General features: G+C 34.3%; 3 protein-coding genes across 6 annotated transcripts; 2 read left to right on the top strand and 1 right to left on the bottom strand.

The window, feature by feature from the left end:
* The first annotated feature begins 9,417 nt into the window (after positions 1-9,417).
* On the top strand, positions 9,418-40,794 carry LOC129005632 (uncharacterized). 2 transcript variants are annotated; one of them, XM_054434591.1, is made up of 4 exons: positions 9,418-9,466; positions 18,499-18,591; positions 34,875-34,978; positions 37,010-40,794. In XM_054434591.1, the coding sequence occupies exon 4, from the start codon at positions 37,063-37,065 to the stop codon at positions 40,417-40,419; it is 3,357 nt and encodes a 1,118-aa protein (XP_054290566.1). In that variant the 5' UTR covers positions 9,418-9,466; positions 18,499-18,591; positions 34,875-34,978; positions 37,010-37,062; the 3' UTR covers positions 40,420-40,794. The 2 variants fall into 2 exon arrangements, with proteins under 2 accessions (XP_054290566.1, XP_054290567.1); XM_054434592.1 differs by lacking the exon at positions 34,875-34,978.
* A 7,816-nt stretch (positions 40,795-48,610) lies between these two features.
* Positions 48,611-89,969, top strand: LOC129005624 (transcription initiation factor TFIID subunit 3-like). Of its 3 annotated transcripts, XR_008491852.1 has the most exons (12): positions 48,611-49,194; positions 51,298-51,540; positions 56,193-56,340; positions 56,850-58,353; positions 58,789-58,965; positions 59,421-59,536; positions 64,145-64,248; positions 71,339-71,400; positions 80,599-80,699; positions 81,982-82,126; positions 84,418-84,484; positions 86,417-89,969. XR_008491852.1 is itself a non-coding variant. In XM_054434581.1 (10 exons), exons 1-9 carry the CDS (start codon positions 49,029-49,031, stop codon positions 82,118-82,120), a joined length of 2,868 nt encoding a protein of 955 aa, XP_054290556.1. In that variant the 5' UTR covers positions 48,611-49,028; the 3' UTR covers positions 82,121-82,126; positions 86,417-89,969. The 3 variants fall into 3 exon arrangements, 1 of the variants encoding a protein (XP_054290556.1); XR_008491851.1 differs by lacking the exon at positions 71,339-71,400 and having other exon boundaries at positions 64,145-64,418; XM_054434581.1 differs by lacking the exons at positions 71,339-71,400; positions 84,418-84,484 and having other exon boundaries at positions 64,145-64,418.
* Positions 89,970-90,853: 884 nt separating this feature from the next.
* On the bottom strand, positions 90,854-116,186 carry LOC129005623 (ceramide glucosyltransferase-like). Its single transcript, XM_054434580.1, has 8 exons — positions 115,557-116,186; positions 113,304-113,445; positions 110,604-110,706; positions 109,832-109,933; positions 108,770-108,882; positions 100,913-101,178; positions 98,137-98,326; positions 90,854-96,929 (listed from the first exon to the last, which is right to left on the bottom strand). The coding sequence occupies exons 1-8, from the start codon at positions 115,652-115,654 to the stop codon at positions 96,750-96,752; spliced, it is 1,194 nt and encodes a 397-aa protein (XP_054290555.1). The 5' UTR covers positions 115,655-116,186; the 3' UTR covers positions 90,854-96,749.
* Between the last annotated feature and the right edge of the window lie 2,869 nt (positions 116,187-119,055).

Consider the following 119,055-nt stretch of genomic DNA (forward strand, 5'->3'; position numbering starts at 1 on the left):
TCATAATATACTGTATACTGAAACTAGACTGTAAAGTCTCCAATAATAGAAGCTAACCTACGAGATATTACATGATTCCTCTGGAAATCTTCATGAATGATTTTGATTCGAGTTGGATTTTTAGTTCGAGTCGAGACGAGACGGGATTTCACTTCTCATACATAAAGGTAAATTCGGATAATGCACGTTCGACATTTTAACCAGATTTTTTAACATTTTAAAAAACCTACCGATTTATGAGAGATGACTGGTTACATACAAAAATAATAGACAAGAATATTTAAAAATTTGTATTTAAAAACATTAATAAAAGCATCAGTATAAAAAACAATTATTAATTAGGCCTACTTTATTAAAAATTATTTTTCCGCGTAGGAAACATGGTGATATCAGTTAGGATATAGTTCAACTTTGAAAAATACAAAATTTACCAGTCTGAAACATCAGTCTTACTAGTTAAGTATCAAGTAACAATTTTTCAGTCTTATGTTATTTTTAGAATGATGTTGGAGTGACTTGTTTTAACTATGTTTATAGTGGTAAAACATGTCTCACATTGCTTACACTTAACAAAACTTCTCATCAATTGCGATATCAAAAGAAAAGATGAAACAATTAAAGCAATATTTACATGTAAAATATTTATTAAAATAAAAATGCTGATAAAGTTATTTAAAATAAAAACGCCTTCGCAACGGTAACGCAACAACAACGCGCTCCCGTATTGCGGGTACTGCATTGACTTTATGCAAGCGTTAACGTGTTTTTTTTTATAATCTCGTCTCAAAAAAAGTCTCGATCAAAATAAAATCTTGTCTCATAGAACGAGATTTAAAATTTCCCAAAATTTTCTCTAAATTTTGAGACCCGTCCATCTCTAATTTAGAACATAATTAATTTTTAAAACAAATGTATTGATTAGTTAAATCTCAGAGTAATAAAACAAAACCATACTAGTATTTGTTTTATTACTCTGAGGTTAAATCAAAACATCGGTTAACAGCATGCAACCATTTTTTTTTAACATCGATTTCATTACTTCATCGTACAATAAGATGATATATACCTTGTTCCGGTTATGCTTGTGTATATTTTAAGCCAGAGATCTCTAAAAAACCCAACGTGCGAAAATGAAAAAGTAATATGTAGAATATTATTTATTTAAGCATTAAATGTGCATATTAACATAGTATAATAACTTTAGTATAATACTTTGGGATACATAAATAATGTTTACATCGCCATCTGATGTGATTTTTAATCCTCCTTTGATCCTTCGACCTTTGATACTTCCTCATGCACTTTTTGGAGAACAAGTTAAGAGATTCTTATATTATCATGTAAACGTTTGTATTCTTTTAAGCACGATTATTGTGTTGTTGTTTTCTTTTGTATACGATTAAGGTTTAAAGCATTCGATCATGGAAGTAGCTGGCCGCAGGATAAATGGTTTTGAATAGTATATCAATACTGTACTAGTACGACATATAATTTTTCAATACTCAAAGTAGGGAGCAGCTCTGAACCATGTATTTTCTCTAAAGAAACATTACAAATATAATGAGATTGGAAACCCAATATTACTTTACTTTCTAAATGTTTTTTGATTACTGTTGCAATTTTCCCTTAAGAAATAAATATGAGTACGTAGTATTAAATATAAAACGAGTGCAGTAATAATTTAATTTTTCGGACAACATGTATGTTTTGTTAAGTTTTCTTAAAGGTCTGGATGCGATTATTTTTCAAAATAATTTTGTATCAATCGTAAATTTTAAACATAATTTGGATAGTTTATTTAAATTCCGTACTTATCAGTTCCCCTTCTTACCCAAAACGTTTGTATGGCACTCGTGCACGAGTGCCATAAAGCATCGTAGTTGTTCAGGCACGACGGCTCTCAATAAAATACGTAAGATTAGAATCTACAAAATTGGGATAGTATTTTTTACCATAAACTGTTTGAAAATCGTTTTACGTACACTCTTGCTGCTGTCTGCTAAAATTGTTAGTAAAAATTGAAGTTTAAATTAATTCCATCTTGGAAAAATAGAATACAAGTTTACTCAAATTGTATTTAAAAGGTTTGGCGGTGTTAAGGATAATACTGCAAAATAATATCATAAAGGTTAGGCCTATAGTGTTAAACTAGATGGCTTTCATGCGGTTACTAAATTAATTAATCACTGATGAACAGTAGTACTTATGTAGCAGTTTAGTTTCCCCCTCTGAAACTTTGTTACTGTACTCATAGCATAAAGAAGTGGCGGGTGGTCAACGACACAGTGAAGGCGCAAAACTCTAGAAGAATAGAAGAATACTCTAGCGGTCTACTACTAGTAGATTGATCGAAAACTTTAAACATATGGTGTCAGATATGTAATGACTCACATTCTACTCTTGTTATGAAATACTTTACCTCTGGTAACCAATGTAATGATAGCATTTACTGCAGCTGACATTAAATACAAATTGAGTAGCTATTATTTTTTTAGTGACCCATTAATTATTGTTTACTTTGTTTCTATCCTACTTCTTCTTTGGCATACCACCTCATTTCCACGTTTTGTAGTGTTATCTGCCTCGATTCTCCTTGAAACGTGAAATAGGGTTCAGTTTCAACTAACTTCAGAAGTCAAAACCATCTGTAACATTTTCTTTACAGTTTTAATGGTACAGGAAAAAATAAAAACATGTTTTATGATGAGTATTTAGTCCCTTTTGATGTCGCATCTCCTTATCCAAGTGTCCCAATGCCTATACGAATTGTTTGTTTAAGAAATTGATAATTTATCTAAATTTACCAAAAGAAAAAAATCGAGGAATATTTAACACTGATGAACCTATGGATGTCACAAAACACCTTGGGGTATAATAAATAAAATAATGATACTTTTTATACACAAACTGAAGGAACAGCTATGGCAAATCCATTATCACGTTTTGAAGCAAATATATTCATGAGTCATTTAGAAACCAAAGCAAAAGAAGTAACTACATATTTTCTAAGGACCTGGTTAAGGTACGTAGACGACAGATTTGCAAAGTTTGATCAAAAAGAAAACCTTAATGATCTTGTCAAAAAGTTTAACTCATTTTATCCGTCTAAAGTTGAAAAAATAAAAAATATATTCTAATCCTACGGAGTTATAAAAAACTAGAATTTGACAGTTTCAGAAAACCAACCCACACCAATAGGTTAATTACACAAGATCAGATCATCACCCTCCAGACTAAAAAAGATCGGATTTCAACTCAATGTTTTATTGCCTCTTAAATATTCCACTGTCTCAAGAAAATTATAACAAAGAACTAAAGTAGTTTACGCAACGATCGCGTGAAGATAGTTTTTAAGACACGAGTAGAAAGTTAAAGGTACGAGCCTTGGTGACTTAAAAACTTCTACGAGTGTCGATCCGTGGGTTGCGTAAAACTACTTTACCTACCACCGTTTTTTTTTTTCATTACTAACAATCACAACTCATAACGTCTGAGGCAAAGTTTTCGTTTATAAACTTTCATTGACACTGATTGTGCTGCAACGACTGATTGTACCAAACATACACTCATTGTATAATCAAATAAATTGGCCGTAACAGCTGAGAAGTTGACGTTCGAAGCATTACAATTTTACTGTTCTACATTTTTTATATGATATCTAGGATGGTAAGTAGGTGTTTTAAATGCAAAATGCACAATTCTCCCCCCTCCGCGCCCACCGCCATATTGGAAAATACGAAAAAACTGTACTGTCTAGAGATTGTTTCTAGGACTTGTAGATACAAAAATATTCAATTTTGCCAAATTTCTATATTTAAATCGCTGTAATTCAGTAATGGCCTATTCTAGGAAAATAAGTATCACAATCAAATTTATAGAGAATTTAACTTTAATTTATAATGAGAAATACTGTAATAATCTTTACAAACATTTAAAAAATAATTAAACTAATAACTAATAATATAAAATAACTAACATATAAGAACACTTATTACTTTAGCTCCGGTCGATTAGTAGGGGGTGAGAGAATTAAGAAGGAGTCTTCATTGTCCTCCTCAATATAGGAGTTAGTAGATCGTCGTCGTCTTCGTCGTCGTCGTCTTCGTCGTCGTCTTCGTCGTCGTCTTCGGCGTCGTCTTCGTCGTCGTCTTCGTCGTAGTCTTCGTCGTCGTCTTCGGCGTCGTCTTCGGCGTCGTCTTCGGCGTCGTCTTCGTCGTCGTCTTCGTCGTCGTCTTCGTCGTCGTCTTCGGCGTCGTCTTCGGCGTCGTCTTCGTCGTCGTCTTCGTCGTCGTCTTCGTCGTCGTCTTCGGCGTCGTCGACGGCGACTTTCCTGTTGCATTCTTGGCTACCACACACTTTGCAAAGGGCGGAACAATTTAGGTCCTTTCTAGTAGGCCTTTCTACAGCCACACGCCCCCAAACAGCATGTTGTTTTACAAATTATTATACACATATTATAGGAAATTTAACTGTTTACAACATTTAAATTACTTATTTTTCAATTACTTATATTAAATGAATCTTTAAGGTGGGATGTTTGAAATTTAACACCTCCTCTCACCAGTGGATATTTGTAAGGGGAATAGTACCTGCATCATACCCAATGAAAAAATAAACCCATTCTTTTAATTTGTTTTGTTTGTTTTTCAGCCCCACATCAAACGGTTGGCCTAAAAAATAGAAGCATTTCGTCGGTAATTAAATTCTCTATAAGTTTGATTGTGATACTTGTTTCCTAGAATAGGCCATTACTGAATTACAGCGATCTAAAGCTAAACATTTGGCAAAATAGAAAAAAAAATGATTTTTTTGTTTTTTAATTGATAATCTTTGTATCCATAAGTCCTAGAAACAAATTGTTAATGTTATAGGAAATTTAATTGTCTACAACATTGATGTTACATATTTTTCGCTAAATCGCACCAAAACGGAGATATAGGCGAAAATCTCTAGAAAGTACACATTCGATTTTTCCAATATGTTGGCGGGCGCGAAAAGGGGGAGAATTGTGCATTTTGTATTTTAAACACCTACTTACCATCCTAGACAACAAAATTTAGAACTACCGGACCATGTAATACAAACCCCTACTCACTGGACTAAATCAGCTGTGCGTTATATTGGGCACGTTCTGGGAACATGTATTCATCAACGCATGCACCGGTGCAGTTGATGCTGTGACTTTACCGATAGCACCCCAGGTCAAGAGTCATGGGATCCCAGAACTATTTTAGAGGGGAGTTAGCCGTTGCATATCGGATTGTCATTTAGACATCAACCTACTATTTACTTTATAATATTAAAATTTAACAAATTTTCCTCAAATAATAAATTATTTATATATTATTCACTTACTAGTAATATAATCCATCAAACTGATAAACAATTGATAATTTATTTGATGGACCCGCCATCTTGCTTTAGTTGTAGACTTTTGTCCAATAAACTGACCAATCAGAAGCCACTGGTGTATTATGCACCGTACAATATCTCAAAATACGAAATAGCTGTCTACTAGGTAAACTCATCGGTCTCCTGAGGGATGCGGAATACTGCACCCGGAAAACCACCCCCTTCCCAGGTGAAACGTGACAGCACAAAAAGTCTTTTGTATCTACTATAGCGTACAAACACACTTACACACACACACACACACACACATACACCAACTCTTCTTCTATAGATAGATTTTAGTAAAAATGCAATGAGACAAATTATTGGATTCGCTTAGTCTGCAGGTTTGTTGCGGCGGGACTCCCATATCGGGGTGTAACTATTCCTCTCCATGAAATCAATGTTGAATGGAGATCGTACAGTAATCGAGGTATAATGATTTGTGTTCAACACCATTGGCAAGGCACTTCAAGCAACATTTACGTTCAAATCCAAGTCTCTAAAATATATTATGATTTAAAATTCTCTAATAAAATATATGAAAATATCGACTGGTTAAGAGCGGAATAACACATTAAAAGCGCATCAGTAAAAAGTAGGACATCCACTGGTGTAATTGAAGTTGAGCAGTCTTGGGGGCGGGTCGCAACCGTAGGGACTATTAATGCTGCAAATGAAGGTTCAATTAACAACTGTTATTTACAGTTTTGCGGTGCAACTGACTCGGAGCCGTGGGTCAAGTGTGGAGTGATTCCTGTGGCGTGGTGATGGCCGCTAAGAACAGTGATCGGCGCTGAAGGACGGCATTCTCCAAAAATGAGAGGCTACAAACCAAATTACAGCGGCGACCGGTTGATGGCATGATGCCTCGCTGCGAAACGTAACCGCACTTCCGCCTTCTCACACATAGGATACAATGGACCCTTGGTAACAGATAGTGAGTATTCCTCGATCACATGCTAGGCTAGGGTCAACAGGGTCATACTTAACTACAAAATAGAGGGCTTTGGGGTAAAACAGTCTTATATTACGTGAGTAGTGTGCATATGTAATACGGTTTGATCCCAAAGGCCTCGATATCGTAGTTAACGTAACAGATATGTTGACATGTAAATGTTCGAAGACGATATATTCTAAACGGTACTGTATACCTAATCCATCTATACCTATCTATACCTAACAACAATAATTGGTCTATAGACTGTGATTAAACTTTATGAAAAGCTTACCACTCAATGTTCTACAGGTTCAAGTAAACCACCAGCCCTAAATGGTTGGTTATTATTACTCATCATGTGTAAAGCGACAATAATACCCTTAGGCTATACTTAACAAAAATAATTGGTCTTGTAGGAGCTTGCAGGCACATATTATAAAGTTTGGACATATTTATAACTGCAAATGCCAAAAGTGTTAATTTGGGAAGTTTCATTTAGTCTTGCATTCAAATTTAAGTGATGATCTGAAGTTCTATATTGGTTATACGAATTCCAGAATCGTCACTAAATTTCTTTTATTCTATGCTATAACTATTTTATCATATTTTAGGATAATATAATTCTCACATTTATATTATAACTATTTCAACTAGCTCTGAGGTCATCAACCTCCCTGTAGTTCTGTAGTTGCAGTCTACAAAGCTTGGGTTATGAGTAATGGCTCGGGTCACACCGTCAAACTGGTTTCAAACCTGTAGCATGATGATAAAGTTGAACCATAATAATAAATAAATTAGCTCACAGGAAATTTACAATTGCAAAAAACCTCAGTGGGTTGAGACGGCTCGGACTGAAATCAATGAGGCTGGTATTCCTAGTTCTATTTCCTCTTACTGTTGCGAATAAGATGTTAGGTGCTTTTTAGGTTTTGAGACAAATTTAAAATCGGACCTTTTGTTTTTACGGGTTGTCCGTTCAAATCTTGGCCGCGTTGTGTTTCTTACTCCGCGCACTACTATTATAATAGTAGTAAAATAATATGTAAATGGTGTCCCGGAACTCTTTAGAACCCTTTTGTATATTTGTTCCTTAGGTAAAAACAATGCAAAAACGCCATATAAACATGGGTCTAAGACTGGGTCTAAGATGCATGGTTTTGTGTCTGTGTGTCTGTATGTGGTTTTCACAAATGAATCCATAACGTTCGAATTCCTTGAGTGATAGACTTGAAACTTGGTACGTAGTGACAGGTAAGGCAATTTTTTTGCAAAAAGTATCAGGTTTATAAATTGCACCAATCCAAAAGGACTGCCATTTAAACATTTTTTCTTAAATAACTGAAAACCGTGATTTAAAAAAATAAAATACTTTAATGTTATTATTTTTCTACATCCTGTATACAAGAAGGTAGCAAAATATGTTAAAAACTGTGTCATTTTATAAGCTTGCCAACCATATGCTACACTATTTAGATCTGACTTTGTTTGTTTTACTGGTTTGAATACTAGAAAACACATGCAAACTTTTACTGTTTTACGTTTTTACTGTTTAAACTGAAACAAAAATACAGTATAAGTTTTGCTTAATACATGCCTACTATCTTAGGTTTAAAATGTTAAAAAACCCCGTGTTTTAGAGTCTTCAAACCACTAAAGCGAACATAAGCAGAATTAAACCTTAATAGAAGTGTAGCATATAATTGAAAAACTTACAAAATGGTGCAGATTACAACATATTTTGCTACTTTCTTGTATACAGGGTGTAGAAAAATGCAATCGAACAATGTTTTTTTTTACCTTTTATCAATGGCCTGAACTTTATACCTTATATTAACAAAAAACCAATAACTTTATTGGAGCTTTAGTTTACGTTTAAATTTGAAGTGTAGTTTACGTTTCAGGTGTAAAATGGATTGGTTCGTATGTATTTTTGACATAATGAGATATAATGAGAATAGTTAAAGAAAAACGTTTTAACCAGACACAAGATCGTGTATTAAAGGTAGTATCACACATTTAGTTTAAAAGAACTTGATAACCTAACTATTTACTATTAAATTTCCACCTCATGACATTTGATCCCCATAAACATCATTGACATGGATTCCAGAGCTCAGAGTAGGAATGGATCCGAAAGCTAACCCAAGTTTGGGGAGAATCGTTAGAAACTCGAGTTTTTATATTACTGTAACCTTTCAGCGGTGTTTTTCTTTTGAACCCACCTCACTCTCCATCTGACGCATGGATCTCGCAGATGATTTACATCAGCTCTTCATCCAGTAATTCTGTCTAAAGTTTCTGCCTTTTATGGAAAAAACTTTTGTTTTAATACATTGTTGATTTCCCTTTGGACTTTATAAAAACGCATTTATGAAAACGCCATTGTGACATTTAAACACTTAATCAATGTATTATAAATTATGTACAGTTCTTTAACATGGTACTTTGTTCTTTTTTATCTCAAAAAAATTAAATCTTCCACCGATGTTAACTAATTCGTTAAAACGGGAATGGAGTGCATGCTAGATAAATCCCGCCGAATCACCAATGGATTTAATCTAAGTGATAATACCGTAAACCCTAGGTCTAGCCTGAAGTAATGTGAAAAACAATCCCAGGCTTGTGCCTAGCGTCCTATGACAAAAAGGTCGATAAATGGTCTTTAGGCAAGATCAAATAACAACAATAATCAATAATAATAACTGACAATGAAACTCTATTAGTCGACGGTGTTACCGAGGTGTTATGAGGACATGGTTCCTTTTTTTGGCCAATAGTATTCCTCAAATGCCGGGTATCCAAAACATTACTCTCATACCAAAGTCTTGAGTCCACTAGGCTATCAATACACCATAAGTAGATTTAAACGGGAGTACTGAGCAGAAATAGCATAGGAGAACGTTTTTAGTCCTCGAATGTTTGGAAGCTGGTACGTTTGATAATGTGTTGTGGTAACGGGTATTAGATACAGTAAGGATGGCAAACGGATTGAAAGTGATAGAGAGAAAGAGAGCGAGAGACGTGAGAAGGGATAGAGAGAGACAGAGGAGTGAGGAGTTGCTCCGCCAGCTTCTTCAGTCCTCAGTGGCCAGCAGTCGTGTCTAGTGTTGGGTTCAATGACCTCTTTATTTACCAGTAAGTAAACTATTCTACCCTTCTAATATTGTTATTGATCGAATCTTATAATTTCAATATTAACTATATGCAAATCGTAAAACCGTAATAATAATAGAGAACTTTGAGACCTTCGCCCAACGGCACCGTTTGCAGTTGTGTGGCGTGTTTGAGTTTTGCTCTCGTGTGGTAGCTAGTGCCGTTTGGGAAATTCAAATCATGTGAGGTGAAATATCTTTAAAATAATATGAAATACATAATTTGTATAACAAATATATGGGATGATGGTGTTAAATATTCCGACAGGTATTATTTTCCATAATGTATAATGCTTACATATTGTGATGTATGTTATCGTTATTTACTGTGAATTTATAATTTCATTTGTTTATTATTATAAAATGAACTTAAAGGACTTTTCTTGATACTGAGTTTTAACAGATAACAATTTTCTAATGTCGGGTTCGTAATATATTTTACCGAGGTCAGGGCTGTTGACGTGAATGGAGAGTAGTTCCGAAACTCGATATATAAACTCGTTATTTGGCATTCTTTGGTAATCTAGTGTACTTATATGATTGTATTCGATAGTAAATTGGACAATTATACTCATTTTACAATGTTGTGGTTTTGCAAAGCATACTGTCTCCCCGGACAAAATTCATATTACAACTAGACACACTGTAGTTCAATTTATGTTTGTGACAAGTAGGATAGGAACAAGCTGATTTGAACATCGTGAATATGCAATCATACATGTAGATGTAGATTCACTCATCATTGTTGTGAAATAGGGCAAATTTTATAGTGGGCCGTAACTTTGTATAATATTTCATCACAATGCAGAAAAACCTTGGTATAATCACATAAATCTATAGATTTGAGCAATAAAGACAACACTAAACATAAAGCAATTTTAAACCGGTAAAATTCTAAATATTAAATTATATTTTACAATATATTCCACTTCCAATGTTTACAATAAGGTGTTTGCTTTGTTTTGGGTTTTGTCACACGATGTAGTTTTGAAAATAGAATCGAATTTTAAAAAAAGGGTTGACGTTTTCCATTCTATTATTTTGGTTTAATCAATAAGATAAAATTGGACTATAGAACTGGACTGAACTTGGACTATAGAATGAAACTAAACGACAGTACTCTATTACAAAAACATGAACAATTTATTTTTAGAATTCACCTATAATTCATACAGCCGAATGAATGTCTAATAATACGTTGTGAAAACATTTTAAATGTGATTTTGCGGTGATAGTTTAAACACAGCACATGTGCATACAATCTGCAAAAAATAATTTTTTAACTGCACAGTAGTCGAGCAGGTTTTTGCATAGTACACATCAATATAGAGTTTGCCATATTAGGTAAAGGTGACTCTCACTTTGTTGACAACTTTTTGCATTCGATTTCCCATACACAAAACTATGCAAAACTCGGAATCGTATCTGTCTCTTGTTTTGTATGTTAAGCTACCCAACTCAGTATAGGGTAATTAATAGTATTGTAATCTATATCAGTTATAACATTACGTATAAATAACCTACAGTTTTCCAGTTGGTGTGATATATAACAGTGCTGGGTGCAGCGTTATTGGGCGTAAATTATGTATATAAAGCTGCCAATGATAATGGGGAAACATTAAAAAAAGCGCGTTGCTAGAAAATAAATTAGCAAACATTGTATTTAAGTTATAGTTTTAAAACCGCATGAGAACAAGCGGTGCCTGAACATACTGCTCCATAACCAATGCGTTCTGGACATTTCGCTTCGACTAATGTCCGAATAAACGTGAGTATTTCATACTGACAATCGTGAAGTGGGTAAAGATTTCGGACATTGTCCGAATTCGGAGTTTTAGCGTAACATATCGGTTTCAACGTTTTGGTTGGTAAAATGTATACAAACATAAAGTAAATATAAAGTACGACGGGGTAGCTAAATAGACACTCGATTCGCCTACTTTTCATACTTAGGCGATTCGTATGATTTAATTATACATATCTATTGTGGATTATTAAAAGATACTTTTATTTATCATTTGTTTACATCAGTTGTATGAGCAAGTGTGTTTAGCAATACACTTGAAAATGTACTAAAATACATCGCGTGCTGTATCCTATCCTACATCTTCAGTTAAATCAATACATTATTGTTAATGTTTACTCTTTCTGTGTATTTTTCTCAAACGAGTCTGTTTCCAGGTTTATCAATTTGGTCATATTGTTTATTAGCCAAGTGTTTACAGACATAAATATGTAGGCTTTGGTACCTTTTGTGGTTTAAATCATGAGAAAATACAAATTTTATTTCGAATCATAACAACAACTTAACAATTTGTTTTCTCCTCGTGGCAGTAAACCTAAATACAGTACTTGGTTGAGCTGATGTTATCCTGAGGGTTTACGTAAATAAAGTGACTGACAATTCGCTTAGTCTATAAATGTTAGCTGTTTATAAAGGTTAGCTATGATTTGGCAGTTTCATATTCTATAGAGTAAATATTGCGTTCATTACTTCAAGATTAGTAGTACTATTCATTACTCAACTATATATAGTTTTGACAGGATAAGAAATTTGTGAGTCAGAAGCCCTCGTTTATAAACTTTAGTATATTGAAATGTACTGAATTGAAAATGTCCCTATTAAAAACTTAAAAAACAATGAAGATATAAAAAAATGATATACTGTATTAATTACTGTATCCATCATTCTTACATTGATACTTAAGCATAGTTGTTTTTCAACGAGCCCCCAGATGTTTCAAACTTCATAACACAAGCTTCTGTATACGGACAGAGCAATATAATGTATAATCTAGTGCTAGTGTACCGTTGTATCCTAATACCTCCCACTCACGGCATTGCTCTGTTCTCGGAATGGATAGTTTCCCGTTGGATATCGCACCGTGGTTGTGTACTGGTCGAATGCTTAACCAGAGCAGCGTTACAGCGTACTGTTCTCTGTTCTATCTCTGGATAAGCCAGCACTAGCAGCTCAGCGCAAACGCAGTGTGACGCTAACGGACTAGTTACTACGCAGCCGAAGTAGTGCAGAAGCGCAGAGCTACTGTCATCATGACTTTGACTGCGGATAATCACAGATGCGAGTCTCCACTCAGCGCCCTACTCAGAGGCAGAGGTTGCGTGATGAACTCTGTAATGTCCAACACCGTTGCAACTAATCCTATCCTAGAAAAATAACTACGGGACTGCGCAAAAGTGTGACTGTGATCGAGCCACAGAGTCTGGTTGTGGTTTTACTACGGTGACTTCATTCCCTTCCATTCAAACTATGGAATTGGTTCTGACAGATAGGGTGGAGATATTGATACACATATTCGAGAGGCTGGGTCGCTGAATAGTCATACGGATTAGTTTTAGCTTTTACGACTCATATAACTGTAAATTCCATTCCCATGAAGACGTTGTAGCCAGTTTAAGAATAAAAGTGGACTAGTTGAGTTCAGCCACCGATAGTGAGTTGAGCCACCTACAGTGAGTTGAGCCATCGATAGTGAGTTCAGACACCTACATTGAGTTCAGCCACCTACAGTGAGTTGAGCCACCTACAGTGAGTTGAGCCACATACAGTGAGTTGAGCCACCTACAGTGAGTTCAGCCACCTACAGTGAGTTCAGCCACCTACAGTGAGTTGAGCCACCTACAGTGAGTTGAGCCACCTACAGTGAGTTCAGCCACATACAGTGAGTATAGCCACCTACAGTCAGTTCCGCCACCTACAGTGAGTTGAGCCACCTACAGTGAGTTGAGCCACCTACAGTGAGTTGAGCCACCTACAGTGAGTTGAGCCACCTACAGTGAGTTGAGCCACCTACAGTGAGTTCAGCCACCTACAGTGAGTTCAGCCACCTACAGTGAGTTCAGCCACCTACAGTGAGTTCAGCCACCTACAGTGAGTTCAGCCACCTACAGTGAGTTCAGCCACCTACAGTGAGTTGAGCCACCTACAGTGAGTTTAGCCACCTACAGTGAGTTTAGCCACCTACAGTCAGTTCCGCCACCTACAGTGAGTTGAGCCACCTACAGTGAGTTGAGCCACCTACAGTGAGTTGAGCCACCTACAGTGAGTTGAGCCACATACAGTGAGTTGAGCCACCTACAGTGAGTTGAGCTACCGACAGTGAGTTGAGCCACCTAAAGTCAGTTCAGCCACCTACAATGAGTTGAGCCACCTACAGTGAGTTGAGCCACCTACAGTGAGTTGAGCCACATACAGTGAGTTGAGCCACCTACAGTGAGTTGAGCCACCTACAGTGAGTTCAGCCACCTACAGTTGAGTTCATCCACCTACAGTGAGTTGAGCCACATACAGTGAGTTGAGCCACATACAGTGAGTTGAGCCACCTACAGTGAGTTGAGCTACCGACTGTGAGTTGAGCCACCTAAAGTCAGTTCAGCCACCTACAATGAGTTGAGCCACCTACAGTGAGTTGAGCCACCTACAGTGAGTTGAGCCACCTACAGTGAGTTGAGCCACATACAGTGAGTTGAGCCACCTACAGTGAGTTGAGCCACCTACAGTGAGTTCAGCCACCTACAGTTGAGTTCATCCACCTACAGTGAGTTGAGCCACCTACAGTGAGTTCAGCCACCTACAGTGAGTTTAGACACCTACAGTGAGTTCAGCCACCTACAGTTGAGTTCATCCACCTACAGTGAGTTGAGCCACCTACAGTGAGTTCAGCCACCTACAGTTGAGTTCATCCACCTACAGTGAGTTGAGCCACCTACAGTGAGTTCAGCCACCTACAGTGAGTTTAGACACCTACAGTGAGTTCAGCCACCTACAGTTGAGTTCATCCACCTACAGTGAATTCAGCCACCTACAGTGAGTTGAGCCACCTACAGTGAGTTGAGCCACCTACAGTGAGTTGAGCCACCTACAGTGAGTTCAGCCACCTACAGTTGAGTTCATCCACCTACAGTGAGTTGAGCCACCTACAGTGAGTTCAGCCACCTACAGTTGAGTTCAGCCACCTACAGTTGAGTTCAGCCACCTACAGTGAGTTCAGCCACCTACAGTTGAGTTCATCCACCTACAGTGAGTTGAGCCACCTACAGTGAGTTGAGCCACATACAGTGAGTTGAGCCACCTACAGTGAATTCAGCCACCTACAGTGAGTTGAGCCACCTACAGTGAGTTGAGCCACCTAAAGTGAGTTGAGCCACCTACAGTGAGTTGAGCTACCGACAGTGAGTTGAGCCACCTACAGTGAGTTGAGCCACCTAAAGTGAGTTGAGCCACCTACAGTGAGTTGAGCTACCGACAGTGAGTTGAGCCACCTACAGTGAGTTGAGCCACCTACAGTGAGTTGAGCCACCTAAAGTCAGTTCAGCCACCTACAGTGAGTTGAGCCACCTGCAGTGATTTGAGCCACCTGCAGTGAGTTGAGCCACCTGCAGTGAGTTGAGCTACCGACAGTATGCGTTGATGTAAATAACTTATTTCTGTTGAATCTGCTAACGCTGTGGCAAGCCAAGCTTTAGGAAACACTTCATGTTAACTATAGCATCTTGTATATCACATACATTAACAAAGTTTTCGAATATAAAAGAAATATAGAATTCGAACAGTACTTAGAAGTGCAATACACTTTTTATTCGTACTTTTATCAAATCCTTTAATATCGATTAATTACTTCTTGTACTTGAATAATTGTTCCCAGTCTGCGATATTGTTTTGACAGTTCATTTATACATGTATTACAACAACTCTGAAGCACCACTGTACATTCACACAAACAGTACAATAAGATAAATGTAGATAACAGACAAAACCTACGATATTTTAGCCCGACACTGAAATTATTCAGCCTATAGTTTAACTCAATAGAAGAAGGGCCAGAGTAATTAGATATTTTTAAGTACTGTCAGTGCCTATCGCACTTACCTAAACTTACAAAACACTCTTGAGTTACGGCTGACCTTCAATACAAATTGTCAATACAGTGTAAAAAATATGTGTTTTTTTTTTAACTAATAGGCCCCAATACACTTAACCAATATAATTATAGTAATATGTTATAAATCTAAGCTTAATATAATAATTAATCAAATTTATATAGGGTGTTACATTACTGGTACAGTATGACAATTTCATTGTGTTATACTCTCTATCTAACATAATCATTGTACTACTGTATATATAAAACAGCATGACCTTCTTTACTCTTAAATAAGTTCAAAAAGAATCAGGTCCTGCATGCCCGCTTCGCTCGGTTAATCTTGGAGGTGTTCAACGAAAATAGTAAAAAAATTCTCAAGCTCTGTAAATAAGAACAGGCAATGTGTTAAAATTCCCCAAAGTCAGGGCACATTAATGGGAAGTATATATGCAAATTTCACTTAAATGAAAATATATTCACCTAAAACTTGTCCTTTTCACCTCTTTACAACCGGTAGCTTTCTCTTACGTTCATTGGACTTCGATACCTGAGATACCGAGGACTGAGTAGAATTTAGAATGCAAATCGCGTAATTTGCACAACTCCTGTTCGTTTAGTTTCTCCCCAGTAAAGACTACCCATGTGTGATTGCGGTATTTATAGGCTACTAGCATATTGTTTACTTCTAGTATTCAGTCATTCGACTATATACAGAAGTCATAATACATGATTTAAAACAAACTCATTTTAACATTTGATTAGATGTTTACGTCGTAGGCACATTTTTAAGGGGAGGATGAGTGAAGTAATGGTAGTTTTGTTGCTGACTAATATCAGTGGTACTTAAGTCAGAACCATAATCTGTAGTTTCGTGTTTACGTTTCAATACGGGTAGTCCCACTATAATAATTCGTACGCTTGACTCATAGGCACTATGATCCGTAGAGAAAGCGGACATTGCTACTGTGTTTTTAAATAAAGACACTAGGCCCATTATGCAGTATGATCTGTAAAGTAGGTGTATCCTTTCATTTATTGGCGAATTTCCCATATAGGGAATAAGCTATTACCGTAGTACTCATGGTAAGACCTGGACCCGGGACTAATTTACTTTTTCGTTTTGAGGTCCCTAGAGGCCAAAAACACCATCCGTTCAAATTCGTAGACATATATATTATATATATATATATATATATATATTATATATATATATTATATATATATATATATTATATATATATATTATATATATATGTGTGTGTGTGTGTGTGTGTGTGTGTGTGTGTGTGTGTGTCCGTTAGCACGACAACTTGAGCAAAAATGATCCGATTTTGATGAAATTTGGTACAAACGTTTAAACTTACATTCATTCGAACGAGATCGTGAACCAGCCTGATCGGACTATGGGAACGGGGGTTTATGGGGGGATGGGATAAAAATAGATTTCCCCATTTTTGACCCTAAAAACACAAAATTTCACAATTTCTTTCCAAACCATTTTGTAGAGCTTATAAAAAAACAACGAATAATGTATATTGAAGCGTTATTATGCGCCTAATGGTTACGGAGAAAATTTCCAAAAAAATTTAATTTAAAATTCCCATGTTATTCTTATGGAGAATAAGTCAACTGTTGTAGTTTTGATTATTTATGAACATATTTTGATCAAATTAATTTGGAAAATACATTAATTTGTTACTAATCTACAGTATTAAAATTTTGCAACAAAAAACTTTTACCCACCCTGTCGCAGCAAACCTTAGTACTCGTTAAACTAATTATATTTAAATAGGGAATAAATGTAATATTTTTAAGGAGACATTTTAGTGTAAATCCAATCAGGCAAATGAAAATTCACAAGTCTGCAGGTTTGCTGTGGCGGGGGTATTTTATATACGAGCCTGTAGTGCAGGTGAACCTTCAATATAATTTACTAGGTTTGTAAGTTAGCTGTCCCCGTCTATAACATAGGTTAAACACACTCTTTCATATAATTACCATATTTATTGATTAGCTGAGGACAATTATTTTAAAGATGTTTCCTTCAGGTTCATGCAGAGGGATTTTTTTGTTCACGACACTTTCATATTATATAACATCGTATTTGGTAGTTAATATTCGACTAAATACAATAATCTAATTACAAACCAATATTGTCCTGAAATTTTATACCGAAAGAGTTAGCCCAACATCGTTGAATTTAAATTTTAAAATTAAGAGACATAAAGTTGACTAACGTAAGTTTTACACGCATGGCTTCAGATTTTACTGAACTGTGTGATGAAAAGTCTACTTGCATTATCCAAAGTCAATGTCCATAATTACAAAATTTAAAGTAGTATTATTTGTATTACCAGCAGTTCTAAAAAACACTATTCCTCAAATCAGCTGATTCTTGTTTCAAACCATATGTTTGTTTAATTCAGAATTATTGTGAATAATTTTATCCTATGATATCGGGGTGAACTACATATCACCCCGTCGACCAATTTAATCAATTAGATACAAATATTCACACTCTTCCTCAGACTGAACTTCCAATTCGCCACACAACTGATATTCGCTGTTCTCTCACTATAAACAGGTAGGAGATGAAATTGGTTCATCATGAAGTGGGATTAGAAAGAGTTCTAATCCGAGTGACAATTCTTTGGACAACGTGAGGCTCGGATGTGATCATTGCAAGCATGACACCTCTTAAGAGAGAGCCGCGTATGGAAGAAACTATGCGAACCGAAACTTTCGTAAAATGGAGCCTTAGATGACTCCATGGAAAGAGTTTGGCATTTTGATAATACATTCCACATAAATTGTAAGACACCAAGTTGGTGATGTAGAAAACAACCTCTGATTTCTACACACAATAATATAAAAACTAGAGATCGCTACGTATCACGTTTGATACGAAATAATGTTAAAACTTTCAACAAATAGATAATATAATGACTTTAATCATGAAACTGCATCGGAAGATTGTTTTTGTGTTTTAGGAATATTAATAGCTTAGGCCTACGTCCAGCTGATATTGTCAAACTGAATATTAAGGTTAGTTATCTATCACCTTCGTACATTTCATGTGTGTTACTATTTTTGTAAAACATGTTCTAGAACACACTATTGTATGTTTCAGATTTTGAATACTTCTTCATTATCAGAATTCAAACTGCTTGACAATTAATTTGGAATTTTCAAAGGGAATCGTCGGTACGAAGGTTTGAATGAGGTAAGCTATCATAACTTATATATCACACCAGAGGAACTTATGATTTCAGTTGTTTATTGCTCTGGACCTTCCTAGCGGTTGTCTGTGTTATTTGCTATCTAGTCTCTGATGCAAATCGCTAACTATGAAATACCATAGGTTTTTATTCAATATCCCACTTTTTTTAGTGGTAAATTAAACACATATTAGTCCTTGGAAATACTGAATAGGTACTAAGATTTTTTTTCAAATTATTTAAAAAAATTATTTTTTTTAATAATTTGAAAAAATCTTAGTCATGGATTAAATATTCTACAATACATCAATAATTTGAAATAAATTGTACTGCGTAGAAGGTTATTTACTAAATAACCAAGTACAAACTTTTATCAGAACCATTAAACATTGAATAAATGGAAATATTCTCCATCCATAGAAAATTTTAACATTTAAGTAGGTAGTATTAAATCTGTATAAGACTGTATATAATACCTCTGAGTACAGTCATTTATTAAAGAACTATTTCCTTATTACATGGCAAATATGTGATGCAACAGCAGTGTGGTTCATGTGTGTGGTGTGTTAAAAGATGTGTTGCCGTATTTACATTATGATATAAGTAATTTAGATAGCTTCTCAGTTCTCTGATATGATTCAGTGGCCAAAACAATTAGGATCGTGTATTATACAAATTTACGAAGAACCGATTTTTACCCTGTTCAATGTTTTTCGCTTCGGCTGACGTCTACCGACTAACGTTACTGTATATGTAGCGTGGCATAACGTCCGATGTAGAGAAAGCGTGCAAGTTATTCGACCAACTTCTCTTTCATTAATACGCCACTTATAGCCATCATAATACGGATTGAAATTTTGAAAGTCAGTATCTCGGTACACCATAGTGTGCGAAAAACCACAACCCCGCTTCATATATTATCAATTACAATTTTTAAAACTATAAAATAAATTACTCCGAGATTAATTTTTTTTATGTTTTGACTCAAACACAATCTGATATATTTTAGTTTGTGATACAAATTTATATTACGAATATTAAAATATGCCTATATTTTAGTTTACAGTCGAACTAAATTACCGGAATACTTAAGGGAAATCAAATTACGTATTTAATTTAAATAAAATAAAAAAATAGCTTTATAATGGATTATTTTACTTTATATTGTAGGATATGGGGTGACAAACTTAAACTTTGCCAGTGATCATTTCGATTAGTAAATGGGTTCCCGCCACCTATTACTACTGTAAATCGGTGGATTTCTCGTAACGCAATTTCATATCTATATAATTAATACGCTACATGAAACTTTGTCGGTTGAACTCCTCCGCCATTTCTTAACCGATTTTATCCATTGACATCTCATTGGAAAAAGCGTGTCGCGTAGATTTGCAAACTGGCCTTACATTGTTGACAAAGTCGCTTGGGTTTTGTCCCAGTGGCTTTGAAAGTTCCCATGTTATCCTTATGAAGAACATAACTGTTTACGTTTTGATCAGCTGTATAATTTAATTGCTGTTATTTATTTTTCGATTCAATGAAACGCATTGAGTAAATTTATTTACTATTTGAGTTTGTGTAAACATAACCCCCAAAACGAAAACGGACCGTGTTAGTATGGTTGTATCTTAAATTTTTGTATTTATCGTTGCTTTGTGTCGCTATGACGGATCGTGTTAGCATGATTGTAACTTAAATTTGTGTATTTATCGTTTTTTTGTGTAGCTATAATTTGTTTATTTGTTGTTTTTTTTCTTTTAAATGCCTCCGACGCGACGACAACGAAACATAGAAAGGAGGCGTACACGTCAGCACCTGACCCTGGACAATCTCAACTATTAGGTTACGAATGCGAGCTAACACTACCCCTAAAAGACTTTTCGTTCTCAATTGACCCTCTATCAATGACATGTGTTGCCTGTACAGCGAGGCATTTTGAGAAGGAGAAAACCAGCCGGAATGCTTTAGGTTTATCAATAACGAAGATAACCAGGTAATCAGGGTCTGAGTTACACAATGGTAATATTTGAGTTGACTCTTTTTAAACTCATTGTAAATATGACTGTTATTGGTTTTGAAATAACCCCTGTAATACTTTGCAATTGCTCGAATTCGAGCAATATGTACACTAGTAGTTTAAATTGACTAAATGTATCTCTCAACTGTGTATTATTGTAAAGAAAGTAATGGATACAATTTTGTAAGCATAATACATATTGCAATTTGGTCAACCAGTTCCTCGTAGTTTAATAATTTTGTTATATATCAGTTGAAATAGGGTTTAGGCGTCCTTTTCTGGTGTATGTAATATCGGTTCTGACTTTTTATTTATTATTTAATATTTTACCAATTTAAAACAGTTTTATCAAAATAAAAATATATGTTTGTAAACAATCGCTAGTCTTTTCAGGGAGTATTTTCCCTTCTCCTAATTTTTTTTCTTGATTGTCTCACTGTCGGATGTTTTGCTTTTATAATGACAACTGCATTGTTTCTGGCATATTCTTTAGATCCCACAATAGGATGCGAAGGATACTTATGTATAAGATTAGAGGCCCAATAGAAAGAGAATCCTTATTGTCATCCTAAAGTTTCGTTCATTATGTTCACAATTCCTTCGAAGGTTTTCAAAGATCTAGAAATACCTAAATCATTGTAATTATGATAACAACAACAATCGTCGTATTTTTCATTAACTGAACATACCTATTATACTGCCTAACTATAGAGCATTATTGGAACACAGTCACATATTTAAATTACCAAACGTGCACCGCGCTGCTGGGCAAGAGTGATGATCGAGTTAAGGAAATCAAGGATTACAACGATTAGCGACTAGAAATCCCTAATAGGATTACCAATATAAATATACTATCGAAAACTAGCTATTCGATCTAAAAGACTAAAAAACCATTTCCTAAACCATCTAGTGGTAGAATTTAAATTGTATTTGTTATTTCTTGCTTTTGGATCAAAATAGATGTTCATACAATTTCTCCTTCCAAATCGGTCAACGGAGTATGTCAAAATAAAAAATGGAATATTGAACCTGTATTGAGTTTAATGTTTAAGCAAGCATTTTTTTAACACTAGATTCCCTTAAAATTGCGGACAATTCCTCAATTTTCAGCTAAATACCTATTTAATGTATCAGTGGCTATCTGGCAAAGACGTGGCGATTTGTCGGACTATCTATCGAGGGCAGTGTTATATCGGCTCCAGCACGTTCTGTCTGAGATCCAGTTTCAACATGCCTCACATGTCAAGGAACGTCGGTTACTGGAAAGTCTAGTCATTGACTTCGCTAAACTGTGACAGTAGATGTGATCCCCACTTGACGTTTACCGCAGTCATGAGTTTTTGTCTTCTTTCTATCGTAATCGTCCTCTATTACTGTATAAGATATTTGAATCTTCGACGAGATGATCACGTCACCCCGTATCATATAAATTCTTCTCTTTTAAAACTGTCCGACGTTAGAGAAATACGCATTATTATTATTACTCGTTCGGCCATCAATCTCAGATTTTTAAATGGTAGATGTGCAAGAAATACCCGCTCTGGCTCATCAACTCTCCAAATTTCTCACCATAAGACAACAGTTTTTAATAGATCATTTACAACAGCATGTCGCCTTTTGGAACTCCCTACCATTCACTATCAGGAGCATAGAATCCCGTTCCAGACCGACGGCGGCGCTGAAAGCGTACTACTGTATCTCGATCGGATTACCAAGCGGAGGGATGGCGTGCGTTAGGCCTGGGTGTGGCAAAGAGTGAATGTGTGTATATGCGTATATTAGGGACAAAGATTTATAACTTAAGTTGTTACTTATTATTTTGTTTATAGTTTCAAAAGTGTTATAATAATGTATTGTTTGGTTTATATTTAGTACATAAGAGGTTAACTTAACATCTTATATACTAGATTAACTGTAAGAAATTACCATGTGGTCCTAATGTACGCCTCAATAAAAAGGTATTTTCATTCATTCATCCATCCTCATTGCGTTTAACTTTAACCGGTTTAGAAGATTGTTGATCCATAAAGTCTTTTCAAGATAGGCCCTTAGCAAATGAAAAGGTAACCTAACATAGCTTAATTTGCATAGGGCGTCGTGACTATCTTCTTGAAAAGACCCAAACATTTTTTGTCCAAAGGCATTGTTTGGGTGTTTTAGTCTCTTTATGATATTTCCACCAATACTTCTTGCTACTCAACCGTAGATTTGTATCAAAAGAAATGCACTTTAGATTAAGAATAACCAGCTCAAGAATCCACAGTGCAAGAATGTAGTAATTTAGGATAGTAACCTCAACATTTAAAGGCGTTCAACATTCTAGCAGCAATTATGAACCCTAGAAACACCATACAGTAACTATTTGAAACTATAAAAAATTTTGAGATTTCATTACCAGTGTCAACAAACAAAGTGACTGTGAAACAAAATTATGTGTATAATTTGCCTTGAAATAATAGTGTCAATTTAGTTAGACTTTTTCTTCTGTCCAAATTACATTAGCTCCATAATGCGCACTTGTGATAATAAAATCGAGTATTTTATCTTAGGAATTGTTAAACAAATTACAAATGGTCATTCAAAATGCCTGAAGTACAGGAATCCTTTATAAAGCTAAACATTTTGAGAAATCCATGTTACACGTGTAAGCCAACATCCATTTGAACGAGTTCGCAAACCGGCCATATTTTGTCCCTATAAAGTGGTGTTTGAATGCGGGGTTCAGTTCGTAAAAATTTTCCACACATTTTGGATGGTCACCATACAAATTAAATGTAAAAGACAAACAATTTCGTTTTATATTTTTATTCTACTCCTATTGGTTACCGAGATCTTTTAAAATCATTTAACTTTGTCTCGCATGTTATCTTTATGAGACACTATGTATTTCTGTATGTTACCTGTTGATGAATATATTTGCTTAAAAGTCTCGTTGCAACAAACGTAAATAGAAGATTTTTGCATATTTCTTTACTTAAGGCTTTTGAAACTAGACAAAAAAACAAGAAAGTTGATGCTCTCGCAGCAGGACGCCCACGTGCTCGCTGCCAATGATAGTTCTTTGTCGCCAAGTATGGTTTTACAGTATTGGTAACCACACTGGGCGTAAATTTGTTGTACCTGTTTGAGTACAATACAGACTTTACCAAACCGTAGATTCTTTTAGTTTGTAGATTTGCAAATTAGAGTATTTGATAATGTATTCTTTGTCAAATAAATAGATTGTGAAGTTCAAACTTAGGGTTGTTTGTGCCAAACGTAGGCACATATTTAATCTGTAATCGGGTAGTATAATCTCAATTTTTTGTTATACTTGTATACTTGAAAGTGTATGACACATCTCTGATAATACGTTCACATACGTAATCTTCACCACTTCGCAATTGAGTTTCCGATCTAACACGCCAATTAATAGTGAACCTTCACTTCCAGAGGTGTAACAATGACGGAAGCAGATTCCGTAACCGAGAAATCGGCCTTCCAGCGACAAAAGCGATCCAGACGCTCACGCCAGGGGACCGTGTGAGAACACGCTTCTACTATTGACTAACAGAGTAAACATAATGTTATAATAATCCTGATAGATCTATAACTATATATAAGAACATGTCAGTTATAAGAAAACGTTACAGTACGTAGATTATAGAAAGCAACGAAGATGAGAAAGAGATAGAATCTCGAAAATCCAGGATTCACGATCATGTGAATTCCTCTCGTTCTACTGAGAAGAGAAGACCATTGCAAGGCCGAATAGATATGAAGCTGTCTTAAAATTTAAAGAAATGTTGACAATGGATCGTGTTAACCTGCCACTGACCCTGACTCTCTCATACAAAAGTGTACTGTGGGGATGGATGTGAAAACGTTAGTGGAGGTCACAGGTTGAAAATATGCAAACAATGACGAAAAAGAGGATAACGAAAATAAATTGGTGAAAATACTATAAACTTGGAGAACTTCTAATGTGTTATTTAGTATGCACATCTTTCTCGTAAGGTTAAATTTATACAAAATAGATATAATGATCATGACTGGGAATCTACTGTCGATTTACTTGGGATTCAAACAAATTCAATCGTTAATTAAAGTAACTAAAACCTACATTATTATCCCAGTGCCAAATTTTACAGGATCACATTTTGTGACTGCAAACTATTTCGAGCGTGTGGACGCTCTTTCAACAAGTCGGTTTTCACTCTTCAGAGTGTATATCGGCTGTTAAAAGGATGTTAAAAGGACGGATGTAAAAAAATCAAATGCCTTTTTTGGCTCCTTGTAGATAGCTCGATGGGTTTTAGTAATTATTTCACTTAAGGTTTGCTTGGACATTATTGTTGTGTACTCCATGTCTTTATAACTACCATTTTCTAAAGATCTCGGATTTGTAAATAAATTATTGTCTTGATATTGTGTCGCTGTCAGTAATGAGGTGAAATTGCTTTTCTCATACACGTATTTTTCAGAATGTATGAAGTTACCAATTGCAACAAAATTATTATACGCTTGTTCGTCCATTCTTAAATCAGTTTCCAATCTTCTGGCTCACTACACAGTTCACACAGTACATAAATGTTCCTATTCTCTAACTAACACGCCATCTCGCAGGCTTATCCATCGTGAACGTAAAATCGCTTGTTTCCTTTTCAATTTAGCACGGTGCTTGTCAAAGATTAAATTTAAAAAACATCCTTCATGACGATATTATTATGACGACCTGTATTTTAAGTTAACAGATGTGAGCCTCGAGATGTAAGGCTAGAAATGAGCGTGTGGACGGTGTCAGGTTGCACTTGCACACATCACGCGTGCAAACAAATATGAACGTGTGGCCCCGATTTGAACTTTGCCTCTCAACAATCCATATTTGGTATGTAACTAACAAAAGAAGCTTCCAAAACAAAACATAACGTTAAAACTGGAGCCTGTTTCATAAAACCCCCGTAATACGGGCACTGAATTCAACTCTTCACATTCAGGCCAAATTAAATCAAAATATGACCTAACTCTAGGATATTTCATATTGTATGTAATTCTTTTCATGAAATGGTTATTTGTGTAACTAGTGAGCAATGTTTACGCACGAGCCACAGGTGAGTGCGGAATGATCTCGAGTGCAGCAAAAGGCCTTTGCACTCGTGTTACACATTATATTTTTCCTACAGTCACTATAAAGCATATAAATAATTAGTCTTTCAAACACTATACAACACGTTTTTAGGTTAGGTTAAACCCAAGTCATGACCTGAATGGGAAATACTGCACCAGCTGATTGTAGTCGTAAGTGTTTAAGTGTTTCTTATTTTCAAGAGTACAAGTATAAACATAAATAATCAGTATGAACACATAATAAACGAGTAGATTGTTCTTCAAAATATGCCAATAAAACATTTTCTGACCGTTTTGTAACTTTTATTCTTACTTACGCGCCAAGAGGAAACCAGTTCGTGTGATCGTTCATACTTCTTTCTTGATTTTTCATGTAACAGGTTTAATGAAACATGTTTTCAGTTTCCGCTATTTCTGGTCTAACATTATATTCACAATCACTTTCACCGAGTTCATTATTTTTAAACATGTTAGGCCAACTTTTAATTCATCTTTCAAAAGCAGTACTAAACTTCAGGTTATGTTCAAACCAAGCGTTGAACGAAAATATAAGATAAACTATAAACACGAAATGACAGGTTAAATCGTAGTTGTAATAGTCAATCAGCTGCTCATAGTATTATTATCTTTAAGTGTTGTCACCCTATTTCCAAGCGTAAACGGATTACGTGCATAATAAAACCACGCTGTTTTGTGTTGTTTGGTTGGAATCCTAATGTGCGCCAAAGTATAAACCGTACGACAAAGTATAAATATGCAGCAATTAGCTGCTTTCTGTACTATAAACAGTGCACTCGGCAACACTTCAAAACGAGCTTATTAAACTATGAAATAATTGTGTAATAAGTTTCTTGGCTAATCTAAAAATTCTGCTCATTCACTTACAAAGCTTCGTCTGCAAACAGGCTACTCTCGGCATGGCAGATCGGTCTACTCAGAGATAATCAATTAGTTTCAGTCTACCGGGCTCGATTGACCCAATTGATCAGTCAGTATTCAATCAACAAGGTATGTTCGTGTTTTGTCCAGGAGAGAAATTAACATTGAATATTTGTACGACTAAATTCTTCATCACGTGATCGTTGGTAACCAAACCTAGTACGTTTAATGCATACAGTACAGTTTTGCGACTTGGACTTATTTTACAGGATAGAACTGCCTAGCTTAGCAGACACCGTGAAGATGCACAGACCTCTGAAAACGCATGTTTAAAGAATCTTTTATACAAATGATTTATGTTTGTCCTCATAGAATTTCTTAGTCGGCTGTAGCCTACTAAGGGTGAAAACTTGGGTAATGTTTTCGTCCATGTTCAATAGCCTCTTAAGCCACTATGTTCCGGTACATAGGCTACATTTTATTTGCTACAAATCTGTTAAAATACGATGCATGTTTTCTCCACATATTCCGCCGAATTGATAAGACAACCAATAAAATAACATGCAGTACTTTTTTTGTAACTGCTAAATAAAACTAAATAGATTAATTAATTAACAATTAAATTAATAATTAGTTAACTGATGTGATATTAAGTACTAATTACAAATACACTTTGATAATTTGATTTCAGTTTATTGTTGTTGGGGGGTTTAGTCGTTCATTTCAACGGCATTTTTTCACCCAGTATTTAAAAATCCCTTCATTTTAGACTTAAAATGCGACCATGCAGCAGCTTATAAACCTCTAAAATATAATTTACACGTTCACAAACTCATGAAACCACCAAGAGACAATATTACAGCAAAATATTATAGATCAAACTACAATCGATGACAAATAACCCTAAAGGAGCAAATAGAGGCTGAAGAAGGACAATGCCCTGAAAGAGCCTCGCTGGAATTTTACCATCAACATCAATCTTGAAACTGTGCATAACTCCAGCAACCTGACTAGCTGACAGCTCTCGTAGACTAAATCTTTGACACCGTTAGATGTTGTTTTTGTTTTCTGTTTAGTTACAACTTATTTCGTGTTGTGTTCTTATTATAATTTCCAAATTCCAAGATTATTTAACTCCGGAAGTTTTGAAAAGGATAATTAATATGCCGCGTTTATTTCAACGAGGTTAAAAATACATCTTATAATTTTTTTCAATAATCTCACTGGTAATAATAATTAAATACTTTGGATTTGGCAACAAACTTTAAGGAATAAAACTAATATTTAGTGCACCCATATTCGAATTCATAAAATTATGTAATACATTTTATTAAACCAGAAAATTAGATTGTTAGATTAATGCGTAGATTGATTTCTTGAATGTGTGTTTTAACACGAGATAAATTTCAATATTTTGAAGATTTCAAACTTATCATGCATTGTATCTTGTACTAAACAAATACTAAATATTAGAACCTTGTATTCAATCTAGATCCTAAAGATTGGTAGGTTAGATGCAAGAAGATACATGAAACAAAACCCCTGGATTCATGAAAGTATTCAAGAAAGATAATTTACAATATGTTAAAGCTTATAATGGGATAAATTTATGGTGTTCCTTTCTATAGAGCAATCGAGTGTAAAATATAAAGAAAGAAATTAATATGGGAAATCGTTATGTTTCCAAATGTATTGTGACACAGTAGCAAGCATGTGTTAAAATATACCTACATTCGTTAATTCCTACGTTAGCTGGACCTAGTATCTGTATATGGAATCACAACTATCTTATTGCAAAAGTTCATTATAAGAATTTAAAAATATAGGCACATTGAAAACCATTTCCATTTGGTTATTGCATTTTTGGTTTCATGGATGCCTTCTGGCAACATTTAGTAACTCATTGAGATCCGAGATCGGGATTTTATCGATCTTGTTAAAATATCCCGAAATAATTTGCACTCACGAGAATATTGTAGTGTTGTAGTTTATCATTAATTCCAACTTATAGCACTATTTCAACAATCAATGTAGGCTTCTCTTCGACGGGGAATTTGCACGGAACAAAGATTCTGAAATCCAAAAGGAGAAATTATCGACGAAGAAAATGTTGGCTTCCTCCCTAAAGAATTCTTTCTGGGATTTTTCAATGACGCTTGACAAAGGGCATTTTCATTTCCTGCTCACAGGGAATTCGTGCTGGGAATATTTACAAAAGATAAGATCTTTGACGAAGAAAATCGTAGCTTCCTCTAAACAGGAAAGCTAGTTCTGGATAGATTTTTCCAAAGAAAGGATCTCGCGATTGAAGCCTTGATCCGGCCCGAAGGACCAAAGCTGCGGCAGTCGGGTCAAGAGACGGGAAAACACCGCCCAAAACAAGTGTGTGTCGAGCACGCTTACCGTTAGGTGAGCTGTCCGAGTGGACCAATTAAGAAAACCAGTTGAAACGTAACAAGTTATACGCCAAGTCACATAGGTACGGTACCTCCCCCCTCCACTATCCAGGTACATGAGCGGAGTAGCGTCAGCTGGATACTGGATAGTGATACTGGAGCTGGATTCCATCTTGCGATACTCATCTACAGATGGCACGCGGCGCATCCTCCCAGTAACTGTACTGTTAGTCTGGTCGTCGGCAAAACAACACAAAGACAGGAAGCAACTTTATAGTTATTAACTTTACAATTGTTGTCGACATAACCAAATTCAAGTGGCAAGACTTGGGAAATCACTATTCGTACTTGTATTCAATTTTTTTAATCGAAAAATTGTATACAAAACATGATTTAAGTTATAAATAAGTATAAGCCAAATAATATAAGAACCTATATCAACTATTCATCCAATATTATCTCAGAACTTTATTATACCTTTCGGAAAAAAATACGTAAAAACAGGACGAAAAATGATCAACCTCTTTAAATTGATGTTAAAATAACCAAATCCAAGCGGTAAAACTTAAGAAATTTATTAAAACAATGTTTTTAATCATAGCTAATGATACACAAAATAATACAAACATACTAACTGTACTACTTCTCTAATATTAGGCTAGTTTACTCTGAAATAGTATTCCTTAGTCTATCATCGGTAAAAAAAAAATCCTGTACGCAAAGACATGATGCAAAACTAAACAAAAACAAACAGAAAAACGTAGGAAATCACTACTCTTACTCGTTGTCAAAATAATATCTTCGAATTAACGAATTGTTTTACACCTTTTTTATTATTATAAACAAGTAGGTCTGTACACAAAATAATACAAATATCCACAGCGATCAAAGCGAAACTAAAGCTAAGAAGATTGTTAGTTCCGAGTTCCATAGTATCGAGTTCTAGAGCCGACTTAAAAATCCTAAAAATTGAACTCTACGCTCGGTAGACGTTAAATCGATGTATTAGTTCAGAGGATTACACTATCAATTTGTATATTACAATTTACTAATAAACCTTGTAATAACTAAGAATCGGATTGGTAAACCCTTTGACTATTGTAAAACACAACAAAATTTAGTAATATATTTAACGGATGGTTCACCTTCAGGGGTAACAAGAATGCACCTCTTCTTTTTAGAAAAATTCAACTTGTTTGACATTATTGTTTCTAGTAGCTTCTCAAGAGTTTCTCTCCTAGATTATATTGAGCTTTCTCAGTAGTGTTTCATGGAAGGAATATGAATGATTTTATCTCACATTTGGTCAAACTAAACGAAAACTGACGTCTCAGTAAATTAGGAATTTCAAAGCTGGAATTCCGTGAAACTGCAGTTATGTTATAGATGAATTTAACGAGCCCACTTTGGCTAAAACGTCTTACACGTAAAGCCTACTTTAACAAAACAAAATTGTCTTAATCCTATACACGCATTAAACTACTGGTACTTGGCGTATTTAACTAGAAACTTCCGTCAAAATATTACCGAATACACTTGATCATAATGTCATTTTGAGTTTTGGAATTATTTTTTTCGTTATCTTTACCAGTCATGGTTTACATATACTCCTTGTTGGGATTACATCAGATGCCATCATCATCGTATTTCCCAAGTACTGTATTTTCCCCTATTGCATAATATCGGCTGGGATGTTCCTTAATATCCAATTAATGCTAAACATCGTTCACTTTTCTGTGTGATCTACGCGTAGCTTCTAAGGATATGATATAATCAACAGTTTTGCTTCTGGAAATCGAGTTTTATCCACTTTTCAGCCGACGATAGTGTTGGAAAGTGAAGGGATTTGTTTTTAATGTTTAAAAGTGTATTTTAAGTAGGTACATTTGTTTTAACCCCATCTTTGTTGTCTGTTGATGGTGTCGTGATGGTTAGGTTGGGTAAGTCTGTAAGTTATTCGTAGGTTTTTCTAGATATGGAAAGGAGTTGCTACCAAAATCACAGCGTATATGACGAGTCGTTTGGACCTGAGGTGAACGCAAAAGTGGCATAGCACCCTAATTACTTGACCGATGAAAAATAACTCCACAACATACCTGCAAACAAAAAAGAATCAGACTTAGGTCTAATAAAATAATACTACCTAATTAAAAAAATCTCTTTTGTTGCTGCAAAGAACACAAATAATGTAATCTTTAGCTAATCTTGTCAAATCCTTCCACGAAATAAATAAATTAACCAATTTCCAATAATATGGTTCAATGAATCTACAGTGGCCATTTAATTCTCCATGAGGACAACACAAGTGATGACATACGGCGTTTATTACCCAATATTATCTTGACATTCAATAATTGTAGGATAATATAATATGCAATGCATTATTACTCTTTTAGATCAGTTGAATAGTTGTTTAACAGCAAAAAATGCTGATTGAAAAAGGTCAAAACCCAATATTTAGAAGCTTCTTACCTCCAATTATGTCATATAAATATGTTCAACAAAATTTATAAACACGTGTTTTGACTTATGGGGGGGGTTTTACAGCGGTCCCGGGCCCATATGTACCTAAGTTTTAGGTATGATGGTAGTTATGACAAAATAGCTACTTTCCTATGGACTTGCTCAACAATTGTGAAAATATGAGGATAGAAATATTAAAAAATATTTAGAATCTTTGTTTACAACGAAAAACAAAATATTGAGTCGGAACGTATGTTATTTAAATTTTCTTCTAACGAAAACAATTGTATTCGGTCATTATTACAGTACTAACCTCAAAATAAAGATTAAAAGCACATTGTAATCGTCCAGACCCGTAGCATGCAATTTTTATAAAATAGTTTTTTCGGAACGCGGCACTCCGGTCCGTTTTTATCTCTATGAATATCTTGTAGGCGAGTGAAAACTGTATTTCGTTACTAACCTATTCTAACGATGATGACTTAACTTTTAAAACTATAAAAACATACTCAAGAGACATTACTTGGGCGATATGTTGCATTCAACTAGTAAGAGAAGACACTTTACAATGTTAATCTACGGCGTCGGTACTGTGGCCGCGTGGCGGCAGCTAGCGAAAGCGTGTACAATGTTATAATACTTTATCGTGGATTGCGAACAGAATAATGCACACTTCACATTTAATTTTGTTTGATTAAACGGTTTCAGAATGGACTGTAGACACTCTATATGCAGCCTCTGAAAAACAAACAATGGCGAATGTAATTGAAAAAGAACAATGTACTGGACGTCTTTCTTCCTTCTTTCGTCAGATGCTTATTAGGAGATTGAAACTTTCTCCAGTTGAAAAGACAGTATTTTACTTCTGGATTGCTGGATCATAAAGTAAGCTTCGTTACTGTAAAAACACACATTTTATCTACATTTTTGCTAGTAGAAAAACTAAGCCGAATATAAAAATATTTATGCATTTTTCACTCTTAGTTCCAATTCTAGAATAAGTGTTTCAATCACGATTTTCTTAATAGAGAAGAAAGCATTATGACTCAATCCACAACCACAATAATGTTTATATGGATCATTCCATTTAATACACGTTTATAATAACGGTTTTGCAGGATTGTATACTAAATGAAAATTAGCCTACAAGTGGGCGAAAAATCAATTGAGCATTGATGTCTTTGGTTATAATATTTCGTTTGGGTTTGGATTAAAGTTATTATATAGAGCATACCTTAATGAAGTAAGTGGTAGATTTGTAGCTAGATGTGTTATTATCTGTGTGAATAATGTCTCAAAAGATTCCATAGTTCGAGCCATCGGGGTTACAAAAGTTTATTGGGTTTGAATGGACGTATAGCTTGTTAGATGCTTGTTTGAATGGACTCTTCTCTGCGTTGTTAGATGCTGTATAGGTTCAAATGGTTACTAAAGGTTCAAATCCCGCTAATTACTGATGGCTTTTAGATATGAAAATTTGATAATGCTGAGTTTGATGACCTGGTGTAGGCTATCCTACAGGTCTCTGAGTGGGGACACCGAAACTGCTACCACGTTTTATGATTATAATCCATACTGAAACTGCCACAGCTATTAGGAAGGATTATAAGGGTGTTTTCGAATGTGGTAGAAATACATAAACGATTCCGTTTCCCGAGCGCCGCGTCTCCCCAGCGCCGAGCAGGCTATCTGGCATAATCTGACAGTTTTGACAGCCGAATTGGAATTCACAAAAGCAAGGAACTGCGGTTAAGGCGTGTGACCAATTGAGCATTGTAGACAATCAACACTGGAATTACGTTAATTTTACATACATTTCATTGCAGATATGATACGATTCGAATTCTAAATTAACATTTAATGAATATTTTTTAATTCAGCTTACTGAATCTCGTACTTTTGAGATGTTCGCACTTAATCTTGAATGATTAACCTAACCTAACCTAACGTAACCTAACCTTTACTGCTTCACAGATTAAACTCATTTATACGATTTTAAAATAGTAGGTATAGCACTTCTGCATCACTGAGCAGAACCTTTGGTAATTTATGGCCTCGGCGCTGGGGAGACTCGGCGCTGGGGAGACGTAACGTAGAGAAACTGCCACAGCGGCTGGGCCAGGTATACGGGGATAAACGGGAGACTTATAATTCCCATTTCTGTCTTAACACTTTATGTTAACTTCATCTTCCTAATATTTCTTTCAAAATGGTGGATGATTAGAAAAATAAGGGTGTGATTTGCACTTTCGTATTTATACTTTGGGAGTTATTTTCTACGTTAATTTAAGGTTTTGGTGTTACGACTATTAGAGCTCTCAATAAACTACACATTACTTAAACTTTTTAAGTATTAACTTCGTCTCGTGTGAATATATATTTACTTTTCTTTTACTACTGTACTTTGTTTAGTTTTGTTTCAACATGATTTTTACTATTATATATGTTGTTTCAAATGTTTATAGTTTTATACATTTTTTACATCATAATCTATATTTTAAATAGACTTTTCATTTTAAAATATTGTTTTTTATAATTATGTACCATAAATTTATAACGCTTTTATCCCTAAAACATCCATTGTGTTTTATTTATACTTCAAGACATGTATCCTATTGTATGCATTACATGATATTGTTATTGTGTAATTTCGACGATGCCTACCTACACCTTAGTATATTTTTAAACTTAAAATTTAGTAAATAAGAGTTAAATTAAGTAAAATAATGATAACATATAAGTTTATCAATTTCTTTAACACCAGTATAACTTGAGCTGCCATATAATACATTTAGTAAGAAGAATTTTACAAACCACTACAATCTTAATTCTTCAGAACACAATTATTTCTACCTTCATCAGTAAATTAAATTACTTTTAACCTCTTAAGTATCGTGATTTAAAGCATTTAACTATGTAATGAGCAATGTCAAGTGTTGTGTCTTGGCAGTTTCAGTACACCCCTCTGGGTTTCTTAGAGAGAGAACCAGAAAAAAATATCTCCCCCCACTAAAAGCCATGATATTTTCTTTTGTCTTTTAGTTTGAAAATATCCATCTTCTTCACAAGGGAGATTGAATGAACAGGTCTGCTTATCTACTTTCTAAAAATATCTTTTTCATAGGTTTTACAGTATCCAGATTGTAAAACTATTTCTATTTCACAGTTGACTTTTGTCACTTATTGTGCATGGACGTAGTTGAGACTTGTGCATATTGGAAAAACTCTGGATGTTAGAACAAGTATAACAGATGGACCAAGGAAAACAATACATGCGCTTAGAAAAATCCTAAACACACACAATAATTCAAATGTTCTTTATTAATGTTAAAGAAACAGTTATAACAATGTAAAACTCAAATTTGATCAGACTATGAATTTATTTATCAGCAATAATTTTAATGCTGGACTCAAACTTTTTCAGAGTGCAATTTGACCATGCGTTTCCCATTGGATGGAAGATTTGCCAGAGTGTCGTTAACTATAGAGACAGACATTGCTTCATGAAGAAAATGCTGTCATTGTAAGGTACTGCTCTACACACTGCTTTACTCCAACATTGCTCTACTCCAACAATTCAAGTATCTTTTACTAAGTTTGCAATAACTTAAGGATGATGGAATCACTAAGATACACAATTGGTTATGTAACTACGAATATTTTTTAATCAAACAAATTGCTTTACACTGCACTTATATAGTTTAAGAAAAACGTGAATTTGTTCGAACATTTTTTTTTTTTTTACTTAGAAAGAGTTCACTCATATTTGGGTTAAAATACGCACATAGTGGCGTCCCCATCTTAAATAATTGATAATTGATAATTGATTGAGTTGTGACGAAATTGTGATAGAATACGGGCTCTCAGGTTCAAGCCCAAGCAGACCTGGTCGTTGCTTACTTAATTCCCTACTATTCTAGCTGGTCCAACCCAAATAGGAAGATTAGTCTGCTCAAAGTATTAGACACTTTTGTGGACGAAAATTGAGACGGTAGCGCGATGGAGACCTTATTTTATGGACAGCCCTCGAAATGGATTTGCTTACTTAAAAGGTTATTGAGTTTACTGAGAGCAGTAATCACAGTAATCTTTCCCTCTTTTCCTAAGTCTCCTTTCTGATCAGGTTACTGAATATTTTGCGCTTTAACGGTTTTATAAACAATCTAAACATTCCAACAATTTTCAATATCACAATCTCAGTTTAAAGTTGTTGAAAAATTTTACTTACACTCGTACTTTTTCATTTGTAATATATTTACAACACAACAAATACATCTTCGTCTGCTCTATGAGCATTTCACTACTAGCTGTTTCCTTTTTAAATACAATGAATACACATCGTGAAGACCTTGCTAGGGTAGAGTGAGAGATGTGAAAAATTGCTGACTCTTTATTTTTTATTTTGCTCCATAGGTCAGTAATCATGGGTCTAGTAAAAGGGATTTTAGCGAATTTCCCTATAGGGAAGTAGCTAATACTGTAGGTCTCATGGTAAGACCTAGGCCCGGGACTGGTTTACTTACTGTATTCATTTTGATGTTCCCAGAGGCCAAAAACACTATTCGTTCAAATTTTTATATTTTATATATGAATTTGAACGGATGGTGTTGTTGGCCTCTAGAGCCCTCAAAACGAAAAAGTAAATCGGTCCCGGGTCCAGGTCTTACCATGAGTACTAAGGTTGATTACTCAGTACCATGAGTACTGAGGTAATAGCTCATTCCCTATATGGGAATTTCGCTAAAAGGTTGTAGTTGGCTTGTTTATGGATATATTTTTATCAAACTTGGGCAGATTTATTTATTTTATACTGAGCTATTAATATTTTATTTAAAAAACTAACTTTATTAGTTTCCCTGTGGCAGCAAACCTAGGTACTCGTAAATATAATGTTATTTAAATAGATTTAATTGAAAATCTATTCGGTCAAATAGAAATTTGCTTAGTCGGCCGGTTTGCTGCGGGGTATTTATAGTTTAAATAGATTTTCAAATGATCTTATCTGTACAGTGAATGCTCTAATATCCTTCTTTTTTCATATCAATAAAATAACCAAAAATATATTAAAGTAAGGTAGTTAGTTATTACCTTTTTTGTTGCCTCTATAATACTCAAAATATAGTTGTTAAAAAAGGTTATAGCCACTTGAATATAATTCCAGCTCTTGAACCTCAAAAAATAAAAATAAACCCCAAAATAGGATTTTAAGACCAGGAAAAAATAGATATTCAGTGTTTCGTAAAATTACTTTTAAAATTTTAACATTCTTTTAGCACATTATTTTTAAACATTCTTTCATTTATGTTAAATGTTTCTTTTTAATTAACTTATTCTATTAAAATTGAAACAATGTGAGAATGACGCTGATATATGTGTTCACCATTGTTACTGTTATTATGTTATAAATGTGTATTAGTGTTATTGGGAACACTGTTTATTTTTTAATTTTGTTTGAAGCCTTTTCTTTTTTTAAATTTTGTATGCTTTTTTTTACACAGACAGTTAAACATGTTGTCATGTTTATAGAATCATTTAATATTCTATGCATTCTTATTACAGGTGGAGTTAGTGAAGCACGGCATGCAAGAGATGCGCGGAGGTCAAAGATAGCTATGGAATACATTTCAAATCCTTCTGAATACCAGAACCCTTTTGGTTTTCGGCTACAGCCTCCTGACAAGGATCGAGATGCTGTCGGCTCCAGCAGAGACTCTGTGGCAAGTTATAAGCAACGCATCGACTCAATGTTTGGTGAAAATCACTCAGTGGCGAGTGGAACACACAGTAGGAGACCTCGCAGGGACCCACGAAAAACACAATCCGTCATTGATGGAGAGGATGTTGTCAGCAAGATGATTGAAAACGACAATAAAATGCTCATTAAAAACATGGTGCAAGCAAGAATAGAGAAAATGTTTGAAGAAGTCGAAGGTTCAGGAGATATCAAGACACCAAGGTCGAAAGTTGATCCCAGTACATTTTTTGTGGATTATTTAGGATCTCTTCCGTTAGCAAATAAGGTTTCTTCCCTCGAAGGATTACAAGAGCCCTTGAAGGAACTTTATCTGAATTATAAACAAATGGGAAATATCAATCCAGTATTTGAAGACACTCTAGAAATTTCCAATTGTGGATTGAAAGTTAAATATTTGAATGAAGAGCAAGATGAAATCATTGAACAGCTAAATCCTTTTCCTACAATTGCTGTTTGGGCAGCTGTTAAGTTTGTTTGCCGGCCAAGAGGTCTTGATGTAGGAAAAGAATTTGGATTGGAGTATGCTTTTCTCCCTCTAATCTCGGACCCAGAGAGTGTTGACAAACTGACACTGTTCAGAAAACTCACACCCAATGAAGCATCTTACTTTACAGGAGATTACTACAGTGATCATTCACCTCTGTTTGTGGCTGTTATGAGAAAACTAGGAGTTTCCCGTCAGCTGGAATGTCACGGCTTTGTTTGTGATTCAAGTGAAAATGCTATCGTCATAGCGGCAAACCTATACAAAGCCCTTGTCATCACAATGGCTAAAACTCAGTCTTCCGAAGAAAATGGAAAAAAGAGAAATTTAAAACACAAGAATGGCTTGAGCAGTGTTTGCAGTGTTGCGGGCTCTAGCTTAGCCGAGGATTTAAACCAGTTGTGTATATCAAAAGATGAGCAAATCCCACCTAAACTACCTCCAGCAAACCCCAGAAAAAATTGGAGTCCAATTTCATCCACCACAAATATATTTCAAAATAAAAGCTTACTGGTAAAAATTCCGCCACCAAGACCTCCACGAAAAGGTAGATCATCACCCAGTCAAACCTCGCGAGACACTGTGGTGCTTCGAGTAAGTCACCCTGACCCTGATGAAATCCTTCAACTTCCTAGTCCTGAATCAGAATCACCACAATTTCCTAAATCCAATAGTTTTAATTTTAGTAGTACAAACAAAATAGAAAACACTATGAGTTCAATAAAGAATGGCCCAGGTAACTCAGACTGCGAGTTTCAAAATAGGGATGCAACAGAAAGACTATCTTATATAGATAGGAATTTTGTAGGAAAACAAAGTAGTTTTAGCAGAAAGGAAAATTCTGATAGAGGTGATATTTTGACCAAAGTTGCTATTCCAAGAAGCCATAGTTTCTTAAATGCCAATGGTCCGCTTAGTTCTAGATACCATCGACATCCTAGCTCAGCACCACTTGTTGGAAATGCAATTCAAAGGAAGAATAGCGTTGGAAGCCCCCTGGGTTTGAATGAATTATTCACAGAATTTCGACTGCAAGAAGGGCTCAACAACATGGAAGAAATATTAAATGCAATCATCGACCCTAATGGAATGTCTTTCAACGATCTCAAGCCTATATATAAAGAATTTTTGCTGAAACTGGCAGTTACACTTACAAAGGATGAAATGTATCAACGCAGCAAATCCATTATGCAACGGCAAAAAAATCGAAGGAAAAAGATAAATAGTAAAAGCAGTAAGCTGAAAAAGACATTTACAACCACAGGATTTCGAAGAGCAATAAGAAGATCGTTGCTAAAATTCAGATTTAAAAAATCAAAGCCTAGCAAATTCAAATTATCATCAGTTTTATTCCCTTCTTGTTCCAGATACAAGAGTCCAAATCCCATACAAAAGAGTGCCACTTGTCTAAAAAGCTATGGGTTCCCTTACAGCTCATCATCAAACGAGTCTTCACTTTTGCCAAGTAAACGTAGATCATTTCAAGTTCAGAAATCGCAATCTAATGCATTAAGTGCACAATTATCGAGAGAAAAGTCTTTAAGTGTTTCCCCTCCTAAGTCAACAACTCCATTAAAAGAGCCAAAACGAAAAGGCAATAGTTTCTCTGGGGACAGTGATTTCTTTAGTTTGATAGTCCCTGAGAAAAATGGGAAACCTTCACCTCAAAGCAAGAACAGACCTCATGGATCCGAGAACTGTCTCCATCAAGCATCCAGTGGTTACTTTTCCTGTAGTGATTGTAGTTACGACAGTGAATCATGTACATGTGCATCTGCAGATAAATGTTACTGTTCAATGGGTAAGCACGGTCCCACAATCGAGTTGAGTGAGAACGATCAAAAAAACGACTCATTAGTATCATGTGAATGTGATACAGACAGTTGCTTTGAAAGTGAAAAATGTTATTGCAATCAGAAACGAAAACCTTCTCTTTTTGAACAATTGAAAGAACAAGGCTTTGCAGCATCCGAGTCCAGTTTGTCAAGAGCCAACTCTCCAAATACCGCATGGCAGAGAAGCGAAGCTGAAATCAAAGACAAATCCAAATATTCCAAACAGAATAAAACGGAATTACAACCCTCTAAGAGCTTAGAGTTTTTGAAAATCCGTTCTCGTTGCAATTCAACAAGCCAATTGAACATGGAAGAGAAGCACTGTGGTGGTTTGAATAACATCTACCAATCACCGGTAGAGGTGTTTGAAAATGGATATAGACAAGATCAAGAGCGGAAAAGTTCCTTCAGCAGTAGCCCAGTAACATCTTCTTCTGAAAGTAAACTCAACAAATCTCTCAGCTCACAAAGAAGAAGTTACAGTTCTGACAACCTTGCTCTGGACTACAACATGTTTTCTACAACGTCAAAAGCAGATCAGGACTCTCCAGTAGAAGCTAGTGTTCACCAGAGGAAAGTGCTGGTTGTCTCTACAAGAGATCCCAAAGGAAGAGTTACCTACATGAGTGCAGCTCAGCGTTGCCATACTCCTATTCGTATCTTTAATTCAAAGACCGATGGTACAGCTGATGCACTTTCTGTTAAGAAGTCAGCTGAAATTGCAGCTTTGTTCTCAAATGTAAAATTCAACCATAGGAGTGGTAGCTCAATCAGCAGTGTTAAGGAAGAAGCAATTTACAACACCTTGGAACCTCATGATTATTTTTATTCAAAAGGAAGCTCTAGCTATATGAAAACCTCAAGTTTGGAGAACTCACTAGGGTATTTTCCATAAAGATTTGTATTTTTAATGGCATAGCACACCGAATTCATCAATTTTAAATACATTTTACTATTTCAAATCACAAATTGTTTAAGTAAGGAGATCATGAGAAAATTGTTCATTGGTACACTAATTATCTAAGAGTAAGAATTCAGATATAGCATAAGGAGTATAATTGTTACACCATTTCCCGATTATTATCTGACCTTATACACAAAAATATATTGAGGAAAGACAAAACGTATAAAATAAGCCTATTGTAAATGTGTTTATTGTTGCATTGTGATAACATTTATCATAATAATCTTAGTTTTTTCTAAAACTCAAATGAGTGAAAATATGTTTAATATATTCATTTTTATAACCCTTTATAAATTATGTATTTAACTTGGCAAGTTCACAATTCCTACTAATATTACAAATTAATTAGTAGAATATTTTCATTTCCTTTTACCATTATTGGTTTCACCTTTGATGACACTAGTTTAGACTTAAAGAATTATATTTCACACAAATATGTTTACTTTAATTAATCAATAGAGATATGCTGTACACATTATATATAATATGTATAAAAAAGTGTTCAAAAAAGAAGGGAACTTAATTTACGTTGTGATTACTTGGGTCAAAATAAGCAAAAGGTTTACATAAACATATGTATATATCGTTTAGTTTAGCCTCTGTCTGTCTGTGCTTTTTACACAAATATTCATAACCGAATTGTCCTACAAAGTCAATATTCTGCAAAATATCCATCTTATTGGCCCGCTATGTTTGTGCAAAATGAGAACAAAGACTCCTAAACAATTTCAAAATGGTGGCTTTAAACAAATGATACCAAATTTCAAGATAATGATTAAAAACTGTTTGCTGTAAAAGTACTTTAAAATTTAAATACAAAAATCTAAATTAAGCTAAAATCAAGAAAAACATTTTTTATAAGAAAATCTTTTTTTATTCCACGGTTTTTTAATAATGCTCCCTAAACTGTACCTGAGTGGAGACATTGTATATTGTTTTATTATACATCAGAAACTCCACTATAAATACTAATACATTATAACTGTCCAGCATGTACAGTTAAGGAATCATTATAGAAAACCATTGGAAAAAGGACCATAAAGAATCTGTTTTGTATTTATTTTAGCTTAATTTTTTTTTTTTTTTACTTTTAAATGTTATAGTGAGTTTACAACAAACAATTGTTGATCAATATTACAATAATTCAGTCAATTAAAATTGTAAGAGATATATTTTTTTTAATTTCACCATCACTCAGTCACAGCGTCCTAGGACGAATAACAACTCTGATAATGGGCAAGATAAATTTGTTTTGGAAAGTACCAAAAATCATTTTAAAATGTATTAGAAAAGCTAAACCCAAAAAAATTATACTTGTTTTTGAAAGTTTGTGACTGAAAATGTTAAGGAGTTATAAATGTTTTTGTAAAAACACATAGAGACAGATTCTAAACAAAACAAGAATATACATATGTTTATATCAAGATATTTTTCTAATTTTGACCCAAGTAATCACTACATAAAGTATGCACCCACCTTTTTTAGCACCCTGTATATGTAAACTTGTATTATACTACCTTGTACAGTTGATTATTTTTGCATGTTTATGACAACCCCCAGGTTAGGTAACATTACCATCCATGTGCAATAATTGTATTGTAAGCATAATAAATTTAAGTTTTTCTCAAAGTTTTGTAAAATTATTACCGATAGCAACGTTTACCCTACACGTTCACCCCTAACCAACGATTTACAACAATCCTAAAAAAACTTTATATCGTTACTCCTAACTTGTATTTTACGATAGTATTGTAAAGATAACATCAAAATCATAGATGATTGACCGGAGTGTTCGGTCAATCGATCATTGGAGTATCCTTTTGTCATCGTAACAAAAACAATCATTTGTCAATTCAAGAAATTATGTTAGTGAGATGGTGCAGTTTATTGCAACTGGAAGACCCTGTGATGTCCTAAAACAGCACATTGTTACAATTTCCAATCTTAGCCACTTACATTATGTTTTCAGTACTCTCATGACAAAATAAACTCACATTACTACCACATTACCACTAAAATAAACTCTCTACTCATTACCCTCCATACGCGAAACCATACCTGGGCCTCCATTCTGTTAGGACACCAAGATATCGATGATTCTCAACCATCTGATGTTGTATGATATACTGCAAATGATGATGATGATATAATGCAAAAGCATATCATGTATATTGCAGATTGTTTGAAAAATAATTACCTATATGAAATTTTGCAAATACTTTACTATACATGAAACTCGTTATTTTTTTCTTTGCAATAGGTATTCTTTACACTCTTTTATAAGATGGATGAAATTATCTAGAGAAATATGCTCTGACAATGTATAGTTATATTTGATTTAAGACTCTCAAATTGTTGATAGGCATATTACATATCCGTTTCAGGCGTTCGTGCGGATTCACCAATGGTTTTGGGGTTCATCCAAGTATACAAATTCACCAATCTGCTTCGACTCAGGACAGGCACAAAAAATGGGTGAACCAAATAATCAAAGTCATCACATTTTCTAGTTCTGGCCACATTTCTTAGCAACACTGAATTAATTAACATATTTGGAATTCAAACTATCTTCAAAAAGATTTTGTGAATAACAAAAGGTGATCACGATGTTTTCTTGTAAATAAGACAAAGTCAGGCCAACGTAGTCATTATGCACTTCAGTTTGCCTTATTTTACAACAAAAAATCATATACCACCATTGAATATACACAGAATAGACTTCCCATGTAATGTAAAAATTTGAAGCAAAAAAACGTGGTGCAATCTGTTGAGATGGTCACCAATGATAATATTCTGTGTTAAGTGATAAACAAGTCAGCTGTTTTCTACAATACTGAATTGGTTTTAATTGATATTTAACCCAATACACTAGTAAAACCTGGTGAGATGGTCATGAACTTCATATTTTTTTTGCTTCAAATTTTTTTATCACATGGGAAGTCTACTCTGTGTATAGTAAATGATACCACTTAGTGCTGCGAAACTTCATTCGTCTCGGCCACCCCTGTAACTGGCTGTTATTAGAAAGCTACCCTTTCTTAGTCCAGGAATAGAGAAGGTGGTGATTTTGACTAGTTGGGTGGCCCATTCTTTGTGCGTGTCCCGAGTTAAGTGGATTGGTGAATTTCTGTGTTTGGTTGTTTTAAGCCATTGGTCAATCTGTATGTGACGTGACAGGTTCAAGTATACCACATAAAGAGGCCAGTTTCCAACCAAACCACACAGTTACCCTGTCATGTGAAACTCCTGCATTGATCAGAATAATCACAACAACAAAAAACTTATCTACTGTGTTGAACACACTACACAAACCAGGTACTGTTTGTCATAGTAGGCTACTTCAAGTCAGGTAAACATGTGGAATAATCTCTCAGGGTTCACACGGACAGAACTGTGGTATAAAATATCTTAGTTAGCAAACAGTTATTTTTAGAAATGTTTGGATTCAAATTTGTTCTAATTTTGATTTGGCTCTATTAGAAATATGTTTTTTTGCTTACATATTTACAGAGGGCAACTACCATCTACTAAATTTATTAAATAGATAAAACTTAGTGTTTGTTCTATCTTTAGTAAAATTGAGACTCGTAGACCTCGTTAGCCGAAAACTATCGCCACTTCGAACTTCGGGTTGACCGAGAAACTTTTGGGAGCTTATAAAATTATACACACATTTGGAAAAAAATAGATTTATTGGTTCATCGACTTACTAAACTACACAGTTATGGTTGATAACAAAAGAATTTAGAAATTTAAGTTAGAACAAAGGGTATACAATTTAGGATAAAGGGAGCGCGGAGTCGCGTCTATTTTAATTGAGATTTCAACGGACTGCCTTGTTCTTTCGTTGTCGGCAGCGCTTATGCGCCTCGCAGCACAGAAAACATACTACTGTATGTTTTCTGTGCTCGTGGGCGCACACTCCCTAACGGAGGCTAGCTCCATCATTAGAAAGCCCGAGTCAGCACCAGCAATGAACATATTCCTGTTTCATAACTTTTTGCTACTAGAATATTGTTATAATTTGAACAAGGTAGGAGATGGTTGTCAATGCTGGGATATTCATATGGAGACTCAAGTACCTTCAAATAATTACTCAAATAAATATTTCCTGAGTATCTTTGGACGATGATCATATTTATTAATTATTGATACTAATGTATTGATTAAGGTGTGATAGTCGATGTTAACACCAAACTAGGCCATTTATGCAAATTTGGCAGTTACTCCTACCCTGCCAATTCCTTATTTAATTATCTTATCTCCTGAGCAGTCGGTCAGAATTTAATTATTAGGAGTATAAACGGCTAGGCCGTTACACTCCCCCACCCTCTAGTTCGTGCTGGCCTCAGCACGAGGGTCTCTGAAGAAACCCTCACACCATGAGGGGTGTGTGTGCCTACTGTAGATGAGTCTCCTATCTCTTCTCCTATCCATCCCGTCATCACCTCAACCACCACCAACCATAGTGTTCAGTTTGGAATCTTTCTTTCTTTTGGGCGCGACAGAGAGAAATTAAATAAAATAAAATGAAAAATCTATCTTTGGAGTTGAATAGCGCTCCCTTTCACCTTTACACTTGATTGCCGACAATAACGCAAATCACAACAAATTACAATGTAGTTAATTGGGTTGCTGACCATTTCATTTACAAAAAAGAAATTGAGAATTCACAACAACTGAAGATTATAAAACATATAAACTATTAATTTATACATTAGGTAATCTACAAACTCTACTTGTTCATCCTGGAAACTAAGATCTAACAGGATTACCATAAATGTTGCCCAAATAACAAGGTTTTCAACTAATGACAATAAAAAGAATATATAAAACAAAACATCTGTTAAGCTAACGATAACTAACGACACAAAAACGAAAACAAAAGTATTAAACAAAAGGAAACATCGACGATTCCTGAGAACTCTGCAGACATAGGGGTCGATCCCCTTTACAGATAGCACAGGTTCAAGAATCACCCATCCAGGAAACTTGCTGCTCATGTAGGGCTACATTAAGTGGGATGAAATTTTTAATAACATGTTCAGCAGTGAATATATACAGTATAAGGCTAATAAATTGGTCCGCAAAATGATATGACTCAATTCAGGCAGGTCTCTAATTTTGAACGCTATTCGTCCGCTGTGAGAAGCAGGGCGGAGTTTCACTCGAAGCCGGCAAACGGAGCTTAGTAACCCCTGTTTATGCAGCAAGTATTCCTGACTCGCTATACTACACAACTATACACAACCCTATAATTAACAGAAGGAAACAGTATTAATCTCATTACCACCAAAATTGACATTCCCATACAATTGACACAATACAACAATATACGATAAATTGAAAATCAGCATTAACATATCAGTCACACCATCATAAATAAAACCAAGGGGAATCGAACCACTATTTATGCCAACGGTCCGGCTGAGGTACTGCTATTCCTAACTAACCTTTTACAACAAAGTGGTCCCCTAAATGAATATATTATGAAGGTGCAAACTTTTGGGAGCAGTTAATCTTGCGCTTCCTCCATATACTTAGCTAGACACATTCTCCAGTACCTCAGTCGACGTTTGAGTGGGAGGTCTGGTACGGTATCCTTGCGGAGGGGGTTCCGGACAGTTCCCCTCAGCATCAAGTAGCTTCACTTTATCTTGAGTTTAATAATCGTAATAAAAAGGATTTTCTATTCAAGTCGCACTAGGTGGCCACAAGAGAGGAGCACGGCCGTTGCACCTCCCTTCGTACACCCAGCTCAACTTTGTGTTGGTTCTTGCCCAACATCTCATCATCTAGGTGTTTGTCAATTTGTTTATTTACTTATCTTATTCTATGAGATTTTTTCGACAAAACAAAACACCATGAGATCAAGACATGGGGCATAGCTGTTACCAGGGGGTCGATATACAGCTATTAAGAGAATCTTTTCTTTATCTAAAATAACTTTTGCAGCTGTAATTTCACACTCCCCTTTTTCGCAAAATTCCATTGCATCGATGCTTTTGATTTCAATTTCGTCCTTTCCAAGTATGCGTACACCTCCATTATTCATATGTTGGTGGCAAAACGCACTTAACTTTCGTATAGCCTTTCAGCTTACAGCTTTCGAGCTCATAATCCCTTAGATTATGTTTGGTCACACAGACAATATCAGGACTTTCGTGTGCCAAGAAAATGAAAATTTCAAATGCCTCTATTTTAGAAGGTAGCCCACGTATGTTTTGGTGTAGGGGAAGGTGTTGTACCTTGGACCTATGCTCATTCTGGCACTATCTGTTGAGTAAAGATAGAACTTGTACCCTTAGTTTATGCTTTAGCCACCAGAGGTCTATCCTAATGTGTTCAAGTTGGAATTGAATGTGCCCTTTTGAAAAGAAAACTAAAACAAGTTTTTACAAGGAAGAAGTAAGTATATTCAACTTTTAATTTTCTTTTGTTATGTTGGATTTAATGATTGTTTATCTCAGCTGGCAATTTGATGCTATGGACCAACAACTCGGCTACAGTTTCATATGATTCACACCATGTTAATCCTAACCTAGAATAGTTTAGAACCAAGTTTTTACAAAATGCCCAGGTGTTGTACCTTGGACCTAGCTCATAGGTTGTACCTTGGACCATAGTAGCTTAGGCTACTAAAAGCAGACTTTAATAATTCTGTCAAAAAGGTTTATTATAGGCATCTGTAATTTAATTTGCTATAAACGAACAGGACAGAGCCCCCAAGACAGTTAGACGAGGGTAGGCCTTAACTAGCTATAATTGTACTTAAGTGAATTTCTTACAAAATATGATTAAAATATGTATTGTAAGGGCCAGTTTTGTTATAGTTTATAAAATAAAAACTAATTATTAATTTGATAACATTTAAATGCGTTTCTACATTTATTTCCTCTACTTAAAAATCAGTGGTCCAAGATACAACATATATAGGTTCAAGGTACAACATAGGTATTGTACCTTGGTCCTAATGTCAAAATTTTTAAAAAATTGAATAACTTTTTTTTTGTGAAAATAAAGGGTTAAATAAAATATAGGTGTGTATTGTGTTAAAGAACAATGATTACTTTTCACTAACATTTATGGTGTTTTAATGTGTCATATCAAAATAAAAAATAAAAAGGTAAAATAGGTCCTAGGTACAACACCTTCTCATATCAGTTTGAGACGACTCGAGAGAGCCCGACCGCGGCAGGCCCCGGGAGCCGCCCACGGTATTAGGAGCTGTTCCTGGTCCTTTCCCTAAAAAATGTTCATTGTAAAAATCCTGACTTTTCCTATCCCCTTTCTTTTTAAAACTATAATGAGTTTCTACAGGTAAAGTATTTTTTTTTTTTCTAAAACTTGGAGTCGGGAAAAACACGAGACACTAAATGAGGGAGGTTTACAGTGGTATGGTTAGTTTTACGAGTACCGTCGCTATGAATTGATTGACATAACAATATGGCAAGACAAAGTTTACCCCTCTCATTCAAGTGCAGCCCGTGTTTAGTGTGAAGCAAACCCGTTCAAAATTTTCTAGAGATAAGCCCCGAGAGGAGGCTAGCATCCCAACACAAATCATTTTCGTCATTTCCGCCTCGAAGTGGGATAGCCTCTCGGACGCCAGCGTCCTAGTATAATCGTAGCCTACTTACAGTACTTACACTACACTCACTCACTACACTACAATGAAGTGAAGGAAGGGTCCGTGGGTCCGTGCACGTCCGTGTGTGGTGGTGCACTGAGCTAAAATTATAACTGGAGGTAGCACTGCCATGGCAGAAGTCTGTCAAAAGCGTGTCGCTGATTTTGTTAGGTTGGTATAGCAGCAGGTTTTTTCATCCAATAACATGGCTTCTATAACTAGGTTTGCATAGCAGTGAGTTTTTTCATCCAATAAAATGGCTTATTTATAACTCACACCTCACGCAAACATGGCGGCTGGCGACACGCATCGTTGACATTCAGTGCTACCTCCAGTTAGAATTATAGCTCAGTGTGGTGGTGGGGAAGGGACAGTGGAGTGGAGTCGGAGTCGGAGCGGACGGACAGGGGGAGTGGATTTGGTTTTGGTTGGACTTGGACTAGACTAGGACTAGACTAGACTAGGGGGACGGACGGACTTGGACACCGACACAGTGAGTGTGGGAAGAGGGAGGAGGATCAATGTATTTGTGTCATTCTTAGTCGTCTTTTCAGTTTTAGTTTTAACTCGGTTTCTTTATTATTATCCATTGCCGAATACCAATTTCTATAACTAACTTTTACTTGGGTGGGCTTGGACCTCGATAAACTGTCGCTAAGGAATTTTATTGTGTTGGTTTGGTACATCACTTGTATTTTGTGTAACTCACATCATCGGTATAGGGTAGGGGGCCTACTTCAACTTTTGGGCCCTAACTTAAAAGATTCAAAATGTTGGCTTCACCTTCTTTATTAATTGATTGCTTTTAAGGTCTCATAATCCAAAGTTATGTTATTCAAAGGGTTAAACTTGGTGTGGTTTGATATTTTATTGTGTGAACCAATGTTTTATTTCTTCATTTACCCCTGCAATGGCAAATACTTATAGTAGAGATATTTTGAAAGTGGTAGTGGCTCAGATATGTCAAACTATTGGATGGCATACAATATGCACTACTCCACTAGATGTGTTAACTGATGTGCTAAGAAGATTTATTCATGAACTAGGCACAAGTGCTCATCGGTATGGCGAGCAGTGTAAGTACTTCCTAAGCCTACTTTAAATAGGAAAACCTATTACTAATAGGACAAGTAAGTTATTGAGATTTTAAACTATAGGCTAGTTGCCTGGGAGTTATTCTTTCAAAAGAATTTAAGGTATCCTGCAGAGAATAAGGTATAAAGCATTCCGAGAGATTCCATAGACCCTCCCTAAAAGGGCCTGCTGGTCTATGTACGGTATTCTAAACCCCCCCCCCTCATACCCCCCTTGCATCTTTGCATGAAATTGACGAGAGTAGGTAGGCCTACAGTTTATTGTGTCAGATTCTTAGTGGTCGGATCCTGTTACAAATAAGTTAGGCCTAATGGCAAAAGTAGGTAGTTAGTTCCAGTAGACAACAAATCAGGCATAGGCCTAAGGTACATTAAATCTAAGACTGCAAACAAAGGTACCTTAGACCTAGCTGGATATCACTGGCAATGACAAGTATAGCCTAATTGTGTGTGGTCTGTCTTGAGGGGACGTTATCATTAGACTATTGATAATTTATTTCTTCTATACTCCATTCCACATTCACCACGCCGTACAGTTCTTATGAGAGATGGTCGTGCTATTAACATGTAGTGGAAACAACATGCTTTGTAACTTAAATTGTTATAAACAATTGTCCAATTACCGTACCTCCTAAGTTTGCAAATAACTAAGTTAATTAAGCCTAACTTATTGGTGTGGTGGGGTGGGAGGGAACGTTGTTCTCACTCTGCCGATGACATATTGATACGCAATCCATGTTTATCTGAGCCATCTGCCATCTGAGTTATAACTCATCAAAGGCTGAATGGGTTTTAAAAATTAGGCCAAAATATAATTCAAATAAGTATGTCTCCCGTGGTCGAGAACATATATGATGTTAGTCAGTTCTCAGATGAAGGTGATTGTTCCTACACTTACGAAAATGTGCGATAGCACCTAATCCTATGCTAATGTTTGACTCTGTTAGTGAAAAAGGCCCATAAAACTCAGTACGGTAAGATTTATTAAGTTAGTTACACAGAGCACTATCATTGTTTTTCGGACCCTCTGCTACTTGCAGACGCTAAGATTAAGACTTATGAGTCTTGTAGGCTACATACATTGACAAGTGGAGTACTACTGCCCGATAGCCTAGCTTATCAGTCAGCATCATAACCAGGATATCCTTCGATAAATTTCAGTTTAGTATTTTCGTCAGAAAGGGCACCCTTCCAGTCCACATTAAGCAAAGTTCGTAGGATTTCAATGTAAGCAATAATAGCAGTAAAACTACCTACCCATTAATTAGCTAGGGAGTAATCTACGTTATTTCATGCAAGGGTATTACTTTCTAGGCTGCTGAGAATAGGCCTACATGAATATATATGGTTTAACACAAGTTCCTTTTAGCAGGCAATAAAACCTTATCAGAGGTGTAAAGACTGGTCATATCCATTGTCATCAATAATTAATAAATTGTCAAGAATAAATTGCTCAAAGAGGGTCAACAGAACATGATAAATAACCTAGATGTACAGGGAGGCCGATAAGTCTTTACACAATATTTCAGTACGTATTAAACTGTTATAAACACGACTCATCAGCAAATATTTTTACGTGAGTAGTAAGGCAACAATGGGAGGAGAGAATGAAGCCTCACTCTCCCTTCCTAACCACTGCCACAGCCTTAGGACGCGGCGACACCCAGTAGAGAGTAGGGGCGGTGTTTGCACGAGTCACCCCAGAAATACTGAAACGAATGAGCTAAAGATACTAATCGAGGCTGTGGAAATATATTTAGTCCTACACACTTTACAGTTTCTTTTATTAGAGTACGGTTTTTAATAAAATATTAATTTTTCTGTCCGACCTTCACATTTTAAAATGCTAGGCTCTAGTCTGGAATAGTTTTTCACGTTGCTTCAGGCTAGGCCTATAGGGCCGCAGTCTAATCACTTTCATCAAATCCATTAGTGATTGACGGAATTGGACCTGGGACCTCTGGTACCGAACTTCCACGCTCTACCACTAGACCAGCTCGTTCCCCAATAAAATATGAATGTATTCTGTTTTTTCCAATCTGATATCAATAGTGTCATCTAATATGTAATTTACTTGTGTTTCAGTTGGACACACATCTCCGACTGTAACTGACGTGACTTTGGCATTCAAGGACTTGGGTATAAACATATCTGAACTAGAAGAGTATGTGGAGTATGTGGCATCAGTACCATGTGCCGTCAGTGTGCCCAAGTTCCCCTTGGAACGGGAATCTCATCTCAACCTTCTCAAACCAGGTTCTCGAGAGGTCGTCACTCGACCGGTTCATATCCATGAACATTTGCCTGCAATGCATCCACAGTTGGAAGGTATCAAACTCTTACTCCCTCACTTTCAAATCGTATTTAAATTATGTATGCAATTTAAATTATCTTAATTCCATGTATAGGCTGGATAACTTCAGAATTAATTACAGTACACTCTTAATTAACTGAAGTTGTTGATACTGAGACTACCTCAATTGGGGCCAACTGAGAATCTCAGATAACATGGGTTGCTTAGATTTTGGGTTAGTGGTTACGTTACCACAATAGGAAGTCAAATACTTTAGGCTATGTGTTTTTACAATATGTAGTGAATAAAAATATACTGAATTGAATTTTAATGCAAACTTAATAAGGTGGTGTTCTTAAAGAAAGCAATTGAACATAAATGTGCTCAACACTTCTCAAATCATATTGAAAAACTGTAAATACTGTAGGCCCTATAGTTAAAATTGTGCTAAAAACCAACACACTATAGTATTTAAAAAAATATGGTAAAATGGAACTTTCTACTATAAAAAGTATAAAATTACTTTATTATTTGAGTTTGACCTGAGCTAACTTATACTTTACTTGACACTATCTAATCAACATCAAAACATCCCAATGACAAAGACTGGCAAAATGTGGTACAACCTGATAATGCTTTAACGGAAATGCCACTGCTATTGTTTATGTTCTGCAGATGCCTCGTTCAGCTTGTCAACGGTTTGCAGCCAACCTAGTACTGTGTGATTTTAATTGTCTAGGTTATTGAGGACCATTCGTATGTTAAAATAATAGGCCGGTACTATCCTGTTAAGGGGAACATTCATTATTCGATGATTTCTTTTCGATATATCAATATTTTTGTTTTCCTTTACGATGCATATTCCATCTGTTTTAATATCTTAAAACACATTTAAATTACAGACAAACAGACATAGCAAATATGTCTAAGATATACTTGGTTCAATAACCGAGTTATTGAGTTATAGCTCGAATTAGAGAATAGGATTAAGAACTGATCTTGTTTAGGCAAAGATAATAGCCTATATATTGGATTAAGAAATTAAACTATTCTAAACTAACCTAACATAATTAACCAAATTTACTGTAGGCTAAGTTGCCGTTTCAAAATTCTGTTTGATAAAAGAAAATGTGTATGGGGAATATTCTATCAACAGAATTTTGAATTTTTACAGCAAGTTTGGTTAGTTAGGTTATTTTAGAACAGTTTCATTTCAATAGATAATATATTTTTTTATTGTTTCTTGATACTGAACAATATTTATTTATCGTAGTTGTCAGCTGATAAGTTTCAATTTGTTAATATCAATATATCGAATAAAAAAATAAAATATCGATTTCAAAAAGAAATCATCGATAATAATGAATGTTCCCTTTAACAGGAAAGTACCAATAGGCCTACTTGTAATGATTATTTTAGTACCTATTAATTTAAACCAATCACAAATTAGGCTAATTGATATTTTTACTTTTATTGTAATAGAAACATGCGTTAATAAATAATGTACCGGTTATTATTGTTTTCTGGCCAGAAATAAATAAATATATATTTATGCCTAAAACAAATTCGTATAACCTGAGACCTGGACAACCTGAGGGCTTGGACAATCCAGAGTGTACTATATAAACCAGAGGCCTTAATGTCCAAGTAATCCTGGAGTCATAATGAGGGTTTTGAGAGTGATTTTCAAGTGGCAAAACGTAAAATTCTTTTCTCGTACTGTAGAGGGTTGTCATACTCTTAAAATAACACATACAGATAAAAAAAATCAAACAAAAAACAAGAAAATGCATAGCCACACTTATCAATAAACTCATAAATTTATAACGTAAAATTCTTTACTTGTTGGAGGCCGTCATAAGTCTTAAAAACACTTCAAGACATATCCTGGACACAAACAAAATATAAAAAAAAAAAAAAAACATAAATATGTTGTCCAACAATTAATTTTGACTTTTTGCGTTTGTGACTTTAGGCCTACATGTCAACTTTTTTATTAAGACTGCCACCTACATACGTGTTAAAACCAGTGGCCATTGATTAGACGACTCCAGAATTACTTGGGACATAACCTCTTGATGACTTATGAAAGGTCCTGTATTATAAAAAAGTAATTCCTAATTTTGCTGAGTATTCAATTGTGTTTGGAACAACAGATTGTATATAGGTAGAAATAAGCTTTTAATCATTGTTAATTTGACCTTAAATTAGAGGGTGTGTGCTGTTTCTAGACTCTGAAAAGTACAATGATAATCCTATTGAGATATAAAAAAAATCCAAAACAAGTCATAGCTCATATTTTATTTTGTCAATTTTTAAAACAGGAAAAGTGATTTACGGACATTTAGATAGTCAGTAGCCTATCATCGGTTTTTTGTGCAGTATGATAAAAAAATGCTTTACATACCATCAATATATTATAAGAATATATTTTACCTTTTGAATTTACATTCATATTTGTTAAATATTAGCTTTAATTCAAAATTAAATATAATAAATTGTGTCTATTACCGACTAATTGTGTGTGGTATCAATTTTTTTAGGTCCTGTATACATTTATTTTGAGCATAGGACCTATTGCGACCCGAAAATATTTGTCTTGATTTTATACTATCGTAGAAGAGACTCATCTCAGCGATCTGTTTTTATAGTTGATTTGGAAATGATTATAAAATAATTAATACCACTATCTATTTCTTCTATCTCTCATATTTCTTTAGTAAAAAAATATAAAACGTGAGGTTAAATAGTAATGAAGTCAGCAAAAACCAGAAACTTTGCATGCTGTTGCAAAAAAGTGAAGGAGAATCAAAAACCTTGCATCAAACTGACGAAGAAATTAGTTCTGAAAAAGAACATGGTTAAAGCAGTGCTACCAACCGCAAATAAAACCTACGTTTCTATAACTTTTTAGTTAGCCTATAGAACAGTAGGCTAAGGGTTTTAATAACACCCTCAGAAAACTGTTTGGGCACTAATTAATCAACATAGAAATTCTGCTAAACCGAAATCTAATGCAAGCCCTGATGAATTTAACAAATTCTTTGTTAATAGAAATTCTGCTAAACCGAAATCTAATACAAGCCCTGATGAATTTAACAAATTCTTTGTTCATTCATTAACGAGATTGTTGACAAACCTCGGTTCTCCTGCTCTGGATGGGACATGCTTGGTTGGCGTTATATAAATCAGTAGCCGTTATATGAATCAAATATGATTGGTTTGGTATATTACAGTAGAGTCCCGCAAACTCTGCGTAATGTGGACTGGAAGGGTGCCGAGTTTGTGAAATGCCGGGTTATCGGGAACTAGGGTTAAAAATAAGAACAATCAAATTTTTAAGATTTTTAACTAGGTACCTTTTTTATTTATATTTATATTACAAGTCAGTATAAAGCCATCAGATAGATATAGCTCAACAAATCCTTGGTACGAGTTGCGAATGATTTGATTTGAGCTGGCTTGCATCAATGTTTAACGGACCGGACTCAAAAAATCACTAATTTTCTGAGCCAGGTGATGGTTGAGTTATCCAGACTGCCGGATTATCGAGTGCCGAGTTAGCGGGACTGTACCGTATTGAATTCTGTGTCATGGTATAGTTTATTTACAGAAGAACAAGGGAAACAAAAGACTAATTGAATAAAAAAGTACTGTGCCGCAAGATATGCTATCGAGTGTTGCCGTGATCGTGGAAGACGATCATTGTATCGCCGAGACCTTATAATATGGTTACGAGTGTTACCAGGATCGCAGGAGACGATCACGGTATCCCCGGGATTGCCAGATCAAGGGAGACAATCATCGGTGTTTGCTATTGAAAAGATTTCTTTTTATTTATTTACATTATTAAGCCTTAACTAGGCTTAACTCTGCAGGCCGGAAAAAATCTATTTGTGGCACCCCTTGGTGGGAAACCCCTGAAATTGAGGGTTAAGAATGCTACTAATGGATATTAGATCTTGTTTTGCGTATTTTTTTCTTATACGTTCAATCTCAGCTACCTACTTAGCCAATACTCTGCCTAATGTACCTACCCTACCCTAAGTTACAAAAAGGTGCCAAATGTAATCGAGTGTGCTCAGAAAACTTATTTAAATATCTCCTAAGACCAAAGTCATTTAATTTAATATGCTGGATTAGCGGGTCTAACTGTCCTAAAGTAGCCAGAAATTCATTCTCTAAGCCTCATTACAAAATTTAATATAAGGTTTCTTAGCACAAAAACTACTGATGAGCCCCCTATATATATCTCAAGAGTACCATCTTTTCATATCCAACCTAGTCTACCTGGAAAAAGTTTCTGCTAGCAGTTGTGCAATTTTCGACGTAATGCCATCCCATGAACCACTATTTTGAACATGACTAAGCTCCCATGTTTTCATTATAGAAGTTCATATGTATATGTGTGTATATATGTGTGTGTGTGTTGTATGTATGTATGTGTGTGGGTATATGTCATTCTTATATAAAGTGTGTTGTGACATAAACAAAATTTCATTGAACTATTTTCTTTCCAGCCCTTAATTTTTGTTCCTCTGGTAAGGCCTATTTTTTTCCTCTCTGTTATCCCACTTGTTAGAGTTTTATCTATGACATTTTTCTGACACCAAACATATTTAAAAGTTTCTACTGTATATAATTTTATACTGCTTTTATACCAACTTTTGGGTTTATTTTATTTCAGAGGAAGAATACCTAAAACAGTTGCCCTTGTCTGTGGATATATCAGGTGCGGAATCTGGGACTTCTCCGTTGTCAAGTCCCAAAAACAGTATTTTTAAGAGACCAGGTGATCCTGTATCTATTGAGAATAATCTGCTTAAGAGAGCCAGGTCTGTTAATCTATTTACTATGCTTTATATTAAATATTCTTATTAACTAAATCTAAAAATAAAGAAATATAAATGTGAAGTTGTAAATTTAGAAATATCTATTTGACATTACTATGTGATATTTTATTGTAGTGTATTAGATTTTTGTATATTCAGAATTTTCTGGGCAAACTTTTAATATCATCTACTGATTCTTATTCAGCATGACTATAATCATGTTCATAATAACTTTTACATGTCTTTTTGTTTGATATGATCCAAACCAATTCTGAACTCCACCACTAATCATCTTATATAATTTTGGCAATAAGTATTTCATTGTTATTCAAAACACCTGGGGTTAGCCATAGAAATACCTACTTCCTTCTGTGACTTAGCGAAACCTCCTGCTATATGATTAGTTCTGCAATTGGATAAACATTACTGCTTCCTAGCAATATTTACCATAACCTCTAATTACTCTATTATTTGCTGTACTCCTAAATAATTAATTGTATTTTATGATTCAGAATGATGTTGGAAGAGGAGGGAAGGCCTTTGAGAGAAATCAGTTCTGTAATGATGACGACCTCGGGTTTCCTGTCCCCGGCCCGCGAAGGGAAACTGCCTGAGGCTCGAACACCAACTCAGTCCTCTGACTCAAGATCCAGCTCTCCCCAACCCCTCTCCTATCCCACCGTACCTCCTGAGGTTAAAGGAGAAAAGAAAGTGAAGAAATATGCCAATAAACCAGCAGCAGAAGGAATTAGAAAGATGGCAGAGAAAGAAATGTCTCAAAAACTCCCTGAATTTTCTACTTCAGCTCAAGCTGCCGAAGACGATGATACAAATGTCAAAAAGTTAGTGAGTATGAAAGAAATGTATAAACTCAAAGCTCTAAAGCCTAAAATGCATTCACCAAATAACAGCGTCTCAAGCACATCTGGCAATAAAAATAAATCTAATAAGCATAAAGGTGCGGGAGGAATAAGCGCGGCAATATCATCATTGCCAAAAATTCCTAAGATAGGTCAGAATAAAAATAAGTGTGATAAGACATCTGCCAATTCACAGAGCAATAAATCTTCGACAAGTGAAAAATCAAAAGAAGTCTGTGTAATAGAAGGCAAGTTGTCATCTGAACCGGATAAACAAAAGTTGAATATTTTTAAGAAGATTTCAAAAGTGAAGGAAGATAAGGTGGAGGTAGACTCTACAAAAAATAGTGAATCCCCTTCTTCAACTGTAGTGGAAACAGACACTAAACAGAGAGATGTGAGATGGGCTCAGATCAGTGAAACTATTGAGGCAGTGATTCAGAAAAGTCGAGAACAGCCAGCTCCCTCGCCAGAGGTTGATGTAGAGTCTTCTGACTCTGAACTGTTCCCATACGATGACGATCTGTCCCCACCAGGTACACCTTCCACTCCTCGTACCCCCGATCTGATCCCTCCTCAGAAGAAATCAGAAAAACACATGGATTCAAAGAAGAAAAAGAAAGGAAAAAGAGATAAAGACAAACGGGATAGTAGTTACTGTCGTAGCCCCAGTCCCAAAAGGTTTAAGTCTGAAAGCACTGAATCGGATTACTCTTTTCTTGATAAACCCAAAACTCCTGAAGTGGAATCCAGTAGAGAGGAACCGGCTGTTTGCATGCTTCCTCGAAACAGGGAGGATATTATGACTAACCATGTCTTCCCCTTCTTCCCCTACGCTCCACAACCGGGTTTGATACCAACACCCATCAACCCATCGATATTTAACAGGTTGAACATGCCTCTGGGGAAGCAGCCTGGACTGATTCCCCATCCTGCAATGCCTAACCTTCCCCTCCCTCCACCACTGATAACTCATGCTAACAAGCACGAAGACAAGGAACCTCCAGTCAAGTCTAAGAAGCAGTCATCATTATCTCCTGCCCCTCACAGCTCTCCCTCCTCCCCTGTCACAGTGTCCACTATCACAGCCTCAGACACCACTGACTCACCCCCTGCGGTCACATCCACTACTTCTACACCTAAAGAAAAAGACAAGGTGAGTGCAAACTGGACGTTTGATACATGCCAAAGTTTCTATTTTGTTTACAAAACAGCAAAACTGTCTTGTTTGGTCATTTATTTGACTTTCCATTTTCATCAGAAAACAAAACCTCATAAGGCAAATTTTTCTAAATTTATAATTGTAATTAATATTTCTTGTGGTGTTAAAAACACATTTATTTTTGTTGAAATATTTAAACTCTCTGATCTTATATTGTGTTTCAAAATGTGTTCTATTATGATATCGAATCATACGATCATTCAAAGTTGAAGATAAGATTAAAGAATGTCATTTGAAAAGAATAGTCTTAGTAATTTGCTAATCAAAATTAATAGACCAGTGCCAATTGGTTAACTTTGATCCAACTCTACTATCTAGGGATTTTCATTATTTGATAATAATAACATTACCCGACCTTTTGTTGATTAGAAAAAGGAACATAAGAAAGAAAAGAAGGAAAAAATTAAGAAGAAGAAGGATAAAAAAGATAAGGTGAAAAATAAAGAAAAGGGTGAGAAGAAGAAGATTAAAAGTGGCAAGAAGATAAAGGACAAAGAAAAAATTAAGGAGAAAAAAGAAAAGAAAGAAAAGAAGAAGGATAAAGAAGTAAGTACAAGAATTTATGGTCTGCATCTAAACATATAAATTTTTGTGGAGTTAATATAATAGGTGTTTTGCATTGGCGCCACTTGGGGCGGTGCTATCACCGCCATCTTAGTATCAGAGCATTCCTACACTCAGCATGCATCCAGCTACGGTAACAGGTGTAAATAACAGTAGAAACCCTCCATTTCTGACCTCGACATAACAGCATAACCGACCTAGCCCCATTAAAAGCTATACACATCTACAGAAGTGTGTGTATTGGAAGTTTTGTACTTTTTACTGTTAGAAATAAAAAATAGTCTTAATTACTGACTGTTGGTTAATGATTATTTATTGTTTCAATATAAAACAGTGTTAATGGAACTAAAAATTGGAATTTTCCAGAAGTACCTGTCTAACACTGATTCTTAAGCATAAAAAGATACTAGATTTTTATCTAAATATGTAATATGTAGCGTGAAGAGAAGGAGAAGGTGGTTGAGACCACTACGGCAGTTCCAAAGCTGACGCTGAAACTTGGACCTGCTTCTCCGCCTTCCAATTCTGATGCTGGCACCACTCATCGTAAGATGTAAGTAAATGGTAGCAAACCAACATCAAATCCAAAATGACATTGTAATTGGCAAATCAAGTACCAAAACTGAGTTTCAGTCTCACATTTTTATATTTCTGATTGTCTTCAATTTACACATTCCTTAACATTTTGCAATGTAGTTATAAGCACATATCTCGGAAGTTGTGTATTATTTGGAAAATGTTATAAGTTGACATTGAATAGCAAAACTGTTGATAGAATAACACATTTCTATCTTAAAATGCCAAACTGAAGCTGTAACTTAAAACCTTAATCGCTTTAATGTCCATTTTCTTATCTAGTTGAAATTTGCAACTATTGTGCGTATAGAAAATAATTCAAAACGTGAAATAATAACTTGTTTCTGCTCAGCAGAATTCTTTTAGCCTATCAGGTCAATCTATTCTGAAAACCTATAACTTTTCCCTAGCTCCAGACAAGTAATACCGTAGAACAAACACAGCTATACTTCACATGCTTTTTTATTTTTAGCCTAATGTTTTTATTCTTGTCTCACTACCAGATGTACACCATTAGTTTGTCAATTGAACAAGCTTTTTACGAGCACTTTTCACTGGATTGCTCATGTCACTGTTATTATAGTTTCCCTTTAAAACTACAGTATTAGCATAGATAAAACATACTCCATTAGTAGATTTGTCATCCTTATGGAACAGCTAAAGCCAATTTTATTGTTAGTTCTATACATCCAACTGTAGAGGTCGTGTGTTGTTTACAATTTGTTTATTGTTATTTCAGTTATTTAAAACCTCATTTAACCAAATAAAACAATATAATCATAAACAATAACTGTCTCCTAGTTATATAACCAAATAGTAAAGCACAAATCATGAAAATAACTCTAAAATAAAAGAAACAAAATTTCGTCTACCCCAGTGATCAGTGTGGACGTACATGAACTAGACACAAAAAACTAGCTTCAAAATTTACAATGGGATGAGGAGTCTACTTGTGTTGCTTAGTCTATCGTATTAGTCTCTTATGGTATTAGAAAGTAGGGGTTAAAACATTAAATATACGTGGGCTGTCAGTAAACTAAGGCAAAGGAGCTAGTTCAAACCAGATACCAGCCCACGGATTCTCTACTTCATTGAGTACTATTCTAACCGGTTTCAACCTGTTTGCAAATATTATTCTCGTAGTAATCAACGATCAACTCTTCTGCCAAGTATGAAAGCCTATTGAAACACATCGCAAGTTGATGTATTTGTATGGAGAATAGTATCTAGTTGTCAAGCACACAGAAGGCCGTACACATTCACTCAAGTCACAGGTGTACAACAGTTCATATCAGTGTGTTCACTTCCGATCTCTCTGCTGCAATCTGCATGCAAAATTCCTCTAACTTTTGTCACTACCTCAAACAAAACTGATCAAAACGATCAAGGCCAGCTTCTTCATGTAAATATTTAAAAACTTTGGAACTCCCTCTCTCACACACATACTTTATGTCTAAACACTTAATGACCACAGAAATCTCAAAACCGAGTGCAATTCATACTTGAGAGCAGCATAAATTATTCCTTGATTTGCAACTACGACAAGACTTATGTGTCAGATAGAGGAAGCAATTTTTAGGCAACCCTCATATTATATAGGCTACTCATTTCATTCAAGAAATTTTTCAGGTTTGTGATAGGTAAAAGTAACTGTTAATATAAAGTGGGCTGAGTTAAAAAACAAATTTTTACATTATAATTCCTATCAAATCCACTGGGTTTAAGGGTCTTTGTCTTTATTTTAGAACATAAAATACCTCATCTGTAACTCGTGGTTGTCTTTGCTGTCAAGTTTCATACCATTTATGAACATTTGTTACAAAGAAACTCCATAGTCTCGAATTCTCAACAGCTTCATTCTGTAGAAAATAATCCCAATGTTTTTCATGCTTCTCGGATTTAGGGGGTAAGCCTAAATATAATTATGACTATTGTATTTCTTGATTAAATATTTAATGTTGATTATGAATAATTTACTCTTTGTTTAGTTAACCTATTTCGCAAGTCCAACACATATTATTGACCGACTTAAACAGGGTATTATAATAATGAACCCATTTTCCAGCCAAAGCTTTACTGCATGAATCTATTATACATTTTTAAGCTCATTGTTGTCTTGAGTGTGTCTATTTCAAATTAGAAACCAATAGTTCTAGTTTTTAAATGTGTAGATGTTTTTAAAATTAATATTAAAGTTTTGATAACTTTTAATCTGAACCACTTTTTACAAACAGACTATAAGCCAACTACCTGAAATTATAGCAAATAAATATAAAAATAAATTTTAAATGGGTATGCATAATTGTAATCTAATGGACTTCAAAATCTGGTTCTTCAAAATCTTGGTTTCTTGGAATCTATTAGAAACGTTTACAGCATATGGTCGTTGTTTGAAGTAGCAGCATTGATTGTTTAGTTGTTTAGTTATATAGTGTAGTTTTGTGTCTATATGTTGTGTTATATTAGTTATAAAAAGTAAATCAAGTTTTATACTGAGTTTTAGACGTTTTAATGCTGATTTCATGGCCATTAGTAATGACTTTGGCCATTTTTTTTTTATGTTGTAATACAGCTTACAGCTGTAGTAATTTGACAAAAATAACAAAGAGAAATGAGGATCTAAAAAACTAAATGAAGTTTTATGTGTACAGGTAAATGTTAATTTTAAAATTAGGCCTACTGACAACCCTCATTATACCCTCAAATTACAACTATTAACTCTGCCTTTTTGTGTTAGAGTCTTAAATTTGTAACATTTTCTAAGCGATTTTACCTCTAAAGTAAGAGTTTTGGTATGATTTATTTTTACCTTTTTATTTTACTTTTATTGCAGTAATAAATTAATGTACATACCTCATTTCTTAAACAAACCTTACAGTTCTCCATTTCTGAACCCAGATTTATTTGACTAGATAATCTGACTGACCGTAGCACTTCTGTTTTCTGTTTACCTTTCAATTCTGGGCATGTCTCGTAGCTTTTCAGTTTTTTCTTCAATTATTTATATTTTGATTCTAATTCAATAGCACTATTGCATAATATTTCACCATGAATAAGTTTACTGCAATTTTTCCTTCTCATTGTTTTCATTTGTCCGGTGTTTTATCCTGTGCTGAGTTACACAGTAAAGGTCTGATTATCTGACATTTATTGTATTTTGTCCCTGGAATGTTTCTTTATCTGTCAATCATGAGGGGTCAACTTCTTATTCTTAACTGTCTATTTACGTACTAGACAGTCAGGTATTCAGGAAAATACATTAACAAAACAGTATGGAAGGTGATAAAGACTATGTAGCGACCACCTCCTGAGACGAGATCATTCTCTTATCATGAAAAAAATTTTTAGGCACAAAATAAGGTGAATCATGACTGCTAGGCCTTTTTTGCCTGGCCTGTACAAATCGAAATCGTCGTCAATCGATTTGTTTGAACCTGATGTTTAATATACCATTTAAAGGGCAAAATAAAAGTGTTCTTGTTCTTAGAATCTTTTCATGAATGAGCCATTTGTTAGTAATTTAATCTATTTAAAATGGCCACAATTTTGAAATAAACAATTTTTTTTATTATTTTTTTTTGCTCTAATAGTTTTTGGCTGTAAAAAATTGTATAGTAAATTTCATAAATATATCTTATCTAAATGTATAAAAATACCCCTGCCGCAGCAAACCTGCCGACTAAGTGAATTTCCATTTGTCTGAATTGATTTTCAATTAAATGTATTTAAATAACATTAGGTTTAAGAAGTACCTAGGTTTGCTGTTACAAGGTAACTAAAAAAGTGTATTTTTTAGTAAAATATTAATACCTTAGTATAAAATAAATAAATTTGCCAAGTTTGATCAAAATATATCCATAAATAAGCAAACTACAACATTTTACAATATTCTCCATAAGAATAACACGGGAATTTTAAATTTACTATTTTTTTTCTCCGTTACCAATAACCATACAAAAATAGTTTGCTACAAAATTATTTGTTTTTTAAGCTTTTTTAAAAAGGTCTTGAGGGAAATTGGGAAATTCTGTGTTTTGAGGGCCAGAAATGAGAAACCCATTTCTTTACACCATAAAACCCCCCGTAAACACTGTTCCCATGGTCTGATCATGCTGGTTCGCGAACTCCTTCAAGTTATCCTGCCTTGTTTTAACCAAATTTGATCAAAATTGGAGAAAAATTACTCAAGTGTTCACAGAAGTATATATATAAATCTGAACGAACAGTGTTTTTGGCCTCTGGGGACATCATTATGAAAAAGTAAATCGGTCCCGGGCTTAGGTCTTACCGTGCCACTTACGATACTAACTACTGATTTCCTTTAGGGAAATTCGCAAAAACGAAATGGCGGATATCTCACTTTTGATGCGTTTATAGAAAAAGATTTTATTCTTGATTGGCCTATTATTTTGACCAATTTAACTATTCTTAAATTCGTTGTGCTTACTTACGGTACACCCTGTATATTTTTCATGAAAAAACCAATTAGGCCTACTTAAATTTTTGACTGAACATAATTATATTCTATACTATTGTATAATCAATGGTTTTACTATGTGCTAATAGTTGTGCTTGACGTTGACAGTGTGATCAAACCAGTCGTGGAGCCGAAGGTTGAAGAGAAGCGCTCACCGAGCCCTGAGCTTGCACGCATCTCAGCACTAGTCACTAGGCCCAGTCCTGCCAACAGTAAGCCGACACTTCCCACCTCTCTTGCTCTGTCTGTCCAACCAGTGGCTGAACCTTCCCACACATTCCCTCACCCTTCCCTCAAGAAGCCCCCACTCAAAACTAAAGAAGTCCCTAAGAAAGTGACCTCGGGCGAACCTGAGAAAAAGGAGCCTGTCGCTTTCTACTTTGTAAGTAGTCGAGCACGTTGCCTACGAATCCGAAACTTTTACACATTTGTTGACCTGTTGATAATCAAAAGATGACAAAACATGGAAACTTTAAAATTACTTGTAATGGGGAAACTACATTATGTACAGAGGTTAACAAAAATTAATGCAACCTAAATTACAAGTACCGCAAGACTTTTTAAATGGCAAAACAAGCTCATAGATGGTATTTTCTTTACTTCATTGCTAGTCAGCTAATATGCATCGTTGCCATTTTATCTATGAGTTTAAGTGTTATTGCCTGGGAATTTATTGTGAATAAGACTCAACATGGGGTTTTCACAATCTCAAAGAATGTATACTTCTATACTATAATATTAACATCAAAGGTAAATCATTGGTTTTATGCCAAAATATGTTTGAAATATGCTTACTAGTTATTCCAGTACCTAAGAAATCAACTATTCATGAAATTGCACAAAATTCAAGGTAATCAGATCTGTAGAAAACAAAAAAAATGTAGACCAGTAATACATACTCTATTTGAGCTTGCAAAAACACCACGTTGAGTTTTATTTACAATACATTCTCAATAACACTAAACCACATGGATATCTATGCAACAATGCATACCAGATGATCGGCAATGAAGTAAAGAAAACAGGGATTGATAACAACAAAACCAGCCGAAATGGTGGTACAAATAAGCAGGTTTTGTCGTTAAAAAAATTTCTCTCAGTAGTTGTAATTATTTTAGTTGCATTTATAAAAAACACTTTTTATTTTGTTTTGGAATCCAAGAAACGTAGTGTAGGCTAATTTTAATTTTAAAATGTATAAAATATTAAGCTACCAATTTAAAAGGCATAGAATATTTGCTTTTATTAGAGGAAACTTTATCCTTCTATTTTGTTCTAGTAAATTGTTTGCCATCTCAGTGTGTATGAGCACAGTTGGCAGACATGTAGGCCTACAGAAAGAAAAAAACCTTTGTTGCCATAAATACCCATTTACAAGCAACAACCTATCCAGTTTCTTTTTAATGATTTTCTAGATTTTACCAACAGTTTAAACGAAAAGATTCATTTTGCTCTATAGTTTATTTTAAGAAGAATATCAATGGGTTAACAATGTTGTAACTTTAAAATAACATTTTTGTTATTGAAGAATTAATAAGGCTGTATTTTTTTAGATCAAAAACAATTTCCTGTCAGTATCGTTTTATGAATACTTTGATTTTCAAGAATATTTAATTGAACTTTTAACTTTTTGATAAATTAGTAAAATTTGTTTGATACAATTATAAAATTTGTAATGAAACACCTAGTTGTATTAGTTGCTTGGAAAGAAATTTTTTTTGTACTTTTGATGCAAAACTAGGACTAACTAAACTATGTGTTTGAATTTAGACAATACGTCATTTCAGTTATTTTATAATTTATACCTAGGCTTAATGCATATTGGTGTCTGTCTTTTGTGTGGATGGTTGTACTTTGAAATTAGATTTTTTTTATATATTAATGATGCCTATATTTCGAGAATTGTGTGCAGGTCAAACGTTATAAGCTGGGATTATTTTTACAACTGCATGTATTATTTTTATACAATCAGTTAATTTTATAGGGCAATATTTATAGTAGATAAGTCCTACTTTTCAACTTGACTTCCATTTTTAGTAAAACCTTATTTTTCCTTAAAGAATTTATTGAGTACTTCAGGCGATTGATATATTGCGGATGTTTCAAAATAGAGGTGTTCAAATAGTGATTTTCAACCTCGAGCCGAGCCGAGCTTTTTCGAGTCGAGCTTTTTCTAACCTCGCCTGATCTGAATTAAAAAGCCTAATTTTACTCTCCAAAGATTTAACATAATAGTCTAACCTACAAGGCTAATTGAAAACGTAGAACTAAAACACAGACAACACTCTGAACAAGCAATCTTTCATTTCATCCGTATTTATTTAAATCTTCAACACTCGATATAATTTCTCTTGTAGGCTACTCTCACTAAATTTGTAAAACTGACAAGGTTGTGACTGATAGTGTAAGAGGCAATGGTTTTTCTAGCCCATTTCATTCGTGTTTAATTTCTATTTTTAACACTTGAGATAGGGTCTATTACTAAGTCTCACTAAATTGTAAAACCGACCCGGTCGACAGTAAGCGTGAGATGTGACTAAATTCTAAAATAAAATATAAATAACAAAATATTGTAACAATAGAGAAGTAATATAAATATTACTATTACAATAATTAATTGTAAATTATAATAAATACAGTATTATAATTATAAATATTAATTTATATTACTTCTCTGTGGTGTAGTGCTCATCGTCAGTAGTTGGTGGGTCAAGTACATTGGTACTAGGGGCTGAACAGGGGATTGTGGGATTGAGCTGGTTGATTCTTCTAGTTGGTATCAATATAAAAACATATTTACAGCGTCTTGATTTTATAGCAGAGTTGCCGTGCTAGTGATACCTCCAGTTGTATAATTTCTAGCTCAGCGGATGTTTGCTATGGTAACAGCTCTAGGATTTTTCAGTCTACGACTATTTAATTTCGTAAAAAGCAAGAGCGTTTCTCTAATTCCGTTTACTTATAAGACTTAGATACAATAAATAACTTAAAGCGCAAGATAATTTTGGGCTGGCATGAACAATGAACTACACCAGTTGTCTGATTCAGTATTTAAACATGGATCGATACAAATCACAAAATTAAAGTGGTTTAAATACCTGTAATGTCGACAATCCCAAGTGGTTGTGAAACAACTAGTTTCGGCTCATAACGGAGCCATCTTCAGGTTTTCCAAGGACATAATCACTTCTTCCGAAGGTCGTCAAAGTTCACAAATAATTTACATACATTTAAAAAACACGTAACACGCATGCCTAGGCCTAGCTTTAACGACGTGACCGGCGGGAGTTTACGTCTAGAATCACAAAACATTGACCTTAGCCTCTTCCGGCTTAAATAAAAGGAGTTTTTGATGTGCATCGTCACTATTTACAGTTTGAATACTAATTATAGTTTCTAACTTTTTATCTGCAGATGTTGTCTAATCGAAAGCCAACCAGAACTATATTACTGTATCCCAACCTTATTGCACATCCAGATATGAAGTTTTTGGTGACCTTATTCCTATTCGTAAAATATGTGCCCGGTAGACACCCTGTATATATATATATGTCTACTTTAATATTCAACTTCCATGTACTTCTGGTGATCCTGCCCCAAGATAATCGAGGTTCTACTATTTACAGGAAAATCATGATTGTGTTCGTTTTTGTAAAGAATTGGAGTTGATACGACTTTAATTATATGGATATGATAATAAACTGAAAGTGTACGGTAATTTTAAGCTGTGCGAGGTGATGCTGGTTTCCTGATCGAGTTTCTTTTCACCAAAACAAATTGTTTACTCTGAGTCTGAGACGTGAATTACGTGTTTTAACAACATTTGCTTCCAGGAAAAATGAATACATGAACAACGTAGAATCGTGATAGCTTTGTTATGAATTACAACACTAATTGAGCATATTTTTACTTAGTATTAAAAGCTCGGCTCGAACTTGGAAAGCTCAAAGGTTCGAGCACTCGTACACCCCTACGTAAATCCTAATCAGGTCTTAAAAATTGATGAATCCTCAGTTGGTAAAAGACTATTCACTTACCTAATGGGAGCGCACTCCTAGATCGGCTGGTGTAGTGGAGGTCAAGTTCAAATTCCACCAACCACCTAAGACTTGGAGCCATGTGATATCATAGTTTGTAGCCCATTTTAAGCGGTTCCTTTTAGAAAACAAAAAAGGATTTGTCTCACTGTCCGTATTGCAAAACTCCCTTCTCTTGTAGATATACGATAATATACACTTTAGTATTTTGTAATTTAAAATAATTTTCTTGTTTCTGTTTAATGTCGTCAACATAAAAGACATGCAGCCAATATGGTATATTTAAGTGTTAATGTCCTCACCTCCCACCCTTACCTCATGTCCACATGTTCTTTGGCCACATCCGTAGAAGGGATTTGATGGCTTAACGGATGCCCTGTGTAGCACTCTTAGTATCTATCTACTGTTAGATTTCAAATCACAAGCTGAGAAAATAAATCTCAGCTTCTTGCATGTGCCGTTATTGTAATTGTAATTGTAGACCAGCTACAGTATACTCTCTTCACTTTCCTTCTTCTGTTAAAAAATTGTTTTTCTTCGTGATTAATTGTAACATTTGTATCATCGTCAAGTTGATTTGCAACGATTTCTGAAGTTGTAGTTCTTGCGTGTGTTGGTTTGACAATTATTTTTTTCCTCATAAAAAAAAAACTGATGAAATCTCATTGCTGAAACGATAAACTCCCATTTTATTTGATCTTTTTGAAAGTACCTTTTACATTATCTTTTTTTTTTTATTCACCGTAACACATTTTGATATGAAAATTGCACGGAAGAGTAATATGTAACTGCCAAACAGTGTTTTTTGATCCTAAGTTGCCTAAGAATTGTCATCAAGGTTATGTTTGGTGGGATAAGATAATAGTAACATGGTCTCATACTGCACACATCTGATCCAGGATTACAGGTAAAGTACTAAATCACCCGATCTAGAGCCATGAAGACCCAAGTACCTTGAATAGTGTAAGTCAACCATTTCAACCCTTCCCAATTTCATTTGCTTGGCCCGGTTTACCCCGTGATTTTTGTTTCACTCAATGGTTAATGATTTTTTCTATCCCACAGTAGGCCTACCATAAATGTATTATGTTCCTATACATACGTATATACTACAATTATGTAAAATGAATTCTGAAATCTATTTAGTTATATTCTCAATTTAAATTGAAAAATTTATAAATGTCAATGAATATTGTAACATTAAACTTATAAAAAAATTAAAGAGCAATTATTATGATTTGTAGTTTCTAATTATAATTGATATTCTATATGGTATTAAATCAAAAGAGTTTATTTACTCATAAGGCCTGCATTTAAACATTTACTACTCCTAAAAAACTAATAGAAGATTCAAAGGTTTTTCTTAATTCAATAATCATGATATTATTGCTTGAATTCAACATAATTTTAATGATACTTAATATCAAAATTGTAGATACTAAAATTTGATTCAACGAATTAATTATCAGGTATAAATATCATTCCTGTGGTGTTAAAACAAAAAAAATATTATCTTTGTCTGCACATGAGGATACAATGTCATTAATCACTATCCTAGATATTACCAACTTGTTAAACAATATGAATGTTATTTTTAAGATTTTGATTATTCTTTAGCATGATTTCATTAGCCATTGGATTGGTTTTCAAATTTGATTAACATTTTAATTTCTTTTGGTTTGTCTAACTGCATGAAACTTGATTCGTGCTGCATGGCTGTCTAAAATAATTATCCAACTGAATACTTTATACCACACTGCATTATTTTTAAGTTATACCACTAGGTTTATAAGTTGTGAAATGTGTTTGACCATACTGTGGTACAGTTGGCTATCCCATTAAAATGGGGCAGTTGTTTAAATTGGACACTTATGTGACCGGGAGGGTTTCAGATTAAGAAACATCAGATTTGGTAAAATGAAGGTAAATTTAACCCACAAGTTGAGAAAAGTCAGCTAATCCAAGCCTTACTATGTATTCCTTGACTATTGGGAATTCAAATGCATCAGTCTTTGGGCACTGTTTAAGGAAAAAGAAATATTAATTAAATACATAACACTGATTATTGGAGCTTATTCTCTCTCAAGTACAGCCATATCTTGTTGGCCTGAATATGGGTTAGTAAACCCCATAAATTAAATTTAACCTGCCTGTATTACCTGCATAAGTTTAAAAGCTGGAAGGTTAGTTATTTAATCAACAAATAACTAAACTGAGCATAAAAATACATATATTCACTTTAAGAACTGGACTGGACTGTAAAGATGCAAGAATCATTTCAGTACTCAAATCAAATTCCGTACTGTACAAAAATTGGCCCCATGACTCATTCTTCACAGCAACGGGTTATTGAACGTCAGATCATCGAGAGTCAACTGTAATATCCTACTTGCTTATTCATCCAACAGGACTCCCAGTTTGCTTTGGCCTGTTTTGAAACAAAGCAATGCTATTGTTAATGTTGTTAATTATTATTGATTTTTTTTTAAACTGGTAAATCATCAATCTATTTTATAACCGGGGCTTTTGAAAACTGGCTTTATTTATTTGCTTTGAGAAAATAATTATAGATTCACTAGTGTTTGATTTTGATTACTTTCATTTTTGCAGTTCCACTTTCAAAAACTGCTGTAATATTGATAATTATTAATACAATTACTTATTTGCAATTGTTCATAACCTAAATAAGTAATTTTTGTTCTTCATAAAATAGATCACTAGATATATTAAACTTGTTGTCATGAAAAGTCATAAGACCATTTAAAAATCATCAATAACAATTTTCACCGCATAAAGAAAAGTAAAATTATTAAACCTTTCTCCTCCCTAAATGTGAGAATTTTAAAAACTGATTCAGTAACTTATAAAGTGGATCCAAAATCCACTAATACTAATTTTGCTTACCATGTCCACGTAGTAAACAAAAACTGAATGTGCCACATTGAACTACTAATTTTATTAAACTACCTATAGTAATCTTTTATATAGAAAATTTTAGAATGGATTGTGGTCAGGAAAATTAGTTCAAACTCGTATTTCATGTTTAGCTTTTACTTTTGGGTTTTACTCACAGTGTTGAACAAATCAAGTAACAAATACAATTTGAATCATATGATATGTAACTGACATGTTTTGAGGATTGTTAGATCCACAGAAACAATTTAATTTGACCATGAAGAATGAAAAGGTAGAGTCAGAATAATGCGAGTGTGGTATAAAGTGGGGTGAGGTATGGATGTTAACTTTGGTGGTCCTTGGTTGATAGAGGGAAAAGCCGGCAACAGCAGTTCATCTGGCACTGTGCAATCTATTCCTACGGTGACAACGGTGAGTACCCTCCCTCCATTTAACTGTCAATGTTTAAGGGGTGGAGGAGTAAAAAGGTCAATAAGATTTGTAATCTGTTTATTTAAGAATTTGGCTAAAAAGTCAAATTGGGATGCCTTTGAAAATTTTTTCATACTGGAGATATTCAACAATTTCATAGACAAAAAAGTTAAAATTTTAATTAAGTATGATATTTACTTTTTGGTATCCATTCACTGACTTTTCCCTCTAGTTGAATTTAACAATCAAATTTAGTCAATTCAAAAAAAATTTTCTGAATAAAATCTATGTAGGTAGTTGCCAGCAAGTGTAAAATTTAGGTTATTTCATTCCGTACCTGTTTAAAGATTGTGACAGCTTATCTTTAATAGCATTCACATAATTTAAAATAAATCCCATTGATTATCTTTAACAGCATTCACATAATTTAAAATAAATCCCATTGATTGATGTTTGTAGAATATTTATAAATCTTACAGAATGAGAATACACGTTTAGTGCTTTGTAATACCGTAAACACCGGCAACTTTACAAAGCTCGGCTTCCACTCATCACAGGTTCTCAATAAAAATGGTTTTCTTTTATCCAAGAGTGTTCAGTACTGTGGTTATAAATGGGCCCAGGGGCGCAAGAGTATTAGTTTTGTCCGGGATGCAAGCAATCCTCCTCACTCTCGATTCCCACTCATAACTCATCACTGCCACTGCTTGCATGTGTCGCTACTTTTACAGGCTTAACTTTATTTGTATTCTTAACGTAATTTTTTCATTACTTACCAATGTCAGTTCTCCTTGTTCATTCAGGTGAGAATCATATCAATCAATAAATCTTTATTCAATACATACAAAACAAGTGTACATGAATGTGTCATCAACCTAAAACTACTTCACATGATTTCACCTACTTCCCTACTTGCTTAGTCATACAGTTTTTTTGTTACAGTGTTCAAAATTTTCTAAACTATAAAATTCACTATCAATTAAAACCCCCTTAAGTTTATTTTTGAATTTATTTATTATTTATTATCAGTTGAGTTGGCCAGTGAATAAAGTTACTGTTGTGTTTTTGCTTATTGATTTTATTTACGTTCAACGAGATCCTTTTTTTAACCTTGTAATATTACACGCTTTTCTGCGAATGAGAAAAAAAAACCAAGTGGTAGTGAATTTAGAACGAGAGCAAAAAAAAAAAAACAACTTTTGGACTGTAACTATCTCTCGGGTTCATAGCATGTCACATACTAACTGCGGGTCTGACAGTCTTGGGGCTTTGAGGTTAACAAACTTCTTCATCAGTGATAGATTTTCAGAATGTTACAGTAAATGTGTTTGTTAGAAAGGTTTGTTGTTTTTTATGGACTAATTGGCACTAAAGATAATTGGATTAACTTTATCCTGTTATTGGATACAGAATCTTAATAAACACTCCTCCGCCCCATTTATCACTTCATTTAGACTTCTGAATCACTTTTTCTGTCAATTTTCTTCCAGAAGAAAATTGAAAATGTTAACTCACTTTCAGTTTTCGCCTATTTAGAATAATGTTACAAGTGAATGAATTGTTCCATACCTAAGTCACTTAAATTTAAATATAAAAATGAATGTATCCACTGCAATTTTTTTGTCATTAAATGTAGGCCTATCATCTTTCACGATTCTCATCTATACAAAATTTAACCTTTTAAAACTTGTGGGCTTTATTGATTTTGGAACTATTTTATTCACTTGCCCTCTGTTAAATAGTCGAACTGCTAAATCAGTTATACAGCAAAAAAAGCATGGTGTAGTAACACTTCGGTCCAGTGATATTTCGTGCGAACTCAAATTTCTTAGGAAAACAGTAACACTTCCTACCACTCGCTTTTACAGTTGATTAAATAAGCGAATGGAGTAACGTTTCGGCGCGATGAATATTTGACAATGTTTAAGGAGCGCAGTTCAGGTAGTAAGAGGCCCATGACCTGTATACTTTGCAATCTATTAACCTACACTAACGCAGTTTGTGGTGAGTCAATTTTAAATCTAACGCTTTTTTTTGTTTTTTAAGTGTTGTTTTTTACCATCCTCCCAAATAGTTAGTGAAGACCTGTCAGTTTTTCGGAAGAAGTGTTACTAGTGAGTAGGTAGAGAGTTGGATCGCAGGCAACATCTAAGGATTTTGGGCTGAAGTATTACTTGGGCCTGTTATATGTTCACAATTACGGTTACGCGTTTTGTCTAATGGTCTAACTACAGAAAGAAAAGATAAACGGCAGAACGCCAGGGCGGCCATATTTACCTGCGACTCATAGTAGACAGGCTCCTCCGTCTTGTCGTCCCATGGAGGGGTATTGAATCTTGGACTTTGACCTTGCCCCTTTTGAATATGCTATTATTTATGCGCCTCCTCCGGCGTGCCAATATAACAAAACATGTCTCTTCTGACATAAGAATTTACTTTATATATAAAACACATTACTGTCTTTACTTAGGCTATAATAACTCCTCCCAACAAAATAAGTTAAAAAAAATAAACTTCAAACTGTTTGTTATGTAAATAAACTCAAAAATTAATGACTTCTTTTGGGAGGTACTTTTCTTGTTTTTACAAGTCCAACTTCCTGGGTACGCGTCGTTCTCGCTGAGAACGGCGTAGTGTCACAGACGGAGAATTAGGCTTTCTTATTTCCAGGTTAGGCCTATCCGCTTCAAGTTCTTGAGATTGATTTTCCTTTGATTCAATGTTGGGTGTAATAGGCCTATGCGGTGTCTTCGCTGGGCTTGGTGTAGGTGTTTTCATTGGGCTAGGTGCAGTTGCTTCCATAGGTAAAACAGGTGGCATTGGTAGTACAAGATTTTCCTCATCTGGAATGCACTGATTTGTGCGTAGGTGGTCTGCATGCACAAATCGATTCCTCCCATCGACTTTGACAACGTATGTGACTGGGCTATTAACCTTAGTGATAATACCAGGCAACCATTTGAGTTTTTCTTGCCTAACGCTCCTTACAAATACACTCTCGCCCTCACAAAAAGAACGGAATGTTCCCCTCCTTTCATTTGCATTTTTCTCAATCTTTTCATATTTAGCAGATACGCTCTTACTCAAATGAGGCTTTAGCAAGTCAAGGTGATTTTTAGGCTTAAACCCAAGCACAATTTCAGCTGGCGAAACACCAGTGGTGGAATGAGGAGTATTCCTGTACACAAAAAGGAAGTTGTCGATTCGATGTTGTAGAGAACGAGTTGTTCCTGATTTTTCGTCCTGCAACAGCTGTCTCAAGAATGTGTTCTTGGTTGTTTGTACAGCTCGCTCCGCCAATCCATTAGAGGAAGGATGGTATGGTGGGGATACAACATGAGTGATTCCATTTGTTCTTAAAAAGTCGTTAAACTCCTTAGAAGTAAGTTGAGGTCCACCGTCAGTAACAACTGTTGAAGGCAGTCCGTATGCCGCAAAACATGACCTGAGTTTCTCAATTGTTTTACTAGATGTTGTTGAACTCATATGGAATACTTCGAGCCATTTTGAGTGGCTGTCGACAATGATCAAAAACTCCTTATTTTGAAAGGTAGCGAAGTCAAGATGGAGTCGCTGCCAGGGATGCTTAGGCCATGACCAATGTTGTAATGGGGCCAGAGGTATTGAGTTCCGAGTAGATTGACAAATAGTGCAGGTTTTAACAAGTTCTTCAAGATCTCGGTCTAAATTTGGCCACCATACATAGCTGCGTGCCAAATTTTTAATGCGGGATACACCTGGATGTTCTGTATGTAAAAGATTTAATATTTCCTTCCTATATGGTTCAGGGATAATAACTCTTCGTCCCCATAGAAGACACTCTTGATCTACAGACAGCTCCATAGCTCGGGAAGAATATGGTTTTAGGCTATCTTGGGCCACATTATTAGGCCACCCATTCAAAGTGAAGTCTAAAACTTTGGACAAAATCGGGTCATAGCGTGTAGCTATGCTTATCTCCTTGTGAGTTATGGGTAACTCAGAAGTTACAGAGAAGAATGAGATGTTGTCACCGCAGTTAGATTCATCTGTACAAGGCAAACGGGACAGAGCATCAGCATTCGAAACATTGGTACCCTTACGGTACTCTATATCATACTCGTAGGCTGAAAGAATGATTGCCCATCTTTGAATCCTAGCCGCAGCTAAAGTAGGTATTCCCCTATTAGGCCCCAGCAGAAACGCTAAAGGCTTATGATCGGTAGCCAGAAGGAAACGTTTACCGTACAAAAATACATGAAACTTCTTCACAGCGAAGACTAAGGCGAGCGCCTCTTTTTCCAGTTGTGAATATTTCATTTCACATGGGGTCAAGGTTCGAGAACCAAATGCTATTGGCCTCTCAGAGCCATCCTGCATGCGGTGGGCAACAACGGCGCCTACGCCATAAGGACTTGCATCAGCCGTCACAATGATTTCTAATTTAGGGTCAAAGGGGATAAGTACAGTACTCTCAAGCAAAAGATTCTTGCTTTTGATAAACACTTCCTCACACTTCTTCGTCCACTCCCATCTGGCACTCTTATTTAATAACTGATATAGCGGGTGTAGCAAGGTCGACAGATTGGGCAGAAATTTACCGTAGTAATTCAAAAGGCCTAGATATGATCTTAACTGGGTAACATTTTTGGGCTGAGGAGTCTTGGTGATAGTTTCCGTTAACTCTTCACTTGGATGGATACCATTAGCATCTAGCCTATGTCCTAGAAATGTCAAACTATTCTTGAAGAATTCGCTCTTAGCGCCATTGATTTTAACACCGTATTGCATAAGTCTATTTAGTACTTGATCAACATATTTGTACATCTCCAAATGATTGCTAGCTACAATCAAAATGTCATCTAAATAACAAAAAACATTGTTTAGACCTGCTAATACTTGGTCCATAGTTGATTGGAAGATAGCGCCAGCGCTAGTGATTCCAAACGGTAATCTTCTATATCTATAGAGACCTTTACTGGTATTGATTGTTAGAAGTTCCTGAGAACTTTCACTGACACAAATTTGGTTATATGCCGCAGACAAGTCCAGTTTAGTAAAAACCTTAGAACCCGAAATACTCGAGAAAATCTCTTCCGGTGTTGGCAACGGGTAATGGTCCGTGCGCAAACACGGGTTGATTGTAGTCTTGTAGTCCCCACAAATACGAATTTTGCCATTCGGCTTTGGTACCACAACGATCGGGGTAGCCCATACTGACTTAGTTACGGGATATATTATGTCATTCTTAACTAAATTCTGGAGTTCACTTTCTACCGCACCCTTTAAGGCATAGGGTACAGTTCTTGATTTACAAAACACGGGATTAGAATTTTCCTTCAAAACCAAATCGACTGTTACATCTTTGATAGTTCCAATTTTATCTTCAAAAACGGAAGAATATTTTGATTTCAGCTCATTAATCCTAGTAGTGATTGAAACAGTCTTACCGTTGTCGAGGATCGCTCCGCAGTCCAACTTGTTTCCTTGTCCCACTTTGGTCCAGTCAAGTTTAATTACTTCCAGCCAATTCCGACCCATTAGTGTAGGTTGGTTAGGCACATCATTTCGTACAACAATCATAGGTAATTTGTGAACGCTGCTGCCAGAGCGTACGCTTGCCTGAAACTCACCGATAATATTAATTTTATGGCCTGTATAAGTTTTCAATGTGATACTGCTTTTATTTAATTTCGGGCTTGAGTTACCAAAAATTGCAGAAAATACATCCTGGGGCATGACTGACACGACAGCCCCTGTGTCAATAGTCATTTTCACTGGAACATTATTAATTTCTACCTCAGCGGTAAAACTTTTGGGTTTAGGCCCATCATTGGCATAGGCAATAGTAAATAGGCCCAAGTCGAGATCATCGACTCTGTTTCCGATGTCATCAACATCGTCACAAAAATTTATTTTACCCTTAGGTTTACTTTGAGGGTTACCAGTACCTTGTCTACATACATTAGCCAAATGGCCTATTCTATTACATTTATTACATTTGTAATTTTTATAGGGACAATTATAACCATGCACTCTACCGCAACGGTAGCATTCTTTCCTAAACCCGACCTTCCCCCCATTGGGATTTGGTCTGCCTTGATTGAATTTCCCATCCTCGTCGCCATTTGTTATAAGTTCACAATTACGGTTACGCGTTTTGTCTAATGGTCTAACTACAGAAAGAGAAGATAAACGGCAGAACGCCAGGGCGGCCATATTTACCTGCGACTCGTAGTAGACTGGCTCCTCCGTCTTGTCGTCCCATGGAGGGGTATTGAATCTTGGACTTTGACCTTGCCCCTTTTGAATATGCTATTATTTATGCGCCTCCTCCGGCGTGCCAATATAACAAAACATGTCTCTTCTGACATAAGAATTAACTTTATATATAAAACACATTACTGTCTTTACTTAGGCTATAATAGGGCCGAAGTGTTACGACACGAATAGGACACTATCACTAATAAATTGCTTTTGTTACCAAACCTGTCATAGTGTTTTTAGGTTATTGTATATTGAAGTTCACTAGACTATTATAAAATGAAGTGAATTTGGCACAATAAATGCAATTTACGTGAAGCTTGAAATCTGTTTAAGTTTTTAGTGTAATGTATTTTTTAATTTTAGATTTTGTTTCCAATGAAGTAAAAAATTTTTGGAAGAGATTCAAGAACAATGTAGGCCTAAGTGTTGAATATACAAAAAAGCGTACACCTCGAATCTTGCGAAATAAGCATACAGGATCAAGTTTTGGCAGATGACGAGGGTAAGCTATGGTGTCAAGACATTTAGACAGGCGAAAAATGTGTACAACTTTTAGGGTAAAGTTCTAAATATTTTTAAAACCATTGAACAATATGAGTGTCTAAACTAAATATAAATTTCTCTTGGTTTCACGGAGTTGGAGATCCTTTAAAAATGTATATTTAACCTGATTTACTACATCACACTTTACCCAGGCTGTGGACTGGCAAAATGATAGAGGTATGCTGCACCATCATTTAGGCGTGTTTAAAATCAGCGTCAAGCTTTGTCATTCTTTTTTTTAAGTTTATTTATTTTAATTTTTTGTAACTTATACAGTTATTTTTAATAATACCCTATATTGACAATTGACCATATTTGATATTTTTGGTCTAATCTAATCCATTTTTTTTATGTAGGCAAGAGCCCTCAAACAGCACATAATATCTCCAGTTTCTTGATATTTTTGTATGGTTTTTTTATTCTTTCGTTCGACCTCACATCCCTCACATCAGCCTTCTCTTTCCTTCCATGCCTAGCTCCAGTCTCATTTGCATATGAGTAGAATTTTTCGGGAAGTTGTGATTCTTATTTTTCTAGTTAAGATGCATAAGTTATTTGTTATTTCCAAATAGTTTAGGGGTGGATGGCTGGGGTGGTCATTTGTACACATTTTTCGTTTATAATATTTACCACTTACCCTCGTCAAATACCACTGTTTCCCCTTGTACGCATATTTCACTGTACGCTTTTTTCGCTGTACGCTTTTTTGTGCTACCTAAGTGTTGAAACCATAACTTATGTAATCCATCTTATTTGAGGTATAAACATAAACGAAAACAAACATCAAGAGGGTAGTTTAATATTTGTTACCTGGTAAAAAGTTAGATAGAGTTTTCACAAATTGTGAGAGATAATTTAACTATAAATTACTTCTAATATTTCTACAAATATATATTTGAATTACAGACATGTACAAATTTTCTTCTAAAAAAGATGATAATTTGTTATCCATGTTGTCTATAGTTAAAAACTGCATCTTCAACTATGGTTTGTGTTTTTTACTACTAATCTGTTATTATTACTAACTATATGTTTTTATGTGACATCAAGACTTTTCTTGATAATCTTGATCCATAATAATTCAGCCTTTGGTTATTAAGGCTATTAATGTTATGAACAGTTATTTTTTTTGTCTTGTTATTCTATGGATTGAATCGTGTGTGTGAAATTATTCCAGGAGAACTTTCAACGTGAAATCAACGAAATATCATATCATTACCATCATTAACAGTTCATTCAACCTTTTATTCAATATCGCCTGCACTTAACCTTGTGTGTTGAAAATTACGCCATTTATGGTTGTATTTCCAATTCAAACATAACTCCTATCAGATAATTAATGAAAATATGCCTAAATTAATAGATTACCTAAAACTGGAAATATTTAATTGACATAAAAAGGCATTTACGTAAACATTCGTATATTGATAAACTGTAATTTGATTACCATTTTAAATAACTGTAGTTGTGTTGCATTTAATAATTGTTTGGATGTTTCTTAATTTTTTTCATATTCTTTATATGAATTTAAATTTGAGAAACTCCTCTTAACGCCAACATTGTAGCAGACTCGTAGTGCTGCTTTACATAACTGTTATCGTCCTGATGCTAGTATTTTATTTTTTATGACATTTGATGCTTGAAATGGACATGCTTGGAACACAATAAAACAATCTTGAAGCAAAGAAAAAAATTCTCACCATATTGACAGAAGACCCATTACTTAAAAGTGGTTTGCTTACAAATAAATAAAAGGTTAAAATACCTGCTTGTCGCCTTGTGGTCCAAATTGTTGTCCTAGTGGATTATGTACATTTCGGAGCGAGCGCCATCGTCGGATCCGTATAAGAACTGTTTACACTAAACTTCCCTGAAGAGGTGCGCAAGATGACCTCTTCAGGGATGTTTAGTGTAAACAGTTCTTATACGGATCCGACGATGGCGCTCGCGCCGAAATGTACATAATCCACTAGGACAACAATTTGGACCACAAGGCGACAAGCAGGTATTTTAACCTTTTATTTATTTGCCAATCAATTGGTCCGGAAACACCACAACAAAATATGGTTTGCTTACTGCTTCAATAGAAAAATCAATAAGTCGGTAGTAAACTTAGCAAGGAACTGAGAGTCTTTTGAAGAAATGATTTTAAAACCTATTTTGCAGCATCAAACCTTTTCAACCACAAAATGTTAGGGTAATATAGGATTGTAGATCCATAGTAAATGTGTCATTTGTAATGAAGAAAGAGTATACTGTAGCTTGGGACGATGATGTGAACGGATGTGTAGGCCTACAGGGGGTTTGGGGGGGTTGACTATTGCGTCCCTAGTTCATATCCCTGGATCCTTATGTCCTCTGAGGTCCTGGATATCTTTGATCCTTGCTTGATGAGACAGAATGTTACAGGACAAAGAAGGCAACCAAGTATGGATATGCCCGGCTTGCGGAGGACAGGATGACGGAAGTCCTATGATAGGATGTGATGGCTGTGATGCGTGGTACCATTGGTATGTACTGATTTTGTTTTATACTGATAGGTATGGATGGGCTGGATTGTACTTTTGTTTCTATATGATACAGGATTTTATTTCCTACCTGAGTTTTGGAACGAAAATGTAACAGAATTTTCTTCCTGTGCAAAGGAACTCCCGCCATCGCAGACATCATCCAGTTGCCAATAGATTCCTATCGGTTTACAGTTTTTTGCAGTCAAAAACCTTACAACTGCATGCACTTCACAGTTTGCGGCATTTTCAATTAACACAGATATTTTAAACTGACACAGTAACTCAATGGAGTACAGCAGAAACCTCTTACTAGCACGGCTAGATGCCGACTGAGCTGCATAACGAAATAACACCAAGATGGTTGCGCTAGCCCTGCCCTTAGCGGATACAGACAAAAACGTAATCTACTTTCTGGATAGCCCTCGTATGTTAAGTGGTTACCGTGCTAATAGACTTATTTTTATTTACTTATGACTTGAATCAGTGAATTCCTATTGAATGTTGTAAAAGGCACCTAACCAATTAAATATTTGGGTAAAGTCAGCTGCAGACAAGCATTATGATGCTTTTGCAGTACAGTATAACCTTGATAACAAGACTCTCTTGGAGATTGTTAAATAAGTAGGGATGTACAAGATTGGATTTTTAGTTCGAGACGAGACAGGATTTCCCTTCTCATATATAACGGGAAATGCAAGTTCCACATTTTAACCTGATTTTTAAATACCTACAATTTTCAGTATTGTGCTATTTCTAGAGTGATTTTGGAGTGACTTATTTAGGCTATGTTTACAGTAGTAAAACATGTCTCACACTGCTTACACTAAACTTCTGATCATTTGCTATCTCAAAACAAAAAATTATAAAACTATTAAAGCAATATTTACATGTAAAGAATTAATAATTAAATAAAAACGCCTTCGCAAAGGAAACGCAACATCAACACGCTTCTGTATTGCATTGACTTTCTGCAGGCGTTTTTTTTTTTGTTTTTTTTATGACCAAAATAGAATCTCGTTTTGTAGAACGAGATTTAAAATTTCCTGAAATTTCGAGACCCGTCCATCCCTATAAATAAGACAACATTAAGGTTGACTTGTCCACCTTGAGATTTGTATTAATGTGCGATTAGGGGTAAAATAAATTCTAGGGAAATTGAAAATGACACCTTGTTATCAAGGGTGACTTGTTATGAAGGGTCTTGTTATCGAGGTTCCACTCTTGGCTATAGATTTTAAAATGTTTAAACACGTTTTGCAATAACATTGTTTTATCGTTTCAGGGTGTGTGTTGGTATCCAGGTTCCTCCAGACTCTAATGACTGGTTTTGTCGAGTCTGTATCGCTAAGAGACAAGATGGTGTTGGTGGTGAGAAGAAAAAGAAAACAGAAAGGCGGAAGAAAAAGGCAGGAGCCACATAAACTAAGGTTAGGAAAACTGAATAAACCTGTTAACTCTGACACATAGTTTAACACAGACCTAGAATGAATTACAGTACAGTAGAACCTCGCTAATCCGTCACCTACGGGACCGGGACCATGGACGGAACAGCAAAAAGGTCGGATTATCAGAGGAACATGTTTATTGACATAAAAACGTGGTAAAACTGTATTTTGAACAGACCACAAATAACTGATAACCACGGTTAATTCAACATGACTTAAAACAGTTATTTCTAACTCGTAAACAATGCCTAATACTAAATGTATAAATGGACTTAAATGTGATAATTTGCATATTAGGCCTACATCATAAAAATACAATTAGTATGCTATTGCGCAATCATGATAATCATGCTATGTCATTAACCTTGGTTCAGTTTTAAAAACTGTAACGTTTAAAATCACAGCTTTTTCAACTTTTACTCAACAAACAAACAAATTGCCAAACATTGTACAGCAAATAAAGAACAGAACAATAGAAAGTCTAGTAAGCTACTGCTAGTCATAGGCTACTGCTACGCTGTTTCAGGACAGAAGAATGTCAATAAAAACATTAGATAACACATAAAAAAAGTATAAAATAATAGTAGCCTACTTATAGATGATAACAAAAGTCGTAAAACAAACGGATAGACGGACACTCAAGATGTACATTGAAATCTCCACACAATATCAAAGTTCCTTAGATTGAGGTCCGAGACATGAGTCAGGCATTGGTCCAGTTGGTCAATAAAGGACTTTACCACTATTACTTACTTACTTTTTACTTTTTTACTTTATTATTTTTTACTTATTACTTTATTACTTACTTTGGACTTTACCTCCTTGTTAGAAATTTATAAAAATCTTTTGGTATTCAATGTTTTTTTTTTAATTCAAAGAATTAAGTTACTATTTATTTAGCTCACCTTTTGTTTGTTAAAACTGTAATGTACTAGTTCTAGTATGGCAATGTTGAAAGTTGTGGGCCCTAACAATGCCAAATTGTAAAGCTGGAAAACATAAAGAAACAGGTAATTTTTAAATAAAGATTGTTATAAATATGTTAGACCAAAGGACGTTTAAACATCAGTTCTAAAAAAAGTGCTTTGTATATAAATACCTTAAGTTTTTAATGATAGTTTAAGAATAAAAAACCATCAGGCTTCATAAATTCCAACTTGTTTATACAGGAAATTATTGAATGGAATGACAACTCTTAGACTAAAATGTATGAATTTACTTAGGTAACGTAGTTTTAAGATTCTTTAACTGTCAATATACTGTGTTAAAACGTCTAACATTTTAAAATTTTCAATTCATTTTCATTTCATTTCATTTTGCCCAATATTTGGGCATCTTCCCGGTCCTAAGCCAAAGAAATATTCCCATTTTATAAGTTCCCTCCCACTGGGAATATTCCTGGCCCACATCACTAAACAAAAGTGCATCTTCCCTAGCAGAGGCCTATCCATGTTTTAGAAAGTCCAAGGCTTTTGAACAGTCAAATCCAACAACATTTCTGCAGTTACCCTCATTTTTGGCTTTGAATGGCTGACAATATATTGTTATTAACTAATTTAAGTTATTATTTGATGAATCTTAGCTTATTGAAATATATCTGAAAAGACAAGCAGTTTAGAAATCTGTCTTTTTTCTTCTGGATACCGGTACTTTTTAATTTGCAGTTTTAGGTAGAGACTGAACAATATTTTGTTTAAATTTCTAGGAAACGTCCCTTTTCTCCGTATTTCACTCACAAGATGTGTGAGGGTTTTGATTTTATGGGCTCAAAGATGTAATCATAAAAAATCATATCAATTGAAATTGCATCCTCGACCTTATTATATATCTTTCATGTTCTGTCTTGTTGTTTAATCTTGGTTTTGGTATATTATTTTAGTTTCTGTGATAGCTCTAAAATTAAAATTAAAGGTGCTCTGTAATAAGTCATATCTACTGTTATCTGTATTCTATCAAAAACATTCCGTACACTGTATTTAACAAATATATTTTAATGGGAAGCCAGGTGACTGACTGATTAGGAATAGCTTAAAAACTATAAAATTCAGCAAGCTTATCTGAAAGAATTTAAGTCTAAGTATTAACATATGCACAATAAAAAGACCAAATATTGTTGTTATGTATTGTGACCTTTTATTGTGCATCTATTAGTTTATTATACTTCTCTCAGGTAAGCCAGTTGTTTTTTTTTTCATATGAATTAATTTCATCAAAAATATAACTTGAGGTGGCAAACTGGCATTACTTATACCAATGACATCATTCTGTTTTAGGTTAGGCAAAACCAAATATCTCTTGGACTATGGATATCCTTATGGATCAGTCAGTGCCAATTTTGAGGTATGTTTGGAAACTCTTGAGTATGTTGATTTGTCAAGAAGTGTTATTATATACACACAAGGAGTTTGTAAACATCAAAACACCAAAATCTGCTTATTGCGTACATAAAAACAAAAAAATCACCCCATAAAGAAAAACGCTCAAAAGTGAAGATATTTCCACTTTCAAGATATACTTTTTAGGAAGAAGAAGGTTAATATATCTGGTTACTGTCAAAACAATACGTAATAGTTTACGACTTGGCCTGTTAAGTGCTGGTAATGGAGTACTTAAAAAGGTCAGAAAGTCTGCATGGTCCTCATGGTAGAGTTAGTCAGAAGTCTTTAACTATACAAATTAAATGAATTCTCTACATGTTTAAGTTTTGTGTTATTTGTATAGTTCAAAACTTCTGACGGACTTCTGCCATTAGGAATATTTAAAGCATGCTGATATTCTGGCCTGATGATGTGCTCTATCTGCAGGATGAAACAGCTGTAGTCATTGTTAACTACCATGGTCCGTTTTGACAACAACCAGGTAATATAAATAAACCACTTTCAATTAATTCACAGGATCCCAAAACCATTCCATCATGATAGTTTTTAGAAGTTCTTAAACCCAGAAACTTAAAATAAAATAAAACTTCAAAATCTTTCCTCTAAAAATCAGTTTGAACAATTTTTCAAAAATAATCAAACTCTAAAAACATGTATACAAAACTGTAGACTTCTCAAAATACTAAAAATCTATACCTTGCAATTGCCAAAACCTAAACAATCTAAATCTGAACTCTCCTACTTCAGCACCAAAGCTTTGTACAGTCAAATATAGTAAACGCATGATAATTCAAAATTTGTTGGACAAGCAAATAAATTTAAATTGTCAAGAGGTTTCACTGATCGGGAGAAAAATAAACCATTCAAAGAGTGTGTTCTTTAAATACAAGCAAAAGCTTGTTTTTTTTAGATAGTTACAAAAATCTGTTATTTTTTGCATTACCAAAGACATTACTTAAGAAAAACTACTTTGCTAACAGGATGTATAGTTTCATATTACCTGAAAGTACAAAAATATGTAAAATAACACTTCTAATAAATATATGTACACTTATACTGTTTACTGTTTACAATGGCGTCCCTTATATACTATTGGCTACCGGAAGTGCCGGGCAATAAGTTTCTATAAGTACAGGGAGCGGCAGAAATAACTGACGGTTTTCAAGCGAGTACATTCCAGAAGCCGAGTGGAGGAGGGTGGTGGGGAGCGGCTCATTCTCAAGGCCAAGTGACCCCATTTCAGTCGCCATGGAGCAGTTGACCGGTATACATCGCGCGTTTGTCGTTGAGGCGTATTTTAAAAGTGGCGATTCTGTTGTTGATACGCAACGTAAGTTTCGTAGGCATTTTAATGTGGCTCGTGGGGAGCCTATCCCATCCCGAACACCATCAAATTGTGGGTGGATACCTTTAGTCTCCTCTAATACAAGGTCGTGGCTGGACAAAAGTGGCAACCCCAACCTACCGAAACAGCTGTTGCACTAATTCATCATGGAGATTCTGCACTTTTTTATCTCCTTAGTAATAATATATAGCGAGCAACTTTGTAAGTAGAATACTTTTGAGTTGATGGTATGAAGTCATCAGCCAAAAGAGACTTCTACATCATGAAAAGATTCCATGAGACTTTAAGAAGAGATGTTACCCAATGTTCAAAAGCCATATACTAGCCAGTTTTTTGTCATTCTTTGTCCTACATCATCTCAAAAAATCTTTTTGAAACATTATCGATAGCAAGAGTTATACTAACCGTAATCGTAATCTGATGTACACTAATTTTCCCCTCTAAGGAACATCCATAAACTCACCTTCCATTTCCCCCAAATGGCCCAAACAACTCAGTCTGTTTTTCTTAGTAACTGTAATGGTAGTTATGGAGCCAAATTTGTTTTAGTTACTCCACCGAGTCCAAGGCGGACAAAGAGTTAGAAGAATCATCTCTGTCCCAAGCATCAACACATATTTATATCGACCAAAAGTGTATATAATTTAAAATTTTTCAGAATACTTACCAAAAGTGGATGGAATATGTTAACATTTATAATTTATAATTTGTGTAAAGTATATATTTTTTTATATTTTTAAATGTGTATAGAAGTTTTAAAATGTTGCATGTATTTATATCTTGCATTCTTTGTTGTTGTTTGGAAGAATATTTATGTTATTGATAGAAACTTGTAATTTAAAACTTCACGCTTATATGTGATGTGAAAAGAAAGGGGACCTTGTAAGGAAAGGTTTAATTTTGGCAAAGGAGATATTTTACTTGTGGTTAACACTGTGGATTGTGGGGAAAAGTGCAAATGTATTGTTATTATTATTACCAATTGAGATCTTTTACCCAAACTCAAGTGTAGGATGAGTGGAGTAGAGAATGATGTGGGATGCCTTGTGTACCTTGGTTATTGACTAAGATCAGCTGTTTCATAAGCCAGGACCATTTTTATTAAAAGCCCAATGATCAAGGACCGCTGGGTCTAGTTTCTAACCATAAAAAAGTTGCTGACTTTTCTTAGGACCAAATTGACGACCTTTCATCAAACTCGCATTCATGAATTCCATGTGATATGATCGTTAAAGTGTAATCTGAGAAGTAATATTTTATCACATATTTTTATTTTTCTGAATGATTTTAATTCATCGACACAATTGTTAAGTATATCTAAAATAATATTGAGTGAGATTGAGTTTGAATGTGTTCAAATAAAATGCACAAACCCCTCAATTTAATATGTTTTCCACAATGTTTATGTCTTTAGATGTATAGATTTGTTTCGGCTGGGACACAACATTATCTTTTTATGAGTCATATTTCAGTTTTAACAATTTTTACCAAGGGGTTAAAAACTTGCTTTCTAACATCACCGATTCGTGAACAAATAGATGGACAGATGTTTACTGTATTGTTTCCATTTCCTTGCTAGGTTAAGTGATTGTAAATATTTTATGTATGGATGTCCTACTACACAGGACAGTATTTCACTGTGCAGATGTCAGTAATTTTCAAAAGATAAGCCTGACTTAAAAAATAATTCATTTTTTAACTAATTCAAATGTAATTAGAATAGTCTGTTAAAAATGCAAAATTTCTGGTAAGATATCCATTAGAATATTCCCCTAAAATTGTCAGATTTATTTTTTATTTAAATAACATTGATTTTAAGGTAGGTACTAAGGGAGTACTTAGGTTTGCTGCTACGGGGTGGTGCTATGAGGTGTGTTTTTATTGAAAGGTTGATAGCTAATTAAATAAACAAAACTGCCAAATTTGATTAAAATATTTCCATAAACAAGCAAACAATAACAGTTTATTTATTCTCCATAAGAATAGCAAAAGATAATTCCCAAAGTTGTCAGATTGGTCTGTTTAACTCAATATTATATCGGTTACGACTAGTTGTTTATCTAGTTCAAATTAGTGAATTACAATTGTCATCACTTCATAATGAATTATTGCAAAACTTGATAAATTTAACACAATTTCTTAGTAGTAGAGTAAAAATGCCTCCTGGATATTTATACCGCCTCATTAAATTTGGCTTTAAAGATTTAAAATGGCTTGAGTTATTGGAGCAAAATTTTTTAAGCTCTTTTTACCTTCTAAACAGCACATTTATACCAATTGTGAAATTACTATCTTAAAAAGGCCTGAGATATAAAATAGTTTTAAAAAACAACAAGCAAACTGACAGAAATCCAGGCATTTTAGACCCATACTTATTTGACATTTTATGTTTGTCTTAGCCCAAGGAACACAAAATATTTCCTGACAATTTGGAAACACCCTGTATAAGCCAGAAAAATATGTCCTCAACTCCCAATTTATTTTTATTTTTCCCTTAGGGATGAAAATAATTATTTTAGCCCCTCAATGCATGTATTAAATAAAAAATAATAAAAACAAAAAACACTAATATAGCAGACCCCCTCTTATTGGATGTCCCCTTGAGTATGACTAGCTCTCCCATGTATTTGTTCCCTAACAAGTCAAAACTTAACCTTCTATCGCTCTAATTAGTTGTTGGTGTATTTCTTTTTTGTTTTAACTAATTTGCACACTGGTTTTGAAACGTATACTTTCATTTTTATCAACCTGTGTTGATTCTGATATTTTCAAGTTCGACTAGACTTTGCTCTCAGTGTGAATGAGAGAGAGTCTACTGTACTTGTCAATGTACCGTCACTACTGGTTTGGTAAACATTCCCTTTTCTCAAACATGTTTTACTGACAAAACTAGGGTTTACATGTGTAAATATAAGCCCCCATAAACATTTCATTAATTAAATCAAAAATAACTTTGGATGTAAACAGTAACGCTTGCTTGGGAAGAAAACATTCTTAAAAAAAACTGGAATATAGTTTGGTGACAAAACAAAACTTTTGTTCTCTGTCAAATGGATTAACCTTGAGAGTTATTTTAAATACATGTATGTCTTGAATGTTGTCTTGTGTTGTGTGTATTAAGGGTTTAATTGGAAAAGTAAATATTTAAACTGAAATTAACTTAATATAAGTAGAATAAATTGCTTTTACAGTAGAACTCTAACTATCCGAATCACCGATTATCCGAATTGCATACAAAAAAATTAAAACCACAGTACATAATAAGAATTGTTATTAAAGGAGGCAGGAGCCGTGATCGCGTCAAAATCCAAAACCTATCTCACGATTTTGTTGATACCATCATCGTCTCCTGCGGTCACGGAAACATCGTCATAGTTTTTCGCGATCGTGGAGAACTTATAAATATATACAACGGTTCTGTTCACACCACCATCGTCTCCCACGGTCACGGAAAATAATAATCCTACATTGCAATCGCGGCGAAAGCATAAATTTTCCTATCGCAAAATCGTCTCAGACGCGTTCTGTGATTGCAATAGTAAAAGCTCGGCCTATTTCTTTAAGACTCTGAATTTCGGTAAAAATCCAATCATCCAGATGGGGTCCGGTCCCAATTGATTCGGATAATTGGAATTCTACTGTAGTAACAATTATGGATAACCAGGTGTGTAACACTAAAAGTTATGTAAACATGTGTTTCCAAAGCAAAGTTTTCAAGTATCAGTCACACATTGTAACAAAACAAAACAACAAAACATAACATTTTGTAAATTGTAATCTGATAGCATTAAAATCTGGTTTTCTTGCTTGAAGAGGTACACATACAGATAATACTAACATTGTTGTAGTGTTATATAAATATGTACAAAGTGGTTAGTGTTAGAGGTTGTGATGTGATGTCACATTACCTAGCTTAATTTTGATACTTGTCAATGCATAGCAACTTTTAAAGTCATACATGAGTGAGCCTGTTTTATTTCCTTGATGGTACTGTTCTATTTTGACACTAGTATTGTATTTAACTACCTCTAAAACTATATTGCCATACATGTAAAATAATTATTATCATATACACATTAAAGTTTTAGAATGTGGAACTTGCCTTGTGTGCTTTTATAACCCAACTCCCAAAACATGCAAGATTTCCTAAGGCCCGGAATCAACACTTATCTTCATCTTAAATAAAAAATTAGCTTTTTGACACTGAAATACACAATTAATTGTGTCTTCCATTTAAAATATGTACAATGATGAAATAAGACTTTTGATTGAATTAACAGAAACTACAACTGTCATGTTTGAAACGAAGCATTTTCATTGAAAAATACCTTTGCAGGCATAATAAATTGATTTCCGAGCCCAATTTCTTTATTAACACGTTGAGTGCGGGCTTCATCTATTGATGTAGTGCCATTCCCACTACATTAGTTCAGTATGAGCGGGGGAAAGTTAAAAGTCGTAGCTTAGAATGCAAACTTTATTTTGGTGTAGTTTGGTACAAAAGTTTCCCGTAAAATTCTGTCTGGCAATGCTTTCGTCCCGGTTTCGGGGATTTTTCTCTCTTCGAGCCACATTACAAAGACACTGGCTACAGATCTAGGCAGTGCTGCTACCTTTGGATGTTTCAGTGAACTACGTCCACTCTCGGGGTAACGCAGCAAATCACCACTGCTCTTTTGTGTTTCGTCAGACTGAAATTTTTGAATTTCAATTGTGTTCGCTGATTCGGTGGCGCGCTGGGGCTTCGACGTCATTGGCGAACGCTTGGACGTGTTAAACTCCGGAAACTTCATTCTTACTGTTCACAAAAAGTGATTGGTGTTATGCAGGTTTTGAACCAGAGTTCAACGTTCTAGCCACTAGACAAGCGACCAGCCGTCATGATCATAATTTGCTTAATCATAGGTAATAATTTCTGCAAACAGCAGGTCACAATAGACTAGGAATATGACGGGTATTAAAATAAAAATCAATCAACAAGATGAAATATAATTTTCATTATTATTATACATATCAAAAATGTGTTTATAAAGAAGCTAAAATGAGACAATAGTTTTAGCATTTGAAAACTGATTTTGTTAAAAAAAAGGCTAATTTTATTATTATTTATAAACCTTACTTTTCAAGGATTTTACTGAAAGCTAACCTTGATTTAGGGGTTTAGATGATTCAAGTTTAAATTGAGGGGTATACAACTTGTGATGTGAATATTAACATTGAATCAACCTATCTAAGTTGATCCAGAGCCACCCTTAGACACATGTGGAAGGGTGTTGCTGCACAGGGCCCTGAGCTTACAGAAAAAACTGAAAATAATTATAAAAAGTAATAACTGTGAATGGGACTGAAGAGATTTTAATTATAAATTATTGCCAATAACATCCAATAATAATTGCTGTTTTTCCTCTTTTTGCGTCATTGTGTCAAGTAAAACGATTTAACCCCTTCTTCCGGAAGTCATGGCAATTGTAAAAAACATCACCATTGTTGCTGTGATCATGAGAGATGCTGGCGTATGTTGCTGCAGTCGCAGAAAATTATCAATGTTGTTGCTACAATGGCAGAAGATGATCATAGATGTTGCCGAGATATTCAAGGTTGGAAACTAGTCTTAAATTTTACTAATTAAGAATTACTTCCAATTATGAAGTTATCAAAAAATTTACTGTTATGCAAGGACATTTCTAGCTTATAATTTAAAGCCCTTTGCATAAGAAAAAAAAAACAATACCAAGACTGTTATGTAAATTTTTGTAAATACTTTATGATTATTGAAGAAAAAAAGAAAATCATATGAGCAACAGTTGGTGATTGAGGATGATTATTATACATTTGTTTATTTTACATAGAATATATATATTTTTTCGTATTGTTGGGATGGGATACTACCTTTTTACAAGTAAAGGGCCCACAGCACCTAAGGCTAGCTCTGAGTTGATCCATTTGAATCTGGGGGAAAACCTAACTATGTTCTATAAGGCAGTGAGGTATTCTACTGCATTTATTTGGATTCCAAAAGAAATCCCTGCATACAAAAGAATTTTGGATCACATAAGTGGATTAAAGTCTATATTGAAATCAAACTAAACCACCAGACATGTATTATTCTAACTTAGTCATTGCTAGAAAACGTGCTTCAGGCTACAAGTGTTTCAAACAAAGCAACTGTAGCAATTGATGCCAAAATGTCAGCACAAACTGGCATATTTATCATAGTTTTGTTTAAACTGGTGTAAGTATGATGTTTGCTAACACATAAACATAGAAAATAACAATGCATATACAGCCAAAAAAATGTTCATTAGAATTTCTTTTGTACCATTATATTCTCATTTTAGGATTTTTATACGTTACATAATAAAAAATCTACCACTTTCTTAATATATACAAATAAATCTTGCAAAATAATTAATTCATTTAACGATAAATATTAAGTTGTCTAGTACATGAATACTTATAAATCTAGTATCGAGTAAAGCATGTGTAAGTTTTTTTATGTTGTCGTCACGTATTTCATCTACCAGACTACTTTTAAAAACACAAGCAGCAATATCGTTTTAATGTTGACTTTTCAGATATGTTCCAAGAATAAGTACATTAGTAGGAGCGATATAAAATCTAATGTTTATAAACTAACAGCAACCGTAATAAAGCATTATAGACCTAAATAATTTAATGTTGTGTTATCATTGTAAGAAATGTACAATTAAGTTTCCGACCACAAAACTAGAAATCACAAGCTGGTTTGTCCTACTAAATAATTTTTCATCTCTGAATATTAAAGTGAATTTTAACAAAGCAAGCACTTTTCCATAAAGTGGATTTTTTTCTTCTCCATTTCAAAAAATGCAATATACTAATGTCACTCACAAACGCTAAATCGCTAAAGTATTTGATATCCTTTATCACAGATTAATCCAAAGATGGTGACTGAAAAATAAAAAGATTTAAATACTGGCAATGCAGCCTCAAAAAACAGCTGATATCTACAATGCTTTATGGTATGTATAAGGAATTAATTCAATCTGGAACAATGTCATGACCCAGTAATTACCGAACAAAAATTTTTCTTCGGCCTACTTACTCCTCAATGGCAAAACACAACTTATGATACAATGTACGTCACAACCTCAAACAACTCTAACAATACTTTTACTATTTTTGTACTAAGTAAAGAACACACTCAAAAGTAAAAAAATAATCTCGTTCAACTCCAGGATACAGCTGACTAAAGCGAAATCAAGGTGTTTTACTGTAATATAAAAAATATCCACCAATTTAGAAGAGGGTCAAATGTAACAGAAATATCGTAGATAAAACCCTGTGTTAGCTTCCTCTATAATTAAGAATTAATCAAACTTATAATTTTACCAACCACATTTATTCTTGCCTAGCTAAGATTGGCATCCCACAAGTCAATTATTTTGGTTTGAATTTAGCAACTATGGATTTCTCCTAATTTCATTTACGATCAACTGGACATTTACATTTCAATAAAGGAGCCCGAACTCAGTTTTCAGGCACTACGTATTCACCTCTATACATTTCATGATTTTAAGCAGTCTTAAAACTTATAAGAAAAGTGATTTAACACAATAACAAGTTTTCAAAACAACCAGTATCATATGGTAACATTTATTTCATCTTATTTTGCTTTCAAGGAAACAATTACTTAGAAATTAAAAACATAGTTTTGTTAAGAAATACATTATTACCGTTGGACCCATATTACGAATGTTTACAATTGTTTTTATTTCCCCCCTACTGTCCTAGGTTCCAGATATTTTTAAGACAAATTGACAAAAACCAAAAGTAAATAAAGTAATAAGGTTTAAGTTTTACAACCACTCTTCATTGATTGGAAAGGTGTAATATTTTGGCCACATTGGTTCTCTGACACAGTCAGATTTAAATTTCCAGTCCAAGGGGTTGACCCGAGCGAGGGTTAGGAACTCTGACACAAGGCCGCAGTTTAATATACAGTCTGGTACATAAGTATGTTCCTTGGCCCTACTACCCCAGGCCTAGAATCTAGTGCTAGTGACACAGCACCAAAATCACAGATATTGGGGTTGAGGTCATCTTCATAAAATGAACTCCGAAAATTAAATAAAACTTCTATATCAATTTACATTTATTTTTTAACCAAACTCCTGTATCTGAGATTTTGGCGCTGTGTCACTAGCACTAGATTCTAGGCCTGGGGTAGTAGGGCCAAGGAACATACCTATGCTGGCTCGCATCGCTAATGAGGGTCAACTTCTTGGTTAAACCTGTTGGACTGGAAATTAAAATCTGACTGTGTCAGAGAACCAACATAACCAATATTTTTATCACAAAAATGTAAAAACCTGCAGGATTCTTTGGAATAAGTTGTCAGATAAGAGGTTTACATTGCCTAGTTTAGAATACATTATTATAATTTAGGTGATTAGCATAGACATAATGACTGAAAAATTCAATAACTATATAAATAAAACTAGTTTTGAGATTTTTGTATAAATCAATCAACATAAAAAAATTCAATTATTCCTATGAAAATAATCAAATGAATAAACTCAATCTGAGCTAGATCGTTCTAATATTTTTTTTTCCTTTTTAAGACTATCCTATAAGACGAATCCTTCATAATTAGACAAAAAGTACAGCATTAGGCTCAGAAACATTTAACTACAATATTGTATTGGTTCATACGGATCAATTCATGTTTTTTTAACAAAGATCTATTTAAGTAAATACTTACAACACAACTGGGAAGACACAAGTCAAGGGAGAATCATAAAATAAATGATAAATATATTGCTAGCGTAGCTGAATCACGATAAATGTAGTTTATTATAATACCAAATCAATCCCACAATATATTTCCTACAATTTTGTCGAAAAAATAAAATTGAACACACAACTCTTTGCCCAACATTCATAAAAAAATTTTATAAATTTGTTCATGTTTATTGTTTAATCTTGAAATATATTAAAAATTAAACAATCATTAAGGTTTCAGCACAATAATATCAGTAAAATGTCTGTAAATAGTTGAGAAGATGGCTAATGTATATAATAAATGTATAATAATCACCTGTTAAAATTTTGGCAGCTTTAAATAAAAAAATATGGAATGAATTTGGAAGTTTAACAATGATTAGAAGGAGTATCATTTATGTATTTCTAAATCTACACCGGTTATAACCCTGAAAATATATATATAAGGTTTTACGGAAAAAAAGAGTTCAAAGGAAACATGTTAAAATTCAATATTGTAAACAAAAAGTATCACTATTCTATGAATAGATCACAACAAATATTCTTGTTAACTAAAAAACTTAAACACAATAGCCTACTAGAGCCATCATAATCAACAACAAACCTTATTACTTTATGACGATACAAGAAAACAGCTATATTCAATTTTACCTTTCTCAATTTTGTTCATTTCAAATACTACAGATATTTACTAAAGTAAAAGTAAGAAGACTTTCGTGTTGAGCAGGAAGACAAATTATATTAAATAAGTTTAAAACAATAACATATGCATGAAACGGCATACTTTCTTGTACTTCGAGTCAAGAGTAAGCATTTTAATTCACATTAAGTTCTTTGTCTTTCATGTTAAAGAAAAGCAATTCTCTTGCAAAACTTACTACAATCTCTGCTGGAAGTTTCAGTACGATACGTTATTGTTTTAATTCTTCTAATTTGGAAGACAAAATAATGAATATTTGCTATAAGTAGTACATTAACTGATTTGGTTTTGTTGTTATTATTAGTTTTTAGAGGTTAACTGTAAGAAAGGGCCATGAGGTCCTAAGTTCTCCACAATAAAGAAGGATTTATATGCTCAATAACCTATTTAATAAATATAATTAATCTTTAATATGGATCTTTTAGTAATATCGACTTTTTACAGTAAATTTGATCATAAAGGTAATTTAATTTTATGTCTAAGCTTCAAATTTGTTTGCTATGAAGTTATTTTCATAAGCTATGAATAGGTTGTTGCTATCGAAAGGAGCTAGTTATATTGTAGATGAATATTTTATAGAGTCTAAGAATAAGAAATAGTATAAAAAATATTGGTTGCATTATGTTTTGTAACATTCCTCAAAACAAAGGAACCAAGGAAGTATATGCCATTTTAAAACAATTATAAAATCGTATTTCCTCATTTTGGTATTATTTTAAACCTGAAAAGGTACAACAGAGAATTACTTTACAGAGGAGATAACTTAGTTTAAAAATCACATCCATGCTAATTTTTATAAGTTCAATCCAATGATATTATAAACAATTTTAAGTTAGTTTGTGGTGATGTACTTAATGAATCAATGATATCAAATTATTGCAAGACGGTCAATATCGAAATGGATGAAAAACAAAAATTGTTCTTTTAAAATTTGAGCAGTATTGCATAGCACAGGCTTTTCAATAATTAATTGTAGAGGTTAGACCTTTTTTGTAATGTTTGTTCTTTCAACAAGATATCTTTAGTTAACAAAATCAGACAATAAACTGAATCTAGGTGGTTTGAAATCTTGTAAAATATCTTACCTCGCAATTCTAAAAAGCAAACCTTATTACACAATTTAAAACTATGTTTACAAACTTATAATAATAGGTATAAACAAATATAATATAATAATAGTAGGCAGTATGATAAGTAACATAAGTACCCAATATTGTTACCATAACTGTTTGTTCACTCTTCAAACTCCCCAGTTGATATGTTTGGTTTATTAAACCTAACGACAAATATAAAAGGACTGTACTACTCGGGTGTAATATAAGATTATACAAAACGTTGAATTAGTTCCTCGCAAAACATCAAGCGAGCGATTTAAGCGTAAATAGTGAGAGGCATGTATTTGCGAGTATCCAACCAATCTCACATTTTCACCTTGGGATGACACTCCTCTGCAATGCCTCCCCAGCGCAGACGATACGTGCGCGATCGCCATCTGATGGTTGGATCCCACACTGCGTACAGGAACAAATACGGACCACTGATCCCTCTAAACAACCACCCTATCACAAAGTCAAACTTGCTGAATGGCAGCGACCCATTCTGGAACAAACATCACCAATGTTACAGCCAGAAAATTAAAAAATGTTCAATAACCTGTTTCCGTTTCAAAATCAATAATGTATAGTTTTAAACAATAAGTTAAATAATCTAAGCTGGCCATGTTGTAATTAAAACATTTAAACTTATCAACATAACAGACAATGTTTTTGAACACTGTAAAACCAAACATTTAACACATGAAACATGATGGTTTCATCGGACCGTCCACATAACTGTCAATAAATTAAGCAAGTACAGGGTTGTCAGCAGAATCTATAAACCGAAGGTAGCACAGAAAGCGAGAATTGAGAGACGTTCAAATATGTACTAGGGGTAGGGGATTTGTACTTTGGAACTAGGAGATTGTGGGACTGCCAATAGCCAATGAGCTTGTTGATTCTTCTAGTGGTACCAACATAACAACATTTTACAGAGTCTCGATTTTTGGACCTCCATTTGGATGTTTTCAATCTATGACTATTTCGTTTTGTAATTTCTATTTTGTTTTTTGTCCCTGATTCCGTTTAACTGAGAGCGCACGATAATTTTGAGCCGGCATGAACTACGTTGGTTGTCTGATTCAAAATTTAAACATGGATGATACGAACAACAAAACATTGACCATGGCAACTTCCTTAAAATAAAAAATATGAGTTTTTATATGGAATCGGTATTGAGAATTGTGAGTAATATTTTAGAACTGGTATAGAGTCGAGAAATTCTGTTATCGGCCTATCCCTATTTATAATACAATTAATATTCGACTAGGACATAATTCAAGCCATGACCTTGAGTTTTGAGACCGAGTTTGGCTTTGTTCCAGCTATGCGTGGATCGACACTGCTGCTACACACTACACGTTGTTATTATAGAGCTGGCAGCGTATCTTGCGTATTCTGCTGCATCACCAATCCAAATCTTCCATAAATGTACATTCACTATTAAAATTTTCGGATAAATTGGCTCAAAATTGTTATAACTATAAAATTCCTCAAAAATAAACGTACATAATCATATTTATTGATATTCACGGAAAACACCCGAATAATACCATTTTCCGGTAAAGATTCATTCATAATTCCCGATTTTCAAGGAATTCCTTATCGCTGACAGCCCTGAAGTATTACAGCTTATAGAAATTCTGTTTCGATAAACTTGTTTGTAAAATTACAGGCTTTTTAAAATCAATATTAGTAGATGGTCTCACCTGCACAACTGATAGGAGAATCCAGTCTAAGAAAAACCAGAACAAAACGTGAACGAGGAAGAAAACTAGAGGCTCCCATCCAAAGAGGTAGTTAGCCGACCATGCTGCGCAAGCTCCGAGTACAAAGCATTCAGACAATGGTTCTAGGAGAATAGTGTGAGGCAGCATTGCTACCCTTAGTTTGGCCCACCTGAAATAAACGAACATGTTGGTAGCGTGGGCATTGGTATAGTATTTCTGGTTCATTAAAATTTTAAAAGGTAGGTATTTAATAATTCTTTTAGCAAATTTCCCATATAGGGAATAAGCTATTACCTTAGTACTCATGGTAAGACCTGGACCCGGGACCGATTTACTTTTTCGTTTTAAAGGTCCATAGAGGCAAAAAACACCATCTGTTCAAATTCATATATATATATACAGTATATATAAATACAGGATGACAAAAAAGTCTGGAAACGGCTTAGTATCTTTTTAACTAAATCTGTTATAAAATTCAAATATTTCACATCAACTTATATGTATGAACACTACTTTTTGCAAGCATTGCCATTTTTTCACCTCCACCAGGGGTTGACCCATGAGGAGTAGGTACATAATCTTTAATGTAAGCATAGGTTGATATGCACATCATTTTAAAGGGCTGGTTAAATGGAGTTCATTGCCGGAAACCGCGTCTCAAAAGGATCATCCGTTACAAAATATGAGGCTTGTGAGGCTTTTGCAGCTCGTTGGAAATTAATGTGTAAACTTAATTTTTGTACTTGAATAAACAAACAAACAAGTATCCACTAGTCCCTAAATCACTTATGATAAATTGTATCAATTATTATGTAATGTATTGTGTTAGGTCTGCTGCACACTACATTGAACAAGACACTACACAACTTGTATGCCAATATATATGCCACAAAGAGTTGCCTTGCATTACATATCTATAAAGAGTATGAAAGTATAACTTACATGTTCAAAGAACTAGATATTTTGACTGTTTCACAATTGTATTATTTTCTTCGTTGTTAATTTTGTAATAAGAAACCGACATTTTATATGATACTAAGAACTACCAAAGATGTACAAGAGCCTAAAAAATATACACATTCAGTAGTTCTATGTTTTGAACGTGACATGTCAAGGAATCAGTTCAATTTTTTAATCAATTTCCCAAGACGATTATTGACCTTTTAAATAGTTCCTATAATGTAATTAGTGTTAAGACAAAAATTAAGAAATTCATAAAATGTTTATAAATTATTGAAATGTAATCACTCTTCCTCGTTAAAATCATTAATATTTTTATTGTTCTTTGTTGTATGTGTATTTCTTTGTTCATCAAGTTATTAAATAAAAAAATGCTTTGCCATTGTTGTAAGCTTATATTCCACATGATTATTTATCGTATTTGTACATTATTATCAGCAGTGAATAGACTCTGCTAGTAACAACATTGTAATATTATATGTACCTAAACGATTCCATGTGCACATGAGGATTTGTAATATTTAGCATGATGTTGTATTAAATTAGTAATGAGTCGGTTGCTGATCTATCGGTTCGGTTTCGGTTAGGGTTTTTTTTTTTAATCGGAATGGGAACGAGTGGTGTTGAAATTATTACGTCGTGGGAAACTAATGATGATTTAAGTAACCTTATGAATATTTTGATCTCTGTTTCAAACGTCATTGTATACAGTCTATCCGGAAATGTCGGATATTTAACAGATAGTGTTGGATATCGAATTTGGGCTCGGTTCAGTTCCGACCCGAAATTTCGGATATCCGCACACCTCTACCGCAAAAGGGTTAAAAAAACAAAAATATTTAAAAGTAAACAATCAAAATTATAAGACAAAGGTACAGAAAATTAAATTAAATTATTTGAGACCAAGTAGGCCTGTGTAAGGTTAAAACAAGCAAACAACAATGCTGGTGGTTTTATCAATTGACAATAAAATGGTAAAAAAAACATATATTAAGTTTTAAATATAACTTAAGATGATTTACATATGAAACCATAAACTATTGTATGGCAGTAGGCAATGGCCAGCCTAAATTGAATATTCACTACAGTAATACTGTATAAGACATCAGAAGTAAAATTTAATAACCATCATAAAACTATCATTACCATGATAAAATGAGAATTGGTTTTCACCATTATTACCCTAGTAATAAATAATGGAACTAAAGGAATAAAAGGTTTTAACAATCTAAGTAGTAAAAATTTTTATGAGCTTAGAAAAACGCGCTAATCCGAACTCATAAAACTCACTTCATTTTTACCCACCGAGTTCTTGGAAGTACTTGTTGACATCATCAAAATTATTATTGTCAAAATAGTAGTGGGTTTAGGACTGCTAATGGTTTTTTATTGCTTCATTACCATAATAATAAACTATGAAATATTACACAATAACCGATAAACCAAAACCGACTTTCTATGTCACTTTTTTTTTATCCCAGTGCAGCAGAGAAGCATGTTGAGCCACGGCACCCTACACTGGAGGCGTTTTGAGCCCTCTAGTGAAGTGTGATTTTGAGCCGAAAAAGTGTGAATTCAGGAATAAGGTAAAAGTAGAGAAAGTACCTTACAATATATATATATATATATATATATGCAGTAATAAGTTAAGAAATATTTACATACATAATTTCACAGAATATAAACTTCTGTCATTAAGAAAGTATTATTTCAACAAAATTATTAAAATGCATTATAATAAAATTAAAAGTAAATGAGTATCTTAATTTGAAAACATTCAACTTTATTTACATACCTCTGTAACCGAGCTTGGAAACTGGTAATTTCACACAACCCAGAATTCTGAAGGGCTGGAAGACTGGCCACTCGTATCCTCCAGCCTCTATCGGAGAAAGACTTGGCAAAAAAGAAATCTTCTGCAAGGTAGCAGCTGAAAGCTTGGATCCCACCAACCTCGTTAATAAGACACTTGCGCATGAGTGCAGACATGCCTGTGTGACAGTTGATCCTGAGAAGATCAGCTACCAGGTAAATGCGAGCCACAATGGTTCCGAAATATATCTACAACAGCAATAACATCTAGTTACTAATACTCACTTCAATTCAGATTCTCTTTTGCCATGAAAATGTTTTCTGTTGGAACTGCAATAGTAGTTAACAAAGTCATGAAGAGATTGTTTTAGCATCCTTCTTTGATGTATTTTCCAAGAGCAGCCTACTGCAAAGTTAATAGTCCAGTAAAATAAGACATTTTGGTATGCAAAAGGTCGGGTAGTTCTGATTTTTGGATATGTTATTAGTATTGGGCCCATAACATAAAATCCGAGTTATCCACCTCGAGATACTGCCGCTCGCCGTGGGGCGCGCCACTTGTTATCGAAATATAAAAAATATGGCAATTCCTATTGTTTTTCACTCAATCTCGTGAACCGTTGATTTTACCGAAAATTGTATAATATTACATTAAAGAAGAATAAATTTGTGACAGTTTAAGCCCAACAGCAAGTATGTAGCGTAAATAATAGTCTAAATACAGACCATCAAAATAAATAAATTTTCCAAAAACGTATAAAAATTGTGGTTTTTTCTATATTTCCACAATATAGTTGTTTGGGACGCGTTGCAGAAAGTCAACAGTCCCGGAAGGTCAAATAATTTATACCTGTGCCACTAGGTCAAAAACTACAATGTTTGCAGTATCTGTAGATCAAAAATCCCAGTAAGTCAAATAGTACAGTCCGGGCTAAAAACGTAGTCTATGTTAAAGCAATTGACTTATTGGGAATTTGACCTAATGCAACAGCAGTTTTAATATAACGAAATAAGATAAAATATAAGTTCAGTTTCGCTGAGTCAACAGTGCCGGAAGGTCAAAAGTATAATCTGTTAAAAACAACGATAGTCCTCTCGACGCATGACTTCAATAATTTCGTGTTTTGGTGTACTTAAAGTTGTGCTAAAATTTTGAAAATTGGCACAGAGCTTCTTGGTTAGTCCTACTCAATGACTATTTTGTTGGAACTTTAAACTATTTACCGATCTAATTAATAAAAATTGATATGTATGGTGAAATAGTTTTAAATCGTGATTTCTAACATGAAAAAGTTAGCATGCGAGATTTTTGTTTGTTTTTGGGTTAGAGAGGTTTTGTCTGTGGCAAAGTTGTAGCCAAAAGTGTGATGCGTAAAATATATTTTTTTGAATTTTTTACAATCAGTGGTTCAATAGATAACTTGGGTTGAAGAGGACGGCAAATTTAGCATTTCGCAACGCATGGAAAGAACTACATCGTACGATGCGACTGCTGAGTGGACTTTTAATTTACGGTTCTAAGGACAAGAAAAAAATGAATATACAGATTACCAGTACATTCATATTATTTATAAAACATCTTTCTGTATTACCAGCTTACATTTTTTACTTATATTAATAAGAATACATCACAAACAAGGTGTTAAAAATAAGCGGAGAGACACTTTACCTAGTAATTCCTTGGGTCAAAATAAACAGAAACTGAACGATAACATTTTTTCCAAAATCGTTTCGTTAACCAGATATCCGCCATTTTGTATTTTTTACATACAAATATTTATCTTTACACTTTTCCAACCGATGTTTATGAAACTTGGTATGTACGTTAAGGTAGGAGAGACCCATGTTATAAAAATAGATTCATCTCGATTCACCCTAAAATTTCAAAATTTAACACTTAACTACAATATAATATACTTTACTATACCACAATATTTACGTATCACCATAAATCTTTAATAAAATAAAACGTCCACTTTTTAAAATCCAAAGTAAATCAATTTAATCTTCCTTTTTTGAAAAATATAGTAAAAAAAATTAAGCGATGTTAAAATAACGACAGGCGAGTTTCGGGGGTGTTTCAAACCTCCTAGGTTTGAAGTGATTGAGAGGAATACATGAAACCGAAGGGGGGAGGTAGCAACAAGTGCACTAGTACTTACTAGTGTCCAATTACAATTTCAATTGTAATTGGGATATCGGATACGGTAAGAATTAGAGAAAACTTTAAATGGGGGACATTCCTTTACTTCTTGTGGCAGTTAAAAATATGATTTTAGTTTTTTGAAATTCAGCCGCCATTTTCCAAAATGGCGGCCAAATTTGAAATTTCTTATGGAACACCCTATATTTTATCATGTTTTCGGATAGAATATGCAATTTAAAAACTTTTTTATAATTGACATTTTTTTGATAAACCGACTCGTTTAGGAGTTATAGCCTATGGAAAAATGACTTCCGGTGTACATTTTACATCATGTAGCTCCTAAACAAGTAAGTTCATAGCAAAAATGGGAAGAGTAAAAAAGTCTTACAATTGCATCCACATTCCAAAAAGACCATAAAACTCATTAAAAATATGAATAATATTATTTATAAAAATGGCGGCAAACTTGAAAAGTGGAAAACTTTTTATTTTATAGTCTTAAAGGAACGTAGATGCAATTCTAAGACTGATTTACTTTTTGCAATTTTGCTCTAAACTTACTCGTTTAGAAGCTACATGATGTAAAATGTAAACCGGAAGTAATTTTTCCATAGGCTGTAATCCTAAACGAGTGGGTTTATCAAAAAAATGTCAAATCTAACAAAGTTTTTAAATTGCATATTCTATCCGAAAACATGATAAAAAACTAAAATCATATTTTAACTGCCACAAAAAATAAAGGTATGTGCCATGTGCCCCATTTAACGTTTTCTCTAATTCTTACCGTTTCCGATTTCCCAATGGTGGACTCCTTGAGTTGATCACCCTGTATATATGAATTTGAACGGATGGTGTTTTTGGCCTCTAGGGACCTCAAAACGAAAAATTAAATCGGTCCCGCGGGTCCAGGTGTTACCATAAGTACTACGGTAATAGCTTATTCCCTATATGGGATATTCGCCAAAAACCTAATAGTTATATAGAACAATATTACATTCAACCAGCTGTTAGTTAAAACAAATTATATGGGACTAAAACAAATCAATGATTATAAAGATTCCTTTAAAAATAATTTGAACATCCTACAATTTTACTATGCATATTTAATTAATCTGCCATCCTCATACCTAAGAATTGAATGTATCGATGGTCAGCATTACACATAGTATAAATATGTCAACTCTAAATATGTCTTTAAATTTGTTTCCAAATGCTGAATGTTTACAGCTGTTATGTTAAGCAAATTATTTTGTACTAAAAGCTAGCTTAGAAGGTAAGCGTCGGCTGCTAGACTTTTTAAAAATTAAAACTTAATTTCTAAAAAACTGGGACCCTTAGTTATAATTATGGCTTTGACATTCCCTAGTTCAGAAAATTATCTTTCTTTCAACATAAAAATAATGAAAATCCGTCGACTGGTTGATTCAGAATGTGAAAAACCTCATTTACGTTTTAATAATATATATATGATAGTTTGGACAGGTTTCAACCCTTCCGAGGCGTAATACATTTACACAGTTTATGTGTAGACTACATTATAACTCATAAAATAGTTCTATAATTAAATGGATCTCCTTTTACAAACGTATATAATAACCAGAAATTTTCAGATCGTCCTTGCGTGTATTTTATGCCACAAATTTTGACGAAAGGCTTTTCATTACATAAACTATACCTATTTACAGTGTTGACCAAACAGTTGGCAAGAAGCATTAATAGATAAGCTATGTACCAAATATGATAATTTTAGCTTTATTCTAATTATGACAAAACACGTAGTAACTAAAAGCGAGTTTTGTTGGTGTAGTAAGCGTTGCAGGAGGTCTACTTTACACTGAATCGACGTTCACTTTTATTACTTTTGATCTTCCGGCACTGTTGACTCAGCGAAACTGAACTTGTATTTTACCGTATTTCGTTATATTAAAACTGCTGTTGCATTAGGTCAAAAACCCAATAAGTCAATTGCTTTAACATAGACCACGTTTTTAGCTCGGACTGTACTATTTGACTTACTGTGATTTTTGATCTACAGACACTGCAAACATTGTAGTTTTTGACCTAGCGGCACAGGTATAAATTATTTGATCTTCCGGGACTGTTGACTTTCAGCAACATTCCCGTTGTTTGAAGCAAACACCGTATTGATTTAGAGAGTATGCCAGTTTATTTGCTATTAATAGAAAATAAATGAAAGTATGAATAAAAATACCCCCACCTCAGCAAACCTGCAGACTAAGTGAATTTCCATTTGCTTGATTTGATTTTCGCAAACCTATTTAAATAACATTAGGTTTAACTGGTACCTAGGTTTGCTGCTACAGGGAGGGTTATATAGTATATAAAATAATAATTGTATGATAAGAAACAAATAAATTTACCAAATTTTATAAAAATGTGTCTATGAATAAGGATAAAACAATAATTAAAAATCTTCGCTATTGGAATAACTTGAGGTTTATTAATTTACATTTTTTAATTTTCTCCGTAACCAATCACAGTAAAACAACATTTTAATGTACTAAATTATTTGTTTTTAGTAGCTCTACAAAATTCTTTAATGATACAATTGTAAAATTAATAATTAAGGGTTAATAATAATAAAAAATATTCTTACCGGCGAAATACCTATAAGGCAACCGTTCCTATGGCCTTATCATGCCGATCATGCTTCGCGAACTCGTTTTAATAAATAAATGTACGTTTATATGATTCAATGATTTATTTAGGCTATTAGGCAAAAGCAATAGGCTAAGTCACATACAATACAAAGTAAATGATAAATAGTCCATCTTTTGATTCACAAATAAAAGTAATGTTTGTACCAAATTCCACTAAATCGGATGATTTTTGGGAATCAACGTGCTAACGGACGATAATAACTTTTTTGGATACAGTTTAGTAAATCTAGTTTTTTTTTTTTTTTTTACAGGGTCTCTAAAAAACTCCCCTACCTAGTTTGAAAATGTATTTATTTATTGTACTAGATACAAACTACTGATCAACGACTGATACCATAGAGAAGGCTATGCTGATACATTAAATGAAAGGTAATAAAATAAAAGTTATTTGAACACTATCAAACCTCAAAATGCGACCCATTTGTAGCCCTGCAGACATGCAAGCTATTCTAATTTTTATCATTAATATTTTATTATTTGTATTATAATTTATTACCAAAACTATGATACAAAACTAAAACTTTGAAGTATACTCTACACAGCACGAAATGATCATTACTCATCCATTTGAACAATAGTATCGTGAGGTAATTTTAAAACTATGGAGTCTTTTTCGGACACCAGGTATAAGCCTATATACATATATATTTATATATGTTAGAACAATTAGAACCAACAGTATTTTTGGCCTCTAGGAATACCAAAATGAAAAAGTAAATCGGTCCCGGGTCTAGGTCTTACCATGAGACCTACTGTAATGGCGTATTCCCTATAAGGGAAATTTGCTAATAATCAGCATATCATTTATATTGAATGGTGTGTGTTGATGAAACCACTATTTAATCTTTCATCAATTTCGTTGTCTCAAGCAATGCGAGAATGGCGCACGTCAACATGTTGCTAACTGTTAATGTTCAACCGACGTCATTTTTTATAATATTTCTCAACTTCCTACAGATTTGATGAGGACGGATCATCCCAAGCGCCCATCAAGTCACAACATTTTGTCTGCCTCGTCCTCGAGTCAACCCACCAGAGCTTTTCATTGTCTTTATGAGGGCCTGTTCGATGGCCTAATCAGACCAAATTCCACACTAGAACTTGTCTGTACGTCTTGTAGTGAAATTTCCGATCTTTATGAATTGTTTGTGTTCTTCAATATCAATCCTGTATTTAAATTCATAATCAGCATGTCCTGTATAGATGGGCGCATTTGGCGTGGAAAAATTACCCGCTGCATGGAAGATCTGTAGAGTGATTGTAATTGGAAGATCTTATTTGCCTGATCTTTCAACCTCAATAAACTGTTAACTATGTTAAACTGTTTTATTTTGTTTTTATGTGAAAGTATTGTTCCCAAAGCTTAGCTTAAATGTTTATGTATAAACATTTGACAGCTTTGGGAAGAATAGTTTTGCCGTTAAAGGTATATTTTGAAGGTCTTTTTTTGGCATGTAAACCAGAAACCTACATTTATTAAAACGAGTTCGCGAAGCATGATCAGGCCATGAGAACGGTTGCTTTATAGGGTCTTTTGTTAAGAACGGGTTTTTCGTATTTTTGACCCTCAAAACATACAATTTTATTTTATAAACTAACTTAAAATATTATTCTGAATTATTATCTCTAAACCATTTTGTAGAGCTTAAAAACAAATAATTTAGAACATGAAAATGTTTTTTACAGTTATTGGTTACGGAGAAAATTAAAAAATGTAAATTAAAAAATTTCAAGTTATTCCAATAGCAAAGATTTTAATTATCGTTTTTTCCTTATTTATAGACACATTTTTATAAAACTGGTTACATTTATTTGTTTCTTATCATACTATTATTATTTTATATACTATATAACCCTCCCTGTAGCAGCAAATCTAGGTACCTGTTAAACCTAATGTCGTTTAACTAGGTTTGTGAAAATCAAATCGAGCAAATGGAAATTCGCTTAGTCTGCAGGTTTGCTGAGGTGGGGGTATTTTTATTCATACTTTCATTTATTTTCTATTAATAGCAAATAAACTGGCATACTCTCTAAATCAATACGGTGTTTGCTTCCAACTACTATATTGTGGAAATATTGAAAAACCACAATTTTTATACGTTTTTGGAAAATTTATTTATTTTGATGGTCTGTATTTAGACTATTATTTACGCTACATACTTGCTGTTGGGCTTAAACTGTCAAAAATGTATTCTTCTTTAATGTAATATTATACAATTTTCGGTAAAATCAACGGTTCACGAGATTGAGTGAAAAACAATAGGAATTGCCATATTTTTTATATTTCGATAACAAGTGGCGCGCCCCGCGGTGAGCGGCAGTATCACGAGGTGGATAACTTGGATTTTATGTTATGGGCCCAATACTATAGTTCGGCCACTTAGAAAACGACCTCCTCCAGCATTGGTTTAGCATTAGCGCGCAGGTCGTTTTCTAAGCGGCCGAGCTATAACAACATATCCAAAAATCAGAACTACCCGACCTTTTGCACAGCAACCCCATATTTTCTGACAGATTTACTGGACTATAATTCGGAGATTGTTAAAAGAAAATATGAGCTAAACAGTCATTTTTCAAAGATTAAAAGGAGTCGTAGGAAATATTTTTCAATCCATCAAATTGTGTTTTCATTCTACAAAAATTTTAAATACCGGTACTGATAATAAATTTGTTTTTCAATTAAATTAACTCAAAATTAGAATATAAATGCAATTTTTGTACAAGAAGTTTCTATAATATTAATTTGGAACCAATTTACGTCACTGAAATAGGACGCAACGTCTATTGGATTTTCCTATAGCAAAATTTCAAGAATAAAGTTACCACATTAACAACAAAGTTACCCAACACAGTTACATGCACAGAACAGAGTACACAGATGCTCAGTGATAACTTTTTATGCTGATCAATGGCTTACCAATGCCATAATGGTGGTTAACCATCTTTAGATCACCATTTGCACAAATCAATAGTATATGATAACGGACAGAAATAGGGAGGATTGTTAGGTTACCTTTTCTACTGTTGCTGCAAATCCTTCCCTGTCACAGGTGAAGGGTAATTGATGAACCAATCCAACATCATCACTCATCAACTGGACCATGTCCAACAATGTGTCTTCTTTCACTGAAACAAATAATAATAATAATAAAACAATAAGCATTGGCTATACAAGTAAGGCTTGATCCTCTGGACAGCATGATAAGCCTGGTAAACAGATAACTGAAAATACTTATTACAGTGCTTGAACGGTTCAAACCGAAAAAAATTCAAACATCAAATAATTTGGATTTTGATAAGTTTAACAAACATACCAAAGGGTTTGTGGAGGGATCTGGGGGGCCGGATAAAAGGATTGAAAATGGAGCAACACTTTTGATTGAACAAATTAGTTGGAAACACAGGTATTCCGTAAATTTGGAGTTTTTAACAACCGTCAATGTATACAAAAATATCCTGATGTTTGGTGAATGCACCCTGAGAGCCTCCATGCCATATGTTATTAAAACCAATGAACTAAATCAAAGATTAACGAACTGTATTTTTTAATCTATGAAATAGTCTGATTTAGCTAATTCAGTATTTGGTTGGTTACTCTGCTACCGGAATAACAAGTCAATGTGGCATTCCTTTAACTCATAAAATAAAATTTTCTTTAAAAAACAGTGTAATTCTTGATAAAATTCCAAATTTAGTAGAATTTCATAAATTTTTGGGTGTATTACTTGATACTCATATTAATTGGAAGATTCACATAGATAAGATGAAATGGAAACTAAGATCTACTTCTTTTGCATTCTTTCACCTGATAAACTGTATACCCGAGGATACATGTAGGCTATCACAGTTTACTATGGATACATTGAATCCATCTTGAGGTATGGAATACTGTGGCTCCAGGTCAACAGAAGTCAAATCCCTACTAATTTTCCAGAAAAAAATTATTAGAATCTTAAACAAATCAAGAAGGAGAAAATCATGTGAAAACCTGTTTAAAAGTCTTAGAATTCACACTATTTTTGGATGATACTTTTTCCACCCTATAAGATGGATGTTAAGCATTTCATGTACTTACTTCTGATCCCACTGTCAGAAATGAGCACCAAAGGGTACTTGGATGCCAAGTACCCAGGCTGCATGTTGTTGATTTTTGGGTTCACACCAACAACTGCTCCACCTGAATGAAATTACATATTCAATATTCATACATCTTAATATATTTACATGTGCATGGCACAATGAACAGTGTTCATACAATTCTAATACTAACTAATATTAATAAATGGTATCAGCAAACTTTTTCCCATAACCTTATCAACAACCCTTATTAATGGGTAAGCAGGGGGAGCAACTAAGATATTTTATGATTATTTTTTAGTTTTTACAGCATTGGTCTGTATAAGTTTTTTTAGAATTAATTGGATCAAAACATACTACATTTTAATCCAAATTTCCAAGGCGTTTTTGTGAAAGTACAATTTTCCTGTTAGGTTTTTATTCAAAAACCACTTTTTGGTTTCAGAGGGACACATAATGGATATTGCCACCCAAAACTTAAACTTGAACATTTTGATACAATACAACCATACTTTCACTTTATCAGGCCATGTTAAATTAGTAGCCAGATTTTTTATCAAAATCATTGTAGTTGATGTAGGCTCACACAACTACGTTCTTTTTTAATCCCTGGATGGGCTCTTAAAACCATCCATCCCTTACTAAGGGGCTATTCTTTTTTTCAGATAAACCTTTAAATGTATTACACTGCATATATATATTAAGTTATTTAATTAAGTTAATAGAAATGTTCTACGAATGATATGGCCCATTATTATCCATATACTTACCAATGAATATACTAGCATCCACTAAAGGGTATTTTTCTATAAGTTTTTTAACAAGCATTATAGCTGGATCATTTTCATCTTCTATGCAGAAAACGATTTCATACTGAAATTAAGAAACATTGTTTACTTTAACTGCAAAGCATTTGGTTAGTAAGCTGCTTAACTGAATGACTAAAATATAGAAAATTTAAACAATAGCATAGCTTATATTCTAATTAACAGTAAAAGGTTTATATTCAGTATTCACAAAAATGTATCTATTCAAAAGTGTTATTTCACCACTATGATTTTTTTATTTAAGTTATTTTCCAACAAATATAAGATGCATTGGTATTGACGAGTGATATTATTTCACGGATACAAACCTTATTAGGTTAGGCCTAGTTTATTTAATACACATGGCTAAAAATAAAATAATACAGGATTTAAATTTATTTAGGAAAATAGATAGAAACCATGTCCTCCATACTTATTGGGTTACTTAAAGTGGAAAACTGGAGGGATAAATATTTTGAAATGTTCCCTCGCTACCTGGCAGACCCCGTGTGGCGGGTCAAGTGTTTTACAGCCCTGCGAAACTGACCCTTAATTCCGCTCTAATGATCGTGGCGGTTCAAATATCTCAGGACGGTCATAAAACTCGTGGCGGTTTAATATTCCCTAGATTAGATACGGTAGGTAGCCCTACCTACTTTTTTTAATCATGAGGCTTCACAAGTATTGCCATTGGTAGCTCTTTCAATGTTGAATTTGCAAAAAATTTTTTTTTTAGATAGTAGCCCACTATGAATATTTTACAATAATTAGTTGAGTATTTTAACAGTCTGTTATTCTGGCATCGTTAGCTTGAATAGCATACCGGTAGCTATATGATGTATTTATTTATTTTTTGGAAGGTATTCCATTAATCACGCTTCCACTAATTAGTTCAATAATTTATCAATAGTAAAACTGGCATTTAGTTTTAGCTTGGTGCAAGTTGTAGAGACCAGCTACTAGATGTTTGGTTTCTGTACTTGAACTTTAATTCTTATACTAAGAATTATATATATGAATTCTTCTATCTTCGTATTTTCTTCTATATTTCAGAGAAATATAGGATATGACCTTAAAAAAATTGCAAGAAAACGTTTTATGGTTTACATTAATTTTTTTTTAATGTAATGATAGTGTTGTGACACATCATTATAAACTAGATTTTCACGCTGATTTGAATGCCGAAATCCGAATTTAAAAATCTTTGTTCATTTTAAAGATATATTTAAACGAAAGCTCTACCCTATTTATTATGGACGTTTCATACTTTGAACATTTTTTAAGATTATTTTTCTGATATCTCCAGTTTTTATTAATGCTTATAGTTTGTTCAAGCCTTAAAATATTCAGAGATGTAAGAACAAGGAGGAATTCTTTGTCTCAACTAAAGCTCAAACAAGAAGAAAACTGTTCATACATGCCTACACTAGGACTTAACACCTTCTGTATTGCTGTACTTGTGCCCCATGCTCACATGTGTCCGTACAAGTGTAGCCAGCCCTCACAAATTCGGACCAAACCAAACCTAAATTAACTTTTTTAATTTATTTTTTTTCCTTATAGTACCTTATGTCATTTTCAAGCAGTCGGCGAAATGGCGGGCGGCAACCTATACTCGCCATTCGACCGCAAAGGGTTAAACCCAGCCATTGTAGCCTGAGCTATCTTGGGAGCATTTGTGAATATATACCCCCCCCCCCCCCAAGGAAAGTACCTCATTGTATATATTTTTGAACCAACTTTGAGGTAATTTATGAACTTTAGCTAGTCATGCAATTTGTACAAACTTTGTGTTTATTTGGCCATATTAACACGTTCGCGGCGGCACGTCAAATGGCGGGCGTATCCCAGGTCCGGCGCAGCCCTCAGCATCAAACAAACCCGATTGCCGCGTGTGATTGGCTTAACAATTTCGTGCTGACAAATAGCAAATAACGTGCGAGGATGTCCTGCTTTACAACGAGAGTCGACGTAGTTCGCTAAACACCAACAGATAGCAGCACTGCTTGTAACGTAGCCGGTCCCATTGGAATTGTATTGCTAAATGGAGGGAAAAAGACGGGACAAAAGTAGAATTTTGAGATTGCCAGACGGGGATTTACGGGAAGATTTACTACCAACCAACACAACAAAATACAGTATACTATTGAGCAGTGCTGTGCGAGGTTTCAAGTTTCTAGCTCTAATCCTGGCTTAAAAATAAATCATTTCGTATTGCATTGCAGCTTGGGAGCGATCGCACCCACCAGGATGGCATTAGGGTTCCGTATGGGAGCGTTTGCTCCCATGCCGCCGCGAACGTGTTAAGCAATTATTTTAAGTGTAGTGAACATTAGGCTCCTCTGCAATTACACCTAAGGGCAACATGCCCAACTCAGCCAATTTTCATTTTAGTATATCTTAGACTTACCCATTATTGGCCTGACAACAATATATACATTCTCATTTTATGATAGTCCTAAGTGAAAACCAATTTTTAATAATCCACATGGGTCTAAAGAAGTTAGGGCAGTTGGGTTCTTTTCAATGAGGTCATATAGGCTAAGACTTCCAGTGCATCACACTCAGATATGCTGAGGTAAGAACTTCAAAACTAAAATATCCAACATTTCAGTTCACTATATAGAGCAAAATCAATCATTTAACAATTAATTATATACTTACCAAGGGATAATTCATTGTGAAAAATGTTTCGAGGTTTCCATACAAATTGGGGTCAACGCCCATTAAGGGTTTGATTATCGATACTCCTGGCAGTGGGGTTTCTGTTGGTTGAAGGTTTACTTTACGATAAAGCGTGTATTTCCTGTCAACAAAAAAAAGAAAATGCAATATAGGCCTAATATGAATATGAATCGATAGTTTTTATTTAAAAAAATCTAAGTTTGTAATTTTGTTATCTTCAGTTTTTAAAAAATTAATCGGGTACTGGAATTATCAAAGAAAATTACATTACCTATCATAGGTACCTACTACTTGTGAAACACCATTAGATTCGGGCACAGAAAAACCAGAGCTTTCTGCTAAATTGAACATCCAATCATGTTGTTTTTAATTAGCCTACAGTAATATTCCAAGCTTACTGTAGCTTAATGTTGCAAAATCTTTAAAAGATAAATATCAATAAACAATTAAACTAGATACAACATTTATATTAAATAAGTTAACCACTAGGATAACAACATAAGTTATTATATTTAGCATGTTGGAATGCAAAATCAATAGCCTATGAAGAAGAACAAATTTAAGCTTGATAATGGGTTCGTACTGCTTTTCAGCTAAACGCTTCTCTGAAACCTTCTTTGAAAATAAAAGAGGCTTTGAAACTAAAAACATTAAAAATATTATGCTAAGTTATAAGGTATTCATAATAATTAATGATCAAGAGTCAATGGCCAGGATCAAGACTGATATGGTTGTACAGTAGTTGCAACTCTGACTTGGTGTCACTTCTACTCTACTGTTATGACCCATAATATCATATCTTAAAGATACAACATTTTTTGTCTTTAGAAATAAGAGTTCAAAAATGACTTAAGTTTGCAGCAAGATGCTAGACTACCTCATTTGCGCTGTACCTACTCAGGCTAAAGGGAATTTGGCACAAAGTAAGTTAGGCTAAGAATTTTTTTCAGAGAGGTTGGTAGCCTCTTTTATCTTGCATTTGCCCGTCCATGTGGGCCACAGAGACCTGTGAGTGTAAAAGTATCTAGCAAAGCAAGGGGTGTTCCAGTACCTACAGTAACTTGTAAACGAGGCTGAACTACACTGATAATAAGTACCGGTAGTTGTAGATAACTAGATCCGAACCCACGACATCGTTGCCTTGGACCCAAAGTCCGTGTGTTATCGAATGAGCCACCAACACGCCACTATAATCTCAATAGATTTTGTTTAGACTATAGAAGGCCTGCAGTAATTATTCCTAATCGATACAGGTGACCTCCAAACAAATTTTTAATTTTGATATCTAACTTTATATAAGTACAATAGACAAGTTATAGTTAGTAGGTACCTATATTTTTTTTACACCCTGAATCCAAATAAGTTATAGTACCATTATTTTTCACCCCAAATGAATATTATTGAATAGGCTATATTGCCATTCAAATATACATAGGCCTACTATGAATTTAAACAAGGAAGACGGGTGACATTTAAAGTCATGATTTACGTGACGTGTAGATGCCGAATGCCCAATATTAAATTGTCAAATATTAAATACTGTAACTTAGTCTGTTGATTATCAATTATATTTACATCAATTAAAATAATTGACTACCTACGGCAAGTTTTGTTAGGTTAGGTTATAAAAGTTTCATGTTATAATTGATAGGTTAAGCCTATATATTCATTGACTAACTGTTAAAAATACAATATTTGGGCACAGTTTCTTAACTGGGCTATGCTAATATCGATTGAAACTATCGAATTGAAAATATTGATTAATAAACGATATTTTTAAATATATTTATTATCAAATTAAACTATCTTACCTAACCTAACCAACCAAACTTGCTGATGGTTAAAAAATTGCATGAAGGTTTACTGATCGAATCGATAGTTTCAATCGATATTAGTTAAGAAACTGTACCCCAATATTTTTCATTCGATAGTAAGGTGTGTCTAGCCCAGTTAAAAAAACTGCACCTGATGTAACCCTCTAGCCTATATCGCTTGGCTTACTGAATTGAGGCTTACCAGTAGCCTACATCCTCAGGTATAGATTTTATCAAATGTGTAACTTAGTGCCTTAATACTGAGAAGTAAATAATTTTGTCTGTTAAAAAGATTGAACACATAGGCAGGCCTAAGTTATGTATGTAATAACTTAGGCCTAGTTCGTCTATGATGTAATAAGTCTAAATAACCGTACACTGGCCTAGGCCTAGTTTGATTTATTAGCCTATGACTTACCCATAGATTATTGCAGCTAGATGCACTAACCACTTCCCACACCAGAATATAAAGAAGAATGTCGCAAATCCACTAAGAGTGTATAAAATAGGTGCCATTTCAACTTTTGATTATACATTTAAGTACCTTTATTATGAAAACTGAGTAGGCCTACTTGTATCATAGTAAAATTAAGATCAAACATACAGTAGGCTAGGCTGAGTCTAAGAATCCCACTGCCTTCGCCTTGACACTTGAAGAAACACTTACTACAGAATCGTGATACGTGATGATAGAGTAACACCGACACTTGGGGAATTGAGTAAGAATTTGAAAATAATTAGTCATAGTATTATCAGCAAACATCTTATTGACGGCATTGACGCTGATAACGAGAAAGATGAATAGGTAGGTAGGGCACTGAAGTTGACACTGTTGACAGCAACAGTGAAAAGGATAGGATTATATCTGTCAGTGACAAATCGGTACTGAATGTTGTTATGGGGACGAAGTTGAAAATATACATTGGAGCCTACTTACTACATTCCACAACTAGAACTAATAAGTACTACTAATACTCCAATACCAATATCCAATACTCAGCCTTGAGAAGAGGTAAAGGGTGGGTAAAGGCTAAAGTAAGGAAAAACGATGGCAGGCGCAAGTAAGGGGATAACCTTTTTGCGAATTAAATTCAATTCGGTTTATGTTCCAATTCCTGACATTTGGTGTCAACAACTGTCAAGTCAACTATGTAACTTGGAACTCCAGAATTGAAACTAGTTTACACTTCCCATAGAGGATACAAGTACTAAGGCCCGTATTACACTATCATAGTTCTATGACATATATCTATTATCATATGTCTTTGATGAAAATTATTACAGTGTAATGTACCAACTATTATAATGGTTTTGAACTATGATAATATGTTCTCCTTGAGAGAACATATTATCATATATTTGATAATATAATATGTCATAGAACTATGATAGTGTAATACCGGCCTAAGTATTGACTGTGTATTAGTATTATCATTGACTAAGGAAACAAAAGTGTTTCCCTTGTCTGTGGTATTATTAACTCTGGCATATAGCCGTTGATTAAATGGCTCCCAAGATATAGAGTGTAAAATACTTACTTACTTACTTGAAATACAGTACTTTATCCTTGATACTGTTGGATAGATTGTGTCAATACTCTTACGACTTGTCAATAAAAAATATTACAGGTGTTCATTTCATTTCATTCATTTATTCATTTCTACGGCAAATACCATTAAACAATACATATCAAAACAAGATGGTCTGCAAAAATAAGTTCAAGAATAGCAAATATACATGAAACAATACATTCAAGAGACTAGACAGATTGTATAGAATGATCCGACTCATTACAAAATAAAACATGCATAAACAAGTAGAATGTGTTTTTAAATGGTGTTTATTATGGTGTTTTTAAAAGAATGCTGGGATTTTAAATGGTAATTGCTTTGATACTATTCCATTTCATTTCATTTATTTATTTCAACGGTAAACACCATTTATACAATAATAATAATACATTATGATACAGGCAATAAATCAGTCTTATGAGTAACAATAATAACAAGCAGAATAGGACTAGAAATTGATAACAAAAAGGATATAACAAACAAGAAATCACAATGTGTCACAAGAAAGGAGATTAAGAATAGAGAGGCAGTGTAAAACAGAGATGGTAAAAATGGGAAATAACAGCCAACAATAAATAGAAAACAACAACAATAATGAATAACAGTGAATAAAAATATGAAACATCAATAACCAGCCTAAACAGATAATAAACAGTAAGAAATGTAAAGTAACAATAGCAGAAACAGGACACTTGTTTAATCTTGCACTTTTTGTGGCCCATTAGTGGCACCACCAAGGTAAATTCACTTTCACATAATCTGGCTCAGCACAGAGCCGACCCGACTTCTGAAGGAGGCAGTTGATCCAGAGAAGAAGTCGATGTGTGTAGCAATTTGACTCCCTAGTCGATGCAATCTGGACAGACCGCTGAGGTAGGCGAAAAGTGTCGGCTGGGAGCGACGCTGGAAGGAGGTTCTGGAACGTGTCCCTCTAGGTACAGCAAGGTCAATATTTGACAATAGATCGGGGCAGTCGATAAGGGAGTTGATGAGATTGAATAAGAAGACTGCATCAAGGATCATACGTCTGATGTGTAGTGGTTGAATCTCTAGCTGTGCCTCAAGCTCCCGGATTGGTGTGTCCCAATATCTGAAGCCAAGCCTGGGTCCAAGCATCCTTATGAAGCGATCTTGTGTTCTTGAGAGCATTTGGAACTACTTGAGTTATATTCTATGTAACTAAACGTTTAATACATCAAATTGAAGCTAAAATAACAAAGTTTTGTTTCCCGTGTAGCAAGGGAGGGCCCAAGTAGCAAAAATCGTTGGCAAATCGTTGGCCCAACGTTTCTGTCGATCGTTGGCCAACGGTATGTTTTGGCACTCAGTCTTACGGTTGGCCAACCAACCAATTTTTGCGGAAGGGCCAACCATCCCATTGGGCATAAACATAAAAAACACAAAATAATAAAGATTTTGTATGAAAAGCATAATTATGAGTTTGAGTAAATTGATTAAATAGTTCATAAAATCTTATTTTGAAAATAAAACGAGATAAAATTATATTCGGCCGAGACGGGTCTCGAACCCGGTATCTTCGACATGTGAGCCTCACGTCTTACCTCTGAGCTATCTGTACTTGATGATTACGAGTGTTTTAAAGTGGTGAAAGAGTAGCCGACAGGTGCAATGGTCACAATTAATACTTAAAATATTTTTGATGCTACAGTATAATATGATTCTGTTAATCTGTTTAGGCCTCAAGTAGTTGAATTGTTTTTCTGGTAGTTGGAGAGGATACTAGTATTTGAATATAGATTATTTAATTACCATTAGATTAGTAGGCTACTGTTATAATTGATTGTTATATAATTAATTAATCTTTTCTCTATAAACTATTAAAAACTTATGCTTAAATAAGTTAAAGAATATTGTAAAAAAAAATTGAATTATTATTATATGTTAAGCAGGTGTTCCCCACTGTATCTAGTATCACAACATCATCTGACTACATTTATTATAGATCCAAACTTTTACAATATTTGTCTTATATTCTGCTGCCTTAACATTTATGTACTTTTAAATAAAACAATTTGTTTAAATTCGTTTTAGAATGTTTTATACTTAAACCCAACGATTCTTTCCTTTGTAGGGCCAACGAATACCAGTTTCCGTTGGGCCAACGTTGGCAAATCGGTAAAATTTCTGCCAACTATTTCCCAACCGTGGCCGACCATTTCCCAACGTTGGGCCAATGGAACTTTGACCTTGGAATGCGCAAAGCAGGTGTGCTGTGGTAGGCCGCTATTGCGACTTAACGCGCCTGACGCCAGTGCAATGTTTACGGCGCAACAGAAGACACAACGTGTAATCTGTGGATCACAGAGATTGCTAAATTAAAATCTA

This window comes from Macrosteles quadrilineatus, unplaced genomic scaffold (genome assembly GCF_028750875.1).
Source record: "Macrosteles quadrilineatus isolate MER2022 unplaced genomic scaffold, UCM_ALF_1.0 Scaffold_28__1_contigs__length_1566739, whole genome shotgun sequence".
Classification (NCBI taxonomy): Eukaryota; Metazoa; Arthropoda; class Insecta; order Hemiptera; family Cicadellidae; genus Macrosteles; species Macrosteles quadrilineatus.

Excerpts from the sequence above, each read along its gene's own strand:
- LOC129005624 (XM_054434581.1), top strand. The coding sequence starts at position 49,029 with ATGGCAAATACTTATAGTAGAGATATTTTGAAAGTGGTAGTGGCTCAG. Across the intron at positions 59,537-64,144 it reads GGCACCACTCATCGTAAGAT|TGTGATCAAACCAGTCGTGG; the intron begins GTAAGTAAATGG and ends TGACGTTGACAG. Across the intron at positions 64,419-80,598 it reads AGCCTGTCGCTTTCTACTTT|GACAAAGAAGGCAACCAAGT; the intron begins GTAAGTAGTCGA and ends AGAATGTTACAG.
- LOC129005632 (XM_054434591.1), top strand. The coding sequence starts at position 37,063 with ATGGAATACATTTCAAATCCTTCTGAATACCAGAACCCTTTTGGTTTT.
- LOC129005623 (XM_054434580.1), bottom strand. The coding sequence starts at position 115,654 with ATGGCACCTATTTTATACACTCTTAGTGGATTTGCGACATTCTTCTTT. Across the intron at positions 108,883-109,831 it reads TTCTGACAGTGGGATCAGAA|TGAAAGAAGACACATTGTTG; the intron begins GTAAGTACATGA and ends TATTTGTTTCAG. Across the intron at positions 98,327-100,912 it reads TTCCAAGCTCGGTTACAGAG|GTGGGCCAAACTAAGGGTAG; the intron begins GTATGTAAATAA and ends CGTTTATTTCAG.